Genomic DNA, 121,896 nt, shown 5'->3' with positions numbered 1-121,896 from the left:
CTCACTAAACTCAACCAAATTCCTGTGGCTTCACTGTGGCTTCACTGACTTCTCATTTCTGTGGATGGAAGAATTAATTGTACAAGTCTGCACTATGACCCAAGGATGTGGAGTGAGACACTTGAATTATTTGAATTCATGTTGTATGTAGCTACACCATATCTCTGCAAAAACTGTTCCTTCTGGCAATGGGCTCTGTCCTTATTTTGTGAAAAGTAAGAAGCAATTTGTGAGATTTTTTCCCCCCAGCTACATCTTCTTGCTACTTTTTCAGTGAAAATCAGTCATAGCTGCAGCTTTGCAAGATGTATGTAAGTTTGTGGAATTGCTGTGTCACGTTTGTGTGATGCCGTGTTTGATGAAGATACACAGTACCATTGGAATTGTTTCAGCTAGTTGTTTTTATTCTAGCCAAACACTGGAAATCCATTTATTTTCTCAAAACATAGGGTGTAATCTCTGTACCTTTCTTTCTCTCTGGTTTTTGACTAAGGCACAGGTGAGCCCTGAGCAGGTGGCCGTGCTGGGCTCTGCTTGGTCTGGAGCACGGTGTGAGCTCTGCGGGTTACTGGGACTGGAGAGGCCACGCCGTGGGCACGGAATGGGAAAGCGCCATTAAAGGGACTGAAACCCCTCGAGCGAGCGGGGATCAGCTCTTCCAAGGTGGGCGAGGAGGTGACCAGCGACGGGCAGGAACTAATTTTAGTTACCTTTTGTGGAAGGGAAAAGTGTAGCAGAGGGAGGCGGTGTGTGGTCATCCCTCGCCTGTGGAGGAACAGAAGCAGCCGAAGGTGCCATCGCCACCCCTGGCGTGAGCGGTTTCTCAAGGGCCAGTTCCTGCCGGGGCCCGCTACCAGCGGCACCTTCAGCGGCGCGGCGCTCGCATTAGAAGACTCGTTCTCTCCCTCCCTCCCTGTCCCTCCTGCTCTCCCTAGGCCTCCCGCGGGTGCCCGGGCAGCGCGGTCCGACGGCGGCAGCGGCCGAGCGTCCGCTCCCTCAGCCCGGGCCGCTGCCCGCCAGGCCCGCCCGGCCCCGCCGCTGGCCCCGCCCCGCCCCGCGCAGCCGCCAGGGGGCGCTGCTCCCGGCGCTCCCGGGGCCGCCAGCGCGGCGCGGCCGCGGCGCTCGAGTTCCGCCGCTGCCGGGGCCGCCGCCGCCCGTCCCCGCCTCCCCCTGCCCGCCGCCCCGGCCCCTTCCCCCGCCGGGGCCCCTCGGCCCGACCATGGCCACCAGGAAGGCGGGCTCGCGGCTGGAGACGGAGATCGAGCGGTGCCGCTCCGAGTGCCAGTGGGAGCGGATTCCCGAGCTCGTCAAGCAGCTCTCGGCCAAGCTCATCGCGAACGGTGCGGCGCGGGGCGGGCGGCGGCGGGGGCCCGGCAGGTGCAGCCGGGTGGGCCGGCGAGAGGGGCCTGCGGAGCCCGGGCAGGCGGCGGGGCCGCCGGCGGGAGGGGCGGGCAGCGGCTCGGGGCGGCCCGGCCGGGCGGGAGCAGCGCGGAGGGAGGCGGGAGCCGCCCCGGGCCCGGCCCCGACCCCGGCCGGAGGATCCGCGCACATCGCCCGCGGAGCCCCCGCGGAGCCGCGCGGGCCGTGCTCCGTCGGGCCGGGGGAGCAGCGCGGCCCTGTGCGCTCCCGGCCCGGGGCGCGGAGCAGCCCGGGGGTTATCACGAGCCTGCAGTTTGCAGGCGCACATGCTGACAGTGTGCATAAAGCCCGAAATGTCCTTCTGCCTTCTGTGCCTGCCACAGGGTCTGTGCACAGCGTGTTCTGGGAAGGCTTCTGTCCTTTCTCTTAATAGCAAACCTCAGCAATATAGTGCAGCTTCATTTATTTTTTTGTAGAAACTACAAATATTTTGCTTGTTGTCTTAATTCTTATGTCACAAACTTCTGTATGTTTAACTGAAGGAGGTGAAAAGCAGTCCTTCGTTCTGAGGTATGGAAGTATGTAATAAACGAGAGAGATACAGGGAAGTTGTCTTTAGCATGGATGCCTTAATTCTGTGTCAGAAAAAATATGGGGATAGTGTGTGCCTCTCTGGGCTCACTCATCTGCTTGAGGTGGACCTAGGGGTGTTTTGAGAGAGCAGTCAAGTCTGTGAAGACAGAACTTGATGTGAATTCAGAGGCGATAAGTTAACAGAGAGGATGAAGCATAACATTGACATCACTGGAAGTTTGTTGTGGAAGCAGTGATAGCTTTGCATGTTTAGATGGGGAAGAAAACTGCATGATTCAGCTCTATAGAAATAGAAATAAAAATAAAAGAGGAAAAGCCTGACTCAAATAAGAGAAAAGAATTTAAGAATAAATGGGTAGTAGATAACATTTATATGTGTTTGCCTTAAAAACAACTGAGTGGTGTTCCTAACACTGGTGTTATGCTAACTAAAAATAAACATGAGTGAAAAGATGGAAGGTTTGTTTAGTTTTTTGTTTAGTTAGACATGCATTGAGTGATGCACTATGAGCTAGTTAGAGATCACTGCAAGCAAAGGCAAGTATGTTTTGCTGTCTAGTTGGGAAGCACAATCTTCATAGTTTCAAGATGTACTTAGGTATTTCAGAGAGGCAGGGAGAGCTTGGCAGATGTTATTGACAGTTTGACTTAAATTTCTCTAACCTGTGTATGTTTTACCTAGCTGAAGCATATCAAGAGAAAATGATGCAATCTGCGTAACTTTACACTTCAGTGGTTTTCCTGTGAAAGCATCTTCTAGATTCTGTACCAGTCAAAATACAAATTATTGAAGCATTTCCTGATCTTTAAAACATGGGAAAGTATCACATGCAGATTTTATCACTTTTTGACAGCACATGAAGGATTAAGTCAATGTACATGACTTCCAAGCCTGCCTAACTGAGAACATAAACAGGAAATTAACTGGTCATATGGGACTCTTCTGTATTGGAGTAACACAGGAGGAGAGTAATTTATTTAATGAAATGCGTTCACCGGCTGTTGAGAGTGTGGAAAACTGGAAGTTTGTGTTCCAAATCCAGGTGTACCTAACAAGTTGCAGGCCAAGATTATCAGCTAGTGAGACTACCAAGGAGAGGCAGTGCCTCTGTTCCACCCATGAAGAGACATGTGAACTGAAAGGCACTCTGATGCATATCCCTGTTGCTACTTAATCTGAAGCAATTAACTTAAAAGTTCAGTACCCTGAACTTTACTGCATCCTTCTGTACTGATGTTCAGTTTTGACTTGGGAATGGATAACAAAAATCTGGTTTTTGGCTGAATGTGTAACAATATGGAATATTTAAATCATAGGAACGATTTAAAAGCATGGGGGAGAGGGAAGAGGATCTTTATTCTAACCATGTATTAGTGTGTAGGGAATTGGCTTTAATTCTTGAATGCTGGAGCATTTTAACAGAGGATATCAACATTGCTTGGAGTAGTGTTTATTGCTCTTTGAACACAGATGGGAATGAATCCTTTTGGGAAGCTCTCTTGAAATCTTTTCAATCTTGCACTATTGCAAAAGAATAGACTTATTTTACTAGGACTCAGTTACAGGTCCTTTTTGGAATTGGGATTAGACAACTTGATAAAAAGTTTAGTGGTCCAAGTTATTATTTGGGCTGTTTTGCATTAGCAAATTCCCATCTCTTGACACTGCGGCCTAAATAAGATGCAGGAAGAAACAGCAATGACAGCTCCCAGACAAAGGTCTGTGTGGCTACACAAGGCAATAGTGTGTACTTCTGATGAAATGCAGCACTTGAGAAGTGCAGTGTTTTGAGTGGACTTGATTATTGTATTGTTTATTCTGTTTAGTTCTGCTGATGGATCCTATCTATTCCCTAACAGAAGCCTATGTATAAAACCTAGCAGTGGATCAAATATAAATGACAGTTTAGGTAGGATTTTGGATGCATAAAAATGACCCTAGAACAAATTTCTCTGTCTGACTGATAGCATTTGAAAGGTTTTCTGAACTTGCTGAACTTTAAGTAAAAGAGAGAAGAGAAATATTGATGAATTGCTATTCTCACAATTTGGATCACAGAAAATGTGTGTTCTGTGTCAAGCCTGTGACTTGCATTGCTTTTCACAATGGATAAATAGATAGATGGATGAAAAAAGGGTCTTTAACCTGACTCAGATTTTGTTAGCCACTTAGCCTGTTTGTATTGTATTTCTCTACTTCAGAGCCAGGACTCGGTAGCAGTAATGAGATTCATGCCATGTAACACAAATCTTGGTCTGAGCTCTTGCTTCATCAGCATTCTGCTAAAAGATTGGGTTAAAACTGCCATGTGCAGGGTGCTGAGTTAGCCTTGGCTAACAGCACATGCCCACCCAGCTGCTCAGTCTCTCCCCTTTCTTAGAGGGGCAGGGGCAAAATGTAGAGTAAGATTGGAGCTTCAGAGAAAGACAGGAAGATCACTTAACTAGTTACTGTTCTGGGCAAAATAGGCTTGATTTGGAGAACTGAATTTAATTAGTTGCCAGTTAAAATACAGTCAGATACTAAGACAGAAAGACAGACATGAGAGTTACACCTTTTCTCTCCCCTTTCCCAGGCTGAACTTCACTCCTTTGCCCCTCCCCATGTGGTGCAGGGGGCATAGGGGTCGTGGTGCAAGATAGTTTCTTTCTGCCTCTCCTTCCTTCTCACGTTTTTGCTCTGCTCTGGATAAGCTCCCCACCGACAGTGGTCCTGCTTTGGAACAGGCTCTCCATGTGGTACAGTTCCTTCAGGGCATTCCACCTGGCTCCTCCCTGGCACCGTGGAGCACCTCTGTCCCTCTCCTTCTCTGACCTTCATGTTGCATTTTTCTGCTGTTTCTCACTGCTTTTGTTCTCTTTTATTTTGTTCTGTGGCATTTTCTGCACTTTCTTAAATACACTTTCCCCGAGGTGTTGTCAGTTGTGCGGAGGGGCTCAGCTGTGTCTGCTGTGGTTCTGTTGGAACCAGCTGGGCCTGGGGCAGGGTAACCCCAGCCTTTTCCCCCCAGAGCTGCTCCTGCAGCCCCTCTGCTGCCAGAACCTTGCTGGTTATAACCAGTATAGCAGGATTTTCAATTGTAGCAGCTGGCAAAGAAATCATGGTGCTGCCCTAAGGGTCACAAAGATGCAGTCCTTGGATAATCTGTAGCCTGTTCAGTGCCGTCCGCAAGTGTTCACTTACTGAGTATCACCTCTTGAATGGAACTGAGAAAAACCCCAAGTTGTTAGAAATAAAATCTTAGAGCAGTTTTCACTAATGAAACTTTGTGAGTGTTCCCAACTGGTTTAACTAACTTAAAAAGTTCCTTCTAAGAAAGTGAACTGAAGAAATTTTCATTGCTGGTTGAATTTTGTCTAACATTGCATGATGCTGAAGCATGGGCATGACAGACAGTGGATGCCTTGAGTACATAATTGTTTGCTCAAAGAATATTGGGAGAGGTTACTAAATGCTGGATATCTGAAACTAATCTGAATGTATTTTGAAGTGCTCCCAGAACTGAGAAACACAACTGGAAGCTAACAGTCACATTGCAAAGCTGATTGCGAGGCCATCGTGTATTTTTGATGAAACAGTAGCGTCTCATAGGAAGTGTCTACAATGGAATTCAGTATGAAGGTTGTATCTGCTCAGGGCATTTTCAGGACATGAATATTCTCGTGTTTTCTTTCCTTCCTTTGGAAACAAAGTGAGGAAACCTTAGGCTGGTTCAGTAGCCAGATGAATGGCTAAAATAAAGGATCCATGAATTTCCATGGGTGTTTCCGGTCATTCATTGTTGCTGTAATTGGAACGTGACCTTGCTCAAGTTCAGTGAGATGGATGGCTCTGTCTGGAAAAACACTGAGGGGGCGAATTTTTATAGTTCAAACAAGGTAGAATGGTGTAGTTCTGTAGAAACCTTAGCAGTGTGAAATATTGCATTACTGTGGGGAGAGAATGCATGCCCAGGAAGTTCACGGATCTATATGCTACCAAGAGCATTGTGACATTGCCATGAAAATAGAATATTACCTACAGGTATCAAGTTTGCTCATGGAAATACACCGACGTGGTAACACAATGGTTTTTTTTACCTAGTGAATTTCTTACTACTTTTGTTATCCCATTTCTGTTTGATTTTTCTTGTCTGGGATCTTTTGCTGACTCCTTTCCTCTCAACACCTTGTTTCTGTAGTCTCCTATTAGACCTAGCCTCACATTTAGCCTGGCAGAGTAATTGAACACAGAGGAGTTAGGAGCAGAGTAGCAAACCCAAAGGATTATGAATTATTTTACATGTCTAATTTTGTTTGTCACCTTCTATGCTGCTCCCTTATCTTGATATAAGTAGGACCTAAAAATAGAAACATCTTACCAGTTTTCATCTGTTTAGCAGCCTTGTGAAATACAAGACCTCAGATGTATGGTTAAAGCTTATCCTCAGAATAAAAAAGGGATTTCTAAACCTCTTAGGACTCATGCCCTACTTAGAAGGTGTTTACCAAGTTTGTTTGTTTTTATACATAGAGTTTGTAGTGTGATTTGTATATGCAAAGCTTTCCTAAGAGATTGTCATCTCTACCAGAAAAGTTTGCAGACCATGTGACATGCCTTTTTGCATGTCCTCCACAGCAGAAATGGAGGACTCTCTTCATATGTTATCTTCTTTGTTTTCCTCCTGTTGCATTCACTGTCACATTTACAGTACAAAATTACTAAGGACAGACATTTTTCTGAATGAAGAGCAAAGGTGGTGACAGTACTTAGATGTGTTGTCTTATTTTTGACTGACAGCTTTGTTTCTTCAGATAGCCAGGGGTGTTACAACAGTGTAAGTGATGATGTGGATCATCTGCTTGTACTCACACTGCATGTTCATCTGGAAGAGAAAATGCTAGCGTGTGATTTCACAAGTAACCAGGCTGGTCTAACACCTCACTGCTATTATGTAGAGTAGTTCTTTCTTCCTGCCTTTAATCAAGCTGCTTCTTCTCTGAGCAGCTTCTCCTCCTGGTTATGTGTTCCTGGCCTCTCCCTTGTGTTGATGAACACCAGAGGTGGAAATTACTGTGCTTGGCCAGCAGAAAACTCTGTGCTTCTTGTTCTGGGGCCTACTGTGTTTGCTGGCTTGCCAAGCTCATTTGCCTCCCACAGGGGTCTGAGTAGTGTAACAGCTGGTGGAAAGAACAGTAGCAGCAGCCAGTGGAGGGCAAAGGTGAGGGGAACTGTGAAGGAAGCATGTAGTTGGTCTAAGTGGAATTAAAGAAATATTTTGGATATTTGAGGCTTATAACTGATTACATTTATAAGGATATTTCTATATATTATGAATGTAATTATTTTAGAAATTGGATGTCTCATGTGGTAATGTTAGGTTGATTGCACTTTTGCTTGTTTAAAAGTTAAAAGAAATGGTAACCAGATTTATCCATGAATAGATACTGGTATATATCTGTATTATAGCTGCTGTCAGCTCCTTTAAACAAACGTCAAGGATTAAAGGTTAGGATTAAGTTTTCTTTAGGAAAATAAATTCACTAGCATAAACTCAAGGTCATTGATACCACTTTTATTTGGGTTTGATTTGCATGGTAGTAAACAAGGGGACAGAAGGTCCTTAACTTACTAACTATGAGCCATTCTCCTTCCCTGCCAAATCTGGGCCCTTCCTCCTCCCCACAAATCTGTCTTTTTAAGAATAAAATCTTAGAATTTAGTGGTTCAATTCGTCACAGTTTTCTCTGCACTGAATACTGTTTAATTTCAGCTGATAAGGAGTGACTGAAGATAATAACTTTGTAAAAAGCAAAGTGGCAGGATGCTGAGATAAGTTGGAGGAAGTAAGGATGTCTGGCTAATAGTGTGAGGTGAGTAGCCAGACCTTTAATAATTGGAGAGCATTTGATCTCTGCTCCAGGCTGTGGAGGGAGATGCTGAATCTGGACATTTCTCTGGCATTAGCAAATGTGTGGCAGAATGCATAGTGGCAGTTTTTAGTAGCTGTTCTGATCAGCAATGTTATCAGTTGCTCAGGAGTTACTTCAGGAGGTGTTGCATGAATTTCTGCAAGTTCCCACCCCACTGATGACCTGTGTGTGATTGGTATGACTCCACTCAGAATTTGTGTGCATAAGCTGAAATCCTTTACTATAATCTCATATTATCTAGAGTTGTAAACTCTGCTTCTTTAACAACAAAATGGGTCAACAATACCTTTAATTTCTAGAATTTTGAATGCAGCTCACATGAGTCCAATAACTTGGTTTACCTCCATAAAACTTTTGTACAGGCAACCAAGATATGAAAACAACAACAGCTTATAGGCCCTCCCATACTTTTCGGCAGTTAATTATATGAACAAGTTGTACCTCATCTTTTAAGTGTACCTTATCTCAAACTCAGATTTGTGTGGGCTTAGCTTGCAGCTACACTTCTGTTTTTCTTTTTACTATTTAATTGCAGTGTCTTTACCTTAATGGGAAGAAAATGGTGTACATTAATCAAGGCTTTAATGGGAATGCATTAGAGCTGGGTTTAAGGAAAGGCAAAATATGGACTTGTTGTTTTTAGAACAGCTGGTAGAATAAAAACAAAACAAACAAACAAAAAACCAAAATGAAACCCCACCAAATCACCAACCAACCAAGCTGCCAAAAGGTACTTTCTGTATTAACACTGGTAGTTATGTACCTGAGGCAATTGTCTCTGAGACTGACAAATGTAGGGTACTGTCTTTCAAGAATTTACTTGAGGCTTCCAAGGTGGACCTGGAAAGCTAGGAGGAGAAGATTGGAAAAGGTAGAGAACTGCAAGATCTTGCCTTCTGGGGAACAGAGGCTCATCTGTGTGCTTTCATCTGAGCTTTGGGTCACCCCAAACACAAAAAAACTCTCTTCTGACCTGGCAATTAATTAGTGATTTCGTTTTTTGTCAGTAATTTTCTTTATCTTTTTGTGACAACAAAAGTTGATTCCATTGTCATCATCTCTCAAATTTGCACTGTGCTGCAATATAGCTGTTTGGTAGAGAATGGACAAGAGCTACTGTCCTTATGACATGGCTTGGGTTTTGCCTTCCATCTAATTGTTTCTAGTATTTTATTGTTGTTGTTAGTAGCAACAGGAAAACTGTTTTACCCTTTGAGAAATAAATCATGGCAAGAAGCAAGATTGGAAGGAATTCCTAGCTATCAGAGTATGTGCTCTTTCTGTTCTCCCAGTCATTCCTTGATCTTTGTAACCTACACAAAACATAGATGGGAAGAGGCTAAATTTTGTTCTTTCTCAATGTGGTTGATAGAATTGTTGCCAGTTAAACGCTCAAAGATGATGGTGGTCCTGTTTCCCACAGTTTGTGTTCCCAGTCTTGCGTTTGACATGCATTCTTATTTCTTGGTTTTACATTGTATTGGACTGAAGGGGCCAAGTTTTATTCAATTGTAAGCCTGTCAATCTTCTAGATGATACATTGTGACTTCCCTGGCTTGATTACTTACTGTTCTGATGGGCTTAACATTTCACAAAGTTTGGTGAGCTTGAGTATGAAAAAAAATAGTTTGAAACAGTTTTCTGTTCTTAATATGTGTCATCATAAAATAAATTTCAGTAGTAGTGGTACTTTGGAGGTAAATTTGCCTATGCATAAAGAGATTGGAAAGGCTATAATATTTTTCTTCAAAGCAAGTTTTGGCTGTCAAGCAGGAAAATTGTGTCCACTCTACATAGCTGCACAGTAAAAAGGTGCCATGCCCACTGTGTACTTAAGAGGCAGAGAAATGAATGACTGTATGTAATTAAAGGTGTTAGTGAGTAAAATTAAATTTCTTTGAACAGCTGACTCTGTATTTTCTGCTTCTGGTTTTATATGTGTGACATCTGCATCAGTGTGAACCTTTCTACCAGTAGTGCTTGTTGGGTTGCACATATTCTCTGGATACTTTTCTGCTGTCTCCAGAGACCTGGCTGGGCCACCTGCTCTAGGTCATCTTGCTTGGATTAGGGCTATTGGACTAGATGATCTCCAGAGGTCCCTCCCAACCTCAGCCATCCTCTGATGCTGTGAATTCTTGCTGCTGAGTAGTCAGTGATGGAATCTTAAGTGACATCTCTGTATATATGTATATTGTTTTTCTTGTTTTTAATATAAACCTTGTAGAAATCTAAGAATAGTTTTAGCATTCGTTTTGATTTAAGTAGCTCCTGGGCCAGATTTATTGGGTGCTGAGCACAAAGTTGAATGAGTACTTGGAGACTTGTACTGACATTCCTCTTCAAGCTAATGCTCTAACTCATGGTTTGATACATTTTGAACAAAGCAAATGTCTGCTTTAAGTGCATAGTCCATTTGTTCCTGGGTGAAAAACCATGTGGTTCATGCTTTTTCTGCTAGGTGAATATGAAATCAGTTCTGGATCCAGGATTTCCAGATCCTTCTCTGGAAGAAAGCTCAATTTTTAAATGGCCTTCTTAGTAACTGTTCTGCAGGAGGCTACAAATTTTTCTTGTTTTCAGCTGTTTTATAGAAACCTCACTCTGAAATCTTTGTCTGGTTACTATATAGAGTAATTGACCTGTTTGGGATTCTTCTTGCTGTATACCACTCCTAGATACTCCTAGATTAAATTCCTTAGGGTTTTTTTTTGTTTTGTTTTTTGTGTGGGGTTTTTTTTTGTTTTGTTTTGTTTTTGTTTTGCCTTTTTTTGTTTGTTTTTTTGTTTGTTTGGTTTTTTTGGGTTTTTTTGTTTTTCTATTTGGGTACAATGATACTCCAAAATGTTTTAGGATATCTGAGAGAAAAATCATCATAAAATACTGCAGCATGCAGCCCTTCAGGTACTCTAAGCTTTCAGTTTTACCTTTAGAGAGACTGAGAGTTTTAGGGATTGAGTAGGAATAGTTTCTTTTCTCAGTTCCAAGCTAGTTTCCCTCTGGGAAGGCTTGGAGCACCAGAAGGGAGTTTACAAAGCAAATCTCAACTTCCTGGAATTCTGCACATCAATGTATGGCCGCCTTGGGATCCTGGAAATCTCATACTTGTCCTCTTTATCCCTTGTCCCTTTCCTACCCTGATTTTTTTTTCATTTTACCTTTTTTTAAAATAGTCCTGAGTTAGGACTTCAGTTTTCATCTTTTTTTTTGCTTTCTGGGCTCTAGGACAGAGCAGTTGAAGCAGCAGCATCTTCTATTCCCACAACTCCATGCTTCATTTAATTAATCTCACCTGATGCATTATCTTCATTTGAGACTAATGAAAACCATGATCTTTAAACTTCAATGCATTTGGACAGTTGGGCTTTTTAAGAGTCTAAAATATGTTACCTGAAATAGTTAAGATTTTGGTGAAGAGTGAGTGAAGTAATACAACATGGGATAGAAGGTGCTTCTAGATTTATCTGCTTGCTTACAAGGAAAGATTAAAGTTTGTTTGGCCAGTCAGAGTCTGTAGGTATTTTGTTCTGTATTTCTTATTCCTAAATACCTCCTATTCAAATTCAGCTCCCCAGGGCCTGAGTCTGAGGTTGAGCCTCTTTGCTTAAATCATTGTGGTAGGAGATTTTATCCTAATTATGCACTATTTTTCTTGCAGCTGTGTATTTCAGAGGAAAGGGAAATGAAATACTAAAAATATTTCTTTTAATCTATGCCATTTGGCATATAAGGAAGAAGGGGTGCTTTTCTGCATAGTCTTTCTTGCTGTAGATGTTGAGCTGTGGAGGGAGGTTCCATAAATATCATGTAAGTATTGATAGCACAGGATCATGTGTATTCTTGCCAGTGTTCCACAGCAGCATGATATGGGTGTTTAATTGCAGAGAAACATCTGGTGCATGGGGACTTGATAACAGGAGCAGGGTTGTTGATAGTTGTTGCCATAGTTGTGATAGCTGTTGTTATCCATGAGGTGTGTTTCCCTTATACCTTCCAAGTATCTCCTTCTGAAAAAAGTAATTATCAGACTCTTCAAAGTTTTTGTGCATTAATAATAGGAACACTTGAGAAACCACATATATAGTAGTCATGATCTGGGCAAATGTCAGTGTTTTGCTTTGGTTTTTATCTGAACCACCACAGGAAAAGTAATACTTTACTAGAACAGTTACTTGGTGCTCCACAGAGCAACAGGTAGCAAGCAGGTTCATTAGTTCTATTGAGACCACATCATCATTCACTATAATGTGTCTTGGTGTACTCTGGAATTGAATAAACTTTTAAAGTCACTTCTTGGAGTGAATTCTGAAGGCAAGAGAGAGCTCCCTAATCTGTATTCAGCTATGCTTTTTTTTTTTTGTAGTTGTATGCAATGTTGTCATTCTTTTCTTTCTCTCTCCTTCTTGCTAACCTTACTTTTAGAAAGGAATATAGAGCTAGGTATTCCTCTCACCTAGCCTGCTAACAACCCATGGGCTCTTCAACAAGTGCCTGGAGGTTGTGGTAGCATTCATCAGAAAAATGACTATTTTGCATTTTAGCATGTGATTCAGTGGATGGTTCAAGATAGACCAGGTTTTAAACTAAGTAAATATTAGTATTATAAGTAATCTTCATCATTCTTGACCAAGGATAAAAAAAGACTAATCCTCTATTTTAATTCTGTTTTTCTGTGAGTAACTGCTTTAGATTCTGATACTGTGGTGAAGAATTTGCTTCAAAAAGCAGATATTAAAAATAAAGTAGCAAAGTGGCTTTCATGATGATATTTTTAGAGACTATTTTACGAAGGCACATCATTGTGTGCTTTTTCCTATCCCCTATTTATGCCAGCCTGTATTCTTATTTTGAAGATGATTCATATTGATCCATACTGCACAGAGGGACAGCCATGTGTACATAAGGCTCTTCTCAAGCCATTTTGTACAAATGTCTAAGCTTTCTCTAAGCTGAAAGAAAGCAGCTTACATGAAGTGTCTGTTTTTTTATTTTTGCTTTGAATGCTAAGAGAAATGGGCCTTTCACCTAAAGCATCCTTGAGTTTGTCAAGGATGTTCCAAGGTGCTTGGAGTTGTCTTTGATTAAGGCAGAGGACATCCTATTAGTCAGGAGATTGTTTCAGTGATACTGTGATGTTGCAGAAGCAGATGGGCAGGTTAGGTTGTTCTTGTCCAAAATGGTTCTGCAATGCAGCTGTGATGTAAGTCATAAAATACCCCCTTAATCTGCTAAGTAATTGTTGTTGATGAATTCTTCAGCAGAGAAATAGATGAATAAGAGGGAGTCTTTTCTTTAATCAAGAATTTTATACTAAGCCATAACTGCATGAATTTCCTGAAAATGGGATACTGGATTTCATGATACTGAAACTGGTTTTGATCAGTTTTTCTTTTGAAACATCTGTTTAAACTGGCAGAGGGAACACTAAACTTCAAGTTATCAACTTTACACAGTTTAATTCTGTCTCTATAAAGTGTCTAATAGAAGAATATAATCTAGATCACTCATACTGTGCTGGAAGAAAAAGAAAAGCAATTCCTTCTCAAACAGTTCTTACATGATTTCAGGATGTCTTAAGGGATAGCTATAACTAATGGAAAACTCTTCTAGAGCTATGGCTTCATAAATGGTTTCCTTCAGAAATGTCCATGTAATTGGAATTTTGTTACAAGCACCATTGAATGTTATGGCACAGAATGGTTGATGCATAAAGCCAATGCTTTCTTCATAAAGTATTCACTCAGTAATAATTTGATTTAAAAGTTTGTTGCCAATATCTGGCCCTGATTGACTGACTTAGCAGATGAGAGATTCAGTAAATAAGAAAATTCTGCTTTGCAGTGGCTTTTATGGTTTGCAGTCTGTGACCTGCTGTTTTCAAGTGTTAGTCATCAGCAGCTGGCCCAGAGGAGCACTGCTGCCATGAAAGCCAGTCTGACAGTAACTCTGCCTCTGTCTCTCATGGCGCTGTGTCTCATGACACAGCTACAGGGAAAGGCTGAGCTGTGCTGGGTGTGAATGACCTGGAAGAGCAGCTTTTGTTTTGCTGCTCAGATCTGTGTGCAAGTTGCAGCTGCTGTTTTCTCCTCTCCCATGTTTCCTTTGAAGGAAAGTATGGGCACTACATGTCACTGCACTGTGACTGTCTCTAGCTCTGTGTGGATCATCAGCTTCTCTGAGTGGCATCAAGAATGGGAACAAAATACCTGGCTCCTATAGACTACTTTGATTCTCATCTTAAGATGCCAGGATAGTTTCAGAGTATGTGCCAGCTTTGTTCTTGCTTATGTCCTGTCTTTAGAAACATCAAATTTCTAAAGTTTTCAAGTCATTATCAGGAAGGTGAAGCTTATCATAGGGTCAAGGGGGGAGGATGAGAGAGGAAAAGGAGAGAGAGGATACATTAAATTTTCCAGAGGTGGCTTCTTGTTTCTCTCCTCTTCCTTTCTCCATTGTGAGAAATTCTGCAGTGTGTAAGAGAGGAACAATCTTACAGACTTTCTTTAGAGTGCTAGATTTATGTCTAGCACTGTCTTGTTCTATTGTGGCCCCACAAATGGGTGAGAAGATGGTCTTCCTCTTTCTGTGGTGTAGCTGATATGGCTACACTTTGCTCTTGCATGTGCTAGTGCTGTTGTTTGGTTACTTTTCCCCATTACTAATAGAGATGATTTCAGCAGTTTGTTTTACAAATCCTCACGCCTCAAGGTATGCATTTTCATACCTAGCAGTGAGAGGTTTATTTTCTTTTTATTTTGTGCCTGACCTGTTCTTTGGCTCATGTGTTGTAAGAATCCAAACTAGTTGTTTCACATGCCTCCTTGACAGTTTTGCAGTTTATATAAACAAAACATGTCTGGCAGCTGGGTCTGTTCTTAGCTCAACAGTACAGTTGTTCTTCCCTCTTTCTCCACAGAGACAGATCTACTGTATTTAACTTAAGTAAAGAAATGCTTGTTACAAGAGTGTGGACCAGAGCAGTTTTTAGGACCTATTTGAAGGATTGCATATGAGAGTGAAATGTACATGTGATACTTTCTTCTTTGGCACTTCTGAAGTTCTGCTATTTGAAGTGTTAAAGAATGCCAGTGATGGACCTCACTCTTTCATTGTAAATAGCCTTGGTGGTATTTCAGCTCCTGGACCAAAGCACTTGTTTTAGAGTGTCATTTAGATTCCTTGCTATGTTTGACAGTCTTGTTTCCTCGACCATCTTTCGAAATGGAGCTTGCTCAGTGAAGCATTACACTGAGTAAAAGGAAAGAGAAATGTTACTTGTTAAATGAAATTCTTTGGTTTCCATAAGTACAGATGAGAGAGGAAGTATCAACTTGCAAATCCCTTAAAACATAAAGTAACCAGTTTAACATATTTATACCCTTTAAAAAAGTTGTCACTTAGCTTTAAAAGTACAATTAACAAAATTAATCTTCATTGTTCTTCTCCCAGGTGGGACATCACCATGCTGACTTAAAGTATTGTTTTCAAATTTCACTCCTGTTTATTAATCCCCTTTTTAAAGGGGCTCATAAACAAAAATTGTTTACTCAGAGCAAGACTCTGGTGTCTTCTGAATATTATGACTAAAATAACTGTCTTGGAAGGACCCGCCAGTGACTGACTCTTTGAAAGGCAATTAACTGCATATAGTGAACTGAAGTTCAGTTTTGTAAGTTTGGAGTGGGCCTCTGATCTGAGAGCCTTTCACACAGCCCATGTTAAACTCCTTGAACCAAACTAACCTGCTTTGAATTCTTGTACAGCATCACTTGTCTGCTTTTTTTGAGGAGGAAGGGGAGAATACTGACTTGAGGTTAATGTTTTAATTCTTTTTATCTTAGAACACAGGAGACTTGATTCTACAGTGAATCAGGCAGGGAAAAGATAAATTGAAAAGTAAAACAAAATATCACCTGACGTGATAAACCCGAATACTTAATGTTGTGTTTGCTTTGGTTGGTTTGTGTTTAAAATCCAGGCAATGTTAGTGAAATGAAATTGTTTCTAATACTTCCTGTGTTTGTTGTTTTTACAGATGACATGGCAGAGCTTCTTCTTGGGGAATCCAAACTAGAACAATATTTGAAGGAAAATACTCTTAAGTACAGTAACAGTCCCCGGGGCCCCCAGCCAAAGCTGACCGAGGTCAGGAAACATCTCACGGCAGCACTTGATAGGGGTAATCTCAAGGTATGTAAGTCAGCCTGAGCAACAATTAGAAAAGTTGAAATTGATTGAAGTATTGGGGAAAGGTTCCTTAAAGTATACTTGCAGATTCTGAAAGTGAGATTAATACAAGAGAGCATTTCTGTCAGAATCTTCTAATGTTCATAACCATTCTGGTCCTTCTTTTACTTAACTGTTGTTGTACCTACATTGTCAGCTTGCCTCTTCTGTACCCAACATCCATCTTTTCAGAGATCAAAAGAAGCTTCTTTTACACTCATCTGTAACATTATGTTTTCAGTGGCTTTTGGGAGTATTAATTTCTCTTTCTTTTCCCTCTTCATTCCTCCATTAGTTCTTTTTTTCAACACATTTATTCTGCCCTGATACTTTGAAATGGTGTGAATTAAATATGTAGGCTGTGGAACATATATCATTAAGTTTTGATGCTATGTTATTTTCAACTGTGCTTGTGTTAGAAAAAGAAGTCATATGAGGAGCTGTAATGATAGGCTGCCTTTAAATAGTTTTATCACCTGGAAAAGCTGGTTTCCAACTGAGAGGTATTTCTGGTACCCGTGTAAATACGCATGTGAATATCTAAAATGGCTGGTAATGCTTTTCAGTAGCTTGCTGGAATGAGATTTAGTGAATTCCCCCCTACTTCAAGCTTCTCAAATATTACACAAGACAGGATTTTGTTCATTTGTTGCTCTGTTAGAAGAAATATTCTGGGGGTAACAGAAAACATACGTAATAATTATCAGAAAGAATTAGGTGTGTTTTCTTAGGGAAAACCCTTTCTTATTTCTCTTCCTTCTAGCCAGAATTCCTACAAGAAGCCAACCTAATAATGGCCAAATTAAACTATGTGGAAGGTGATTACAAAGAAGCTCTGAACATATATGCTAGAGTTGGTGTTGATGACTTGCAGCTGACTGCAGTGGCACCTTATCGGCTACGGATTATTGCTGAAGCGTATTCTACAAAGGGTAAGAGTGCTCTTTCCAGTATCATCATGTGGAAGTAGTTTTTAAAAGTTAATTTATATCTTGTCCAAAGATGAAGAATCTTTTTAGTTTGAATGTCATCTACACAGTAGTGGAATGCCATATTTGTAGATAAAATAAGAGGATGGTTTGGGTCCTTTAAATTATTCTGAGTTTGTGATAGTTGACAAGACTTTTACCTCAATTAATATTCTAACTGTGATATCACTGTACTCTGATCTCATCAAATTTTTTGAGTGTATGTATTTAAAAGTCCTCTCATAAATGTCATAGTAGCTGTGGCTAGTTGCCAAAAGTATTATCACTGTTGCTGAAAATTAAGGGCTACAAAATGCAGTGCATTTTTGTGCTGGCTGTGGGCAGAATGGAGAACTTTGATTCACAGTGATGCTTTTTACTGAATGTTAAAATGCTCAGCCTAAGCTAGGTTGCATAGTTAAATTGCCACTTAATTGAGAAGAGTATTAATAACATGATAAGTGACTTAAAGCAATTCATCACTCGTGCACTTTTAATTTTTTCTAATATGAATATAGATTTTTTTAAAAATTCAGAAAGTAAAGGTAATTAAAAACGACTTTTTTCTTTAGTACTCCAGTATAGTGAAAATTGTAATGCTGGCCTCATGTCTTAAGGTGGCAGTGCCACTTCAGTTTAGAAAACTGTAATAGACTTAGGGCTGGCCAGTGTGTTGGGGAGAATGGCAGTTTCTATGCCAGGGGCTTATTACAATTTACTGAGTGAAGTGTTTGCTTTGGTCTGCTGTGTTTAAGCGTGGCTTTGGTTGCATATGTACTTTTTGTTATGGCAAGAGGAGAGTCAAAGGCAGCAAAAAATTTGTGAGAGACTTCTATAGCTTTGACTGACAATTGATCAGGGATTGTTTTCCACCAACACTGTCCTCCAGTAGATGTTAGACAAGCATGAATCATGTCCTATAGAGATGTCAAGGAAATAAGGGAACTAACTGGTAGCAGGGACAAAAGGATGCTTCATAAGTCTGGTCACTAGATTAAAGTGAGAAGTGGGAGTATAGGGGAAATTCTTGTATATGATGTAAATCTGCTCAGTTTTCTCAAACAGCATCTCTGTGGGCTTTGGAGCAGTGTCTGCTTTGGGTACACTTTCACTCAGGATTGTGGATTTTGGCTGTTCTTTTTGTTTTGTTTTTTAAATCTATGAGGATGTCTGTTGAATTTGTCATGTTCTTTCCATGGACTTGAACAACTTAAGAATCTAAATTTGCTTTTATCTCCAAGGAATTTAATTGAATCTTTTCCCAGAGCTCAACTCTTCTGGCTTTGTTTTATTTGGCCTCATAAGGATATAAACCAGTTGAAAACATAGTGGCATAAATTTTGTGCATAAAATTAGTATTGTTAATTTTACTTAATTCAAACATAATGTATTAGAAAATAGAAAAACAGATACCTTTTCTACTCTGGAATATTTTGTATGTTCGGTTTTTTTTTTTTTAAATGACAACAGAAATACAGCGTATTTGCTGTCTAGATGTGTGGGGTTTCTTCTTCTGATTTCAAATTTTATTCTTAAAACATTGAATTCTGTCATATTAGGCCTGATTTGTTGTGATGGGATTTCATTTCCAGTTTGAGTGAAATTGCAGGACAGTTTGGGTTGGAAGGGACCTCAAAGATCATCTCATTCCCAGCCCCCTGCCATGGCCAGGGACACCTTTCACTAGACCAGGCTGCTCAAAGCTCCATCCAAACTGGCTGTGAACATTTCCAGGGATGGGGCATCCACAGCTTCTCTGGACAGTCTATTTCAGTGCCTCACCACCCTCACAGGAGACAATTTTCTTCCTGACAGCTAATCTAAACCTGCTCCCTTTCAATTTAAAGCCTTCATCCCTTGTCCTGTCCCTACATACTCTTGCAAAATGTCTGTCTCCAGCTTTCTTGCATGCCCATTTAGGTACTGGAAGGTAACTTAAGGTCTGCATAGAGCCTTCTCCAGGCTGAGCAACCTGACCTCTCTCAGAAGATTAAAAAATTTTAATTTCCTTTCTTCTCATAGTAGAGGATTGCAAGACTATAGTCTTCTGTGTGATATAGAATGAGGTGATAATCACCTTAAATTCTAATTCTTGAATTAAAATCACCTTAAATTCAGTCTTAAATTTCGTATTCAAAGTCTGGACAGGTTTAGAGTAGCTGACAACTAAATAGCATATGTTTTCTACCCAGTAGTGTGCATTTAATCTCACTCTCTTGCCCATTTCTGGTCAATGTTTTTCTTTCTCCTTTTAAGAGTGACTGTAAACTTTACAGTCTGAATTCAGAGTCTCTTCAGAGGTGACTGAGGCTTGTAAGTATTACCAAACCAAATACAAGTTATTCTTACAGAGATTTTGTGCTTCACTGGGACTTTTATTTCTGCTTGTATGTACAGGGAAAACTAGATCATAGAAGGTTTATAAAACTCTTCCGAGGATTTAGATTTTATTTCTTTGGCAGTCATAGCACCATGTTATTAAGCAGTGAGGGACTGTCCATGCCTGTTTGCAAGCATTGGCCCAGATGCACCATTTAATGCTGCACCATGCAGTGAAAGGTACCTGCTGAAATTTCCCTGTTTGAATCCAGTTCCAGTGGATTTGCTGTCTTGTATACTATTGTATAGTGGTCAAATACTGATATTCTTACCACTGAGAAAGGCAGAGGGCAGATAACAAATGGTAGTTAATTATTTAATGTGGGACCACCTCCATGTACTTACTTTTCACTGTGATGCTTCATTCTGTAACCCCAGAGGTGATGGATTGAGAGGGATGCAGGAGTTGACATGTTTATTTTTCTACAGTTGTTACAGGGTACTTATATGAGCATGTTGACTGTAACCATAGACAGTTCCACAGCTCACAACAAGCCCTTGGAAATGAGCTGCTTTCCAGATGGCTCATCTTCCTCCTGCACATGGAACACACCAAGGGTGTCTCTCTGTTCCTCACAGCCAAGGAAGGGTCTGTATGTGTGTATGGATGCAGCAAAGTAGTAAATGGAATCAGGGTCAGCTTCAAGCTAAATTCTGCTGGAGTTTTATCTACTGACAGCTAAAAAGACGGGGAAGAACAGCAGTAGTGACAATGGTGGGGAGAAAAAATGGAATTGGAACATGAAAGGGAAAACCAGACAACTAAGCCATCTACTGCCCGTGGTGCACTCATGGAAGGGGTCCTCACATTTTTATTACATAAATGAGTTAAATGCTCATATATGTATCTTTAAAATAATGCTTTTAGCTTTTTATGCTGCTTACAGCTTTAGTTGAGGACAGCATATTTAGAAGACTATATATAAGAGGCATGATATGGAATGATAATAAGTCAATCCAAGGATTCAAGGACTCTCAAACCCAGCAAGGAAGATTAAATGACTGCTATTATTTTCTTGGAAATATCTAGTTAGTGAAATGCTGCTTCAACTCTTCCAAATAAAGTTTCTTGCTAGATTTGTCAAAATGCAGCATTGTAAAATTTCAACAAATTTAAAAGAAAATCCTATCAACTTACCTTTTGAAATATTTTCTGTTTCCATTACATGTGACCCTTTGCAAGCCTCTGGTGTGTGGGGAATCACAGGCTCTCAGTGCCCAAGAAGTGCTGGAAAGTGGTTCCTTTCTGTTGCTCATTCTAGGAAAAGTGTGCAAAATTGTTACTGTGGTGATGAATGCATGGATGTATTTTATCAGACTGAAATAGTTTATGGGACAAGTTGTTTGGCTTCAATTTTTTTTCCTGGTTTCTGGCAACAAAAATAACTTCTAGTAGTGATGTCTTGTGCTTTATCCTGACTTGCAGAAGATGTGGGATGATCTGATGAAAAGGTATCTGCTTCTGTGTCCATTAAAACAATGGGGAGCAGACTAACTGTGAATGCATGAGGCAAAGCCTCAGAAACTCGTTTAGTATAATTCCAATATTTTCCTGCCTTTTCTTCACACTTTTCCTCAAATTCACATGTTAAAAGCAGAGCTGTAGAAGAAGATTATTTTCTTTTATGTAGTTAACTTCATGGAGTAGCATACCTTTTTGACTTTACACTGATGTTCTTATGTGTATGCCCATAGAATAATTACACCTAGTGTTTTCTTTAAGGAAGGAGCTAATTTTGATGCTGTGCTTCTGAGTAATGATTCTGTATGGGTATGTAGAAGGTGTTGTGTGGGATAGAGTGTTAATAAAATCATACTTTTTGTATTAAATGCATAATTTTTAAGAATTCAAAGACTTGCTTGCAAACATATTTTCAGTGGGACATATTTAAAATACAGTATAAAACATAAATTGAGAAGATGAAGCTTTTCAAATCAATGGACCACTTAGTATTTGCAAAAACATGAGGATACTTATTCGGATCTGTTGGTTAGCTTTTCCCCCATCTGCTTGTAAATTTATTTGACACATAAGCAGAGGAGAAGCATAGAATAAAACAATTTTCTGTAGCAAAATGCCTTTGGTTGGAGTTGCCAGCTTATTTCAAGAGGGTGTGATGAGGGAGAGAAAAATAGGCATAAAAGAATGACATTGCTGAGGAGACAGGCAGGTTTGCATGACTGTTGTGGCAATGTGTTAGCCTGAGAGCAGATGTATGAAATTGCTGGAGCTGGCTCTCTGAAGCTCTTGCCTGTTGGTCACAGGAGCATGTCATACCTTTAATATGAAATTTTAAGGAGCAGTACAAAAAAAATCAGATTTTCTTTTCTTCTGCCACAAGTATTACTTGGCTATCAGTATGGTTATTAGAGATGTCTTATGTGGATTGAGCAAAGCTAAGAAATGAGGCTGGGCAGGGGAAGGAGGAAGGAAAGACAGTCTTGAGATTGTGGTGACAAGTCTTGGCTCAAAGTAAAACATAGAGGTGTTTAGTGCATTTCTGGATGCATTAAATACTTGATATTTAAGTATCCTCATAGGAAGAACTACTTTCTGATAGGTAGGGAAGGTTCCCCTGTTCAAAAGGTTAAGTTTGTCTCTTTAGGGTCTGTTTGTTTACTTTCTTCCCTAGATCAGTTTAATTGGCAGTGCTCAGTTCTGAGATTGAGGAGGATCTTAAACTCATGAAGAATTGAAAATAAGACAAGTTATGAATCCATGAAGAAGTAAAGTGTATGTATGTCTTTTTCTTCTCATGTTGAGCTTGTGTTACTAGCTCCAACTTTTCCTACTTCCTTCTCTTAAAAGGCCAATCAGAAAAAATCTTTTATGTGCTGTTGCCATAGAGAAGCATGTATTTATAATCCATTTTAATATTGGGTGAAGCTAATAATCCCCTAGGGTTGTGGCCTCTGGGAAAAGAACAATTAAGTTTCTGCAAGTTTTCAGCAGTATATGAATGAGGTAATATACTGGAAAGCATGCATAGGCATTATTCAAATACTGTGCAGGCAGTATCTACTATGTTTCTAAGCAGTTTTGGTTGCTTATGGAAGCAGAGATGAAACGCATGCACAGTGGGATATTGAGGTGTTATTTTGGGGAGGAGCAACTTGTCAGGAACTCTGCAATAGCAAGCTTTTATTTAAATAGGAAATAAGCTTATTGAAATTTTAGATAACGTAATTCTGATATTGCTGCCTAAGTCAGAAGACATAATTGAAAAAATGAATTTATAACACTTGGCATTACAAATTAGTGATCCTTTCTAAAAATGCTTGTAGAGGAACATAGAAATTTGCAGGTATGACATTTCTTAAAGTCTGCAAATTAGTAAACTTGATTTTAGTAAAGTGTTTATAATTAACACAGTGCATAGATTCACACACAACTTCAGGTATCTGTCAAGATGACTGTTGCATTACAGTAATGAATTCCTGTTAAGTGTGTGAGGGATATTGTTTTATAAGTTAGATTGTGACATTACAGAATTTTAGCTTTATTGCTGCAGGTCATGTTACATTTTTATTGCCTACATCTTTATTTGAATAACTGTGTTTACATTTAAATGATGTATGCTGAGAAAGGTGAGGCTGTCTTTACTGCTGCTCACCCATATTCAAATTTAATGTTGCATTTACCAAGTTAAATGATTGGCTATTAATTAGTTCTGTTTACAGAAACATGGAAATACTCATTAGGTTCAGTGGCAGTGTCAGGTGCATGTGGATTGCTACTTTGCAGCTAGGAAAAGATGCTGCACTTAACTTTAATCATATGCAATTGTAATGGGATCTTGTGCACTGCTAGCCTGTGTCAGCAGACACCAAGCAACTCTCATGGAAGAATGCTAAATGAAAGCTGGTTTAGTAATTATGCTGGGGATCTCTAGACTCATTAGGCAATGGGTCAAGAACTCAGGTTCCCCCCCTCTGCCTGTCTTGCTGTGCAAGTGTTGCAGACTGTCAGTGAGCATTTTGCAGACCATGGCTAGAAGGCCTGTGTCGTAGGGAGTTCAGATTTTCTCCATTAAAACTTTTCTTTCCCCAGACTACATTTATGACATCTGCCCTGCTGGAGCAGGGACTGGAAGGAACCCAGGCATTTGTCCTGCTTTCCTAAGTACTGCTTTTAGCTCTCTTATTTGAAAGCTAAACTCTAAAAGAGAATACTGTATTTCTTATTAAAATAGAATTCTTTAGGACCTGGGCAGTTTGGTGGTGTCTTATTCTTAGTTTCTCTCAAATCTTTAGAATTTCTTCAGAAACCTTCTTTGGCAGAGTGAAGAGAGTTTAAAAATGGTGGGCTCCAATTAAAAAGTAGTGATCCTGGCCTCTTTTTCTCATGCCACAGGAATAACAGGTATTAAATAGAGCTTGTCTTTTTTCCTTAGAGGTGCTTGTAGGAGCAATCCTAACACTTTACAGCAGAACAGTGTAAATTTCATAGTTATATAATTTCCTGTTCCCTGAGCAAAGAGCTTCCTTGATGCCCATTCCATATACTGGTGTGCAGCATTTCTGCTTTTGGGGAGTGTTCAGCAGAGATCCACTCACTCCAGGATGTGCAGCAACAACCAGTCCTTTTTCCAGCTTTTAGCTCTAGCTTGAACTTTTTCAGCTCTGCCACAAGATGCTGGCCTATTAAAGGGCTATGCTGTAGCAAGAATTGGCTGGCATATGGTTATTAAGAAACAAATGTGTGTGCGGAAAAATACAGATCTCTTCTATGTAAAAGATATTTCAAAAGTCTGTTTCTTAAGAAAATACAAAAATTGGAATGCATTATATTTAGAGGAAAAGTGTGACCAATTGTTTCACAACAGTTTTCTCAGATGATGTTAAAAGAAATCCCAAAATATTGTTATGCTTTTTTTACTTGGACTAATAAGTAGGTATTCAATTCAGAAAAAAAGTTATTTCTCATTTTTCATCCCTTTTTAACTCTAAGAAACTTCAAGACACTTAGAAGCTTTAGCATAACTATGGCATTAGAAAAGATGTAGTAATGAAATTACATTGCAGTTTGAGCATGCATGATAAAATGCTCTGTTCTACCTGAAAGATTGTGCTTATGTTACTCTGGGTTTAGTCTAGAATGGAATTTAATTCTCTGTAAGTAGTCTGTGTTTAAAAGAGTGGGTAGCCAGAGGAGCTTCCCTTAAAATCTAGTGTGCTAAGAGCAGGGGATATTGGCCTTTTTCCAGTGGCTTTTTTGGAAAGCAGGTGTACTAAACTAGCCATAAAATAGGAGACTTTGCATTCTGACAGTTGTTGGAGATGTTTTCCCTTGAGTCTTGGCATAATGGGATGGGCAGTACAAGGTACTTAAAAAAATAGAGAACTTATTTTTGTTTCCTTAAATTGTCTAAACCAACAGGCAATAGGCAATCTCTACAGTGTATCTGGAGTAACTGTAAAAGGTACTTTATTATAAATATATTTGCTTAAATTTTATTCTGTTTCTCTTTTCCTTTATAATAATTACTTTGCAAATATCAGTAGGGAATTGAAGACAAAAACGGCCCCATGCTTTGCTTTCTAAAAAAATCTCTGAAAAAAATTCTCTGCAAGCAAGAAAAATCTTTGATTGAGGACTTAATTAGTCCTTTCCCTCAGTGAGATTAGCAGTGTATGTTCTAAGTTCAGAAATAAATAAATGTGGGAGTTCCTTGATAGCAATAACAATATGCTAAACATGAGGTTTCTTTAGAAGGAGGTGAAAAGGGGCTTTTTGTGTACAGCATTTGGAACACTTACCATATAATGTATCAACACTTTGCATATCATATATAGGGAAGACAAAGTTCTGTATACTAAAATACACTTGTGTTTTACATGTCTATGTAAGGAAAACACGAAGCAAACCCAGAAATCTTTATGTATTGAGGCAGCTCTGTCTCTTGAAAAAGCATGCTTATTGGCTTAAGTGTAGAACAGTAGTTCACTGTTTTTCCTCTGTCCTTTGCTTTCTCTACTGGAAACAGGAGATAAACAATGGGGTCCATTATTATTTGTGGTCTCTAAAATGTTATACAGACAAGGTACTGGCTGGGATAATGGAGAATCCTCACATACACAATGCTCTAGTGGTTCTGTTGGTTTTTTTTGGAATGATATCAGTAGTGATCTGTGTGGTAGGAGCACTTGGTAAAGGTCTGAACTGTGCTGTGGATTCCCTTTTGACCTTTGAGCAACTATGGTGAAATGGGAGTGTGGCTTAATTGGTTTTCCTACAGAACTGAAGTCTGGGGTTTTTTTGACATAAAAATGGGTGTGAGGACTTCTTAAAAATAGTTTGTTACTTGTTCTTGCTGGGGCATCCACTTTTTTTGGGTAGTGGTCAGCTTCTGCAAATGCGGAGGTAAGACCAGCCTGGTCTTCTATTTGTAAAAAATGTTTACTTGGCTTAACCTTGGCCACTGATTTGAGACTACAGACACAAGAATGCCACTTATTCCAAGTGATAAAACTGTCTAGTGCTTGCTTTCTGAATATTTTACAAAATATGGGTAACTTTTTGAAAGTTTAAGGAACGCCGTTGCAAGTTACATTATAATTGAAATATCAGGAATATTATTTTGTTGTCCAAATACAACAAAATAATATTCCTGATATTTATTTATTCCTGTTTGTTGCTCCTCTGCTCTTATGACAAGCAATTTTAGAGTTACCTTGCAAAACATGTAAACTTAATTAGTATGGACTCGTATTTGTTTCACTGCTTCTCACTTTCTTTTCCCTCAGGAGTCATCTTGCTTGATATCAAGACTAGATATGTATGAGATAAGTGTCTCCCAAATTAAAACTGACCCAGTTTGTTGGAAGCTTTTATCTGAAAATGATTTTAACTGGAAGGGCTTAAATTTAAAAGCCTTGAATATCAAAGTCAACTTGTGATACCAGGTGTCATGATACTCTTGAATGCAGAATCAAACAAAATAAAAGTTAAATAAAGCAATAGCTATGGCCTTTTTTAGCAAATGCAGTAACATTTTATAGCAATAACCTGTACTTTTTTTTTCCAAATATCTTTAAGTAGTGTATAAACAGTTAAAGAAATGCCTATCCTTTGGGGGAGAATGGCAGATTCCTGCCTGGCAGGTGTGGGAAGAATCACAAAAGGGACAATTGACTTGTCTGATTCTATGACAAGTCTTCAGCAGATAAATAAGGGTTATATGTGTGTTTTGAACTTCATGTGTTTCTCTTTTGTATATGTTACCATGTGCTTGTTCTTGTTTTTGAGGGCCTAATATAATGATCCATATTTTAATTAACATCTTTTCATCTCTCAGTATTCTTATGAGGAAGTGGGCAGTATACCATGCAATTGTTGTTGCTCTGTATATCAATTTAAAATTAAATAGTACTTTTATATACTTTAATACATTATTCATTAAATTTCATCTGTATTTAAGAAAAAAAAAATGAGTAGTCTGGAGTGATTTGTTTTAACAAAATTATAATTATGAAAAGCATAATTTATTAAAGGTTTTTCCCCTAGTTGATATGTTTTCATTTTGAATTCAGCATTAAATTGCAGTTTTTACTTTTGTCATCAAAACAAATACAGCATGCAAACCATTCTTTTAAGTGGTCATTTCAGAATAGATCTCCAAATAAACTTCCTTCTCCAAAGCATCACATGGTTAAAATATATATCATTTCCTGGGTTTAATAAACATACCAACAAAAAAAGTGAGTGCTAGTTATATAGAAGCATTTCTCTAAGAAGTAGTGTTCTGTACTTCATCAAAGAACACTTAAAATTTACTATGTCCCTGCTGTATTACTTAGAATTTCTGGCTGAACACTGAGGTGTTTTCACATCATAATGAAAAATTCTCAGCTAAAATAAGAAAATGTCTTTGTAGTGAGGTTTTTCAGATTTAAATATTATAGTTATGGCCATAAAGTTTAAAAATAGAAAGAATAAATCTGACTCAGATCTACAAATAGTTGAGTAATTTGCTTGATGTAGGAGATGGTTACTTGGGGGCATTGGCTGTTCATAGTGTGGGAGAGAAGGAATGAGGAGGAGTGATTCACACACAAATTACCTGGTGCTTTCAGTCATTTGATGCGGTTATTGCAGTGCCTTTACTGTATTCTTTAGTCACCTCCGAGTCTGAAGATGTACATGTAGGATTAGCAGGAGTTTTAGTCCTGGTTTCAGGATTCATACTGGATTTGGGATTTTGTGTTAACTGGATGTGTAGCACATAAAGCTCTAAGATATGTGTTGTTTGTACTGGTAATAGGGTGGTCTGAAGGGTAAAGGTGGCCAACAAACTGTGATACACACTTAAAGCATCCTCTCAAGCCTGAAATCTGGCCAGAAATCTTGATTTGTACTACTTGGCATTCTACAGACATATGCCCAATATATAACTATGTGTTTTGTTGATGTTTTCTGTTTTTTCTCCAGCAATGGATTCTCAAAACTTTCAACAATGAATAGAGAATACAGTAATTTAAAGTGTGGATTATATTAATGTGGGAGCAGTTGAAGGCACTTTAGGACTAGCATTTACTGCTGGCAGGCTGGAAGAATGACCTGAAATAAATCTCTTAACATGTGGATAGTGCTGCTGCAGATGCAATTAATTATTCAAATAAATATAAGGTGAAATAGTTGACTTGAAGGATATGAGCTGGTGGTCTCTTGCAGATCATAAGTGGAAGATAATTTTTACTAATATGTAAGAGAAGTCACAAAAGTTCAGCTGATTTTTAATACTTTTTTTAGAAGTATCCCTTATGAAAAGCAGGAAGTCTTTCATCTTCTCTGCTCAGTGCAGTTGAGGCCTCCAAGTGGAGCCATGTATCCTCTTTTGGCACAGTGAGTCAAGGTGGAGGTAACCAGTTGGAGAGTGTCCAGAGGAGACAAAAATGATTAGCTATCAAAGAAGCATGAGAAGAGAAATTGGTGAGAATTGATATTTCTTCTTGAGAGCATGTCTCTCTCTCTAGATGAATCAAAGAATATTCTGAGTTGGAAGGGACCCAGGAAGATCATGGAGTCCAACTTGTACACGAATGGCCCATAGGGGGATCAAATCCATGACCTTGGTGTTATTGGCACTGTGCTCTAACTTGCAATGTTTTGTGAAGAACAGAATAACCTTTCTATGAGGATGAATCAAATTAATTAATCTAGAGAGGGAGACTTAAGAACTGGGAAAAAATACTATTTGTGAGAATAGTTGAGCTCTGTGGTAATTTGCATATGAAGGCCAGGGCATCCCTAGTGTCAGAAGTTTTAAGAACAGGTTGGTCCAGTGTTAGGGGTTGCTTGATTCCTCCATCAGATAAATGGATTTATATTCTCAAGGTCCTTTCCAGCACTTTAATTATCTTGAAAATAACTGTAATTGAAGTGTCTTGTGTAGGAGTTAGTATTGATTAGTAAGAGTTGTTGGATTTTTTTTAAGACAAGTGAAGATTTTTTTTTTACTTCAAAGCACCATTTGATGTATTTGTTGGGTAGGTCCCGAGCAGAAAAGACTTACATGGCCTCGATGAGTGAACTACCTCTTCTAAATTTAAATACAAAAATTACACTTCCTAACACATTGTTTATTTTGAATGTATTTGTTTTTATAGATACTTTTGTCTTGCACAGTGACTGAGTTAATATTACCTTGAGTGCCTTTTGTCTCTGTACCTTGGTTTCTATGATCATTCTGGAAAACTGAAGACATAGTAATGTAAAACTGGTATAGAAAGACACTATATATTTTTATGGTAGATTGTCAAAATGCCTTTTAAATCAAAATTGATTTAAAAATTGCTGCTTCTGGATTTATAATTATTAAGGAGGACTAATTTTTATTTATATATTTATTAGTGTCTGTTTTAGGGGACCATACCTTCATTTCCTTTGTTTCTTCCCCTGAACTAAAGGAGCTGAACCTGGACTATGTTTTAGCTATTAATATTATATGACATTAGTTTTTAATGCTTTGTTTGAATTTTTTTTGCCTCTCAAGGTCTCTGTCTTGAGAAGTTGCCAATATCTTCCTCAGCGAGTAATCTCCATGTGGACCGAGAACAAGAAATTGTCACATGCTATGAGAAGGCTGGGGATATTGCTCTTCTGTACCTTCAGGAGATAGAAAGGGTAAGTTGGGGTGGTCTTCTAAATTAAACATTTAAAGATTGGCATAAATGCCTTTTTGAAAGAAATTTGTGTGACCCTTTATTTCTAGGAGATAGGCACTGTTGATTTTTATTTAGACTTTGAGGTACATTTGGGCAAAGTGCAGTACACTTGGGCCTGTGTTCTTTGGCTTGTGAATGCTGTTAGAGTGAAGTGAGCTGACAATACCCCTCTGATCCTCTTTGAGACCCATTGCTTGCAAGCCTCAGGCCTGTCACTTCACAGCTGTCTTTGAAGGAGTTGGAAGACACATTTAGGGTCGTGAAAAACAGGGAAAAGGGGGAAGAAAACTGATGTGATGGGGGGAAAAGTAATTCATACTGTTTTTAAAATACATACAGGTTTTTATTTTCTGAGGGGTTTTGCTGTTTTATTATTTTCTTGTAGTGGCTGGTAGACTGTGTGCACCATCGAAAGCTGATTACATTTTGACAGCATTTTTAATGCTGATGTAATACAATTATTTCTAAATGTTTACAATTATTTCTAAATTGCTTTTTGGCAATCACTCTGGAGATAGCTTTTAATCTTCTTACTGCTCTCTGCAGCAGTTTTTTCTAACCTAACAGGAGTTTTAAATTTTTGAATACCATCACCTCCTGCTACTGAATAAGGTTCAGTAAAAAAAGCAAATATGCTTTTTCATATTCTTCTCTTTGCATACCATTCTTCACAAAAATTTCTGAAAAAGTAGTATAAAATTTTGCTTAGCAGTATTTCTGCTTGGTAAATTAATTCTCTCTAAGGGTATAGGCAAGAACAAAAGGGTTTATATTTAGGTGGCAATGAAGGTAAAGCTAGAAATGGTCTATTAGCCACCACCTACAAATGGCAAAGATTTCTCCAACAATAATTATTAGCTTCCATGGAAAAGTACACAAACCTTGATTTCAAGGGGTTTTTTTCTAAATACACTTCCCCCCCCACCATTTCTTGTGTTCTCTTAGGTAATTAATGCCAACATACAAAACAGAAGCCCTAAGCCGGGGCCCACTGCACATGAGCAAGAGCTTGGTTTTTTCCTGGAAACAGGACTTCAGAGAGCACATGTTCTATATTTCAAGAATGGGTGAGATTTGACTCTTCTTTTATTGTGTTTACTTTTTTGCTTATGTTTTGTATTTGTGATTTAACTGGGCATAATTTTTAGCACTCGTGGATTCTATAATTCTCCTATTAATAAAGTAGTAACATTTCAATTAGAATAGTAGGGCTGCCCACATTGTATTTATTTACATATTGGAAAATTGTTTAGTCAAAGTATGTTAAGCAGAAAGCATTTTATAGTTTTGTTTACTGAATGTAAGAACTTAAAGTACCTTAAGCTTTAACTATTTGAAATTTGCTATCAAACACCATTAAAGAGTGATTGTCAACATATTGAAACTGCTGATATTTATAATTTTGATTTTGTAATTTTTTTCCAAATCTCTTCAGTTATCACTTATTTTAACATTATGCTGCAGGATAAATGTGCATGAAGATCAACAGTATGTATACAAGTATACAATCTTTATTGTACCTGCTCTGTAGATCCCTTTAGATTCTGCATGGGACTTCCTTTATAATTTATTTTAAATAAGGCTTTGCTTAAAAGCCTAAAAATAAATTCAGTTGCCACACAGAATGAGAAAAAGAATACAACTCTCCATTTTTAAGAACATCAAAACTCGGCACAAATGGGCTTTAAGTACATTTCTGAGATTTGTTGAAAGCACATAGTTTAAAAACTTTTGTCTGGGGCTTCTTATTTCATTAGGAAAATGTCATTTTATTGAAATACTGGAATTCTTGATGGGACTACTGTTTTGTACCAAAAATGCATCTTATTCTTTCAAATACATAAACCAGAGATGAAGGAAATAATGCAGTGTCTGTAAAGAGTTCGAGATTTTAATGTACTGAAGGTAGGGTAAAAAAACTAGCTGAGTTTTAAGCTGTTCAGGAATTTCAACATGGAAACAATCACTACACTTCTGAAATCTCTTTCTTAAAGTATTGAAGTAGTGGTGCATTAACATGATCTGAGACTTACACTTTAGATCTGTTTTCATAATTTAATTGCAGGAGGAATGGAATGTTCTGAAAGCTAATTTTTTTTCATTTATCGGAACTAAAAATAAGATCTCTGTTTTCATGTCTGCACAAAAAAATAAATAAAATACAGTTACTGCCAAAATCCCAGTGGCAGTCATGGTTAAGAATAAGCTAAGAATTCCACATTTTGAAGGATTTTGATTGGAGGCCAGGGATGGAAATAGTGCATTTAATCTGACATGTTTTGTGTAAAAGCAGCCAGCAGTAGACATAGCAGATTGCAATTAATGAAGAAAACAAAAAGAACTGCACAAAAAGAGTCATGCAGTGGATTGTTAAGGAATATTCAGACAGGAGTGTTTTTCCTAGACTGTATCAGCTGGTCTGGTGTGAGCTTTGAAAGATTTTATTCCATGTGCATTTTAATTCTTCACAGTGAAGTTGTTGGTGAGCTTGTTAACTCCTACACAAGCATATATTTTTTTTGCAGTCTTTAGTACAGTGGTCACTTGCAGTTTGTAAGCTAATTCCACATTATATATAGAATTTTGAATTTCTTCTTCTAGTTCCGTTGGCCAGTGGTACTGTACGATATGAAGCAAGGTGTTAGGAAAAATAGCTCTGTGACAATCATTATTTCACATATTCCTGCTGTTACATCCTTTAGTTTCCTTCCTTAATTCAAAGTCAATCACAGTTCTTTCAATATTTCCTAATATGGTCATTGTTCCAGGCTGCTTGTTATGTGGCTGCTTTTATTTTTTTTCATTTTTTATCTTGGGTTAACCAGAACTGAAGAGAACTTCAAATATATACTTTTTCTAATAGGGATAAATTATAGCCTGCTTTTTAATAAATCTATTTTAAGGATGTCTTGTTTCATTTTTAAATATATCATCCCTCCTGATGTTAGGTTACAGAGAGTAGAGATCTTTCCAGGAAGCTTTGCAACATACTTCAAGTTTGAATGTAATCTAAAATCATCTTTGTACATGTGTGTCCATAATTTCAAAAGTAACATAGGGAGTATTGCTGCCTACCTATAAAGTTGGTTGATCTACTTCAAATTTCCCTTTCATTGGTTAACAGTACAGAGATTTTCTTTTAAGTCGATTAATCGAGATTTTGTAGAGAATTCAGTCATTATCTTTCAAGTATGCATTATCTTGTATAAAAAACTAGAAAGTGCTTGAAACTTAACTTAACCTTTCTGCCAAGTGATGGTATTTTGAAAATACATGGAAATGCAATTACCTAAAGAAAAAAAGAAGAAATTGAAGTGGAAATAGTCTGAACCAGAAAAGTGTTAGTTTAGTGCTAATAAGACACAAAACTGAAATTAATGGTTTCTTCTGAAGCGTACAGAATTTTATTAAAGAAACAAACTACATACCCATTTTTCACTTGGGAGATGAAGAACATTTCAACCTGGAAATGTGTAACAAAGAAGTTGAAGAAGTTGTTCAAAAACTTAGAGTAGGGTTTGTGTGTTTTTTAAAAAATGTTCTGAAATGTAACTTTCCATTCTTTCAGGCTGATTACATAACTTGTGTAGTAGTTGCTTTGTAATTTCATATTGAAGGAGTTCAAAGCCTTGATGTTTTTCCAAGAAAAGCTGTGAGCACAGGAACTTTGACATTGGTATTTAACATAGCTATTTTCAAGTACAATGCCCCTGAGAAAGGACAGCTCTTTAGGTACCCAGTGTTTCTTCTATCCTAGTATTTGTGTTGCTGTGAGATTTACAAGTTGATTTTGTCTGGTTTATGGTTTTTATTTTTGAGGTAGAAATATTCACAAATATACTGGAAATGTATGCTCTTGAAGCAAAGTGGCATTTTGGTTGAAGTCTAAAATCAGGAGGCCATCATGTGAAAATCAGATTTACCTAGATTTCAGAGCTAATTTTTGGCCTCTCCTTTATTTTACACCCCCTCCATGGATATTGCTCTGGATCCAGACTGCAGTTTGGTCTAGTCTCCATCACGGTTCACATACTCAGTCAAAACCTGAGCATCCCAGAGATGGTCTGTACTCCTCGTGGGGCCATTACCTGTGCTGGCACTGTCACAGTGAAGCAAGACATTCCTAGTCTCCTCCAGCAAGTTGTTTCTTATAGACTGGCTTCTTCTTCATAGATAATTAGCCCTGAAAAAAAGGAATAAAAAAATAAACAATTTTTTCTCATTTTTCATATAATTGAGATAATTGATTTATGTTGACTTTAAATGTTTGACAAGCACAACAAAACCCTTCCTTAGAGTATGGGACTTAACTATGTAGAATTTCTTTTATCTGTTTTTTTCTTTTCACCATAGCATATAACAGAAATAGCATAAGAACATTGCTCTCTTTCTGATAAGAGAGGAACAGTGGATTGGAGGCAGTCTATAGGTGCTTCTGTTCCACATGTATATCCAGACAGTGCTCACAGATAGGGATTTTATAGGGATGAAGTCCATGAGAGAAAGATTTATGTAAATGCTTGACATAAATGCACATGAAGATCCTGTAAGATCAGCTCTCTGCTGTATTAGAATATAGTGCTAGAGACCCATCACTCTGCATCTCTTGAAATCCTTTTGCACATCCTACATCAGTCTCAAAACAAGTTAGTGTTTAAGTAAAGAATAGAAAGTAAGATGAAAACATTGAAATCCTACAAAGTATCACATTTCTTATATGTAAAATATCACTGCTGTGTGTTGGAAAGCAAACAAAATCACTTCTGTTGCAGTTTTCAACACAGCTTTGTTTTCTATATGCCTGCTTTTGTGTTTGTGTGGTTAGGAAGCTAAGGCAGGAATATATTCAAGATAGGAACAAAAATAATTTCTCTGTGATTCCGAGCAAAATAAGTTTTTAAAGGATACTTTATTGTCTGTCATATCAGATGCTTTCCTCATCCTTGCTTCCAATACTGTTCTCACCTGTTAGTTTTCATTGAAAAACTATTTGAACATGAGAGGAAATTATTATTCCCTCAGATAGTCAAGATAAAATCATCCATTAGGAATGCTTTCTCTTTCAAACCTTACTGTATGTTTATTACTCAGAATTGTGTCTTAACTTCAAGAGTTGAAAGCAAGATTCCATTGTGAAGTTACAGGTGGGAAACCTGGCAGTGTTACATGGAAGACTAAGGTGGATATAAACATGAAGGAATTACTTTTATTCAAAATCTTATCAACTTTGTAATAACTAGTTATACAAAGAACAGTGAAAGTAATGTTAGTATCTGAGTTACGTTCAAGACTGATACTCTTAATAGTTTGTAGTTGGAATTCTGACTCCAGCTCACTTTTTCCAAGAAGATACTTAGCATTTTTTAGCCCATGTGCCACATGTCTTGCTGACAGCGGCTGTTATTGCATTTGCAAGCATCAGATTAAAGTTTTTGGTTTTATGTTGAATTGTGATGGGTGGCAAACAAAATGGTCTTCCATCCTCAAATAGGGAGTTAGTATTTCATACACTTCCCCTGCTCCCCTCAAAATGCTCATTTTACTACCCTACTTAATGTTCTTGTATTTCCCCTGTACAGAGAAGTTGCTATTGTGATTTTCCCCAGACCCACCCTCCTCCTAGTGTGCATTTTCCTTGTTTGCCTTTTCCTGGTTTGGGTGCTGGTTTGATTCTTCTGTGGACTTTTGTTGTCAAAGAAATCACAGCTTTCTGTCATTCTGGTGGGAAGAATTGATTCACTGGAAGGTTGATAATGGCTGGTGTGGCTGTCAGAAAAGAGATGGGACCATGCAATTGAGAGTAGGAAAATACCAAGAAGGAAGAATGGTGGGAAAAGGGAACAAACACTAAGAGATGAGAATGGGGAGGATGAGATCTTCCTCTTCAGGTCGTGAGCCATTAGATGGACTAACTACCAGTGGAACTGCAGTCTAGGCAGCGAGTGTTTTCATTGTGAATGCATGAATGCCAGAATTGCTGCTTCATTGTGCTCTTTCAAATACTTAGGCTTGTGTAGCTCTAATGGCACATCGAAGATGTTTTATTTATAAGCTCAAACATGTATTAAGAACTTTCAAGCATCAAACAAACATCATCTTTTGGAGCAAATTTGAGATATCTGGGATTTTTCTTTCTGCATGAGGTAACAATGGATAAAATAAGAAGCATGCCATGATAATCTTTAAAGTAGACTTCTAATTTTTTTTTTTAAGAGTAGTTTAGATTCTGGCAGCAAATTTGGGATTTTCTACATTTTATTCAGAATATAATGCCCAGTGTTAATTAATGTTTTGTGAAAATTATATAATATTGTGGGTGTACTGAAAGTGTAAGTATGAAAGGGAGAGTGGGAAAACAGAACTGTCTGAAGTTGCAACTATGCTGCCTCTCATATATAGGTACCTAAATGCTTACCAGGATGTTTTTCTAATTGTGGATTAAGTTATACTTCTCCACCCTCTTAAACCTGATGGAAAACACACAGACATTAGTCACAATCATCCAAAGCACCATTCTTTGTGCAGAGTATGTAGTCTTGTCCATTTGGTCAGGCCTTTAATAAAGTTATGGAAGCGAGCCACATTGCAGTCCTTTTAAATTTTTTTTTAATTCCATCTCTGTAGGGTTATAGAAAGCAGTAGGGTAAATTGCATTCCTTGGTATTAGGATGTTCTTTTACAGCTTAAGAATTAATCTCTTGATTTGTCACATTTCTTGCTTTTTGCTTAGGTAGTAACTTCCTTTAATATGAAATTGCTTCTGGCCTTAATACTATGTAAATGACTCTTAATTGGCTAAAAGTAATAGCTAGAGTGTATGGATTTTAATAACTGCATTTTTTTGTAAACATGTCAGTTATACTGAAGTTACTGAAATGTCACTGTTCTGATCGGCATGCATTTTAAGAGTCCCTTACACCTTACCTTTAAAATAATTTCTTTCTTTCCTTTCATATTTGAGTTTTTGGGAGGAAAAAAACCCCAAACTTTAAAACTTGCAGTGTCCTTATGAGTTTACAAACGTTGCATTTCTTTTTCGGTTTATAAATACAGACAGAGAAAGCACAGGAGAAGGTGGAAGTGAGCTCAATTCCAAAAGCAACTTCTACTTCATTGCTTTGGTCAAGCCCTGTAGATGTCATTGTTATTGGTTTCTCTCCCCTTTTAAAAGATGAATATTTAAAAAATGTGATACAGTAAGTCTCAGCAAAGAAGTAATAGGGTAGTATAAGTAGCTCAGCCTATTCACCAGCATGGTTCTGGATGTGCTTTTCTCTCTTAAATGAGAGAAGCTTTGACAATTTAGCCACCAAATTGCAGAGTAGGTGAGGTTTGGTTTAGCTCAGTATGCAAAAATTTATTCCAGTTAAATTTTTAATCACTGAAAGGCAGTGGTAGACTAAATGTTTGAGGTTTTTGACTGAGAAGCATAAAGGAAATGCCTGACAAAGCCCTTTTCACTAATTGAGAAGATATTACCAAAACATGCTGTAAGGACAGAGTAAATTAATCTTATCAACCTTTCTAAGGTTAATTTTCAAACATTCCTTTTTTAGTCTGTTTTGAGTATACCGTGATTTGATCTCACTAATTTTGTTATAGAGAATAGTGTTAGAGGGTTTTGTCCTAATATCATTCAAACATAGGCTGCTTTTTGTTGAGCAGTTTCTTTCATTCATTTCTACTTTTTGTATGTGTTTAAAACCACAAAAATAAGAAGTATTGGTGGGGGTGAAGTTTATCTGGACCAGTAATGCCAAAGCACTGTGTTGTCTGATGCTAAACGTGCTTTTTAAAACCAAGAAACTTCTTGGTGACGATGGTGACAAATTTGTTTGTGCCTAAAGTTTGCTACTGCTGGCCTTCATGCTTCTATACACCTTTTCTGATCCTGCCTTGAAAGCTTATCCATGATGCCCCTAATTTTCTTCCTGCACTTTACTTATATCATATCTACAGTTATTAATTTCTGTCTCTGTTCAGGAGTGAGCACCTTTGTATAGATGCAGTTAAGATATTTGCATTATTCTAAACAGAAATACTGTCTGAAATTTTTAAGGAGCCTAAAAGCTGATCTTTTATCAGAATAATTAAATTAGGTTCTAACATGAGTATTTGGGGTTTAGAGTGCAAATATGTAGACACAAGGATGCAAGCAGGCCCTAAGGGCATGTCTGTATAGACTTTCAGTAGATTTTGGTTTTCAGCCTAACTGGCAGATTGCTACTTAAAGAGTCAAAGTAGGGGTGTTTTTCTTGAAGATTTAAAGCACCAAACATTCTAATTGTCTTTAACAACGAGGAAGATACAACTCAAAGGAGTTGATTTGAGCATGTTCTGGCAGGAGGCAGTCATAGAAACACACATGTACATCACTATCAGTGTCCATCAGTGGGCTGTCTTTGTCTTGTCTGAAATCACTGAAAACGTGTCAGTTCCAAGTCAATGTTAATGTACCTTAAAATTCCTTGTCCCTGAAAGGAAGGGATCTCAAAGTCGTTTACAGACACTGTGGGACATTGCTGTCTAAGTTAATGTGCCCTTTTGCTCTGGCATTCCATCGGCACAGGGAGAGCTGCTGACATGAAAGCACATCCTAGTGAAAAGCAGGTAAAGGCTGTGTGTGTCCCAGGCTAGGAAGGAAACCATGTACCAGAGCAGCCACCACTCTTCTCAATGCTACAAACTGTTAACAAATACAGGAAATGTACTTTGCTAAAAGCAGTGTGATGTGGAGATCTACCATATTATCAATGGTATATTTTGCTTCATTTCTTGTCTCTAAAAGCATTTAACGCAATTTTAGGGTGATTTAGATTGTAGTTTTGAGGGGTTTTTTTTAGTAAATTTCATGTAGAAGATACTTGACAAATCTGTTTTGTGTTTGTCTTGATGTGTGCAGTGGATCACTGTTAAATGCTTTATGAAGCAAAAGCTAATTCTATATTTTAACTGCTTTTTTTTCTTGTACAATCTTACTGCTTTTTCCATAATACAGTAGAACTTCAGTCACAAGTTTCATTCCCTTGCAGATGCTTAAAAAAGTGTAATGGGTAACTAAAAGTAACATGTCATGAAGTGTTTGAAGGCTTGTGAAAGTTGCATGCATTTTCATAAAGTGTTTTGTTATTGTTCTTGTAACCCATCAAAAGACATAAACTTCATATGGAAAAAATGCCAATTCCTAAAATTTAATGAAGTTATTGTGATTTGAAGTTCTACTACATAGTATGTGTTTCATCTACACTGGGAAAATTAAATTTCAAGCTGACAAGTTCTTGCTCATAACCTTTTTTCAACAGTTTTGCAAGGAACATTTGCAGGGAGTTTTGTGGTGAATCTGCTTTGTTTGGTTGGGGTTTTTTAAAATTTTTTAATCTCATTATAGGGACACATTCGTGACTTTGCAATGCAGTCTTTGAGAGAGAACTCCATTAATGAGAAATACCTACTTAGACCAGAGGACTTAAAGCTGGGATTCCAGTGGACTGGTTTTGTCTCTCTAAAATATTTGGAATGTGGCATTACTGAATGGTATTTTGGCTTTACAAAAGTGCTGAATGTATCCAGCTTCAAATGAGTTTGGAGGTTTTCTTGAAATCTGGCCTAATGACTTTCTGTCCTTCCTTAGCATATGAAGTTGGTGTAATAGTCATCAGCTATTGAGGCTGCCTGTTTGAAATGTATAAATTAATATAATTTTTCACACAGTTTTTTCCATGCAGATGTTTGCACAAGATGAATTTTATTTAGTATGTAGTAGCTAGTCACTCTGTGGTCAAGCTCTGCTGTAGCACGTGGGCTTTTTACAAGCCATTTTTATGTCTTGTGTGACTGGTGATTATTTCTCTATAGCCAACTCGTAACATTCTTTAGCATAACTTTGAACCATTCATATGGGTTTTGTTACTTGGTCATGCTACTTCTTTTAAAATGAGCTTTTATACAAAAGTATTTTAGAAGATGAATTTGTGCTGATGAAGGATGATGCCCATGCTAGTGAGAGATGTGTGGAAACTAAAGTTTCTGAAATATCCTGATGATCTTTATTATGTAAAACAGAACAGAGATGAGGGCTGTCATGTAATCTGAAGAATAAAATAAATGAGTAGGTCTCTAGGTAAAGTGATAGGAGTCCTACAGTCCTATAGCAAGCTCTCTTGCATCAAACACTAGTTTCAGATATTCTGCAACTGAGTTGAAAGAAAGTACCTGTATAAAAATGCTGGCTTTTTTTTGAATTTGTACAGAGCTGCAGTTCAAAAGTCAGTATTTTAAATATATTTTTAAATACAGACAAGCAACAAGGAAGGCAGTTTTAACATCTGATTTATAGTGCAGTGTAATAGTGCTTTTACTTATAGAAAGCTTACACAATATGTAATATTTCTTGTCTCTTTTGGCTCTGTGTTAGGTAAATGCTATGCAGGTTGCACATAACATCACATCTTAAGACAATATGTGATGTAACAGCAATGATTTAACACAAAATACGCTTTTGATCAAATAATTTTCTTTTGTAACTAAACCTGAAATAGTGAAATGGTTGCCCTATCTGTTGTGTTCACTTTGCAAAATTCTGTTGTTCAGGACAGCCTAAAGCTAACCCAATCCTTCACTAGTTCAAAGACAAATTGTATTAATATAAAGTAGAATATTCTCAACTGCTTTTATGTACAATAAAGCCTCCAAACAACTGATAAAGAGATGAGAAAAAGGTAAAGCTATAAGACCATTCACTATAATCTAATGTTTGAGAAGAAAGTTCAGACCTGCTGAAAGTGTTAGTATCAATGATGCCTCTCAGGGTCTTGAATCTCTGTCAAAGCTGTTCAGGCAGCAGATGTGGAAGAAGTGTAGATGGGGAGATGGAGATGGAGAAACTTCGGTTGCAGAAGCTGCATGAAAAGCAAGTCAGAGTCAAGAACAGAACACTGATCCCCCAGTCCTCTTCTGGCCACACAGTGGGCCTTACAGTGTTTGTGCTCTTGTACTTTTGAAAAGGAGTTCAAAATTTTATGTTTTGTATTGCTTTCTTTTAAGATGTCAAGGGGCAGCTAAAATGTTTGGTTTTTTTTCAAAGTTTGTCCTTGAAGCCTAATGTAATTGAAAACTAAAACAACTGTAGCAATGAGAACAACTTTGTCTTTTTTCTTTTGAGGTGGTTGCTTTTTACTTTTTTTCTTGCTTTCCCTTGATCTATCTACTGATCATGAAAATGTTTCTTTTTTCAATAAACTGTCAGGGAATGTTGTTATAGTAATCAGAGGTGAGGTTCCCAGATGAATATCTCTATATATCCATCTCACAGAAAGGCAATGAGGCTACGAAAGGAAAAGAAAAAAAGGTAGCATGGATTTTAACTACTTTATTGAGTAATATTTTAAGGTGTTACTTCATCCAAGTTGGAATACTGTCAAATTCTATGTCTGTATACAGGAACTTGACAAGAGGAGTTGGTAGATTTAGAGAGTTACTAAGAGCTGTCGAAACAAGAACTACACAAAACCTGCGAATGGTGAGTTATATTAAACCCCTTTCCTATTCTACCATCTGAGTTTCAGTAGGCAGAGAAAGCACAAATACAGTGGATGAGTTAGAGACAAATAGCTGGATATGTAGCATATTGATAAGGACCTGTTAGCCAACACTTTATAAGGTTACATTTCCTGGCTTAAGAATGATTAATAAATGATTAAAGTAAAGAATGTTTTGTACCCAGTCTCCTCCCTATTCCTTTTTCTTGTTTGTGGTTATAATTAGAACCTGACTGGTCTCTGATTGACCATACTTTCAGCCTTAATTATAATTGCCCTATTTATGAGTCAATGTAGTTTTATGTTCTGTAAGGTAGTGGGGGTGAGAACAGAAAGCATCTTTTTTGTGTGGTTTCTATAAAGTTGAAGGCTATCAAGTTATAAAGCCTCTTAAGGGAAAACCATAAAAGCAAAATCATGAAGATTTGTTACTTATATTGTCAGAACCTTGAATCTTTTATATAATAAAAAGTAAAGGCTCATATTTTTTACTGTCATGTAATTATTTTCAAAATATCCTAGATTAGTTTCCTAATACTGGGCCTTTAAAATTTCCAAACTGGTAGTAAGGAAGGTAAGTAATTTCTTAATTAATTCAATAACTGATTCCTAGTAAATATATTAAAATTATTTAATAATAGACTTTCAATGGAGAGGGATAGTATTGCAAATTTTAATAGATAAGATGAAGGACTTCTTATGGTATGGGAGTTAAGGTGGAAGATGCAGATCTTGGGGTGCTGTCTGTGACTTAAACATTACACATCTGTTTTTGGGAAATGTTACTGGAAATTCTCCCAATTCTGATGCAAATTTAGATCTTGCCTTCTTTCTACTGCTCTGATAGAAAAACCTTTGAATTTTCATCATCGTGATATGTAGTCATGGGGGGTCTGTGCATGTGTGTGAAACATTAATGAGGAGATTAACCTGCAAGTTATGGACTATTGGATGACTTAAAAGCTTTAAATTAGTATTATTTAATTTAATAATATTTATGTAAGTATTTCTACAGTTCAATATGTGGTGACAATAATAGTTGGTCAAAGTAAAACTTGTCATGCTGATTTTCAACCTTGTTTCAGTCTTGCTGAGCTTTAACAGCAGCTAACACCAGCACCTTCACGTCTGAGTTGTCAGAAGCCCCATTCACCCTCAGACCATAACTGTCTGTGGTGGGTTGACCTTGTCTGGCTGCCACATGCTCACCTAGCTGCCCTCAAACTCCCCTTCCTTAACACATGGGCAGGAAATATTCTACAAAAGGTCTGAGATAGATCCAAGATAAAGGCAGAGAGTTTGCTTACCAGTTACTGTCACAGGCAAAACAGGCTCTTCTTGGAGGAAATTAATATATTGTCACTTAAAAGAGAGTGAGATGGTGAGAAACAAAGAAAAAAACTGAAACACCTTCCTTCTACCCCGTTTTCTCAGGTTCAACTTCAGTCTTTGACTTCTGACTCTTCTACCTCCTCTCCCTACCCTCCCATTCCCTGAGTGGTGCCTGAAGGTGGAGGGTTGTGATGGGCTCCTCTCTGCTGCTCATTGCTCCTCACACTTTTCCCCTGCTCCAGCATCAGGTCCCTCCATCAGGCTGCAGTTCTTTCAGGGAATATCATCCTGTTTTTCACCATGGTTCTCTTGGCAGGCTGCAGTTTGGACTGCTCCACTGTGTTCTCTCCCATGCAAAAAACTGCTCCAGGTCTGAAGAGGCAGTAGAGGTTATTGAGCATCTTAGGTTATTGATTTTCTTAGGAGCAGCAGCTGGGTTGTTTATACTTCAGAAGTATCTGGATTAACTGACAAAATGGAAAAATTGTTTGTTATTGCTGTTATTTTTATTTGTGTTTAGAGAATTGAACTGGGTACTTTTACCTTTTAAAGAGCATCATGCCTGGTTTTTTTGGATGTTATAGAGTACAAAAATACATTCCATATAAATAGTCTTCATTAGAAAAAATCTGAGCATTTTTTAAGAGTTTGTATTCAGCATTTCTAGGGAAAATATTTATCTTTTGCTTTTACAGACAATAGCAAGACAACTTGCAGAAATTTTGTTACGAGGTATGTGTGAACAGAGTTACTGGAATCCCCTGGAAGATCCTCCTCACCAATCACCCCTTGATGATCCACTGCGAAAAGGTTCAAATATGAAGAATTATGCACTCAGTAGGAGACCACGGGTATACACTGGAGAGAAGTATGGCTGAGTTTAAACCTCTTTTGTTTCTATAATTGCAGTTGTTACCTGTGTACTGGATAATTTAGTTTACATTTTTGAAAATGTAGAAGGAATTTGGCAGTGTGTAGATAGATAGATTCCCTGAGGAGAGCCAGGGAAGAAATATGCTTCTCCCAGGGGAAGTTTGCACTGCATACATTAGACCTTTTGTTCTCAATTGTAGAAATATTTTTTTTCTATCCTGGTGTATGTGATAGACTCAATAGCTCTTATTATGTGTGCGATACAAAAGAAAACATGAACTGGGTAGCAAATCAGATATTGCACATTTAAAAAGTTATGTGCTGCTTCTAGACATCTATTCTGTGCTTTATCATAGAAAGGAAAGATTCAAAATATGGAGATTCAAGTTGGTCCAGGAAGCATTATGAAAAAAATAACGTATCTAGAAATGTATCTAGCAGTTTCAAAGCTAGTTTATTTTCCAAGGCTAATCTTTTAGCTTATTATCTTAGATTACTTTTGGCATTTCTTTTATGATTCCACCTTTTAATTCAGTATTAATCTTTCATTGAATCAGGTAAGTGATACTTTTTGGTTCATTTTTGTCTGGTATATCTCATAGTGAATTCTAGAGTAGCTATGGTATATTTCTTCCTTCTTGAAAATGTAACTTTTTTTCCCAAACTCATCACCATTAGGATTACTATTAAATATAGATAGCCATTTCCTTGAATTTGAAATTTTTCTTAGAAGTTAGTATCTTGACTATGGAAGTAGCCCTACTTACTTAACAGAGGGATGTTTTGTTTTAGTGTTTACAGTATCTTTATATTGTAACATAAATGCCTGCAATATGACGCTGTTTGAGTTGTTTAGCTGTATTTATTTCAGAGTTCCATTAATGAATCTTTTACACAGCAGCAAGCCCACATTAATCATGGTGTCTTTAATATTATTAAGTAGAATAGCCTTTATCTTCAAAGACTTCTAGAAATTCTCCTTCCTGCATCCAGAATAATTACAGCAGATTTCTCAGGCTCAGTCTTTCAAACTTATGTTCTCCATTCTCAACTCATCCTTCACAGCAACATGCTTCCTGCAAAAGTGGGATTTTGTTCAGTTTAGTTCTTTTGTTCTTGGCATGTGCAGATGAGGAGTTCCACAATTTCAACAGAGCATATAATTAAGTCCTTTCATCAGGTCAGACTAGTTAATACCATACCACATAAAATATGTCCAGCCAAGCATCTCATCTCCAGCAGTGGCTGAAAGCAAGTGTCAAAGACAATGATGTCTAGGAAATTTCTTCCTAGGTATTCTTTTGACCACCAACTCTGAATCTGCAATGCACTGTTTTTTTAAGTATGTTGCCTGACATTAAATAACTGCATTGTGTTCTTATGAGGATTATGGGTGTAATTTGGCTAATAGCATTTATAGTTTTTTAGATCTGTGTGTTATTGCTTCTTCAGTTTACTTGAACCAGTTCTTCAAATGAACATAACTTCCATGGTTTGTCTTTGGTTGATAGCTGTTTCATGTTTTCAGTTGCTTCTTTTGCCCTGTTACACTGAAATTGTTTTACTCATGTGCCTGCATCTATCAGGACAAACAGAAAATGAGTTCGGTCAATTTAACTGAGCTTTTTTGCTTAGGTCAAAGAAATGTCTCACTAATTTCTGCACGGGGAGGATTTTGTTTGAGACAAACATCAACATATCTACAAAAATATGTTTGAAATTGCTAGAGGAAATAATGTTTGCTTTTGTTTTGATAAGTGGCTTTTTAGTAGCTCTTTTTGGGGCAGCATCCCTTCTTTCTCTGAGAGAATAATTTCTCCAGCAACTCTTTCCAGTCATAATTCTGCTTTCTGGGTGCCATTGTCAGTTGGTCAGGTTAAATCTTCTTCCAGGTTGTTAAATTCTGCATAGAGGAGTGGATTGTTAAATAAGGAGCACTCTGATGCTTCCTCATCACTCCTCATTCCTTATCGTGGGTGGTTCTTATTCATGACTAACTGTGTTTTGAAATTTCTTTTGTTATGTAATAACAAATTATATGCTAAATTCTAAGATTTGGAATACTCTTAAAAATCTGGTGAGCAGTTGCATTGATTAAAAAATAAAAATACAACAACAGAACAGCTGCCCTGGGGTCATAGCTGTTGTATGTTACCACAATACGTTCACAATGTTGCTTTCAAACTGCCTGGAATTAAGATGTCTTTTAGTTTCTGTTTTCTTTCAGGCATTGAATTACTGCTTATATTTCTAGTGCTTTAAAAAAACTTGAAAAGATGTTTTAATGTCAGACAAGTTTTGTTTCCTATCTATAATGTATTGTAGTTTAAACATCCTTGGGACCATAGGAATTGATTACTAACAGCAACAAATAATTTTCTCCATTTAAATAGGCAATTATGGAACTAATAGACTGAATTCATAGGAAATACTGCTTGGGCTAATTCAGAAATAGTTTAGAGGAAGAAAGCTGAACAGATAAAACATAGTCACTGATTTGGGGGACTTTTTAATGTGTATGCAGATGGATTAATGAATTCTTCCAGTACCCATTGCAGATTACTGTTGTCTGTCCACCAGCATAGAAGAGTTTTCAGGAAGTATCAAGTATTCAGAGAAAGCACTAAAGTCTGGAAACTAGTCCTATGCAAACCTTCAGCATTAAGTTGGACGGAACTGTACTTCATTACAAGCAAATAATTCTACTACTTAGAGCTAAGAGTAGCTAAGGCAAACAGGTGGAGATTGTCATGGATCTATTTAAAAATATTCATAGCTATTGAAAGCATCAGCAAAAATTTTTTTAAGACTGATAGAAGTTCTTCTCCACATACAGCCTAAAATACAAAAGTTCTCCTGTTCTTGTCTGAGAGTTTCCTCTTGCCAGCACTTGAATCAGTGATGTAGATGGAGCTCAGACAGATTAGGTGTAACAGGCTAGTTAAACTATGGGTTTAGTGTTTACAGTTGTCAAATTATGTTCAATTTTGGGATATTTGAATAAGTTCAACTCTGACAGCTGTGGTAGTTTTGTTCTTTTATTGTGTTCAGCCACCTTTTCTGAAATGCAAATATAGAGCATTGCAAGGAAATGCATTTTAACCAATTGATTTTTTTAATGCAAGTTACTTTCCTTTTCTTTTTTGGACATTTTCCAGTTTTTACAGTGCTTTAATATATGTGTGTGAATTACTCATAAAAGTAATGTGTTCTGCTTAAATAATTAAATTTTCATTTTGAACAGCATCTTCTGTCCTCAAGAAAATACAGAAGAAGCCTTACTGTTGCTGCTTATTAGTGAATCTATGGTAGGTAAAATAGAGTGAATGTGCATTTGCTGTATGTGTGTGCTTTCTTTGTTTGGTTTGGTTGGTTTGTTTTGTTTTTAATTAAAATGGACCTTTTTTTTCTCAAGCCTTTGCTTTTTCTTTTATTTTCTGTTAGGAAAGCAGGCAGTTATTTCTGAAACTCAAATTTTTTGCTCCTCTGAGCCAGCTAGATGAGGTCTGCAAGTGTTATGGAGTTTTTCTCCTTTGGGCTGGCTGTATCCAGCCGTGTTCCAGCCATAGGCAGGTGAACAAGCCAGGTCCTTCATTTGGCATTCATTTGGCATTACTTACCAGTAGGAAGCATTGTTGCACCAGTTGGTTGCTATTCAGACAGACACAAAATCTAAGTTATTTTTGTTGTAAAAAGCAAATAAAAAACTACTAGAAGAGCATAATAAACATCATCAAAAACGTACCTTCCTTTGTGCATTAAACTTCAGTCACTCAAATTTGTAAATGATTTTTAATGATACTGACTTTCAGTCTTGGCTACTGAATTATTTTTTTAAATATCCCCATTTCCTCAATAAATGATTTCTTTCAATGGTCTACTTGTGCCCTTTATCAGCCTGCCATATTTTCTGCTAGTCATCAATCAACTGCCACATACTGACATTTTCATACCATGTCAGTTTTATGTTCTCAGATAAAATAAAAGGCTGGAGCTTTTGCTGTTTTTTTTTTTTTAGCTAGAGGGGTAAAATCTCTACAGTCTCAGGCATTATGCAGTCTGTCTCACTTCACATCAATGAGATGTAGTCTTTTAAGTTCTGCAGGTGATTCAAATGCTTACATGTTTTGTCATAATTTCTGTTTTGCTACAGTTAAGTAGGATCAGAACATTTTAGTGAATGTTGTCCTAGTTTAAGTGTTTTAAAGTGGCAGATATTTACATTGTAGTGCTAACTGCTTTCCTCATTCCTAGTGATCTGCCTTGCAGTATTCGTGACAGAATCTAGAATTTCTGTCTAGATTCTGATTTTCAAAGACAGAAAAATCTGCTGAGCAAACATTTCCACTTATCCTATGTTGGTTTTGCTGCAGTATATGCTTAGCACTGAGAGGTGCTGCCTGTGTCTCTGTAATGTGCAGTAGTGAAGATGTAGAGAATTCTGATGTGAACTGTGGTCTTGGTGTGAAGTGAAAGATCTGACTGCTGATTGCTGTGTAGTTCCTTACATATCATCATTAAGAAGCCAAAAGCCAAATTAAAAGTACTGCCTTGTTAAGTGTCATTTCAGGTTACTTACAGCTTTTCCTTTGTGAATTAGTTCTGCCTAATTATATCAAATGCTGTCACTGTAGAGCATATACCTTTAGCAAGCTTTCAAATTTTTTACAGTAATTATTGCAGATTATTTCGGGCAAAAGAGTTTGTTTCGGGGGAGTATAATCTTTGACATGATTGACTTACTTTGGCTCAGTCATTTGTTCAAATTAGTTTTGGAGGGGGAAAAGGGGAAGATTGAGCATAAAAATATACATCATTACAAACTTACCTTTCTGAGAGTTGAGACCTGTAATTTCAGCTTAGTGCATGCTAACTTTCTAGCTGTAGTAGTTGTGAAGTGGTATGTGATTTATGATTCTAAAACCAGTATCTGGGAAAGAAATAGCACTTACAGAAGACTGAGTAATGGTTGGTGTTCTGATATGCTATTGTGTTATTGAAGTACTATGATCCCTTACTTTCATTGTCTGTGAATTAGTAAGAAAACACCTCAATCAAGGCCAGGTTGGACAGGGCTCTGAGCAATCTGGTCTGGTGGAAAGTGTCCCCCATCATGACAGGATGATCTTTAAAAGGTCCCTTCAAACCCAAAGCATCCTGTGGTTCTGTGATCTGACATCCTCAAGTTAATGGTGCATGTATGTGTGGCTGCATGTCAGCTGAGTTGTGGTAATGGAATCACAGAATTATTATGTTTAGAAGGGACTTCTGGAGGTCATTTTGTCCAACCCCTTGCTCACACAGGGCCACCTGGAGCAGGCTGCATCTCTCTCCAGACATCTTTTGAGTATCTCTGAGGAGAAAGATTCCACAGCCTCCCTGGGCAGCCTGTGCCACTGCTCATTAACCCTCAGAGCAAAAAAAAAAAAGGTTCCTGATCTTCAGGGGAGACCCTCAATGTTTCAGTTCGTGCCTCTTGCCTCTAGTCCTGTCACAGGACACCACTGGAAAGAGCCTGGCTCCCTTTTCCTTGTATCCTTCCTGCAGATATTTCTAACCCTGATAAGGCCCCCCTCCTGAGCATTGTCTTTTCCAGGCTGAAGAGTCACAGCTCTCTCAGCCTTTCCTCATAGAAGAGTTCCTCTGGTGTCTAATGCAGCCTGGTGGGCATTTGTTGGACTCTCTCCAGTAGCTCCATGTCTCTTGTACTAGAGAGTCCAGAACTGGACCCAGTACTGCAGGTGTGGCCTCACCAGTGCTGAACAGAGGGGAAGGATCACAGCCCTCAACCTGTTGGCAGCACTCCTCTGATGCTGCCTGGGCTATCAATGGCCTTTTTTCCAGCTGGGACACCTTGCTGGCTCCTGCTCACCTTGGGTGTCCACCAGGTGTATCCCTGTCAAGCTGCCTTTGACCTGGGGAGTGCCCAGCCTGTATGGTGCCTGGGTTTGTTCCCTCCCAGGTGCAGGACTTTGCTGAGGGCTTTGCTGAGGTTCTGTCAGCTCATTGCTCCAGCCTGTTGAGGTCCCTCTGCATGGCAGCTCAGCCCTTTGGCATTCCAGATCAGCAAACACGCTTGGGATCGGACCCAGTATCAATCTCTGGGACACACCACTAGTTCCTGGCCTCCAACTAGACTTTGTGTCACTCCTCACCACCTCTTGGACTCAGCTTTGTGGGAGATTCTTAACTAGTGGGAAAATGGCTGAGCACATCCTTCCTTGCTCTGAGGCTGCACTGAGTTACACTGCTCAAGTGTGTTACAGGTGTAAGTGTGGCCAGATGAGGCATTGCAGTTTGACTGCCACCACAGAGTGTCTGAGACCATGGCACTTCTGAAATACTGAGCACTTCCATTCCTACATACTTTCTGTTTATAATTACCAAGAAGATGATTGTTCAGATACACAAGATATCTGTAATAATTATGAGACATCCTTGTGCTTTGGCATAGTCAACCACTGTTTCACAAGAAGTGCTAGTTCACAGCTTGTTCAACACTTGCAAGGAACTGAGTCAAATAGCGATTAGAGGTGGAGTTAAAAAGAAGTTCTTGAAGTTGACTGAATATTTATGCAGTGTAAAAAGTAAAAGCCAAAGACTTCTTGATCAAAAGAAAGCAAAATATCTCTTTGGGGGGGTGTGTGTGTGTGTGTGCATGCATGTGTGGGGTTGTTTCGAACTAAGATGTGGATTATTCAGTTCATAATTCCTGACGTGTCTGTGCATTTTACATTCCATGTATCTCTTAGAAAAATTTTTAGTATTTATTTATTCTGATTTTAAAGATGTACTGAGTTTGTTCAGAGCTTAAAATGTTACCCTGTTAAAGTGGAGAAAAAATCTATTATCCCTTATTGTGTGTCATTTTTTGCATCTGAAAGAGGAGGAAATAAGCTACCTGTTAGAATTTAGTGATTTTAAGTAAATATGCTAAGGGGGCCATGCCCTGTGAAATTAAAAATAAAGAGGGGGATAAGGAGAGCGACGTATCTTTGACTTCTGATTGCAGACTGCCAGATATACTAGCATTTGTACCAATGTGCAATGGGAATATTAAACACCAAGAAAACTAGAAATAGATAGGATAGCAAGATAATGTGTTTTCAGAGTCCTCATCATAAACTGGGAGAAGCACTGGGTAGTTCAGGGAGGTACTAACTACTCTGAGACCTGAATTTTGTTCTTTGCTCTTGAACATGGTTTCTCTGTGACCATGGTCAATTCATTTAATCCATTTCTAGCTCAGCTTTCTTCCTTCCCAAAAGGAACACTTTACTTAAGGAATTAGGTTTGCAACATGCCTTTCACAAAACAGGTTTGAAAGTACAAACTCTTACTGCAAACATGGCCTGATTCCAAAGCTGTGCCCAGAACCAGGATCAGTTTTCACTTCTCAGTAGTAACTGCTGAAGGTGATAGTGGGTTATCCTGGGCATGTTACCATTCACAAGTGAGATGAGTGTCATAATGTTGTGAAGAGAAAACAAGTTGATTGCCTTATTTTACAGAAGCTGGAATAGAGGACTTGAAGATCCTTTTAATGTGTTTTACTAGCACACAAAAAATAAAGAGATATTTTTGTAGATGTATATCCATTATATTGAATATATACCTTCTTTTTTTTTTCTGATAACAATAACTTTAAATACATTACTTAGATTATGGAATTAGAATGAAGTAATTAAAAATAGGTCCATGTAGAAACACCAGTCTTGCCACTAATATATAAAATTGGTAATTCTTTCTATCTATAAATTAGTATCAGATATCTTTGTATCCCTTATAGCAACTACTGATAGTAAGGTTGAGTAGAATGGTAGTAACTGGGGTGAAAAAATAGCTTGGATTATAATGGCTGCCTTGGTTTCTTTCTTTGTGGTGTGTTTCAGGCTAACCGTGATGCTGTTCTGAGCAGAATACCAGAACACAAGAATGATCGCATCATCAGTTTGCAAAGTGCATCTGTAGTCTATGATTTACTTACAATAGCCTTGGGAAGAAGAGGCCAGTATGAAATGCTTTCAGAGGTTTGTTAATAGTAGTGAATATTCATCTGTGGCATTTTTGCTGTTTTCTGTTAATCATGTTAATTGTGGTAGTAAGAAAGAGCTGAAACAAATATAGGACACTGTTATTTTGACTGCTTTATGAATACAGGAGGTAGTTTCCACCCCAAAATGTTTACTGTCTAAATTTATACAAGTGACTTGAGGTGGCCAAACAAGAAAAGTTGCATGGAAGGTGTGGTAAATGTTTAATGCCACGGAAATGCACATGATTTTTAGGTGGGGATGCGTGGATCTGCTTAAAAGGGTACACATTTAATGGAGAGAGCAAGAAGGAATGGCAAAAAATAAAAGCTGTTCTGGATATAGAAACTATAATTTCCTAGAAAAAATATTATTAATGAATGAAAAAGGATTTTAGAGGAAAACTTTCTTTTACATTTCTTAATATTTGAGGTGATCCATAGTCCTTACAGTTTATAATCGTTTTGAAGTTAATAAAAAGAAAATAAAGTTAAAAAACTTTCAGGTCTTTGGGAAGTGTGTTACTTACCTCAGTGTCTGTTTCATTATGTAGCCTGCTTGTGTTTGTTGTTTGTGGCAACTTCTTCAGGAAACTGCCAAGTATTGTTGACAGTTTTATGCCTGTGAAACAGCTACAGCTCTTTGGGCAGAGCAGATCTTTCTACTGCTGAAACAGTGCTCACCCAGCAGCACGGTACTGTTGCCAACCACAATTAATTATTAGTCTCCAGAAAGAATATGAAGGCATACCCAGGAATTGATTTGTTGAGAAATGGTTTGCCTCTACCATATAAGAGGACTGCTATTAAGAAAAAGATGGAATAAAAGTGCTCTAGTTTTTCTCTGCTATACGTTGATGGTCACCCATTTATCTGCATCTCCCATGATGTTAAACACTCAGTTTGTGTATTCTTTTTCTTGAAAGTACTTCATAGCTGCCAGCTGGGATACAAGTCAGTTTAAATCAGTACAATGGAAGGTGTTTCACAGAACAAAGGAGTGCAAAGATCACACAGGACCAACCCTACAGCATAATCTAATCAGGAATATTTCCATTTATTTGTCACTACAGACACAATCACCTTCGTGTAGTTTTAGGTGGTTGCAGTAAAGGTGCAAGAAGTGGCCTCCATATATTTCAGTCTAGAACTTCTTAAACAAAAGATGTCAACAAGTATTTAAAAAAACAAACGAGACCAAAAAACCTTGAAAACTTTGGTTTCTTTTTTTCTCTAAGTGACTGACAACCTTTCAATTTGATATAGTAGACTAACAACTAGGCAGGGATAGAGCAGCCCTGGGTTCCAAATCTGATTCTTACATTTTGTCTGGTATCATTGATGGTTTTTTTGCAGGGCTTTTTGTTGTGGGTTTTTTGTCTTTTTTAGAATGTTAAAGAACCATTATATTTATGGGAACATTGCAGGTTTAGTGAGTAGAAGATATCTGCCCTCAAATCCTGCTCCCAATAGTCTGTAACTTTTAAAATTTGAAGTATTGTAATAAACACATATTCAGAAATGTTAAAACATTCTGTTCAGTTATCTAATAGGCATTTAATTTTTCAGGGCTTCATTGTCTTTGAGCTGATTTTGATTGCTCTGGTGGAGCTGTTGTAGATTAAATCAGAAATTGGGAAATTATTCTAACTGTGGAAATAGTATTCACCCACCAGTTCCAGTATCTTATTGCTCCCTCCTGGTTTAGCTATAGTTGATTCCTTACAGAAGTAGTTGGTTGTTATATAAGAATATGAAATGATCAAAAATCTGTCTCATCCTTGTTAAACTGTTCTAATGCCAAGTCACGTTCTTTACGGAAAAGGGCTCATGTTTTTGTCAAGTTTGTATATAATGGGCTTTCAATTTCTTAGGGTAGCTTCAACTAGATGAAGGAACTTTATACTGTCAATTCTTTTCTAAACAATACTACTCTGGTTGCAATCAATTTCATTTTAAACTTTGTAGGATGCATGATACTGAGCTTGTAAGTGTCCTACAAGAAGAGATGTCTTCCAGACCTGTTAAATTGTTTTCCATATAGAATCTGCCAGCTATTTTAATATATTTGAATAATTTAATTTTTTTATTACATGTATGCTAGATAAGATTCTGTAAGAAATCTTAATAGTAGCGTGTCTTCTGAGTAATTGAAGAACATGAGCTTAAATAACAATTTCCCCCCACCCCATATTTAGTGTTTAGAAAGAGCCATGAAGTTTGCATTTGAAGAGTTCCATCTCTGGTATCAGTTTGCATTGTCCTTGATGGCAGCAGGAAAAGTAAGTTTAAATTTTTTCATATAATTCTTGTATTGATGGCGTTTGATAACAATGTTTAGCACTTCCATAATTTTCATCTGTAGTGTTTTTGAAAAGAATACTAATTCTTGAATCAACAAAGTATGCTGTACTCCTGAATTTGTTCCCAGTGCTGTACAAAGGATTTTGTTATTTCAATAGTTTCTAACTTAGAGGATGATAACAACTATCTTGCCAATAATCTTAAAATAAGCTGGTTGAGTACAAACAGTGAATTATACCAGATCCTATTATCCTGTAAAACTTGTTTAAGTGTGCTTTTGATGACTTAATTTATTTTATACTTAGGTACAAATTAATGCTGATTCGTGACGCTCTTCTTTTTTTTTTCCTTTGGAAATTTCTGACTTTATCTTCTTTAATATTGCTGCCTTTGAGACTGTGTATTCTGTGCAATTAATGGATTTTTTAAAAAAATTATATAAACCAGGAACTTAAGCTTTTTGATGCAATTCTTTGTTTTCAGTTATTTTTGCTTTTTGCTGTCATGTTATGGAAAATACATTCATTATGTAATGTAAACAACTAATTTTCTAAAATATAATTTTCAGTGGGATATTTTGCTTCTTTTCAGAATGGGGGAAAGGAATGTATTTTCCTTAGGAAATATTGTAGCAGCACAGATGGGTTCTGAAGAGACTTGATTTTTCTTCCAACTCTATTTACTTTGAGTTATTTTCCAAACTGTGATTGGATGGAGCCAAACAAGTTAAAAAAAAGAGGAGCAATGCCATTCTATCTTATATCAGACCTATTCCTGTGTGCTGTTTTGACTCCCAAAGAACACCAAAACACTGCTTGTTTAGAAAATGCTGTCCCACTCCTTCTCTTTCGTTTGTCTGGCTCAAATGCTGTAAGTTTACAGCCCTAGCAAAGTTTTAGATGCATCTCAAAACTAAATTGTGAACTATTGGAATTACATTCTTCTGGGGATGCTTAATGAAAGTTTGTAGGAATTAAATAACAACAGCAGTGCCTAAAGTCTTGTCATTCACTGGCTTGAGGAGCTTTGACCAATTGTCAACAAAATGTGTAGTAATGTCTACTTCACAAAGGAAAAATAAAAGTAAATGGTGTAAACAGGAATTGTGTATCTGTGAAACACATTTATGTTTTCAGTAATTTAAATGGAAAATGTTTTAAACAGTCTGCTCGAGCTGTTAAAGTCTTGAAGGAATGCATACGTTTGAAACCAGATGATGCAACGATTCCACTCCTTGCTGCAAAGCTCTGCATGGGATCTCTGCACTGGGTAAGCTTTGCCCTCTGTCTTCTCAGCAAGACCTGTACTAAAATCTTGACTTACAGATGCAGCAAATACTTTTGCACAGTGACTGCATGCACTTGGGCATATCTAAAAACACAGCACAGAATGTACATGCACATGTACATCCCTGTTTGAATAGCTAATTTGAAATACTTGACAGAAGTTATGTTTATCAAGGTAGCATATTCTGATACTGGTCTAAGACATTGCTTTAAGTATATGGAAGTTGAAGTTGAAACAGTGGAAGACTGGAAGATCATAAATGCAACTTAGATTTTGGTTATTTTCTGCAAGGGAAAAATAACTTTCTGGAAGATAATGAGACAAATCTCTTACAATCAAGAGACTCTTCTGGTGGTACCATGTTTACAGGTAGCTGTGGTTTATGAATTTGTAATAGGGACAGTTGAGTATTTTAGATAAACTTGGAATGGGTATATCTGTACAAAAACATTAAAGTGATCAAAGATCATGTTTTCAAGATACTTGTGTAATTTTTACAAGAATGAGTATATTTGAAAAAGAAGGGAAAGGTCACATATAGAAACTGAGAAAATGGTGCAGTAGCACAAACATGACTTGTTGAGACTGAAAAAATACAGCCCTAATTAAGGTATATCCTAGTTCTGTAAATTATTCCCTGTGGATTGAGTCCGTATGGACTAGCTTACTGTACTTAGCATTTACAGTTACTGGAATGGATTCAAATGGGCTTTTTTTCTTTCTAGATTATTAAATAATGTGCTAGCATGGCAGCTAAACCTTTATTTTTTTATGTGTTTCTCTGTTTATGAGTTTGCATTCATTCAGCAATACAGTATTTGAAGCAGAGTTCTGCATGGTATACTGTTTTTTTACAGGTTAGGAGCCATAGTTCTTGTGATTGATTTTCTTAAATAAATGGTCCATGGGTCAAGAACTCTATATATAAAGTGAAAAAATGGTAGATGGCATATATGGACCAGAAGTACCTTTCTAGTAAAGGAAAAAAGAAGAAAAAAGGCAAAAGCACAGTAAGTGTGCTTTGTGCCAGATTTCTCTCAATCATAGGAACAGGTGTTTCAGCTTAAAATCTGTGGTTTTTACTCAATATTTTGCAAGAAAACTAAGTCTAATAAAAAATGAAGTATTCCTTCAAAGCAATCATGGCTGAGATTTTAACGGGTTCAGTGTGCATATTATACATTCTGAGAATTCTTATCATTATAATGTAAGATTTAGCTAGTTTTAGACTCACATGGATGTTTTGTAATATTTCCAGTTGGAAGAAGCTGAAAGGTTTGCCAAAGCAGTTGTTGATCTCGGGGACAAAACATCGGAGTTCAAAGCAAAAGGCTACTTGGCACTGGGATTGACTTACAGTCTGCAGGCTACTGATGGTAAGATAGGAATAAGCATTCACACTTGGAAATTCCAATGCTGCCTAAAGAAGGATACCTGGCAGAATGATAGACATTAAATCTTCTGTGTGCAACCATTTTTCAGTCAATGTATAAAAGCTTCTTCAATTAGTGTGTGGAATGAAATCTCCTCATTGTTTGTGTCACTGATTAAATATATCCTTTTCAGCATCTTTGCGAGGGATGCAAGAGGTCTTGCAGAGAAAGGCTCTTCTTGCATTTCAGAGGTAAGTGGGTGTTGATCTTTCCATTTTGTTCTGCTATATGTAGTGCAAAGCCTTTATTATGTTCTAAAAAGAGAGGCTTGTAAAAGATGGTGTAATGACAACTTCACCTCTGGGAGTCTCCCATCATGAGAACAGAATGTATTTTTTAGCATTTATTTCCATCATTTTCTGCCAGCATTACCTAAATTTATTTCTAAGGATTTCCCTTTATTTAAAGACATTTGTGTTGCTCTCTAGTATAAAATATTTGCTCAAATATCTTCATCTAGTAGGAAAAAGTACACAGTGTAAGGTTTCAAGCCATGGTTCAATGAGATAATGTTTCTAAAAGCTGTCCACTGATCAGATTGTATAGGAGGCCTTTGCAATTATCTCTGTAGAAGCAGAGCAATAATGTAGGCTGTGCTGCTGGGGCTGAGGGTGAAGTGCAGGTTTTGAGGTAGTAAGCTAGGGGAAAATGAAAATTCTATCTGGAAATGTAACAGTGTAGGCAATGGCAGTGCAAATGTCATGTTCCAGGTGCATTGCCTGGAAGCAGTGCCATTGGGGATGACAGTAGTTCATTCTCATGGACTCTGCAAATGAAATGACAATAAACAGGTGAATGAGGACATTTCTACCCCAATTATAGAAGAAAAAATTCTTGGTGACAAAGCTGACAAAAGTGCTGCGGTATCTAAATAAGTCTTTTATGTTTATATACCTTTGAAAACCTTTCTTTGGTGAGATAAGCCTAAATGTAGGGAAGCAGGTTTGTGCGTTAATGTGAAAATGAAGCCCTGGCTTTTTGGTGGTGATTTTATATCTGAGGGGGTAGGGTTGAAAAAGTGTTTTGCAGGTAACTTCAGAGTGAGGCTGGTATGTGTTGGTCCTTTTTTTTTCTGTCCTGCTTAGCAATTCCTTTGTATGTAAATATGTTTTAACATTTTTGCTCTTCTGTTCCTTCGTGCTTTTAATAGTTTTTTTACTACTTCAGTATTTTCTCCATGTTGAAACTGAGCTTTCTACCTCTTGGTTTATACCTCACTTCCTCACTTATCCCTCTTACAACTACTGACTTAATCATCACAGTTTCAAAAATAGTATGCTAACCATTTTTCACCAATTCTGTGCATTCACTACTTTTGAGACCCTAACAGTGAATTGCTTTCTTTTGAGGGTTCTTTGAAACAGCAAGGGATGAAATGGACCATAGTGTGAAGCTAACCCATTCCAGTTCAGTGTCTGCTGACCCTATTCTCCAGTTCAGAACAGTGATTCTCAGAATTCTGAGTCAACTTTTTGGATGACTCAAAGCCATCTTCAGCCTGGCCTTGAACACTGCAAGGGATGGGGCATCCACAACTTCTCTGGATGTCTTCCAGTGCCTCACCATCTTCATAGTGAAGAATTTCTTCCTAATAGCTAATCTAAACCTACTCTCTTCCAGTTTGAAGATGCTACCCCTCTTCCTATCTATACATACCTTTGTAGAAACCTCCTCTTCGGCTTTCCTGAGGGACCCCTTTAGGTACTGGAAGGTGCTGTAGCATCTTCCTGAGCCTTCTGTTCTCCAGGCTTAGCAATCCCACCTCTCTCAGCTTGTCTCTAAAGGAGAGGTGCTTTAGCCCTCTGGTCATTTTGGTGGCCCTCCTCTGGACTTACTCTGACAGGTCCACGTCCTCCCTATGCTGGGGACCCCACACCTGGACACAGCACTCCAGGTGGGGTCTCATCAGTGTGGAGTCGAAGGGGAGAATCACCTCCCTTGTCCTATGGTCAGACTTCTTCTGATGCAGCCCAACACATGGTTGGCGTTGTGGCCAGTAAAAGCACATCGCCAGGTCATGCCAATGTTCAGTTCTTATCCCTGTGAAATTACTCTTTCTTAATCTCTGTTCAAATATTGTTATTTGGTTGTGTGTTACATTGTCTTTCACCCAGCACACCAGTCATGCCTACTTTCTCTTACCACATCTGAAAAATAAGTTTTCCAGGAGATGGAAGTTAAATTCTCTGTCTTCTACCAGTTCATAAAGCAAGCAACCTCTACTGGACTTGGTATTTTGATGTGCTTTTTTTTTCCAATAAATTTTTTTGTGGATTTTTAAAATCATCTACCTAGAGGGCCAGTTCCTGAGGAAATAGAGGTGCTGAAGAAATACAGTTGCCTTTTGGACCCTTGTCTGAGTCAGATTTCAAGGCTTACCAATTTGCATTGGTGGCCATTCAAGAACGTGTTTGTTGCTGTCTTCACACAGTACTGAGGGGTGTTTTTCTCACTAACTTTTTTTTTTTTTTGTTAAATTTTAGAAGACTTTCAGCACTTTTCCAGTAGCTGGTGTGAATTAGAGTTTCACAGAACTCACCAAATGGTAGATAGATAGTAATAATTCTTTCACTATCTGAAGCTTGGGTTACTGAAGATGTACTCTCTAAGTAAAAATCTCTTCTTCTTGTTTAGTATTGTTTAATTTGTGAATTAAAATTAAAAAAAGGACTGGTCCTGGACCCTGTTAGGCTTTACCTGTGCATCTAGTCTCCAATTTACAGGTGAAGTTAACAAAATATGGAGCTGTCCCTTAATAACTTTAAACTTTTTTGACACATCTTGGGTGTAGTTACTAAGCTAATGGACCTGTACGGCTGTTTGGACTTGAGAGGGCAGAAATGCACAGGTCAGAAGCAGAAAGTTCTCTGTGGCTTTTGTGGTTTAAAGGTCAGTTTTGATGCTTCCTCCCAACGGAAGTGACTCACTAGATGTTCCAAAGATGATTATTGCACATTTGAGTTCTAAGTGAGACTCCATTAAAAGAATGCAACAAATGTAAATAAAAAAATAGTCCCAGGCTTCCTGCCCAGTACTTACTACACATCATTTGGGATACAGCCATAATTTTATTTTTGTCCTTCTGCTCAAGCATCCCCCTGCTAAAAAGCTCTCACCTTGCAGCAGAAAGATTGTATTACAGGGGGAAATAATAGAGTGTATTACAAGGACAATTGCCATGGGATACTAAAATGACTAAGACTCAGAGTGTGCATTTGACCAAAATATTAAAAAGAAGATAACAAACGTAATTTTTTAAAAAGTGGAAAAAAGTTGATATTATTCATCTCTTTAAAGGCATGGTGTTCTGGGGAATTCATGTTTGGATTTTTTCCCCCTTTTTTCTGTAAGAAAACTTTTTTAAAATTAATTTTTCTTATAAATATTCTAAGTAATGACATCTAGTGTTTGTTTAGGAGTATAATTTATTTGAAGAATCATTTTGTATTAAAGATTTATTTTAAGATGTAAGCAGAAATGACATAATTATTTTCTATTGAAAATTACTTTTCATGTCCCACGGTGCTTCCTTTAAATCAAGGATGATTGAGAGGCATAAGAAAAGTTGCTGAAATTAGCACCACTTTTATCAAAATATGAGTATGCATGTAGTGAAGAGATCTGACTATAAATAAATGAATATATATGCATTTATGGGTCTGTCTAACCTGTCTGAACAGGGGGAAAATTAATTTTTATTTTGTTTCTTTGTTTTTAAGGGCTCACAGTTTGTCTCCAACAGATCATCTGGCAGCATTTTACTTGGCACTGCAGCTTGCCATTTCCAGACAGGTTAGTTGTTTAAAAGTGCAGCATCATGCTGCCATAAAAAGATTAGAATTTGTATCTGTTGATGATTAGAGATGAATATTTCCTCAATAAAAACATGGTTTTCCTTGTGCACATATTCACATATATGGAAAAAACCCTGAAATACTCTCTCCAAACCCCTTCAGTCTTACGCAGTTCTCCAGAATTCTGCCATTACTTCCAGTTCTAGGATCAGAAATAAGACAGAAATAATTCCACTTACTTCATCAGACAGAGAGAAAAAAAAGTCAGTTTTTAAGGTGTTTTAACCTATTATGTGTAATCTCTGTTGAGATCCTAGAGAGGGGAGCTCTTGAATCCAGTCTTTAACAATCCTTATGGTGCTCTTGATTACCTGCTAATATCTGCGCCCATCCTGAATACCTGTGTGAGGCTTGATTATTTTGGACAAAATTGTAAAGAAGTGTTTAAGAAAACTGGAAAATACTTTATCACTGTAAAAGAGATCAGAGCTTAGTCCAGCTTGTACAGCTGTTATGTTTAAGGCATTCTACCATACATCAGATGAATTTGGCTAATGTGGAACTGCTTTCTGTGTATCATAGTAAGTCTTTTCCTATGTTGTATTTATTTCACGAAGTACCCCTGAGCACAGTTGTTTATATTCTCTAGTGACTACTTTTCATTGCTAATGAGTAGTGCAGAACTTGGACTATGTCACTTAAGAGTGGAATGGATTGTCACTTTACTAGCACAAAATATTTTTGAGGAACAGGCTATGACTCTGTTTTGAATTCCAAAATACTTGTGTTGCTTAATTAAATTTCTTAGTTTTAACACTTACTGTACTTTGAACAAAACCACAGACGGCTGAGGAGACAATGAAATTCTACATAAAGAAAAGGTGCTGTTGCTGTCCATTTCAGTTAAGCATTGCAATTAAAATATTTTCAAAATCATATAGAAATACATCTAGGACTGGAAAGAGAATATTTTAAGGGGCTGAAGGTAACTGTTTTATAAAAACATTAATCTTACTTTCCAGGGTTAATGTATTATTTAATTTTCAGTGTTACTGTAGAGCATCAGGTCCATTTTAAACTTCTGAGTAGTGTCTTACAAGAGTGAATAGAATTCTACATGTTACCTGAGTGAGCATTTTGAAATTTTTGTGGATGTCAGTCAAGTAAAAGGCAATACTTTTAACAGTGATGCTTCCTTTTTCTGCCTTTTTTTTCTTTTTTTAAATCAGATACCAGAAGCTTTGGGTTATGTTCGTCAGGCTCTGCAGCTACAAGGAGATGATGCCAACTCTCTTCATCTCCTTGCACTCTTGCTATCAGCCCAGAAACATTATCACGATGCTTTGAATATCATTGATATGGCCTTGAGTGAATATCCAGAAAATTTTATGTGAGTGAATGTCATGTTTCCTTTCTAAGCTTTCTCTTGTATTTATTTTTCCTGGATTCTCATCTCATTCATTTCAAGAGGGGATGGATTTGAAGATGGGTCATTTTTTTTTTTCCAGCAGTCTTCTTTCCTGCCCATTTATTGCAAGTCTGCTTATTAAAGGCTTGTGATAAAGGATTTGTTTTGGAAGAGAGGTTAGAACTGGATAGTTGATCTTTGTTTTTTTCTACACCATCTGTGTAAATAAATTCTCCCTGTTGCATGCTTTGTACTATGTTTGTGTCTTCTATTTTTATGCAACATTGCAAGAAGTATAAACAGGACTTTACTATTAGCTAGGCTACATTTATCCCATCTTACAGATAACTCTATGGATATTGTATGGAATCTGTTTTGTAAAATACATCATAAAACAGAGAATCTCCTCATTTGCTTAGATAACAGTCATCTGAAGTTAGCTCATGAACAACTACATAAGTGAACAGGGAAGAAGCATATTTGCTAAATGTTCTCTTGTTTAAGAAAGAAATCATTCTTTCTGTTTATTTTTCAGGTTAAGTACATCTTAACATGCATTTGGATTTTGTACTTTTGTAAGGGGTTTTTTGTTGGCTTTTTTTGGTTGGTTGGTTTTTTAAAAAATTATTTTCTTAAGAAAATCTAATAAAATTCTTTATAGGAAAATATCTCAGGGACAGCTTCCATTAATTCATTAACTTTCAGTGTTCTGCTTTGGTGCTTTAGCAGCTGTCACTAAGGTTGTAATACATAATATTACACATATCCTAAATGCTTATTTGGACAATTTTTTGAAATTACCTCATTCTTAACTTCTAAATGACCAGCCTATATCATAAATTGTTATTATATCAGCCTACCAGCAAAACATGATTTCTTTAAGTATTATTCATTTGAAAATAGAAACTATGATGGTTGCCCTTCCTGTTCCTTGACATGTCATGTCTCCATTTGACTGTCTCTATAAGGTACTGTTGCTTTTTCCCTCACAAATCTGACCAGGACCTCTGTTGATATCGCCTCTTGTCAGAACTTCTGTGGCTTGCAGCCAGTTCTGTGCAATGGCTTTTGTTGCCTTTTGCTGTATCTCACTTCCTAGTTTATCTACACACCTGTCACTTGTTTCAGTTCTTATCAGGGGCTTCTATACATGTTTCACAATTTCAGAACTATGTAGTAGTTTCTCTTCAATTCTGTTTGTGCTTTCCTCAGGACTGAGAGACTTGTCAATAAGTCAAGGTTTGAGAGGCAATTGAAGTATCAGCTTCCTAATTTTATACCCTATTATTGTTAAAGACAAATATGTTCAAAGCACTTTGACTGTCATCTTCTGTCTGTTCTCGTTTCATCTTCTGCCACTTAGTGGCAGTGTAAATAATGTAGCTGTAACTGCTCTGTGTCTCAGAGTAGTAATAGTCCAGAAGTATTTCTGAGACTGTACTTTCAGAATTCCCTATTGTTATAAGAGAACTCCCTATTATATTAATCTCTGTTGTAATGGGAGAACAAGGGTCCATTCAGTAAAATGTTTAAAAATACTCTTGTGAGCATTCAGAAGGTATTTATGGGTTTTTCAAATGTGGTTCAGGGCTTTTCCAGAGTAGTTTATGCTGCAACTCTGGTTAAACATGTTGTCCAAGTTGTTCATTACAGTAATGAACCTTTGTATTAAGGTATGTGTATATAAATATATAATATATAATATAATATAGTAGTGGTTCTAAATTGTTGGTCCTGTTGTATAATATGGACTCTGTGGTGATACAGTGTGCTGTGTTACAGTGTACTGGTACAGATTTGGGAATTTCTTGGCAGTAGTAATCACCATCAGATGCAGTAACAAATGCTGAAGAATCCAAGGTGAAACAGTTAAATGTATCTCTAGAAAGTCTTTCAGAGTCTTGTTTTTAGTGCTGTCAATTTCCCAGAGAAGTCGAAAATATGATTGAGATTTCTTGTCTGCTGTCTCCAATTGATACTGACAGCCAGACAGGCACATCTGGTCAATAATATAAATTTGGATTGATTCTGTCATATAACTGGGTTATTTTTGCAAGGATTTATCAGCTTTTGAAAGCTATATGTAATGCTCTTGAAATGGTTGACAACGTGTACGTGTGTATATATGGAATACAAAACAGAACAGCTTAGTGTATTGCTGAATCCATGTTCTTATTTTGCAACTTCTATAAACAATATAATCTCATGGTATTTCCTGGTTGATTGGGAATAGATCCTCTTGTGTTCCTCTAGAGCTTGCTGATTTTTAGATACACTGAAACATTTCATTATTATCCTGTGGTATTTTTATTGGGTTTTGTAAACACTTCAGATGTCTTTATGCTTTATCTTTCAGTTATGTCTGCAATCCAGTAAGCTAAATACTATAAGAGTTCTCTTGATATTCTCTGTGTTTCTGTCAGGATACTTTACCACAGCTTTATGCAAATTGATACTGTGATGGCTTTGCAGAGTAATAAATCTCTATACTTGGAAATCTTAAAGCATAGTTATGCTTTAATAGTTATATATATTATATTTTATATATATATATATATAATGCTTTTATAGTTTTATTTCTTATTTCTCTCATTTCTTGTGCATTATTCCTATCTACACACCTCTGTATGCTGTCATTGCATTGCTGCACTGAGTGCTGTTCTTGCTCTCTTCACAGCTGTATGTTCTTTTTGTTTTGCATTGCTTTAAAAAGTATCTGCATTTTCACGAGTTTAATACTGCACCTTTGTAAAATGCCAGAGGTTGCAACGAACTCATAGGATACACCATGAATAATGCAGAGAAGTGGCTCCTTTCCAGCACTCTTCTGTTGTAATCAATTAGTAAATATGTTGGCTGTCAGTTTTTGACATTTGAAAACCTGGTGCATTCCTGGAGTTCAAGTTCAATATTTGCAGTGTACAGCAAGCATACCTTTGGATCTGCAATTAATATTACCCTTCCTGCACTATAAAGCTAGAGAGTTGGCCAATCAGATCATGATTTTGCCCTGGGCATCTTAGGTCAATAAGTAGAAAGAAATTCCTCAGAGCCAAAGAATTCTTTCCAAGCATTATCTAAAGGAATGGAAGGAATGAGCAAACACAATGGGCTGTTAGCAGCAAGGTATAGCTTTTTCTTTGAATAGAGAGTTGCTTGTTCCTCCTATATTCATTATATTGGCAGCATAAATGTGCAGTTTGCTCTGAGATCTGAATAGGTATTGGGAAAACTATTGACAAAAATCCAAGGAACCTGTAAAAGTGAAATAGATATGTAGTAATTTTTTTTCAGAGATACTAAAAAGAAAGTTATTTGCTGAATACTTATAGCACTATTTTTTCAAACTTCTTGTAGGCTTAAATTGCTAGGTTGTAGCCACTCTATTTCTATTTAAAGAAATCAGCTGTGTGAAAATAATCAATCTCCTTTTAAATGCTGGCTAATCTTTGAAGCCTCCTGCAATCCGAGCATGCTTTAATCTAGGGACAAAAAGATCTTTAGACAAAAGATTATTGAACAAGTTAAGATAATGAAAAGTATGAATACTGTACTCAGTATCAATACTGAGATGGGTGGGAATAAGGTGCCAGCACTAATAAACCTGAATAGGTAATCCCAGTCAGGTGCTACTTTGTTTGAATTCACTGAAAGTTAAGGGTTTCCTCTTTTCATTAGGAACTTGTCCCAGTAGTAGAAATAGGAAATTCAGTTCTCCAGCTTGGCAGGATTTTAACCCACAAATGATGCAGCTCAGAGTCCTAACCATCAAACTATGTGGGAAGCTGAGTGAGATGATCCCTTTCTCCTCCTGAAACGGAAGCCGGGACGTGCTGCTCTGAATGTGAGACTGGGCAGGAAGGAGCCACAATATATCCTCAACTGCTAAAGTACTTCAGGTCTCATTTGCTTGGGTTTTCCTTGAGTTTTATTTGAGTCCCAGAGGTGTGCATTCCAGTCTGAGGATGTGTTTAGAGTGATGCAAGATAGTGGTGGTTACATTGCATTGGTTCATATTGGGCTTGTGATATATACCATATATACCCTGCATGTGCAATTACCTGAGCAGCCTTATTTACAATAGTCCCTCTTTCTTTTATCTGCTTGTTACAAGGAATTTATATCTTTGTGGTGTATTGAATGATGGGAAATCTTGAAACAACACTTCTGGTTTTAATTCATAATTATTACATATATAGATATATCATTTTAAAAATAATTAATCTCAGTCAAGAGAGATGGAGTCAGGTTTCCTAGTGAAGTACTTGGGATATTGTTTTCTTAATCTTAACTGTTTGGGGTTCCCTTAACATTTCAAATGCTGGGGCACTTAAATACAAATATAATGCCTACAATTAGTGTAATTAGGCAAAATAAATAGTAAATTGCTAATTTTATGCTAAAAATTGGAACTGCAATGGATAGCAGCTGACAAGTTTTTAAAGTAGCAGAAGTAGGGAACAGCAGATGGGTTATTTGAGGAGTGCAAGCATGTTATTTTAATGTTAAGTACACTCAAAAAAGAAAGGCATATGGTAACAGGTTTGAGGACAACTGAAGACTTAGTTCACAGTTTAAACATTTACATTTCTTGAAGTGTGATGGAAATTTTTTTTCTTCCAAGAATATTTCACAGAAGCATCAGGCCAATATGTCATTCCTCTGAAAACTATTAAATCTTTCCTTCCTGACCCTCAAGGGCTCTTTTGAGCTACATTAGATTTCCCAGAATCACAGGGCCTTTTAACATTCCTCTCAGTTCAGTGAGTAAAAAACTTGTTTCCTTCTTGGAAATGTCCAGGTGGGCATAAAAAAGAGCTGGTTGGTACAGGCAGTGTTGGATTATACCTATACACAAAATGTTCTATGGGACAGGAAGATATTTATCAACTGAAGGAAACGGACTACCCTGTTCTGCTTTCCCAAGGTCAGTTGTAGTTGCACTGCAGATGTGGTACTGGAAAAACTTGGGCTTTTGTTGGTTTTTTTCCCTTGATAAATAGAGCACTGGGAATTATTTAAGGAAAGGGTGATAATATAAGATTGGACAAGAAGTAGTGATGTTCTATGTTTGCCAAAATCATGCCTTACAGGTTTGTGTATGCATTCTTGTCAATATTTGACAACAGGAATTTTCAAATTTATTAAATTTTGATCCTGTTTATATTGGGAGTTAAATGAATTAGTTCTCAGGAATTATTTTTCTGTAAGTCATGAAGCACAGTATCATTGCTTGTGTTTTTCCTTTTTATCCTGGGCTCTTCTATCTCACTCCCCCATCCCTCTTCCCCTTTGGTTGTTGTTATATGCTTTTACTGAATGGTCCATTAAAAAAGACATTGTTGATAGGTAGATATTACTTTATATAACAAATTGGTCATTGGCCTCAGGGTCTTACCCCTGAATTATGTTTGCTAGGCTGTAGATTCTTTGAAACTTGATTGAAAGAATCCCAGTTTGGGTCATGAGCTGGATGCTGCAGGGAATTCAAGGCAGGCAAACAAAAAGTTTTCAAGTATAACTAATTTGTTCTGGCTTTAGTCAGAAGCTATCTTCATTATAGTTTAGAGATCTACATTTTCTTAAGGACATTGAGTTCATAATATGGAATACAGTATACATACACTGCACCAAAAATCACAGGTCTGACTGCTTTGGGAACAAATATATGGGGAATAATAGGGTGCAAGGAAGGCCATCCAATGGATACCAAACAAACCTATTCAGGATTTTAACAAAATTGTGTTATTTTGGGGCTTGAGGGCTGGTTTTGTTGCTTCTTATGCTTTTTTGAGAGTCATGCTTCAAATAACAATCTGAGCAGCCTATTTTTACTTCATCCATGTTTCTGTGTGTATATGGGCTTCCCACTACTTGGGATCTGTGCAGCCAGGGTTGGAGAAGGTTTGGTGATTGACTGAGAAACAGTTCAGGACATTTATTTTTTTATTAAGCTGAATGCTTTCCTGGAGATTTAAAAAAACTAGATTTGTTTGCTTGACCTCCTGTTGCCAGTGTTGGGCATTTAGTGATTTCAAGGTACTTAAAAATGATGATTTTTCATGTTTTATAATGAACTCTTTATATTTATGTCTTTCCTGATAATAGCACTTTCCTTGAATACTCAACATGGAGTAGACTGGCTGTGCAGCAGCTCACTTTGCAATTGCAGAAGACACCTCTATAAGTTTCTTCCTGTAGTTTGATAATCATGGTTGCATCTAAGATCACTGAAAGCATAAATACATCCTTTATAAAACTATATATCTTTCATAGTCTGTCCAGTTCCATTTGTCATTCTCCCTGTAGGTTAAATTTTTACAATTGTGTCATTTTGTGTTTTGCTGATGAGGCAGGTATTTGGGAGTGGACTAACATGGAGCCAGCTGTAAGCTTTCTACAGCAAGTGTTAAAGGGAGAGCTGTCAAAACAGGATGCTTGAATTAATAGTTTGAGGCCAGGAGGATTAAATCTTAAACCCCTTCACTGTCTATATATTAGAAGTTCCTACATTTGCTTTACTTTTTATATTAATATAGGTTTAGCTAAAGCCTCCCTTCCAGAGAATTTCAGTCTTGGTAAGAGCACATCAAAACCTGGAGAAGCCATTGTAGCATGTGGTAGCTTGTTTCAATGTTGGAGTTGCATTCTACATTAAGACTACATTTTTGTTTCCAATTTCAATTGATCCCTTCTTGGTTTCTTTCCAGCCATTGGTTTTTATATCATAGTTTGCTAATCCATCTGCAGTCCTGGTGACTCCATTCTCTTGATGGTAGCTTTTGTAATAAGACCACCTCCCAACATCCTTTCTTATGTTTCTAAGGGCATGTTCTCCAGCCTTTCACTTATGCCTTGCACTGTAGCCATTTTTACATCATGTGAGCCAGAACTGCACAAAATATTTCAATAACATTTATTACATCATTACACAGAGAAGCACCTGCATCACATCTCTTGGGAAGGGTTGTGTTAATTACTTTGAGCATAATTGCTTCACTGGGGACTTTGATTCGACTACCAGTTTGCTGGCATTCTTATTTGTCTTGGTTTGTTATTTTTATGATGTGTTTCCACATATAGATTGCAAAGGCACATGTATTTGTTCCAATACCTATATATTTAATTTTTAAAAAGAAATTTGGCCTGACAGCTTTTAAGCCATGCTGCTGAACAGTTTCTTCATGAAGTTTCCTACTGTGTTTTATAAGGATCCTTTCATTAGGGGGTATATTACATGTAAATTAGAGTCCTGTTGGATTCAATTGAAATTCTCAAGTAAAGAATTTTAAGGCAGTCAGCTCTACCTTCTCCTTCTATAAGAAGCTATCAACCTCCAGACAGTAAACTATTGCCAAAATCTGGATTGTGAATGACATAAACACTGGGAACTTCAGGATTTTCTTCTCATTTTAGCTTTTTTCTTCTAAACTATTCATTTATGAGTAATTGCAAGGATTTTAGAAGGACACTTGCTCACAGCATGTACTGACACAGAGAAAACTGACCATGCCAAGATTTGGCTTCCCTCCTGCTTCCTCATTTCTTACAGTTCCTGTCAATCATCAGAAGTTTTCCTATGTATGTAATTGTTGAGTGCAAGGAGCACCTTGCTAACACTTTATCTAGAAAGGTCAATAGATTTATATTCTTGCAAATAATCAATTTTGAATAATATTTGTTCCACCTTAATTTTGTGTATTTTGTGTACTGCTTTCCCACTTCAGTTATTCTGTGGGCTCTCAAAGTTAACCTGCCTTAATTTGCACAAGCAGGTGACACTATCACAGTTTGTTACAGAAATGACATTAAACTGTATGAAGTAGGCAGGTGAATGTAAGTTCTACATCACCATATTTATTTTTTTCCTTAAATTCAGATAATCTGAAGTCTACATTGTCTGTTAAAAAAGAGTTTATTTTCAGAGTTCAGTATCTTTAGCATTACATTCTGCATCATCCTTTTTGTGTTTTTTTCTTAGTACAGAATTATTGTCAAACTAGTTAGTCTAGGATTTTACAAGTCATGAGATAAGACTTGGTGAGGGGGTTTTGTGGGGGTGTTGTTTGTTTGATAGTTTTTGTGGGGGTTGGTTTTTTTAAGGGGGTTTTCTTTGCATTTTTAATATAGTGCTTGGTTTTAAAGCCAGAACTTCTTTTGAATTCTTCGAGCATTGGAGGATTTGAAGTTGTGGAATATATCAAATAAGCACTTAAAAGTGAAAAATGCAGTATTATATAACTCCACACAGAACTGATATTTGCCACCTTTCCTTTATGCTCTCATAAGTAGCAGGCTATATATCAGAATTGATTATATTTAAAGTTTATTATTCTAGTTTAGCTATTGTATAAGTTGATGTGGTTTTCTGGGAGATCAGGCTGTTGGTTGATATTTTGTGTGGTTTGTTTGTTGCTTGTGCCCATATTTATGGGACTGCCAGTATATTAATTATTTCCTAACATTTTAAATAATTGATTGTCATGTAAAAAATACTGTTAGCTGAAGTTACTCTCAGCAAACTCTTCAATTATTTAAAAAGGTTCTCTTAAAACTTACTAAGTTTACTCCAAGTAGGTTAAACATAAACCAAAGTAGTTGTGTTTTTAATCCTGCATTCTAAGCAAGGAGATTTGATGCATTCTTTTAAATTTTATTTTTCTAGGGTGGTTCTTAGTTTTCCCAACAGGGCTTTTGATGCTTTGCACTATAATTTTCAATGCACATACTTTTAAGTGTTATGTACAAATCTTTCTTATTTTCTTCAAGCTCTGAACAATGTAAATAATTTGTATAATAAGAGAATAATAATGAAATTTGCTTCCAACACTAAGTGAGAATAGAGCATTCTGATCAATTTTTATAAGCATATGGGGATATGGACTCTTCCTGTAGGATGTTGCTTAGTCTGAGGGACTTTAGGGAGATTCCTGATTTCTACTGCATTGAGTGACAGGGCTGTAGCAGGCAGGTCTGGGGGAAGCATCACAGTGTGTCACGTTGCTTGATTTGAAGAAAGGATCACAGAATGTAAGGCAGGTCTCATCCATGCAGTAGTGAATTAAATACAGGTATCCAACTATGGCTGATCCAAGCCATTGTGCTCTCACAGTGCACAGCAGCTTGTGGAAATGGCTGACTTGATCCCAAAAGCAAAGCAGCAGGTTTTAAAATGATGCTTGAGGTGACCAGTATCTGTTCACTGACATAACCAAGAGTTCTCAGTATTAGTAGTGTTACTTGTCACATAGCAGAGTTCAGTCTTCCATACTTCAAATTTTTGTTTCATTCAACAGATTAGAAATACCTTCAATAGCTTAAGCCAGTATTGGACCAATTAACTTCTCTTGATCTCCTGACATTGTAAGAGAGTTGCTATGGAAGAAAACTGGGGTGGTTGCAGCATTTTCAAAAAGTGAAATGGGCTGGATGAGAATTAAAACAACAATTCTATTTTGGAGATTCATAAGTTCTTTGCTACAAATTACACTGGTTGGATGGCAAAGAAAGCTTCAGATCATGGATTAATAGATTAGTTTGCACTGATTAGGCAATAAAGCAGTAGCAAGAACCTTAGATGGCACAAGGCCCCATTATTATAGTAGTCCTATCTGTAATACTTTTCATGAACTTACCAGTTGTATTTTAAGAAGTTAGGTTATTTCACCACCTCTTCTGTGGTGAAAACAAACTGTAAGGAAACAGTCTTTTCTACAACATAATTATAAATTAGGAGACCTGATTCTCACCCTTAGTGTTGTAGTAGTCTGAATGGCCTTTAGATATACTTGTTTTTGTGGAAACAATTTCCTCTAGATAAATTGCTCTTTTCCCTTCCTGCTGCTTCTCTCATCTGTATTTATAGAAAGAATTTGTACTTCTTCTTGGCCTTTTTTTTTTCTGCTAGACTGACTAAATGAAGTATTTTTTTGTACTCTGTAGTTTCCAGTAAATGGATCACTCTTACAGCCTTTCTCTGCAGCTGCTCTAATTTGAAATTCCTCAAGTGTGTGGGTTTTTTAGCTGTTCCAATGAGAATTACATATAACATTCCAGGTGTGGTCTCACTGGGATATTGTACAATGCCACTGTGTCTTTCTCCTTCTGTTCCAATGAGTAGTCCCTGAATTGCACCTGGCCTCTTCACAGCTGTCTTACCTTGATGAGCCCAGCTGACAGGCAGCTCTGGTTTGGAATAATGGTTACACAGGTTGTTTAATGCTTCTTCTCTCCTAACAAAATAATTGGCAATATAGATGCTGTTCCCCACTCATTCGAGAAGTGATATTTGCTTTGAAGTTTTGCTTTGAAAAGGACAATCCTATGCATCATTGTTTCCATAATTCTGAGAAATGGATTATTTTTGACTGCCTTAACTTTAGTCATTCTTAAAGTGTTCCTGTTCCCCATTTGTCATAGTTTTCATCTCAGACAACATAGGTAAAGACTATGCTGAAGGTTGGGGGCTCATTCCTGAATATTCATAATATTCATCCCTATTTAGTAAACACATTTTTTCCTTTTTTCTACTTTGATACAAAAAAGCCTTAAAATACTATAATTTTAGTGTACTACTGTTTAAGTGTAGTTTAGCTTTGCTTTTTACTAATGTACATAAGATGCAGCTTTTTGTGTTGCTCTTTTGTCCCCTGCCTGTCCCCTGCTATTCTTGACAGGATCTCTGCACATTTCTGATGTCTTACTTCCACATCTTATCAATGATTGGCTTGTCACACATGGAGTTTTACCCATTCAACTTGAGACACAGATCCTTAAATGTTTGAGCACCCTTGTGTTAAACACTAGGCTTCTGCTGCATCATGGATGTCTTTGCTAACCTTTGCTATCAAGTTATTTGTCACTGACATTCAAAGACCTAATTCTAAACCTGTTTGGAATTTTTCCTTCTTTATTTAAATAAAAATCCAGTAATATATGGATTAGGTTATGAGCAGGTGTTTTATAATATCCTCATTAGTTAGTGAGAATAGTCTTCAAGTAATGGAGTCATTTGCTGCTTCAGTAGCTATTTCATAAATTGATCAGCTATTAGCTCCAAGAATAACTAAGTCTTTCCACTTAAGAGTTTGATTTGTTCTTTATTTTATGTCTGGTAATTAGTCACCTAAAATGATACAATTCACTTTATTTTAGCTATGTTAAAGATCTGCATCCATAGAAAACACTGATGCTGGAACAAATGGCCTATTAGTCTGTCTTTGAAAGAACCTGTTTTACCTACTTCCCTTCCCCAAAGGATTTGACTCAAGAAGATTTCTGGTTTTGTCTGTTGTATTTATTCTACATCTCTGACACACATTGTTCTACTCTTAATTTCTTTTTTGAATATTGTTTTTTCTTCAGTACTTTTATTCTTAATGGAGTGCTATCCCACCACGTGCCAGTAATTTCAACTTCTGATTGTCAAACAGGCACAAACAGATAATGATGTTCATAAAATATACAGCTTAATTTTTATCATCCTATCACTTGGTAGTTTTTATCTATTCTTCATAATTTTAGTAGTGTATCAAAACTTCTTGTAAGGCTTAAAATTCTCTGTGTCTGTAATGCCGGCTGTATTCCAGAAGAGCTGTTTTCACAGATGCTTGAAGTTGACCTTTCAGAAAATCTTTTTTCAGATAACTTACCTCTTGGTTTCTAAAACCTTCCTGGTAATACTTGTCCCTGAGCTGCGTATACCTCCAGCCATGTTTCAAGGGAACTTGATAAAATTAAGGTAATATGGGAGATCTCTTTGTCACATGGTGTTCCTTCTTTCTGTTGCCTCCTTCCTCTTCCCTTCCTTCCCCCATTTGTCAGGTGTGCGTAGTTGGCAGGTTTTAATTTTATTATTAACATCATGCTTCAGTTTTTTGAGGTGTCTTAGTTCTTCTAAAATTAATAGTCCAAATATTAATTGGGTCTAGGGAAGCTGCTCTATGTGGCTTTATAAATGCAACCTTTTCTACTCACAAGATTAATTTTTCTATAGTGTGGATAATCCTACACCAGTGTACTTTATTTATTAGATACAATGTCCTAGCCTTTCTTTATTAGAATTCTGAATATTTTTCCATCATATACTTTGTTGTTTGTATTTTGGAAAGTGTGTGAACACCCTGTCCTGTTGACTGCCATAATGCACAAGAAACAGGAATGATGTTGCAACACGTGCATCCAAAAGCACCAAACTGATGTGTTGCTTTCATTCTTACAAGTATATTTGTCTTCTGCTGTCTTGAAGTTGAATCCTACACTAGTAGCCCATGTTCCAATATTTTTGTTGCACTGATTCATGTTATGTTGTACATGTGCTTTTAAGTAATTTCTTAATAACCAAATCCCCTCCCTTTCTATTCTTTGCTTCATTTTTCCTTTTAAATTTTCCTTGTTGAATCTTAGCATTTTGCTGACCCTGTGCCTTCCCTCTGCTAAAAAATCTCTAAAATTCTTAAATGTTTGAATACTGTTTATGGAAATTCAGTCTATCTGTAAACTGTACATAATAAGGTATATATTATGATTGTTGACTGTAGAATGACTTCCAAATTCAGTGCTTCTGAATTGATTATGTTCCATAACTTTTGTAAAATGCTTTATGATCACAAATTTTAAGAAATTGAGCTTCTCTAGGCTCTTCAAAATGTCTAATGTACTATCTTACAGAGAAGCAGGAAAGGGATTGTATGAGACAGATTCCTGTGATTTTGGTTTCAGGTTTTGATGCCTAGGTCTTGCTCTTTGGGTGAGGCTTGCATATGCATGTGTTAAGGGTAGACTCGATGAGGGGAGTGTGAAGGAATTTGTCATATTTCCTTCTCTTGTCAGTAAAATGATGGACAGACCTGGACATGATTTTCTTTCAGTGATACAATCTCTGTTAAATGAGTATCTAGAGAGGACATCCCTGCCAAATGAAATGCAACTTTAAATGATCCATATATACCCTTTAAACTCAAATCCAATTTACTGATAGGAAGAAAGCTAAGCCAGTATGACTGCTCTACATTACAGAGTGATTACACTGCTCTACATTCTTACAAGATATCAAGGGAGACTTCTTATGACCTTATGTACCTGGCAGGTGCTCATTTTCTTGACTAACACAGCAAACTGCCTTTGGTTTCTTCCTCAGTCCCACAATGCACACGTTGCACACTTAAGGTTGTGTGATTCATTTTTGGATTTACATGCTGGGTAGTTTCTGCCAAGGATTTTCAGTGCAGTGCTGAAGATTTAACTACTATAACTTGATGTAATTTCTTATTCTTGAGAAAACTCTGCACTTTTCAGTTACTATTAGCAGCCTCCAAGTTTGTCTTTGGGATAAGAAACTTCTGAGCTTTCACACATCCCCCCCTCTACACCCTTCTCAGTCTTCCCACGCAAACCATATGAGCAATCATATAAATTTTTCACTTAGTGTGATTAAGGTTGCAGTGGAATAAAATGCCAAAGTACACCTGGGTTTTAAAACAGAAAGTAGGCTAACAGTTTTATATGCATGCTCTCCTCCTATATATGCTTTGTGCTCTTTAATCTGTGATTTTGCTAAAAGTTGCCTTTAAATGAGTCTTTTTCTAGTATTATCTGTTCCTAGGTGCTGTGACTCCTCTAAATGTGCCTACCAATGGACTAGCTCCTTTATTGTCACATTGTATTTGGACTCTTTAAATAACTAGGAAGCTATCTAGGTTAATCTTGATGGAGAGCCTACAACTTGATACATCCTGTGGAATCCTGTGGTACTGTTAATTTCAATAAGCTGCATTGTTTTATAACTTTTTTTAAATAAAATAAAAATCCTGTCACCTATTGCTTCTGTCCAGTTGAAAAAGGCATCTTGTAAAAAGCACTGTTACTTTGATGGCATTAGACACTTATTGCAATTACTTCATTAAACTTTAATTATTATTTTATTTGAAGTTTAGTTTTCTCCAGTTTGGTATGATGCTGTCTTTAAAAATGTTTTTCTTGAATTGGAATCTCTTTTAACTTGTTTTTCCTTTTCACTAGATTGCTGTTTACAAAAGTCAAATTGGAGTCCCTATGCAGAGGCCCAGATGAAGCACTCCTTACCTGTAAACACATGCTCCAGATTTGGAAATCCTGCTACAATCTAACTAACCCGAGGTAAGATGCTGTAGAGTGCTGGTCTGCTCACTACCTTGCTTAGTAGCTTTTCAGGGCAATATTAGGTCAGAAGTCCTGCATTTACTTGTTTTGGTGTTTCATATAAACAAATGAATCCTCTGAAAATCTAGAGACAGGTTCAAAGACACCAGTTGATGGTCATGTGGAACTACCCAGGGTTCTATGAAGTAAATGCCAAAGCTACTAAATTCTGCAATGATAAGGACTGGTTATATAGAGTGGGTAACTTGAATGAGTTATCCAATTCTCAGTGTACTGGTATGGTCTTGTTTTGTTTTCTGATCAGGGTTTTAGTCTTTTATATTGGCTAGTGGAGAGATTGCTGTAATAGGAACTTAGTTCAAGGGTTTTCACTGAATAATATGTAAGAAGACAAGACATTAATTAGAACTATGGAAGCATCAGTGGTCACATGGATAGAAATTATGTGCTTGCATAGTCAGCATGGCTGTTTTTTTCAAGGGAGGTCTTGCTTATGAACCTATTTAGGTTCTTCCAAGGCATTAATAAATATATAAACATAAGCTGTTATAGTCCTGTTAGGGTTTCCAAAATGCTTTTGTGAAAGTCCTTTGCCATATATTCTTAGATAAGCTGTGAAACAAATGAGAAGGGTACCTAGCAGAAATCCATGCTGGTATTATTCAATATGTTTATCAAATACCTGGTGAAGGAGACAAGCAGAATTTCCTGCTCTCGGGTTGTTTGAAGGGTTGACAGCCTCTGGAGAAGACATGCTACAGCAGAAGAGCTTTCAACCAGGTGGCACCAGATACCTGTGTAGGAGTGTGATGGGCATTCAGTTGTTGCTGTACTTTGAGTCCAGGCATGTAAACACATGAATCTCTTTTAGAAGATTGAGAGAGTTGACCTAATGGCAGAAGAGGGCAAACTGCTTCTCTGCTTAGGGAGGGAGCTAGTGAGCTTTCAGAGCAGCAAAATTTGGAGGGTATGGCAGGAAAAGCCTGGGAGGGCACCTGAGTCAATCACAGCATATTGAGACCCTGACACTGCATTGTGGAGCAGGGAGCATCCCTCAGGTTACAGAAAGCAAATATGTCAGCAACCAGACAGGCTTGAGCTGAATCTTTTCAATTCAAAGTGACTGAATGTGGAGTAGGGGCCAGGGAGAAAATTTCTAACCTAGTGGGTGGTGCTTTATTTTAGTTAGCTGGTTGTGTGTGTGGGCAGGCAGGGTTAAGAGTTTAGTATCAGAATACTGCACTTTGCAGAATAGCTACAGTTTCTGTGCAAGCCTAATTTCAGACTGGCTTTGCATGTACTCCAACACAACTTTTCACCTTCCATCTCTGTTGTTATATCCTTTACACATGTCAGGGCTCTAATCATAACTTGTCATTACTGCCTTGTTGTTCTTGTTCTTGTGCTAAGAGCTACTGTGCCATGTGAAACACACTTTAAGTAATGCCTCCTTCAGACATCAGCAGGGACTGTGAAAACTTACTCTTGGCTGTGTCAGCTTCAAACAGCAGTGCTTGATAACTCTCCTTGGCACCATTCTCCTTCAAGAACATCTAAGTAGAAAAATTAGTGAGGATTTCTTTTCATGTGATTTTTTTTTCAGACTGATTTTTTTTATCTTGACATCTAAGTCTTTTCTTGAAGTTATGGTAGTGCATTAAAATCAAATTCAGAATGGAATGAACAGGAGCTGTGGATAAGTGTCATGATAGAAGGAGCCAGGTTTCCCAAATCACACATTTAGAGTTACATCAAGCAGTGAATGAGGATACAGAATTGGAGTCTTCCTTTGACTGGTCTGTGGGAAATGGAAGGACTGAGTACCTACATATTATATCACAGTGATCCAGATCCATCCACCTCTTACCCAGGGGTAACAGTTATCACTGAGACCTGAAATGTGGCTGGGAAGTTCTGTTCACCCACCTGCACTCCTCTTGTGCTGAAGAATGATGATGTAGGATTGTTGTGAAAATTTTAATTTTTCAAACTTTGTAGTTTTAACACAGACTTAATTTTGTTGCAAAGCATCATTTGAAAATTATGTCTCCTGCTGGTAATAATGGAAGCCTTTTAAAAGAAGTTCTTTGAGCCAGTAATAAAAGGTCTTTTAATAATTTTAAACCTTTTTATAACATTGTTCTTCAAAGATTTAAATATCTTTTATGCTTACTTGAAATATCTTTTTCTATTATGATTTAGACTGAAAACTAATTTGGTGTATCGTTTTCCTAATAAGATAAGAATTTACTTTTTTGATAAGCTGTGGTTTATATTAAATATTTCTTCTGCAGTGAATCAGATTTAGTGGGAACATGGGTTTAGTGTCCTCAATAATATTTTAATAATAAAAATAAATCACAAATACCTAGACATACCTTAAAAAGGGCCAAATGCAATCCTGTGAATTACCTTTGTTCAGTCAATATAGAACTTCTGTCTTTAATTGAAATACAAACTTTTTTCTCATTAGATGGTTAATATGAATTTTCAAATTTTTTTGTGGTGCAAGTCTTGGAAGATTTAAGTGTCTGACATTAGTCTACTGCTTAAAATGCATTAGAAAATAGTTGAATTCTTTTCCACTTCATGGTTTGCATTTGAAAAAGGAACAAACCACAGTGCCAGTGCTGTGCTTAGAAGATCTTGACAGTAGGTCTGGCTCTACTTGTCAGCAACATTTGGCATGTGGTTGCATGTGGATTGAGGAAGTGATTACCACAGAAAATTTACACCAAGTGATGTTACAGCTATAGCTGATAGTGCATGGCCCAGAAAGTTCCCCTCTGTTTCCTGTGGATTTCTACAATGATGTCATTTTGTAAGGAAATAATGCAATAATGTCATGGTAATGTAAAATTTTAATTCTACCGTTTTAGTAAAAGCTCTAAAAAGAGGGAATGTTGTTTCACTGACTTTTGCAACTATTAAGAACTATTGGGAGATTTCTTGTCATTAATTCAATCCAAATTCAGAAGGAGGCAGTTGTAAAATCAAGGCAGATGGAGAGATGTGCTGAATTCCAGGCTTGCAGTTTAGATTAAAGTTTCTCAGGCTTTACTTTAAACTTGTAAGAATTTAAAGGAATTTTGTACAGTTCTTTCTCTTCAGGAGAATCAGACAAAAGATTGCACTCTGCTAAGTTGGGCTAACAGTTCAACTGCTTTAAAGCTTAATTACTTTTAAGTTTGTGGGGTGGTTTGGTTTTTTAACGAGGTTTTAAAGAAAATATTTATTGATAATGAATAGTACTAGACTTAACAATCCTAAAAATGAAATTACTGTATTAACCATAGAATGTTAAAGAGGGAGTGCCCATATGTGCTTCCTTACACTTTGCTGACAATGTGTCTCAATGCTTGCCTCATCTGAAGGAGAAAAAACACTTAGTTCTTCAGTCCCAGTTCTTGTGCTGAATTTTTAATAGTAGTTCTAGGAGCAGTTAGTTTTCCAGGAGGCATATCTACAAGAAGCCTGAGGGGCAGATACTGATTTACTGCTAAAGTAGAAGTGCATTTGCCCACAGGTGCAGTCAGTAAAAATCACAGCTACTGTTTATGCTCCTGAGATGTTAGAAGTGTTCAAAATGTTTCTGCTATGCTGTTAGAGTCAAGTTGAACATTAGGCAGTTAATATGAATATGTGCATATATTAAAAAAAAAAAAAAAAAACACAAAACTAAGCTCTTTATAACATCATTACCTAAAATTGGATGTCCTGGCTTTAGTGTTTCTATTCATTCCAGAGAAAGTGTGGATTTTCAAACTTATAACTGCCTTCTCAGCTTTCTCTGAAACCTGTACCCCATATCGTATTCAAGGTACAATAGATTCTTTCTGTAGAGGTGTTAGTTATGAATTAAATTAAAAGCCACTATTCTCTTTTTGGTTGTATTAATTATGAAAGAAGAAGTGCTGAAATAAATAAGGATTTAATTTTGCTCAGCTTAATTCTGTTTTAATGCAACTGGCTTAACGCTCTGTGAGTGGTTAGTGGTGCTTGCTACTAAATTTGGTCATAACAGTAACTTTTATAGCAAGAACCTTTGTGGGAGTAGGGCAGCATGAAACTTGTATATCAGTATATAATTTTGTATTTTAATAGCTTACAATTTCTGTACTTCATTACAGTGATTCTGGACGTGGGAGCAGCTTGTTAGACAGAGCTATTGCTGACAGACGACAGCTCAATACAATTACATTACCAGATTTCAGTGATCCTGAAACAGGTAAGAAATGAAACAATATGAACAATAAAATAGGTTAAGTGATCTGGCCATAGCTAGATTTTGCAATAGTTATTTTTTTGATTTTGCAAAATGAAGTTATATTTTAATTATTGTCATATAAGTGGAAATAGACATTGTGTGATATAAGATTTCTTTTCCTTCTTTTTAACTTATGAAGTACTTGCTGACCATGTTCTCTATAAATTAAAATATCTATGGTATGGATCTTGCTGAGTTTAGTAGTATTTCCTTATGCAAGGGCTAAAAATTAGTATGCTGAACTAGCCTACTTGCCAAAATGCTATGCTTTTTCGTTCATTTGATATTTGCACATTTTTGTTTAAAAGATAATTTTTTAAAAAATTCAGAGAAATTTGAATCTCAAAAGAATACAATACATTGTTTTTAATTAATTAAAATCTCAAATAGATGTTAAAATATAATTACATGGGTGGCTAGGCTTACTGTGGTCATTCTTTGACATTAAAAGCAAAATGTATTTGTTGTAAATCAAACATAATGTGGTATTTTTACATACATATAAAAAATTGTGGTGCACAGGTATGCTACATAAAATCTAGAATTGTTACATGTCAGTAAATACTGACAATATATAATTTGCCTGTATTAATATATTCAGTTATCCCAATGCAAACTAATATACCTTAGAAGTTATGCAATCAAAAAGTACATGAGCCACGCATTCTGCAGAGATTGCAGAAGGAATTCTCACGGTGCTGCTAATTCCAAAAACTTTTGCCATGTCTTACTTGTGTTCTAAATATTATGAGTTTTCTTTTTTCTGGGTTTTAAAATGATAGAAAGCTTTTCCTGGGACCCTTCAGGGGGGTATTTCTGCTCAACCACTATTTGACACAAACACCTTCTGGGAAAATATGACAGCCTATGAATTTGACTACACTTGACCCATAAATTAAGACATATTGAAAAGTGTACTGTATGTTTAATATCACAATAGTGCAGTAGAGAAAAATCCAATTTAATTATTTAACTTCTGTAAATTAAAATTGGATTAAATGTTCAATTTGAATATAAAGTTGAGTTCTTTGCTTGCTATAGTGCAAGCAGTTTTAATTGCAAAGATCAGGTCACTTGATTTCAAGACTAGCAATATGATTTGGAGTAATTAACATGGAATCTCCTGTCTTCTTGTATTTTTATAATTAAAAGGGATAAGATAACATTGTATCATGCTATGGTGATCATTCCATATTCTAGTCTAGCTGATTGTTTCATTTTTAAGAGCATAACTATATTTTATGGGTTTCATATATATAGATAGACATAACTATCGATAAAGTTTTATGCCTTCAAAAAGTGCTTGTTGGGGATGGGTATTGTGAAAGGTTTTTTGTGGTTAGTGGTGGTTTTTGTTTGTTTCTTTTCCAGTGAGGACATACAGCCCTTGATTTATACCTTCAGGGTGTCCCATTTTATGCCTGCCATACTTGAGAGCACAGTGAATTGGTGCACTTTAAAGATTGCATAGTCCTCAATGCTTTCAAGTAAAAATAAACCCTCATTCAAAACAGTGAGCTTTTCAAGAAGTTTGCCCCAAATTCAAATCCTACAGCCAATATCCTGATCCAAATAGGATCTCTGCATACATTCTGATTTTTCTAGCAGGTCCAAATTGATTTTTTTTCTGAATCTCAGCTGTATTGTTAGAACTTAACTCTCTATTGTCAAGGAGAACAAGATGGAAAATTAAAAATATGGGATCCGTTTTTGATTATTTATCTTATAAAAGGTAATTGTGGAGGATCAGTGGGTAGATGTCCCTTAAGTTTTTGGGTGTTTTTTAAGGGGAGTTAGAGTTGATTTTGGTTATTGGTGAGTTTTTTTAATTGTTAATTCTTAATTTTAGCAGAAGAAACCTTGTTGCAGTACCAGTACTCAATTCCTGGCAAGGACTAGAACTTTGTTATCTACTTAATCTATGTAATTACATCTACAAAAAAGCTCCACATCCCATATTTGTCCAGAATTCTTCATCAGAATATTATATAAACCTTTTGCAGGAATTAAAAGATTATGGTACTGCAAGAATAAAAACAGTCAAGCTTGCCATAATGTTTGAGAAAACTTAAGCAGACTGTCAATAAAATAATATTCACAACAGATAAATGATAGAAACAATGGATGGTCAAGATATTGGACCTTTGTAGGGCTGAAAGGGCTCACCTGCAAAATCTGTGGATCCGCAGTGTTTAGAAAAGCAGAAGGAATTTGGCAAATAAGTAACAAATGTTAAAATGCAAGAAAGTTCTGGCTGAAAATCCTCTCCGGATGGAAATGTTTGATCCCCTCCTCGTGTAATGCTACTTTGTGAATACATTTGTATGTCTGGATACATGTAAACATTTGGAAATTTTCCCGTTCCTAACTTTGCTTGCCATCTATGATGATGATGATGATCTCCCTTGCCTATCTAGTCTGAATTCAGTCATCCAAGTACCAAGAAATGAGAGCTAAAATTAAAATTTTAAGTTTATGTAAAATCCTTCCAAAAAATCCAGGTGCAATTGGTGTAAATTCTTCTTTTAAAATCTATCAATTAAGTAGAAGTTGACCCTTAAAAAAAAGGGATTGAAAAGTTGCTTTATGTGGAGCTCTTACCAATCCTATAATGATTAAGTGATTCAAGTTTAAATTTGTGTAGCCTTTAAAGTATCAAAAGAATGTATTGTGGATTTCTTACAATGCTAGACAATTACAATTACAATTCTAATGTCCTGATCAATAACTGTGTCACATTTACTTCAAGCTTGTCTGTTTCAGTTGGCTTGCCATGAGTGGCATGCAGTTATATTTGTGTATATCAATGAAGGAAATAAATGTAGGGGCAGGGGGGAAAAAGAGCTTTGATGAATCAGTCAATCTCACAGGGACACAGCCACATTTCATATTCTAAGACAGACAAAAATATGCAAATCTCTACAGACTGATTGACTATTTGTTAAAGATAAATTCCAATCAATCTTTTTAAAACCTTTCTGTTCAGTTTGGTTGCAGTCCACCTAGTTTATCATAGGAAGAAACAATATTATGTGAGTTTTAGATTTTGGCCTTTTTCCCCCATAAATATATTTTTTTTTTTTAATTTATGCCGTGGAACATAAGGACAAAAATATTTTATTTGCTTTTTAAATCGAATTTAGTATGAAAGAAGAGCACATATAAGTAAAGGGGTATGTTTGTTGTTACTTTCAGAAGTGATGTTTATTTTATGTAGGAGCCATTTTGATCTTACCGAGCAGTGAAACAAATGCTTTGCGGTTTTGGCATCCATGAGTCCATTAAACCCTGTTGGATCTTTTTTCTTTCCTGTCCCCCTCCACACCCCCTTACCATTCTCTTTGTTTCGCTTTTTAGCCTCTGATACTTCCTCATCTTCTCTCTCAAGAACAGAGTCTCCTCTCCAACTGTTTGTATCTTCTCATCTTCCTCATCCTCATCCTAAACCAGACACCTTTGTCTGGCCCCATGCAGCCTCTCCATACTGTGACCAAGTTCCTGAGCCCTGTTCACCTACTCACTGTAAATTGGCTTTCTCTTCCTGATGAGCATGTTTGTGCTGTATTATTCTGATAATCTTCACAGCTGATAAACCATGGTTGAATAGATTATGTTTCAACAGTGTCAGGGAAATCTGGCCTTTCAGCTGCTTTTCATTAAATACTGCATGGGTTTTAAGAGTTTCATCAGAGAAGACTGTTAGACTGTTTTATTCATCCCAAAAGATGTAAAGCTACAGACATATTCATGTTCTCATGGATGTTACAGAGAATTATAGGTGTTCAGTGAAAGAGATTATCGGTCAAAGCTGCTTTGTAGCATTTACAGATGTAAATTATTTCCAGTGCTGCATCTTTTGCCTAACAAAGACTGTCCCTGCCACAGAATCTCCTTTTATCTGGACAGTTTTTAATAACTTAATTTCAGAAAGCCTTTAATTAATTACAACCAAAACATTCCCTGAAAATCCACATGAAGGAAACCATTGCCTAAATATCAGAGTGTGTCATGATGCAGGTAGGGCATATTGGAATGATTTGGAGGAGGCATTAGAGCAGTGAAAATCAGCATTCTGCTGTTTCAAGTCAAGAGCCTTTCTGTGAATTGAACTGATGCCAATTTAAACCAGCTGTAAGATCAGTCTCCATGGTGTTTAACTACAAAGTGTACACTAATGCTGCCGGAGGAGTTCAGGTGACAGGGTAAAATCAACATAGTTTTTCAGTCACTACATTTCAACTCCATTTAATTTCTCTTAAATGGTTCTTCACTTATATCTTTATAAATAGCACTTTATTTTGTCACTGAATTTACTATAATCTGATCTTAAATTGATTTTGACACCTGGTCTTTAGACCGGTTTCATGTCAAATATATTCATTCCAAGCAAAATATAGCGAATAAATCTTTGCATACTAGCAAAATGCACTTGTTAAATAGCTGACATAAGACCAGAGTTTTGAAAACACTAGCTCATATGTAAGCCTGTAACTGGAAGTGCCAGGAAATCTGTGTCCTACAGAAGTTTGAGTCTGACTTCCTTGAAGCATTTGAATAACTGATTGGCTGTTTTTACAGGTTTGGGTGTCATTGAGTTGCACTTCTTCAGACCTATACTGTAAACAGTACCTCCCAGTTAACATTAAATTACTTGTTCTTGTTCTTTGCAAAGCACTAAGTTAGTAAGAACCTACTCAAGAATGAAGGCAAACTGAAAGAATGATAAAGTCAGCACAGATTCCATTATGTGAAGCCCAAGTTTTCCATTTCCAAGTTCCTGTATCCTCAGGGAAAGGAGTTTCTACCATTTGTATGAGAAAGAGCAGAACCATGAAAAAGAAGAAAAAAGATATTGGAGTCCTTTGTATGGTGTCAATAATTAATGAAAGTTAAAGCTGTGTGAGTAAGGAGCAGTTTTCCTAGATGCCTATAGTATGTTAATATAATTTTAGGGGCTGAAAATCTCATCTTCGATATCTTGCTCAATTCAATTTTTTTTTCTAGTGAAAAAAGCCAAGGGCATTTTGTATTATTGACTTGACTTCCAATTTCTGTTTAACAGGAACATGATTTTAGAGGTGTAGCATCTTATTTAGTATTTTTTATCTTTTGAAATCCTGTCAACCTGATTTACAGTTTGAAGGTTATCAGAAATCCTTTGACTTTCTTACAATTTCTGCCTTATATATCTCTTTTTTTGCTTCTTACTTTGGATTGTAATTTGTGGTTTGATCTATCCAAAGGCAATCCATCAGATGCTTACTTTCATGGGGTTTACTCCCTTTTTTCAGTTTGTAAGTAGTATTGACTGTGCAGTTCTATTAATTCTGAAGGACTAAAACCACCTTTTCCTTTAGCACAAGCCATACATGTTTTGTCCATCAGTGTGTAAAGCAAGGCTGAAGCTGTTTGCCCATTCAGTCACCCTAAGGGCTGTAATCTTACGAGACCTGAATGCACTCAACTAACACTTGCATTTAATAATTAAAGAGGCAGTATTCATTTCTAGAGGACTGCAAATAAAGATATATTAGGCAGGTCTTGTGTAACACAATGGCCAACTGCCAGTACATTGTATTATAGCACTGCTGTTCCTAAAGAAGTATGCTGATCCAGATCACAATACTGAAGCTGCTGTTGTGACTCATAATAAGCTACTACTTTTTTTTTATGGTAAAATAAATGAAGAGTACACTTTGAAATAATGAAGTTATTAAAAGCAGACTAAATAAGAAAGATTGAAGAATATAGATCAATAAAAAAACCTGTTCTAATCAGGATATGAATTAATATTTTTTTTCTCTAACCAGTTACCTTATAAAGTTGTGTTCATAGCATTCAATTGTGTTTTTCATTGATTACTTTACCTTTGCATAAATTTCTTGGGGATAGTACAGGAGATCAATTTGGTGAAGGAGAAAAAAATAAGAAGATACATAAGCCAATGTTTGACAGTGACTAAGCACAGAAAATCTTTTTCAAAGAGCTGAGAGGATGCTTTGTGAATGATGCTGTCCTTACTTGACTACTGTCATCTCCATGCACAACTTTGTAGCAAGAGATAAGATAGCTTTGTAATTTGTGATTGTGAAAAGTATCTCAGACTCTTAATGAATTTTAGATGAAAAAAATTGTGAATTTTGGTTAAATCTGCCAATCTGTCTTATCAAATGCATCACTTCAAGGATGTATTAGTCCTGCAGAAGGTGCTGCCTCTTTGTATTATGTAATTGCTTTTCTTACAGTTCTCTGTGTGTCACACCACTAATGTTCTTACTTCCAGCTCTTTGTGTGCATGTAAAGTTGAGTCATGGGGGTTTTCATCTTTTCTCCTGCATGAGCATTGCAGTTAAAGCATTTTTTTCTTTATGTAAATATTGAAATGTTTGAAATGGGATGAATGTAAAACTATTGAGTAACATTCTCTTTTATGGCATAAAAAGAAATCCTGCCAATAGTGGTTTTGTGAGTTGATGTGTACATGTTCCATGAAGGATGACAGTCCATTCTATTACTCATTTTCAGAAGGGAAATTGATGTACATAGCAAAGTGATTTTGTTTTTCTCAAAGCTGCCATGCCATCTAGGTGCTGATAGAGTCCCACATATTAGTTTATGTCCATTACACTGCGTTGTGAAGAATTTATGTGGAAATGACCAAGGAAAGAACTGAAGAAGTCATGACATGCTCATTTCCATAGGGTGTGTGGTATTTCTAAATGGTATTTAATGGGTGAGTTCATGTGGACTCTCATGTAACATTTACAAAAAGCCTGAAGAGAATAAACTGAATACGTTATTCACAAAAGTTTAACTGTAGGTATGGCTTGGAAAAGAAAGGTTTTTGTGACATGACTTAACTTCTTGGGTAAATTGTTTTTGTTCAAAGCTCTTGGTAGGTTTTCTATTTGAGATTGAGTTAAAACATTGAATCTGCAGCATGGTTGTTGCAGATAGGATGTAAGCATGATGAGAAGAAACTAGATTCTGGGCAAGTGCCATTATAGGAATGGGAGGTTATACCTTTTTGGTTTAGGAATATTTTGTCATGGTTAAGACCTTCTGTCACACTTTGCAATGTGATTGTGATTCCAGATGTTAATCAATTTAACTAGTGAATTCTAGGTCTTGCAAAGACAGTCCCTGTTTCACACTTGGCATTTTTAGTATAAACAAGCTTCAGAACAAAGCTAAACAAATGAAAGCGAGTAGCCAGGATCTATTTTGGTGATATATTAATTTTCCAGGCCTCATGATTTCCATTTCAAAATAAATATTCTTTGCTACTTGTGTTATTTGGAGGGAATTTTTTGTTCTTGAGTCTCAAATGACATGCTATAACAGCAGGTATAGAAGTTACCCAGAAAGAGCAAAGGTATTTTTGTACATGAAAGATCAGTAAAATTTTAAATGAGAAATTGCTGCAACTTTATCTGAGCATTTGAAGGACGCTGCAACACAGTGAATTGTAAGTGAAAGTGAGGATATGTTTGTGTTTGGCTGTGGGTCCCGACCTTAGACCAAAGAAAGCCAAATGCAGATAAGACAGAGACAAGGGAGCAGAGCTGGTGACAAAACCAGCAGGGAACCTCCAAATAAACTGGCTTCATAGGATCTATAAAGCCTCAAGGAGACTCTAAGACATACTTGTTACCCTCAATTTCTCACAAACCACTTTGTATCTTTACCAGTGTAGGTGAAATTACTGTAGGTTTTAGAATTGTCATGTGAATAAAAAGATCTGAACCTGTTAGGACATCCTGGGTAAGGACAAGGGTACAGATAAGTTAGTTCTAGTATGAAAATACTTGAGTAAAATATGAAGGAAGGTGGGAAAAAACTTCTTAGTACACAAGATCTTTAAATGATGTTTAGTTTATTAAAGTTTACTAAATGGGTTTTAACAAAAAGAGCCACAAATTTTTCAGATGACAGCTAATTGTGCAGTACTAAAAAAGTATTTAGGGCTTTATGGGTTAGAGTATTAGCATGAATGCAATGTCCCTGAAAGATGCCTGATTGGTCACTGCTTTGTATATGTGTGTGTTTTCTTCAGAGAACTAATTGCTGCAATATGTTAAGGGATGCCTTTTTCCTAAAGAGGAAATATAAACAATTTGAATAATACCACTTGAAAGAAAAATTTTAGACATACTTTAAACTTTTTTTCCTCTTTTTATGCCACTCTTTATAAAAAGTCCAGGGTAGGAAGCACTCAGTATTCACTCTGTTTAATCTTAATACAGATGGCACAGAAACTCATAAGAATCTTATCATAGTATAGTTCTTTTTTATAAGTAAATTGATATTAAAAAAGTTTTAATAGTGTATTATCATATGTTCTTTATGGTTAAATACTGGAAGCATAAAATCCAACAGCACACTTTCTCTATGAAATTACTTGTGGCCTGGCTAGCAGCCAGAGTCCTTGCTTTAAATAATAAAAAATATAGGCCCTTTTTAACACTAAATTGCATTCTTGCTTTTCCAAAGGAAGAGTTTAGATGATCTCCTTTATGGCAGTGAATTGCACCTTTTCTTTACAAATTGTTCTGGAGGGAAGAAGGTGCTTTCACTATTAGTCCCTGGCAGGCTGACAAGTGCCAGGCTGCAGTGATGTGCTGTACAGAAATGGCTGTCAGACAAGAAGAGGATTACTCGTGACTGGTGCTTATTTTTGGTACATTTGCTAGTATTTTTCTTATAACTCACTCCATGTGCTTCTTGCTTAGACTTCCCTTTTAAATTTCTTCTGAATTTAAGCTTTAAAATAGGAGACACAAAAACTATAGCGAATGTTCAGTTGTGCAGGCTGAACTTTGAGTTGTTTCATCAGCCAGTAAAAAGGAAAGCAAACTCTACTGCCAGACACTGTTTCAGATATCCAGGGCAATTCCTTGTTCATAATGACGTGAAATGCTAATTATGTCCTGTGTTGCTTTGCCTTTGTTTCTTTTAATTAAGGTAACTATGATGCATACTTTAAGACTAACTTCCTCTTCCTACTGATCTGTTTACTAGGAATTTCCTGTGCTTTCTGGTTTGCTGATTTATCTTGTCACATTTAAAAATGTATATTTCATGTGACAGATCTCTTCTCATTAAAATTCTTAGAAAACCTGCAACATTGAGTGAAGGTTTTGTTTATTTCTTAACTTGTAATGATGAGGACAAGCTTTTGGGTGCAGTTCAACTTGTACAGGATTCAATACTATCTTTTGGAGTATCTGCCATTGTTGATCATTATGGATATGGGGATGGGATTAGACAATTTCTCATCTGATCCATTATGGAATATTATACTGCCTTTATTTTTTAATCAGGCCTAATCAGTATGAGATTTTGTAATTTGTAATTGTAAAACAACTAGAGATAATGCTGAGGCTTAGATGACAAGAAGGAATGTAGTTTAAAACATTTATGGTCTTGATTTTAAAAAAAAGTCATGACTAAATATGCTGGCAGTAATTGACTATCCAAAGTACAGTTGCCATTAGATATTCTCTAGTCATAGAAGCTTTTTAATTCCAGTACTTTGAAAAGGTTATTATTTGCCAATGAGATTCTAATCTGACTTGGAAATGATACATTTTATGAGAATTATCCTTAATATGCTCTGGGAATGTTTTCTATGCAAAAAAACTTTGTGGACTTTTTTGCCACAAGGTACTTACACTCAGCCTTCTTGATTAGACAAGTTTTACATTCAGTGCAGTTTAATGGTGTATTTGTGGTAGTGTATGTGGTGATCACTGTGTGTATTTTAGTTCTCTTTTTTGTTCTGTTATTATTGTAAAATAATCCTCTAATTGCACTCTGTGGAAAGATGAAGTTAATACTAACATCAAAGTGAATGCAGCAACCTGAAGACTACAGTGTATGATACCATCACAAACCTTTTTTGGATTGCACATTGCCAGAAAAGAGGTGTCAAGTTTAATAGAGAGTATTCATATTAGCAACCCCAAAAAATGTCAGGTACAGTTACCAAAGTTTAGTGTGTTTTTTATATAGATTTTCAGACCAATATAAAAGCTTTTATAAGAAAATTAATCTGGCATTTTAAAAAATTCTTCAAGATGGTAAATGTAAAATAAATATTGAGTTTGGGGTACAGCCTCTTATGAAAGGGGTTGCAATTAAATGTTTTATGCCATGCATATGGCCTTCATTATTTCTGTGCTGGTAAATTCTTTTTGTTACTTCTACAGGTTCAGTCCATGCCACATCAATAGCAGCTTCCAGAGTGGAGCAAGCATTGTCCGAGGTTGCCTCTTCCCTGCAAAGCAGTGCCCCTAAACAAGGTCCCCTGCATCCTTGGATGACTCTGGCTCAAATATGGCTACATGCAGGTATTGTGATAGTAAAATTTATTTTTTATGCCCTAGGCTAAGGACTTACTAAAATCTGTTTGCTTCATTCAGAATCTGTTACCACTTATCAGATCATATTTTTTCCATGTGTGTGGCACTGAAACAAGCCAAGAAATCAAAAGCATGCTAGAGTTGCTCTCTGTGTAAGATCATTTATGAAAGATAAGGCAGTAGTTTTAGAATGTAGCTGTTACCAGTAGAGTCATATGTTCTGGGGAACAAATACAGTACTCTCTCCCTTATCCCTGAAGAATTTAGTTTCTGAAGTACCTAGAGTATCTTAGTGCTTGGAAATCTGGGTGTTCTTGCAGAATCCCAGAATATTCTGATTTGTAAGGCACTCACAAGGATCATCAAGTGCAATTCTTAACTGAATGATCTGTGAGGGGATGGGGGATGGAACCTGTGACCTTGGCATTACTAGCACCATGCTCCAACCAACTGAGCTAATCCCAGATCACTGAATCCACTGAATGGAAAAATATGTTTGTAAGATTTTTGACTATCTTTCCTGTAACTACAAAATTTTATAATAGAAAAGAAATAACTCTGCATGTGCAGGGAAAGAAACAGTAGTAGTAGTTTTGAGCAACCTGTCCCTTGCAGCTGTGATAATGAGCCTGAATTCCATTCTTTTCCTTCAGGTTTCATTAATGTTAAAGATTCAGGGTTGTTTGTCTAAATGTGGAGTCATGTTGAGTGGATTTAGTATTCTTATGATGCCTCAAGCCTCAAGCTAACTGCAGTATCACAAGTAGCTGTTACATAAAATTTTAACCAGAAAATTATGATCCAGTGTATTTTTATACAGTTAAAAATGTATAACATGCAATTGTTTTTATTGATAGCTGGATCAGAAAGATGTAATTTAGAAATCAGCCAGCAATTGTTATGCTTTGTTCTGCTTTCAGAGCATTTTTCAGTGACTTTTTTTTTTCTTTCGTGTTTTCAACAAAACAGTGCTTTATTTAGCATTTATATAGCATTTAAATTTACCTATTTATATCTACAGTTGTGTGGTGTGAAAGTCATTGCAGGGTCATGGCTCTCAGTTATAAATGGTTTAGTGGTTTAGGGAAAAAGCCCAGAAGATTGGAAAGAAAGCAATTACAGTGATTAATAATAGTGATCTCATTTGGGCTACTCAAAAGCAACACAGATTAGAATAGGGCCAGGCCCAACAGGGTGTAGTAAAGTCACCTGCTCTGCATTGTGGCAGCATTGACTTTAAATACTTAGAAACTGCCACAGATGACCATCTACAGTAACTCTCAGCATCTATAATGCTGATAATTTCTCAGCCTTCTGTGGCAGCTTGTTCCACTTATTTTCTGTTTGGTGGGGTTTTTTTTTTTGGTTTTTAAAAAAAATTTTGTGGGTTGTGGCGGTTTTGGTTTGCCAATCTGAGTTTCTTCTTTCCCAGCCAACGCACCAATTAATGTGGTGGGTTTTGTGCTGGCCAAATGCCAGTGCACTCACTAGAATCATTTACTCATTTCCTGTGGTGAGATATGGATTAGGAGGAGGGCAAAACAGGCTCAAAACTTTAAAGGGTATAAAGAAAACTTTATTAACAGAATTAAAATATAAAATAATAAGAGAATCAGAATAAACCAGAACACTTCTACTCCTCCCACACCCTCGTTTCTTTCTCACTAACATCATAAAGAGGCAAAACCTGGGACTTTCAGTCATTTACCACCTCCAAAATAGTCTTTCTTCAGTTCTCTTAGGGAGAGGAGTCTCGCCATGCCGTGGAGACTTGTCCACAAGAAAAAAAAAAAAAATCCAAGACTTAAGATAAAAATAACAAACTAGAAAGAGTATTCTGGGGTTTCAAACAGCTATTTAGAAGTTGTAAGTCCTGATACACTTAAAAAAACAACTTTCCTGAAAGAGGAATGCATTTGAAATAATTTAGGTAATAATTTCTCTTTTAAGATGCAAAATATTTTTAGGAAAATAGTCTTTATCTAAAGTGAAACTATTTACAAATAAAGCACATGTGACAACATCTAGTCGTGGTATGATGAAGCAAGAATCATTAATTGGTCCTGACATTCCTTCCACAGCTGAAGTCTACATAGGAATTGGGAAGCCTGCTGAGGCTACAGCATGTACCCAGGAAGCAGCTAATCTCTTTCCAATGTCACATTATGTTCTCTACATGAGGGGTCAGGTGGCTGAACTGCGTGGAAACATTGATGAAGCCAAACGCTGGTATGAAGAGGCCTTATCCATTAGCCCTACCCATGTGAAAAGCATGCAGAGGCTGGTAAGTCCTGGGCCCATGGTCATGAGCAATGTCATCTCAGCTGGTGACACTGTACTGTGAAGTCCTGACTTGATGTAGGTAACCATAACTTGTGAGTTTGGGATCTTTATTCTTATTACAAAATGCTTTGGAAACAGTCTTTCCTGGCATTTATTCTGTCTTTTGTGTGTTGGGACATACAAAGGATTTGTAGGCCATAAGACTATTCCAATCCTAGTAGAGGCTATAGAAGAAGAAGCAATTTGCATCTGCCTAATATTCATGCCATTGGGAAGTGAAGGTGGCTTATGGTAAGAGAAGAGTTGGATACTGTAGCTGGATAGTGTACAGGAAAGACCAGTCATTTTGGTATTCTGAAGTAAAAGTTAAGTTCATAAAATCATAGAATATTCTGAGTTGGAAGAGACCTACAAGGATCATCAAGTTCAACTCTGCCCCTGCACAGGAGACTCCAAGAGTCACACCATGTGTCCAAGAGCAGTGTCCAAACACTTCTTGAGCTCTGTCAGACTGGTGCTGTGCCCACTGCCCTGGGGAAGCTGTTCCAGTGCCTAAACACCCTCTGGGTTTTCCTGATATCCAACCTAAACCTCTCCTGACACAACTTCAGGCCATTCCTTCAGTCCTGTCACTGTTCACGAGAGGAGATCGGTGTCTGCCCCTCCTCTTCCCCTCACAGGAGGTTGTCTCTGCAGTGGGGTCTCCCCTCAGTCTCCCCCAGGCTGAGCAGACCAAGTGACCTCAGCCCTCCTCACCCACCTTCCCCTCAAGGCCCTTCACTGTGCTCATTGCCCCCCTTTGGATGCCTTCAGTGCCTTTATGTCTTTCTGACACTGCGGTGCCCAAAGCTGCACACAGCACTCGAGGCCACACCAGTGCAGAGTACAGCTGTTTTCTGCATTCTGCATGTTTATTGATTACCTTTGTGCTATGCCATTTCTTGGGTTTTTGGAAGGTAGAGAATCAGTCTTGCCCCTAAATGAATGTATAGATCTGAGTACAAAGGTACCTTCCCCAGTATAAACATATGTTTGTTTATATACTTCATGGATACATACATGTATATATTGTGTGCTTAGTATGTTAAGAAAATTACTTTTAATCCAGTTTTCTTCCAGATAGAGCAGAATAGAACAACTGAAATCAGCTTCTTACCCAACCTTTTTGTTCAGAAATAGAAGCTGGTTTCTGCCTAGGTACTTATGAATTATTCAGATAAATTTCTTGTGCATCCCTGAGGGAAACATATGAGACAAAAGATCAGATAGGAAGGCAGCGCAGAGAAAGTTTTTTGTTTCACCTTTTTCAGCATTTCAGGATATTGGAGCCTGCTGACAAATGCCAAAAGATTGCCTTTCCTGAAGAAGCAGGCAGTCAATCTAAAGCAGTGCAACTCAGTGAAAATGAAAGCTCATGTTTTGCTGGGTGTCTTTTTGCCCCTCCTCTGAATGCACTCTTGAATAAATAGTCTGTAAATTCACAGTGCTCTTCAGAATGACTGAGAAATTAGCTGTCTAAGAGACATGTGTTGTGAGATGAAAATTACTGGGCTTCTAATCTAGGTTTCCTTTTTATGAGATTTTCTGTTTGAAAACAGGTCCTAGCTTGTAGATAACTGCTCATTTCATTGGATTGGACAGTCCTTTTAAAGGATTCTTATAATTTAAAATTTTGTTTCTAAGAACTTTTTCTACTGTTTTGCACCTTTTCTGCTCTAGGATGATGTTTTGAGTAGATTCTGAGAGATTTATGCTGCTTAAATACAAATATTCAAGACGTGTGCTATAAAAATATTTGTCTGTGTAATTTCATGTAGGAGAAAGTACAAGCTTCTGTATCCTTCTTGACCTTTTGACTATTGCAAAAATTATTTTAATGAGGAGGCCTGCAGTGTTTACTCTTGCCTGTGTGTATAGATGAGTATCTGTACATCCCAACACATTGTTTGTGTATATTTACCTATTTATTATAAAGAAATATGATCTCAGTGGCAGGGCAGCTAAGACAACAGCAATGTAGAGGTACCAACCTCTGTGACAACAGCTCAAACATTAACTTCTAATATTTGTATTCACAATTCTAAGCTGACAATTGGTTAATGAATGAAAGTTCTATGCAAAAAACCCCTTTATTTTCTGTGATTAATTTGATATTTAAAAAATATTTTATATGGCTTTCTAGCAATGCTTCAAAATAATATCAAATGCAACTGTTTCCACATAAAAATTACCTTAGAGCCTATATTTATTTAATAAGTTTTGGTGAATTTCCTTTTGAGGGGCAAATGCTGAGTATAAATTATAGAAGCTTTATGTATAAAATGCAACAAAAAGCAAGAAAGATTTAAGGATGGCATGAATTCTAGCATGTAGCATCTGTATCCAGGCCTGCTTCTCCAAGTGAAATTACTTGAATATTTGAATTGGAAATCAGTTTGGAAGGACTTTTGTTTGTTTTTATTAAAATTTTAGAATGAGTGACACCTGACACTCAAAATTTCCTCATGCTAAATGATTTGAAAATCTGGATCTTTGATTTGAGCCTTTGTAGTTGTCTGGGGAGGGGGGAAGCTATATAAAATATATGTTTCAATTTGTATGAATAAGAACAGCATATTGGGAATAGGAGTTTTCTCCTTTTATAATCCATCCTTTTAATGAAGTTATATCACTCTGGTAAGAAGGATGAAAACCTAAACTTAGAAAAATTTACTATTTTTCATGCAACATTTCATACAATATTTTCACCATAAGTTCTCTCTAAGCACCTATTCCTGAATATGATCTACTGTTTCTACACAGAAACAACCTTGTTAATTTAAATTACTGGAGAACTGTGTGAGTAGAGACCAGAAAGGTTAGTTTTGTGGCTCCAGAGGTGCTGTACTTCTTCCTGGGAGTTACAGCATGTGCTGTGCTTTGGAGTTTCTGCCAAAAGACTCCTGGATTTGTCTCTCATGCAGATCCACATTCTATCAGTGTGGCCATGAAGACTCTGCAGAAGTCTAGTGTACTATCTGAATGAAATTGCTTTCTATTGGCTGGCATCATCATTTTTGCAAAATTACAATATTTTTAAAGAAACAATTCCTTACTCATTTTGCTGCTGTCTCTAAGGTCTTCACAGATTTACTCCTGTTTCAAGAAAGTTACTAAAATGAAAACCAGGAGATCTTGATGATGGTGTGAAAATTGGAGCAGTTAAGAGTGATGAAAGAGATCTGTTTGCCAACAAAATGATGATCACAAATGGGAGGGTTTGACAGGGAAGGTTTTTACCTTACTAATGAAATGCCTAAGACAACGTAACACCAAATGTTGGGGTCTTGATCCATGAGTAAATGAAAAATGGTTTAGCTGTATTCTGCTCAACTGAACTTGGGAAATGGAGCTGCTTGGGCCATACTGTTGCATTATCTAAGATGGGAGCTCTTCCAACAGAGAACTGGCTGCAGGGGCAGCATGTTCCTGCTCACTGCTATTTCCACCCCTTCTAAGATGTTGGGGGGCTCATTAATTAAATCAGCCCAACAACAAAACTAGCTTTTTTCAAGGAGAAATGCTGTTTAAATTCTCTGCAGTTCCTTGTGGAACTAAATTATTCCCTGCACAGTTAGTGTTTTAATCCATATGTTCATTCACTTTATTTTGTTGAGCAATGCTCATTTTAAACTCTGCCTTATTCTCAGGTGCTATTTTTTCCTGTTTGTCACTAACTGAAATTTTCTCCAAGACAGAGGTTATACCAACTTGCTATTTGGCTAGCTCTCACTCTTCACAAGATGTCAAGAGGGAAGCAATAATGTCAGTATTAATTAGGTATACTTTACAGAATTCTTTTGAACAAATGCAGTGTCCTTTCTTCTTTTTAAGGTTTGTATAGTGCACTCAGAAAAAACAACATGAACTTGTGTTCTAAAGCTTTGAAATGCTTTGGTTTGTTTTCTGTATTTCAAATATTTTTTCTCATACCTAATGAAATTTAAAATTTTCTTTAATTACTTAATTTTTAAAAGATGATTTACACTTCAGTGTCATATACCTATGGTTATCACCTGCCTGATTTTGGCCAGAATGGATTTATTTATGCAACTTTCTCCATTCTCCCTACCCTTTATCACTACGTCCAGATTTCTGCATTATTGCTGCCTTCCTGCTTTTCTCATTGTTTTCCTCCCCTGAAAAAAAAAAAGGAACAAACATTCTTTTATCTTCTGCAGTCAGAGTGCTGTTGTGGAAAGTAGCCCTGCTGCTGACGTCTGGAAACTCCTGAAACAGACCATCATTCAGTAATGCCTGAAATGGCAATGAATATTTCAATCCATTGTCCAGGAAACAAATCTGTGTATTCTCTCTCAGGCTAAAATTTCCTACTTAAATCTAGCTTTGAGGTGAAATAGGTATCCAGCATTTTTATGCTGCTATAATCCCAGAAGACTGTAGTACTTCCTGAATATCAAAAATACCACAAAAACCATAGCACTTGCCAGTTAATTTTATTAGTAATTTAGGTTCTAAGAGCAGAAAACTAGAACAGGAAGGGAGAAATTACATAAGCAATTTGCTCATGTAGAAATTAGTTTTCAAAAAGCAATATCTTAGGGAGTTACATTTCCTACTTCACACTGTTAGATACCTGTTAGTTTCCTATAATTATGCATAGCTAAACCAGATCCCATAAGGTTTAGATTAACTATGTGTGCTTTAACTCTCAGTTATAAATACAGTTATTTATTTCTTACTGTACTATACTGACTTCTTATATTTTTTTTCAACCCAAAGACACTGCCAGAAAGAAGTCTGGTTTGTATGGGTTGTATGTGCTTGTGAGCCTGTCACAGATGTTGAGTTGACTGAAAAAAAAGGAAAAACAGAGAATACTTTAAAACATGAATTCAGAACCTGTTTGAAAGGGTCATGGGAGTTAAGGAAGAGAAACACAGTCACCCAGCTAACTTTTTTCTTTCAGTAATTCAGTATTCTCATGTGGAAAACATTCAGTAACTCATTTGATTTTCATCCTCAGGCCCTGCACAGTAACATTGTTGGTTTGGGCCTCACAGGTCTGTCCTAAGCACATTGTGCTGGTTCTCATGGGTGGTTTGGGTTGTAAGTGGTTAGTACAGAGCTAAATGCTGATGCCAAATCTCAGTGCTCCTTTGACTCACTCTCTAAGTGCATCCTTATGCACAGGGTGCTTGACAAAGAGTGGAGGAAATGTAGGTCATTGTTTTGTTAGATTTGTGTATAAAATGTTGTGGGTTTGCCCTTCAGAAACTTCAAAATCATTTCACAAAATGTAGAGAAAGCAAAATACATGTTTGGCCAAATACTCACTGATCCTTATAGAGTGCATTTTACTGTGATTTGACCACATCTAAAGATCTAAATATTTCAAGTGATTGCATTCAGTACCCTGAGAAAACAGTGGCCATTCTGCTTGCATTTTGAGGTGGAAACCATTGAGTTCAAGGACCATTTTGATACATTTTAAATACTTTATCTGCTGTGAGGCACTCACGGGCTATATTCTCTTCTGTCATGAAAATATTATTTCCCCTTTTAGCCTTACAAGAGAAAACCATCAGTGCTTGGTGCAGTAAAAAATTGCATAAAATCAACTTGCATGGTCATTAGTGCTTGAAGTATATTACAGTGGAAATGAAGGTGAAAAATTAGGGAAGTGTTTTTCCCTGTTTGTTTCAAAGTTACCTTATTTTATTTTTTAATTGAGATCAAATACAGCAGTTAACTATTTCATACTGACTTGGAGAAAGATTAGTAGAATTTCTTAAGTCCTAAATGCTGTATCTGAATTTCACAGTACTCTTTTAACACAGATCTATGTATGTTCAGTATTTGACAACAGTAACTGCTACAAATCTGAATTTAAACTAGAACCTGGTCTCCCTTTTGGAAACAGAAAGGGAATTTGCAGCACTAGTTTTGTTTATAGCTTGAAGCACTGAGCTCCCATTTACTCAGGCAGGACTGTGTTGATGCCCTGTGAACTGTTCTGTAAGTGGAATTATGGGGCTGATGCTATTACAGGTCCTGCTTCATAACAGACTTTCTTTTCACATTACTCTGTATTTACTCCAAATGGCTTAAAGCAGCTGTGACAGGAGCAGATCTTTCAACAAGAAAATACCTCCATTCTTGGATGCTTTTCACCCAAAGAGTGAGCTCCCTAAGGTCTCTTCAACTCATTAGTGCTGTCCTCATCTGTCAGCCATTCCAAGAGGAATTCTGCAGCTTGCTTAAATGGGTGTTTGGGTTAGACAATCTGAGGAGCAGAAGATGCAAAAGGCAATCTGATTTTGTGCTGCATGCACAGTAGTTGCATTGAATGGAACTGGACTCTTATGGAGAAACTAAGCTGGTGAGGTGTACTATTTATTGAGAATCTAGTTGCAATGGTAAAGGCAGCTTTCTGAATACAGAGAGAAACTCTTTCAAATAGAAATCTCAGGAAAGTTAATTTAAAAGTAGACCAAAAAAAAAACCACCCCAAAACACTTAAAGGCTCAGAAAGTTAGGCTTGTTGTTTGTTTGGGTTTTTTTAACTTCGGGGATTGTTTGCTTGGGGTTTCTTGGGTTGGGTTTTTTTGTTTGTTTGTTTGTTTTTGTTTGTTTGTTTTTTGGGGTTTTTTTTTATTGTAGGGGTTTTTTAGCAGAAGGATTTTTGCCCACAATCTCAGCTTTAAATTTCTGTTTTCGTGTTATCTGTGTAATAGATTTTTCCACAGTTTATCTATTCAGGCACAGCTTGCCAGAAACCATTTTATCACTTCTGTTTGTTCCCATTTTAAAAAGTGGAAAATTAATTAGTGGCAGATGCTGGCAGAAGGAAGGGATGCTTTGGCTAGAGTTACTGCTCTTTATTTGGCAGGTCACGAATCATTCCACTGTTTTATTTTATTGTGTGGAACTGATAAAATTTCACCCACCAGATAATTCATGACAATTTGCTGCTGAAGCAGGTCAGTCTGCAATGTGCAGTATTACTCCAAAGTTCCTTCTCTTTGCTTGGAAGATTTTAAGAATCTTTGTTTTCTGTTTTTGAAATATAAATAGTGTTCATCTCAAGCTTTGATTCCCATTTTATAGGATAAAGTCTTTGAATCGGGTTCTGTAATCAAAACTGAGCTATTATTAATTCACTTCATATACAGCAACTATGGATCAAATATTATAATTTTGGAAGTAGCAACCAAGTATAGTTTCAATTTGAGGAAAAAATCCAGGGGTCATGATGGCCCAGTCTGGAACAGGGCTTTGGTTTTCTAGACATGATAACAAAGCGCCTGAGCTGGGATTCCCTGCCCTACACTGTTTCAGGTAATTGACAGGAACAGGAGCATGGTGAGATTGCATTTGTGTGATGGTGACAGTATTTTACATGCACATGTAAGATGCATCCACTCGCCAAGAGTTTTTGGGGGTCTCACATCTTTGGAGATACTCAAAATCTGACAGCCCTTGGCAACCCACTGTAGTTAACTCTATTTCAAGTTTGGCTGTAGAGAATCTTAAGTTCCCTTCCTACTTCTGTCATCCTGTCATTCTAGGAATGCAAGCAAGGCAAGGTTTGTAGATAGAAGTAATGATTTGTGTTAGGAAACACGATGGGAACACTTTGTGGACAAAGTCTTGTTACATTTTCCTGTTATGCAAGACTTCTTGTATTTTTACCAGTGGTAAAAATCTATAAAGCACAAATTTTGTTCTTTCTTCTCTTGTTTCCATGGTACATTACCCATGGCAATCATGGAAGGAAGGTGCAAGAGATTAATATACCTTTCTCAACTGATGTCACTCAACTATATGCATGTAAAATATCCACATGTATGTATCTATACATATATTCTGTCCTACAAATCTGCCTTAATATTCTGAATACATCTTATTGTCTTTGCATACAGAAGTGTCAGTAGCAAAACAGTGCAACTGAAAAGGCTGAGTTGGGACCTCCAGAAATTAGGTTTTTGGGCTTCTGTCTCTCTCAATGTTTTTCTTAAAGGTTCAAGTATACCTTAATTATCTGCATTGAGGCTCCTGTAGACAGATACGTGTCGAATATTATTTAAAGAAAACAAAATATTTGTTGCTCTTTACCGTTTTTACATGGGAAGTATCTCTTTTGTAGTACTAAGTAGAGATGATAAAGAGCCAGCAAAATTGTAAAAGCATCTGATCACAGCATAAAAAAAATTCCTTTCTTGGGCTTTTTTTTTTTTTTTTTGGTAGGTTTTAGAAAGGGTAATTCCTGTTAAAAGTCTTTCCAGAGTCTTTCCAGCTTCTTATGCCTTTTACCCTCTGGAGGGCTGACTACATAAAAGTCATTGACAGATGGGTTTTGTTGACATCCCTTTTCCTCTCTGCTTTTTTTCTGGGTAACTGGCTGCCTAAAATAGAATGTAAAACATACAGATTTATACTAATAAAAAAACATTAACAAGGATGACTAATTTAACATAAGGAAAATGTCAGTAGTCTTAGTAATTCAGGAAATGGCCAGGAGGCCTAGTGCCAGTGAAGTGCTAATAGTTGTTCTTGATATTTAAGTTCTCCTTATTTTCAAAAAAAGAACAAAAAGGAAAAGAGAGAAGGCATGGAAAAAATTGAAAATGTGTGCTCTTCCCTGCTATCCTCTGTAGTCTCTTACATCCCTTTTCATAGATACTTGCTGGTGCTTTTTTGCATGGATCTCAAAAGTTCTATTTTTAGTTTGATCTGTGTAATTGCCTTTCAATATGAGAATTGCTTTGCAAAACACTTTTTAAATTAGGTCATTCTGCTGAAGTATGCACTGAGCTAATTATGATTATTTTGGTTCCCTGGGCATTTTTGTGCTCATTGAATTTATTAAAGTATAGCTGGGGCTGAGAACTTACACAGCAATAAAAGCTATGTAGCACCTGGTATGCTTTGCTTGTAGGTAACATCTGGCATCTAATCACTTATAACTGAATTTCATATAATGAATAAAGAAATATTGTTAAGGATTGGGATGGGAGGGTCGTAAACATAAAGAATGGGAAAAAGGCTGTGAGAGAGTAGCCATCCTCATCTTTAAATCAACAAGAGATATTTTATTTTCCTTCTCCTGAGAAAGGCTGTGTTGTAGAATTCTGTAGGTAAGAACTCTTTAGCTACAGGACGTTTGAAGCTTGCGATTGTCTACACATGTTGTCTCTCTTTTCTTTTTCTTTTCTTTTCTTGTGCTGCATAACTTTGCAAATTGGTGAAATATAAGTGAGTACTACCATCAACAGCAATCTGAAAGAGATAAACCATTCCATGTGGCTTAGTTGAGGTGGTGAGTAAATGAGTGTCAGAAACTTGCAGCACCACACCAGGTGTCTGAGCCCTGACTCTTTCTCAGTCTCTCTTAGAATAACCTATTATTATAAACTGGTGCAGCAGTTATCAGTGCATGTATTTTGCTATAAATCTCATGCAGTTTTCAGTGCATTTCTATGCACTGGTTAAATGATCTTTTGCTTTTTGCTTTGTATTTCTCACAGGGGAGCTTTACTTGCTTTGGCAGAAGCTATTTCCTGAGAAAACAGACTGCTCTTGAGAGGACCAGAAGTTACCTAATCAATTATAATTCTTTTTTTCTGACTAGGAACTATAAACAATTTGTTCTTGAAAATTGTGCTTTATCTTATCCTTATCAAGCAAAAAGTGGCTTACCTTCATGCAAAACTGGAGATCTGGAAGCAACTGTCCCCCAGGAAATAATTTTAATCCTCATTTTTGCAGGGTTATGTCAAGCAGCTGTATTCCCCAGATAAGTTGTCTGCTCTGGTTCAGAGTTTTTTCTGCAAATCCCCAGTCTGGAGCAGTCTTCTTATGTCTATCTCTCCCTCTTCAGCTCATCTCATTTTAAATTTTATTTGAACACCTCTTTCCATTTGCTGAAGCTTAGCTTCTCTTCTAGCCAGTTTTATACTTAAGCAGTAATTCCCCTGCTCATGAGTCTACTGTTTAAAGATGAGTTGCACCTTGCACTTTGGAAGAATTCAACCAACTTATTATGTGTGAATAGCATAATATATTTTCTCCAAGATTAGATTTCTTTTATAATAGACTGTGTTTTCTGGTAGCAAACTTGTGCTAGATGGAGTTAGGGAATTGGCCTTTAAGGTTAGTGATGGACTATATTTTATGTCAAATTATGTGTTTAATCTAGATGAACAAATTATTAAAGAGAAAGCAGTTATTTTGAGGAGCTTTAATTTGTGAGAAAATCTGAAGTGGGTTTTGTGCATCTCTGGAAACTGTGTTATTTAGAAGGTGTGATGATTATTTTTCCATTATTATTCCTATTAGAGTATATTCTCTTCAACAAGTAGCAACAAATGGCATGAAGAAAATTATGTGGTGATGCTATTCAGAAATCTACCATCTCTTGATTTCTCAGCAGGGGAGAGGAGACATGCTCTCTGGCCACTTTGTGTACTTCATCTCACTGGAGAAGGCCAGTGTCTTCTCTGAATGAAACTGACTGCAGATTTAGAGTTGTTAATGCTTTTAATGCTACTTCTATCATGGTAAACAACCTGGTTAATCTGAGATGGGTGGAAAAATACATCATGAATGAGACTAAGTAATAATGAACTTGAAAACAGAAAGCTATTTTCAGCTTTCATCACTTTTTCAGTCAGCAGTACAGTGTTGATCTACGCCTTTTAAATTTTGATACTAATGTGTGTGGACTTTATAGAGAGCCAAGAGTTAAGGGCTCTTTAGTTTCACCAGTTAACCATGACTCTAGTCTGTATGTTTTGTTAAAACACTAGCTTTGCAAAAAACTCTTGGCATTTGAAAAAAAATACCATTAGTTATAGTTATTATATTTTCAGGCATGGATATTTACGTATCTGAGGAAATTTGGAAGAATAAAAAGTAAGTGGCTAAGCTGAGCATTTGCAAGTGTTATGGCAACTAAGAGTTGGTATGTCAGACAGTAAGACAATAGCCCAAATCTTTTTTATTCTTTTTCTAAATCAAAAATTTAGATATTTTAAAAAGGTTATAGTATTTTTTCATAATAATTTTGAGTGCTCAACATGTTAAGTTTCAAATATGTTTGGCCCTGAACATGTATTCCCAGTAAGAAATGGGGAAACTGAAGGTGCTGTGGTGCTGTAGGTGCTGTGACATACCTGGCTATATATACAGTACAAACCTCCTGATTTCTCATTCTGAGCATCACATTCATGGGACTCACATTTAATTCCTGTGATTATTCTTTCCAGTGCCTTTGCAATGTGAAGAAAATCATTTTCCCCATAGGCATCTCCAGTGTCAGTCTTGTATCAGTATTCCCACTGCCTGCTGAAAGGAGTCTGTGGAGTGTCTTTTGTGGGTTTTGACTTGCAAATGATTGGCAGACTTTTAGGAGGACTTTCCCTTACGATATTTGAATTTAGTACTCTCACTGATGGACCTCCTATTAAAATGTAGATTATTAAATCAGTTCTATCATTGAAAATTGATTATCAGTGAAAATTACAAATTTGATAGTTCTTGCCTTTGCCTGCAGTTTAAGTGAAGGGATCTGTGGCATCTCCTCGATAGCCGTTCAGCACAGCTGTGTAAAATGAAGTCCTCGTGTGTATCATTCACTTTCAATACTCTTAAATAATACATCACTTCACATACACACATCACTTCACATCTCTCTCCCAGTTCTCTCCTCTATGGAAGATTTGTCAGTGTTGGATTTGCTCAATGAATATATTGTTTCCCAAGTCATTGCAGCTGAGATGCTTGGTGCAGGAGATGGCTGGATAGCAGACTGGTTCTGAACTACCTGAGGCATCAGAACATTGTTTCTGAGATTACTTTTTGCTCTGGTTTTGAGAGCTCAGTTAAGCATTGCACTGTTTTTTAGTAACATACTTTTATAGGTGATAAAGGTAAACTGCTTGTATAAATCTTTGTTTCTTATCTTACATTTTTACTTGATAGTAAGATAAAATTCAAGAAAAGTTAACTTCAAACCAGGACTAAATATCAAGTACATGGATATAGAAATCTAAAGGAAAAAGGATTGTCACAATGGTTGTGAGTATATTCTACTGCCCAGATGTTGAGGTTGAATGTAGTTTTGTATTAAGATGCACTTACTGGAGTTTTGGGAAATTGAAAAAACTTTCTGCATCACACATTACAGCTTCTTTCTGCTAATCTCTGATATGTAGTTTATACATGTGTGGCTTTTCACACTAATCTCAGAAATCCTGTGTTTTGGTAGATGCTGGTGTGATGCTTAGCTGGCTTTCAAGAAATAGCCCTTAAATTAGATTTGAAGTTGATTTTAGGAGCAGCTTTTCTTTCTTAAGAGCTGGCATAGAATTGAAGGAAAAAGCAATATTAGAAAAGCACAGAGTTAAAATGGAGTGCTCATATTCAAGAGCCACGTATCTATACAGAAAGCATTTGACCTGGAAGAAATCTTCAGTCTTTCAGTACTGCTCAGCTGAACAAAGCAAAGCAATTCATTACCAAAGCACTTACTTAGCAGAAATATGAAAACATGTACATTGTTCACACTGGTGAAAGCTAAGTCCTGCAAGGAAAGACACTTCCCAAAACCACTTGAGCTTTAATAGGCCCTTTAGGATGCAGATATTTGATTCTTTCTATTTTTTCTTTCGAAATACTTTGATGAAAAATCACAAAGTTTTAAAATGCTTTCCTGTTCTTCCAGGAACTAAACTTTGTAAGTGAATTTACAAATGCTTCTTTTATGGATGTATCTGAAATTAACATGTGAGTTCCGTTTTTTTTTCCTAGGTTTTAATTAATTAGTCTTTAATTAGTGATGCTGGTGAAATTATTTGTTGCAGCTCAGTGTGTTCAGTCTTCCTCAGCCACTACTAATACACTGTTTACATCTCATACATTGAACTTACTACTTAAGACCAATATCCTTAGGAAATCAGGCATACAAATTCATTCTTTAACACTTTTGTTTCATCTGGACAGAACAAGGAATGATAAAAAAAAAAAAAGCTTGTGCAAATATTACAGAAATAGAGGCAGGAGGAAAGACTACCAAGACCTTTTCATTATTTCAGATTTTTATTAGGTATGAGCAAACACACAAGAGTGAGTGTTTGTAAATTCTCAGCTGCAGCGAAGTAAGGCACAGTCATTAGAAACCCAAACCAGGCTTCACTGCAGTCAGTGCTGTTAAAAGTTGATGGTTTAAAATTATTCCAGAACGTAGCATAATGTATTGTGCTACATTAGCTTAGTTAGCTGTATTCCTGCATTGCATAATATGTTTAGATGAAAGAGTGAATTATGTGTGATGTAAAGACCTTATCTGTAAAGGGCTATAGAAATAACAAAAAGATCATGTGGATTCAACATTTCTTCTGTACAATATGCTGTGTGAAAATGGTTGCAAAGCTCTAAATCTACATGGACAAAGGTGGTGTTAGGTAGCATTTTGGAAGAATGCTTGCCATCTAATAATATTTGCCATCTATCAGAACTGATCTGACTTACTAAAAAAATGGATTTTGCCCTGGCTTCTGAATTAAAATGTCCCTGATGGTAAGTGGGTTTTGCTACCTTAAAATAAGTATTTTAAAATAAAGACACAGTTTTAAAAGTACATCCTCTCATTTAAAAACAAAACAACCTTATTTTCTAAATGGGTGCAAGTAACAAATTAAGGCAGGTATTGTCATGTGTTTACAAATGTTAAAAAGAGAGCAGGTGAACCTCTGTCAGCTGCAAAGTCATTTCAATTTCCATTTTTCCATAGTCCTTATTACAGTTTGTCCTGACAGCTGACAATAGCTTCTTTGGGATTCTGTCTGGTTTTTAATTTATGACCATTGAAAAAGTGATAGCCACACTAGTGTTGGAACAGATGGCTTTGTGAGGGTCATGGACCCAAAGATTTAGCAGAGGGCTATGAAATGCTATGACACAAAGGCAGTCTGTGATGATGCTTTGTTATATTAACTGAATGCCTAGCCACGAGTTGGTAGGTTACAATTGCCAGAAGTAACTGGTTCTGATATAAAGTAGAAAACAGTATGAAATGCTGTCAGATCTATTAAAGTAATTGACACGTCAAACTTCATTTCCTTTCAAATTGTGATATGATAGTATGAGCAGCTGGTGATCTCTGGAAAATAAATGAGGTAGCTTTAGTTTGACCATCCAAACTCACCTCATTTGGTGCAGAATCAAAGCCTGAGCTTCAAAAATTTAGGGATGTGTTATGAGTAGCTGTGGTCTATCTGCCGTGTGGATTATATTTTATTTAATATGAGATTTATATCTGAATATTTTTGTGAAGATTAATCCATTGTTTAACACAATAGGTGGTAGGAAATGTTTGTATCTCACCTCAGACTCAGCAGCTCACTTAAATTCCAGAATTCCCACCTTCCCCACCAAACCCATGCTAGTAGTTCTAATGCCATGAAAATCCCTTCCTTGAAAAGTGGAAGCTGCTACTCTGCATTTCAGCTCTTTACTCAGAGAGCATTAACTTCCCAGTTTGCTTACTCTGATCAAATCCTAGCTTTGTGGAGGAGTGCCTTTTCTGTCACTCTTGTTCTTCCTGCCAACTCTGCTCCAGTGAGCTAGAAAAGTGACTCAAATGGACAAGGCTCTTACACTTGGGGAAGCAGGGCTCCAGTTTATTCCAGCTGCCTGTCAGCTGAGAATAGTAAACCAAAGGAGAGGACTGAGGAAGAAACTGCATTTGGAATTACATTTTCTCTGCAGATTCCAACCTTGTGCACTAATTTATTATACAGTCTGAAAAATGTATTTCAAGAGCCATAAACCAACCACAGAATATGATTTAACATGCAGCATCAATCAGAACAGTGATGGATATAAACTTACAAAAAGTCCATAACTGCAAGTCATATTTTGCCTCCATCTTCAACAGGAATGTGATATTCATCATGAATGGCAAAGGTAAAATTAGCAGTTGAAATGAAAGTATGGAAATGATGGTAAGTACTTGCTGGTGGAAGAGTATGGAGGAGTTGACCAGAATTCTGGAAGAACTAGTTGATGGAATAACTGAGGCTTCACTGAATATTACTGGATTTGTTAACAGAAAATTTTAGAATAGTTCATGCAGTACCTCTACTCAGTGAGAAGAGTTGCATGACCAAGGCAAGGTTTGATTAAAAGTGAGACTTGGAGACCCTTCAGTGAAAGCAATAAAATAATTTTCAGAAATGCAAGAGCAAGACTGAGTATGGAAATGACTGGGGAGGATAAAGAGCTGGGGATAAAGTACTTGATCAGAGCTGTATCTCAATTGTTTGTGAGCTGGCTGGGCACAACATGAGGCATCATCTTGTCCCCATTATCAGCATCATGATCTTGTCAAGAGTGCAGTCTCACCTTTAGTTTTGTGAGCCTACAGATTCTCCTTCCCTTGTGGAATGGTGGTGTTTGTGCTCCACTGGTTGCTTTATGTACCCAGAAGAGAAGCTGCCATGCCCAGTGGAACCAGCTGGGGCTGGTCCCTGGGGCAAGTGAAGCCTCAGTGTGCACTAGGGCAGAGGTTTCCCTTTGGTTCCTCCCAGGCTGGGGCTGTGATTCTCTTGAAATCCTGAGTGATGTGCTGGATGGCAAACCCAGTGTGTGGCTTGGCCAGTGCTGAGGTGACTGCACAGCACTGTGGCACTGGAAATGTCTGCAGCACTTTCTGGGAGGAGAAGGAAATTTTAATAATAATATATGATCCTTGTAAACTTGGGAGGAATATGTATAATCCAAATAAGGCTAAGTGGTATTGGCACTGGAGCAAATGAAAACAAACTAGCTAGGGAAAAATTTCAGAAGATGATGTGAATAGGATTCCTAGCACTTTCAGGCTAAAAAATGTGGAGCAAGAAATCTTGGTGTAAGGTTGTCCAGATAGAATTGAGTGACCTAAGAGGATTCTTCTGATCTGATGTTGATTAAATAGAAAATACCTTACTTTTGCAAGTTTTAGTTAAAAAATTAACCATTAATCCACAAAAAAGAGTTGAGAGAAAATGTGATAAGCTTATATGGAATTTAATTATAAAACTTAGGTGATGCTTCAGTTATAGTAGTGTGTTTACTTCCAGGTCAGTACTAGCAAAAGCTGATTTGTTGAGGTATGTTGATGTTATTCTTAGCTCTTTAATAATTTTTCCCCAAAATACTTCTATTTGGACTTCTCCCTTTAGTTGTCAGAAGCTTTTTCCTGTAGATTTTTCAGTATGTTCAACTTCTTCCAATTTTGTGCAGGGTAAGTCAATATATAGGGAAGTGTTTGTTTGATTTTTCTGAAGTGCTAGAAGTCCTTTCTTATCCAATGGTTAGGCTCTGGCTCTTCTGACCTGTGCCTGATGGTGCACAGATGGGAGGGTGTGGGCCCTTCTTTCACACTGAAAATAGCTGTCCCTTAAAGGAGAATCTGCTGGCAGCTGTCCTGGCAGACTGGCAGGTTAGCAGCTACCTACAGCTTCTGCCTTGCCTCTCAGAAGCCAGGCAGAGAGGGGGTGCATTCCCTCTCCTGCCAGGAGGGCTGTGCACACTGCCATGAGGATGCCCTTGCTGAGTGTGCTGAGCCCCAGCAGCAGATGGCACTTCACATCTGTTTTGTGTGGGAGGAAGTGGTCTGTTTCCTGGGGATGCTATAAACATATATATTTATTAATACTGAATTGAAAATAATCTCTTTTTCTTAGAGGTTACTGCAGTGCCAGTGTAGTAAGTGCTGCTGTGGTGTCATAACACTTTTGAAACAGTGACATTAGTCATAGCTATAACATATGTATGTACATATTTTTATATGCAGAATTCTCTTTGGCTAAGGGGAAAAGGAATAAAAAAATGAATGATGTGCTTTAATCTGAGAATTTCTGTTTTATTTTAGTAATGAAAAGATTGGTCATCTTTTATCTAATACCGCAGTTCTGACTTTGAATATTTAATACAGCATTTTTCAGAATATTTGAGAGAAATGCACATGCATAAATGCAAAAAGGTACTTCAGAAGAATATTATTCTCTTCTGATTCCTTTTCCATAGTCTCAAAAGTTCAGACAAGTAAGTGCTAGTTTCTGTAGTACTGATGGACTACAAGTGCTGGCTTTCAGTACAGTGGCAATATGGTGAAAGATCTCCAAAGCTCAATTTGGACTCTGACAGTTCTATTAATTATAAATTTTACTCACAGAGCCTAGTACTTGATCTGCAACTCTGCTTTTCCTTTGATACACAAACTATTCCCCTGACTTCAGATTGATTTCTTCATTAAAACACTTGATCAATTTTTCTAATTACTATTTCCAGAAGCCACATACAATGCAGTGTATTCAATGTGGTTGTATAGAACTGTCATTAATGAAAACCAGCTTCTTAAAAAGTCACTGCTTGCTATTTCTAATTATTTATTCTTTAATTCTATCTCTAATTGACTGATGGACAGAAAACATTAATATCTTGACATTATAATAGTTTTGCATGGAGCACAAGCTTTCAAAACCAGGAACCTTCAGGTATTCTAAAGTCAAACCTAGTTTTAGGCAGTGGAATAAAGATCCTGAATTCCTGGTATCCTCAGTTCTTGTGAAAAATCCAGCTTTAGCTCAAATAATTGAATATTGACTCAGTGGGGTGACTTTGAGGCTCCTCACTTCAAAAACTTGATCTGTTTATCCTGTTTGGTACTTGTGTAATTTTTGGAGGATTTGGGGTTTTTTTCCTCTTTTGGATATTGTAACTTCTATGTTACTCCTAGGTTTTGAATAACAGAAATACAGTTTGCTATACTTCTGGCCCTTTGACTCAATACTGTAAAAATAATGGCATCAATAACAAACAGTGCTTTGGAGTCTCTGTATTGAGCACAAGTGGTAAACTTGGCCTTGCTTTGAACCCAGGCAGTGTTGAAATGCAGCTACAGATGAGACTGATAACATGGCAGGATTTCTGTAGGGAACTCACTGGGATGTGTTGATATCTATGAGCTGTCTACATAGAGGAAGAGGTGGGGTATGAATCACAAAAGACCAGAACATACCAAAATATAGAAATGGCTATGGGCCCATTTCATAAACAGCACTGTGTGAAGCTGTGATCTCCTGCACCCCTTTTCATCACAAGTGCATGTATTTGGTACATCTGGGAAATCCTCATTTCTGGTTTGTGGGAAGGGTGAGAAGACAATGATGTGGCTTCAGTGCTGGGAGGGAGGGAAGGGAAGATCCAGTGGTGCCAAATGGAGGGAGGTGATCCAGAGACCTACACACACTACAGTGTCACCTCATGCTGTCACACCTGGGACGAGATGTAAAACATTTGCCCCAGATGACAAGTACTCCAAATTTAGGACTGGCCATAGTCTGAGGGCTAAGGCTATACTTAATTATTCCCTGATGCCACTGGTGATGCAGTACTTGCCACAGCTGTAGCCATCTGACTTCTGAAGGGAGAACCATTGTGGGGTTACTATGTTGGTAGCCACAGTGTATAAAATAAGGCCCTCAATGTAATTTTCAGATGGAGGTAAAAAGTTAAATGAGCTCTGGAGTCTCTAACTGCTTCATCTTATCATAAGGTGTTTTATTGTTTCCAGTGTGCTTGCTATAGTCAAATTATATAGTCAAATCTTGCAGTGTAGCCTGGTAGTCATGCTATTTTTTAAAGCTATCAGGACGTTCACATAAGGTGTAAATCAAAATTACAGCAGATTATTGCAGGAATATGTTGTCTTAATAGGAAGAGAAGTCCCCCAGGGGCTTCCCTCTCAGTGGAAGACTGCAATCAGCAGTTTTTAAAAACAACCTTCAATGTTGAACCTTTCTGCATTCTGGGCTGTGAGCAGTAGGGAACTAAAAGGCAATCACATCCTTGTGGGAAGGGGTCAGTCATTTCCAAGGGAGTTACAAGCACAGAGATGCACTCCCAACCACACGGGTTCGTTATTTCATGCTGGTGATGTGAAGTTCAGTGAGTAACAAAGCCAAAGTTGTTGTTTTAAGAATCTGTTGCCAAGCAGTAGGTTTTCTCCTAGCAACAAGTGTTTTGCAGCAGGGGAAGCAATTGGATACCTTAGAGGGTATGTTAGCACTGGGGGAAGGGCAGAGAAATAACAAACTGGGGCTCCAGTAGGGCCACAGAGAGCACAGAGGGTGGGCTGGGCATGGAGGGAGGGGTGAGACAGAGAGGGACATGAGGCACAGGTGATGATCTGGGATAGGCTCTGAGCAAAAGGGTTGGATCAAGGCACAGGCTTGTTCATCAGCTGCTTTGTTTGGTTTAGTGAGTGATCAAATGTAGTATTATTAGCTGGTTGTTCTCATTTAAAAAAGAAAATCCATACTGAGCTGCTAGGAAGCTTTATCCAGACCATATTTGAAGAAATATGCTTTTTATTTTTCAAAAGAACTTCCTTGTTAGAGAAAATAAGATAAGTAGTTCTTATTCTGCATTTTGGAAAACAAGTTATATATATAATGTGTTATGTATATAATATACATGTTGCAGTTTCTTTTCCAATTAAAAAAAAAACATATTTATTATCACCTTTACTTGTAAAGTAAGTGTAGTGTTGCCAGTCCAGTTGGTTTTAAACCTTATAATGTGGTCACCACCCTTCAAAATCTCTGCATTAAAGTGCAACCTGTGTCTGCAGATACAGAACTATGTTTATTCATCATTTTTCTGATGGAATGGTTTATTTCTAACTGATGTACTGTGTCATAATCTTTTCGTACTTGCAGAAAATAATTATGCACAATGACTCAAGATGCATGTGCCTTTGAAAGGAGTTTATAAATGATTTCTTATGCAAAGTCATACTTTGACTAGATGGACATGTTTCAGCACAAAGTCACCAGCTAAAATGAAAATAGGCAAGCACAGTATATAAATAATGTTCTGTTTCACTCTATGTAAGTGTAAAATATTGATTATAGACTACATTTAAAATGCATATTTTTATCACAGAGGTTGGAAAGCATCAGCTGTAGAATTTTACTTGTTTTTCCATATATCATGGCAAATTCTTCTCATTTTGTCTCACTAACACTTCTGTTTCATTATTATAGCATAACACTGTCAAGTCTCTGGTAAACCTTCAAGTTTGATAGATTTGTTTAAAAATAGCAGCCACCTTAACACTTGCAAAATAGGCTGAAAAAGCAGCATGTAACAAGGGGCAGTTTTTTTGATGCTAAAATTACCCTGCATATGGATTTGCAATGCATACATTGCACATTGAGTTTTGTAACTATTTATGGTCATAATCCCTGATTTTGAAGTTTTTAGATAGGAAGGGGATGTTTCTAGCATGTCCTTCTGATTTCTCACAGCTTAAAGTTGATCGTCTCTTAGGCTGGGACCCACTTTAAAACAGTAAGGTAGTGAACTGGGATATTATTGTCAAGTTGGATGTAGTGAGTTCTTTAAATCTTTTGTAGCTTTTAAGAATCATTGTTTTCCACATCTGAATAGCTCTGTCTGCTTATACATTATCAGCTGTTAGCTTATTGGGCTTCAGCAAGTCATCAGCAAAACAGGCCACTGTTCTTCTGTCTCCCTGCCCTTATCATTAAAAGCAAAATCAGTCAATTTTTTATTTTCATATGCTTATAATGTTTTCTCATAGCTGTTGTTTTTACAAGGCAAACTTTTAGCTCTGAGGGCTATTTTTTAGCTAAATAAGATTTGTATCATACAAGTATAGGAAGCTTTTTAGCAAACAAGTCATGTAACAGATCTGCCAGGAATAAATTAATATGAATATCATATCTGGTACTACTCAAATCTCCATAGTTGAGACTTCTGTAGGTCAACAGACTGTTTCTTAACCATGGTGAGAATCTCTGGCACTTTTTTGTGTGTTAAATCAGCCGCATTTCTTGTTCTTGTTTTGTCCATTTCTCCCATTTCCCAGGTGTCTTCTCTGCCTCCCTGAAAAATGCAAGAGTGCAAACGGACTCATGGTCACAGTTCCTCTTTTTCTCCCTTTTAAATAAATTTCTTTGCGTTTCAGAACATGTCCCACTTCTAGTCTATATTCTCAGAGAAAATGAAAAGATTCCTCTTGATATCAAGTGAATAAAGGTAAAAATCTCAAGTGGTGCTTCTGTTGAGGCTGAGAACAGTTTATTTTCAGGCACAGGGGAGAAGGAGTCGGACAGTTAAACCTGAAGGAAATCTGCTCTCTTGAGACAAATTTTTTGGTTACGCTGAAGAAACCACAGTGATATCTGTAGTGTTACGTTTCTACCCTTTTTTTTCCCAGTTAATGCAAATATAGTTTAGCACTTTATGATAAAGCTTAGGGTTGGTGAGACATATGATGGGCAATAACTGTGACTGTAATATTTTCAATGTCAGTTCCACGGAAAAAAAAAATTTATGTCAGCTTCTCATTTGCCTAGAAGCAAATAAAAAAGTGACCTTAGTAGACTGCTGTAAATGGCTGGTGTTAATAGTTCTTTTAATAGCTGTTTTTCAAAATGAAAAATCAGTTATTTACAGAATTTTAGTCCTATGTTTATTTGTCTAGATATGTGTTTTGCATTGACTGTTTGGTTAATCATTATGACAGGTTAATTTGCAAAGAGAGAAAGCCCTTCTGCAGAAAAAACATACCTTTGTAGTGAAGACTACACTACATGCTTATTTAATCAATTATGACTTTATAGAATTGCTTATTATATGATGTTGTTCAGGTTCTGAGTCATGATATTTTAGTAATGAAAAAATAGTGCATTTTCTAACTGGAAATTTTATTTCAAGACTGTAATGCTCCACTTGAAAATCCAAATTAATCTGAATGTTTTCCTTTTAAAAGATGCTTACATTTGTCTAATGAACAAATGGACCCTGTTTGACTGAGCATTGTAAAAAACAGTTCTTGAAGAGATGTTTGGGTGAAATAAGCAAAGAATAGCAGTTTTGTATGTGGGGCAATGTAAAATGAAGTGTAAATGCAATGGCAGAGGGAGGAAACACATGTAAAATCATTGCCCAACAAGAGGGAGACTTTGTGACTCCAGACTGGGTGAGGAAGGAATTGTCAAGATCTTGAAAATAACTTGTGGCAAAATTTGGAAGCACTTTCCTCCCCATTTTGATCAATTCCTAGAGGGTTTGTTCTGTTAGGATGTGAAGTTTGCATAGAACCTGTCTGTGGTGACAGCAGCACCTCCCTGTTGGGGCAGCACAGTGTTTCACAGTGTTGCTGTTTTAGAAAGCCCCTTTGGAGAGGCCCTGGAGGCTCTCAGAATTGCAAAATCCCTTTTACCCCCAGCTCTGGCTGGGCACTGTAAAGGGCTGTTGACCTTTCCTTGAGCAGAGAGCATCTGAACTCCACAGATCTTGGAGTACTGTTGATTATTCAAAGTGACTGGGATAAATATCAGCGGACTGCACTGGTTTCATTGGTTGTGATGATGGCATAAAAAAGTCTCTTTGTTTCTTCAGAGATTCTCTTCACTTTCTGCCTGTGCCATTTCTCATTAGAGTTCTCTCTTGGAGTTTTTTGAGTTACAAAATCCACCCCTACAATGTAGAACTGGCTAAAACAAAAATAAGGTTCGCATAGAGAGTTTGCAACACACAGACATCCTAACCAGAGAGAAAGTGAAAGCCTTAACAACTTAGGGAAGATCAGTGATTTGACAGGAAAAAAAAAATCAACCTCAAAGGAACCCCCAAATTCTCAGCAAACCAAACATGGAGTAAAGTAATAAGCAACATTTGTACTGAACTGCAAAATGAAGAGGTTTGCACACATTAGAGGCTTTTATAACTGTGTTAGAAGCAAGTGTCATACATTTATTGTTCTTTCAGGTGAAAGAGATGCAGTAGCAGGAAAGATCCTGCTTTCTCCTGCAGATGCCAACAGTTGTCTTGAACACCTCTGTCAAGTACTGCAGCAGTCTAAATGTACAAAGAACAAATAGGTTGCCTTAGGAACTTACTGGTCGTATTATATTTTGTTGACTGGATCTTCTTATTTGCACATTTACTATATAGCACTTTTTCTAATTGATTCAGGTTCCAGAACCCCTCTCATATTTTATCTTCTTAAAGATTTATAGAGAGGATATACAGAAAAGGCATTCTGCTTAGGTTTTAAGGTAACATGCCAAGTCTTAGGGTGTGAACCATATGCCACTTAGGTACCCTTCTGTGTTTCTGCAGAGCTGATGTGTTTTTCAGGCCCATCTTCAGCCATAAAGCAAAAGACTTAACATTATTCTGCAAATAAATGTTGTCTGTACATCTGCTGTTAAACAGGTGAAGGCCCGAACTGGTAGCTTTGAGATTTTGTTTCCAGTCAGAAAGCAGAGGAATATACACAGTGAAGGACTGGGATAATTTAAATAATAATATAAATTTGATCATTTCTGGAAAATCTTAGAGGAATTTTGGTTTGGGAAGGGGGTTAGTTGGGTGGGTTTTGTTGTTGCTGTTGGTTTTAGTGGATCAGGTTTTTTCCTGAAGAGTTAATGCAGAAAGCAATTGTATGCTGACAGCTGGTAAACTGAAGTTAGTTTTCTTGGATGAGTGTTGGTGTGAGGTCACCAAAGGATATTGCTGTGTGATAGACACAGCTCCTTCTGCCTGTGGTGTGTAATGCTTAATAGAGCACAGTCAGGCAAGGACTGCAAACAATCTGAAATGTTCTGTGCCTCAGAATTGTAATGAATTCATCTGGGAAGGGGATTTACAAGCTGGACACTTACAGTGCGTGACATCTGACCATCATTCTGACAGAGTTCATGAATCAGAGAGTGTTTTGTGTTCTTTCTCTAGATCACTTATTTGAGTTCAGCCCACAGGTACAGTGATCAAATGTCACTATCCTTTCAATGCTCTGCATGAAACAAGTGGAATTTTCTGTTGGTCCTTTGGAAGCAAAGCTTGTTGTCCCAGGGCTACCACCTGAGGCAGGAGCCTTCATCCCATCCCAGGCTGAGACACCAGTGAAAGGCTGACTTTCAGGAGGCACTCCCTGGAGAAAGCTGTGTCCCCAAAACATGAGGGAACAGCATGCAGCCTCATTGCCCATGCAAGAATGGTTCCTTCACTACTGCTATAAATGCTAATTTCAACACTAATGCTTGTATTCTTAGGAAAGTATAGAAGCAGGCCAACTGCCAGTATTTGCTCTAGTTCTATCACCTGGAAAATCTCAGCTATCCTTTTTGCCATACACAATAGGGCAGATGTGATGTAATATGTGTCTCTTCCTATGAACAGGCTTATATCTGCAAAATTTGGTTTTTCTTTGGTCTGGAAAGGAACAGTTTCCATCCTTAGCAGGCAGGGAAAATGGCTTGGCATATTTAAGAAAAAAAAGTTATTAGCAATATTCAAATAATTCACATGTTTAATTAGTATAAAATATACATATCTGCACAACAAAAAAGAAAGGCTTATGAAAATTTTCTTATCTTGAAGAATAAGAACACTCAAATTTTATTAAGGTTAGGTGCATTGCAGTGACAGCTTTGTGTATTCCATCTTCTTGCTTCATTTTTTTGTAGTTTCACATCTGATACCTACCAGTCACTGCCAATCACTTCACTGCAGGGGAAAAAAGCTCTGACCCTGTGAGTTATCCAGGTTTTGTATTGGAAGTACTGTTCACTTGCTCTGAAAATGCTGACTCAATTGACAGCTCAGAAAAAGTCCAAACCCAGAAAAGCCCTCTAGCACCTTTATGTGAGAACATCTGCAGGCTGCTAGAAATTAGCCTGCATTGCATTTATTTATTCACTTGCCAGTACTGTACAGCACTCTTTATGTTGTTCTACAGAGCAGGGTGTGCTCAGTTGTTCTGTAGGATGGAGTTAACAGTCTTCCCAAGCTGAAACTCAGCCAGGTGGGCACAATTCCAGAAATGTATGGTGGGTAATTCAGGGGCTGCATAGAATGTCAGTACTTTCTAATCAGCAGTGCTTAGGTTAATAAGGATTTGAGGGACAGATGTGCAGATAAGAGAGATAAAAGAAATGGTGGTCCAAGGAGAGGGGGCTGGGAGGGCAGAATGCACAAGGCCTCTGTAAGCATGTAATTGGGACACCTCTCTGCAAAACAAAGATTTGCGCTCCGTATGTGTTTTGCAATACAGAATCACAATGTAAAAATGCATAATATTGTTAGGATTATTATAATCCCAAAATAAAGCTCTCTTACTGGGTCATTCCATGACTTTTCTGGCACAGTAACATGGCTGAATATGATGGATGGAGATTTCCATGGCCTCATTCAGCCCATATCCTAGTGGCTCTGGACATGCCCTGGATTGTGTGGTGTTGATTTGGATCCCATCCCGCAGAGGAAGATAGAGGATATGTAACAAGTATGCTCATGAGGAGGTTCTGTGCCTGCTGGTGCTTTGTGCATCACTGGGGCAATATCAGTCCCTGTTCCTGTTCCACAGATTAAATCAAGCACTGTGGTTGTTGCCCATTGAGCTGAACTCAGTCTTGTTACAGCATCCCTGTGCTGAGATGCACAGGGAGGGTGTGACAACTTCAGGGCACACACCTTAGGACTTCAGATAACAGGAGCTTGCACAAAAGCCCAGGTACTTCCTGCTTCTTGGCAAATAGGTGGAGTTTTTGTTACTTAGTCTTTGTTTCTTGTCCAAAGCCACTTGACTTTGTTGGTGTGGAGTAGCTTGCTCCGGTCCTGCATCAGGTAATTTCTTAAATTTAAAAAACAAATAAAAATTACGGACTCTAACACATTTAGCCCAAGAGCTGCCTACCCCTATTTCACTGCAGTGACCTTGTTTGAGCTTCAGGAAAGCCCTCCTGGCCATTCTCAGGCATTTTCCCTTTGTTTTCTTGCAGGCTCTGATCCTTCACCAGCTTGGGCGCTATAGCTTGGCAGAGAAGATTCTCAGAGATGCTGTCCAGGTGAACTCCACAGCCCACGAGGTCTGGAACAGCCTGGGAGAGGTGCTGCAGGCTCAAGGCAATGACGATGCCGCCACCGAATGCTTCCTGACGGCACTGGAGCTCGAGGCCAGCAGCCCCGTGGTCCCTTTCACCATCATCCCCAGGGTCCTGTGAGAGGGCATCTCCATCAACAGATTTTTGGTCTTGACTTCTGGGTGAGCAAACCCACTGTGTGAGACTGCCTGGTAACTGGTTAGTTGGAGAAACTTCAGAGCTACAGGTAACAAACTCCACTCTTTTGTGGGAAAGTGGCCAAAGCAGGGAGGTGCCACCATATGTTGATGTCAGGCTGAGAGGACAGAGTGGTGAGCCAGAGCCAAATCACTCTTATTGCCTGCAGTTTTGCCCTGGTAGTTTTAAAACATCGTTATATTGTTCATGGATGATGTGCCATATTTTGTTAGTGAAACTTGAGTGTTACATAAAATTATAATGGAATCGACTACCAATTGTAGAATAAGTTAAGATTCAGTGGCAGAGCAGACTATTTTTAACAAGGTTGTTAATAAAACTGTTCTCTTCCTGCCTCTCAACCTCTTTTGGCCCAAAGTCAAAATGTGAATTTTCTGTTTCCATCTCCATTTTAGTCCAGGCCAGAAAATCAGTTGAGTTCTTGTTTTTAGTTGTCAATAACTGTGATGTGTGGCTAACTGTTATCTAGAGCAAAGGCTGAGTACAAGAATATTTATATTTTACCAATGTATGCCTGTTACAAAAAAAAATATATTAGTTATTTAAGTTTAACTTTTTTATGTGAATTCAGAGTTTATTTATCAATGGAAATATGTAAAAAGAAGCCTCAAATGGAATATTTACCGACATTCCTTATACATGAACCCAGACTTGGCTTAATGGGAAGATTATGTTAATAATAAAATGATTTTTAAATGGAACCTTTCCTGTGTCTTGGTTAACAATCTGGGGGAAATAGATGGCTTATGATTGCATTTTTATGAGGTGGCTGGCTGGCCTTGAAGATGAACAACACCAAAATTAGATATTCCGAGGCCAGTCTAGAGAAAAGAAGCTGCTATACTCTTTACCAATGGTACTGTTATCTTAGATTTCAGTTTTCCTTAAATCTTCACAACTCCTTTTTTATTCCTTCCACTCCAGCTCTTGATGAAGCCAGATTACACTGCCTCTACATAATACATGGAGATTTACATACACCTTGGTAGTGATTGGGAAAAGCATGTTAAATATTTATACAATATTCTTTGGGGTTTTTACTGTCCTCATAGTTCTTTCTCAACATCTCCTGCCCTTTGTGTGCCTTGAAAGAAAAGTTGGCTGGCTTAGTATACAGATACTTGCCAGAGATTCTCTGGGAGGTGTGAGAAGAGTCATTGCTGCAGTGACGGTTCAGGGTGCGTGAGCTGGGGTAGCATTGCCCGCTCATTTACAGCATTGGGCACATTTGGGGCCTGGGAAGAATTCCAGGTTCCCCATTAGACTGGGTGTTCCTTGATAACTTGGCTGATTTGTCATAAGAGGTGGTTTTAAAGTGCTTAGCACAGGATAGCAGATGATTCAGGAAAATAACAGCAAATGTTGTTCTTTGTCCCTCACCAGAGCTTATGCACTTCAAACACATGGAGGATCCTTGCTGTGGCAGTGTGGGTTCCCAGTGAGCATCTTCAAATGGCAGAAGACTTAAACCTGGGGAGCTCTTCAGTTTTCCTCCTGGCATTTCAAATGCCTCTTAGGCTGAGGCTACTTTGAAAATGTATCTGCTTGGTATTTGGACCATATGTTCTCTGTAAAATGGACCAAAACCCTGTAATAGGTAGTGTTTTCAAATCTATTTTAAAGGCAGTAGAAATTGTGTCTTCTTGCTCACTGCGAAAAACATCAGTTTTGTTTTCCCATTTAAAGTCCCTGTTTGGCATTTTTTCTTCCTACTGTCCTTGGCTTTCTTTTTCTCTTTTCTATTTGCCAACTGTTCTCTTTTCTAGTCCCAGTTTGTAATTTGTGTTCTGGCCCTGCTGCTTTTTGGCACCCATTACATGATACCAAAAAAATAGTGCAAAACCTTTACTGGTTTAATTCAGTTCCTCCTGAGTGCTTTTCCTGTCCCAATTCCATTAGTTAACTTGTGATACCTTTCACAGGAGTGCTCCTTCTCAGTATTGACTCACCTTTTACTATAATATCAAAGCTTTTCTATCAAGGCGATTTGCACCTACATCTGAGGCAGGTGGTCTTTTTTTCCACAGAGCTTCAGACAAAAGTAGAGAATAGGAGAATTCTGTAACAGAATTCAGTTTAGATTCTTCTCATTCCATTTCAAGTCCTGGCCTCTTTTGATAAACTCCCAGTGTGGAAAGGTTAGCAATCTAATGGTGTCATGTCTTTTATTAGTGGAGAAGTTGTCACTGGTGTTGTGCATCTCAGGTGAACCTGAATATCTGTTTCCTTTTTCTTGCACTGGAATCAGTTTCACTGTAAATCCACAAGCTTCTACCTCTTGGGAATAGCCTCAGCTACCTATTTTTAAAAATGGATTATCTCTGTAAGGCTGTACATTTAGGAATTTTCAGGCAGAAGAGGAAATCCTTGCAGCATATGAATTAAAGAGCATTACTTGTTTAAACATAGTTTTCAAGTTAAAACAACAAGTTCCTAGGTTTTACAGCTGCATTCTTTTTTCAAAATCGAGTAAGAAGGCCAAGATATTTTTATATCTGTTTTAACTACTATACAGAGAGATCTGCCTTTTGCTGCTTTCAGACCACCATAGCTTTTCAGTCACTGGAGTGAAGGAAACAATGCCCATGTGCACAGCCAGTCCTGGGGAAGTGTTTCCTTGGTGCCTGTGGGTCAGTGTCATCCTCATGAGGGCTGCTCCTGGACTTTGTGGCTGGCAAAATCTCCATGTGGACGCACAGTCTGTGTGTGCTCTTGCTCCCCCAGCCTGTGGCAGGAATAAGAGCTGTTCAAATGATCAGTGAGGTAAGTCAGGGGCTGAAAACCACCCCAACCCCTTGCTCCCTTGTCTCAAGGTTTTACTAACCTTTGGCTGGGAGACAAGTAAAATAAAATGGTTATTAAAGTGCATTGTTGAGCACTTGTACCGATGTAGAGACAAGTTGCAGAAGCCTGAGATCTCCTGCCTTTCAGGGATTGCATACACTTCTCTGAAATTCCAGTCTTAAAGACAGGAATAGTGGGTTGCAAAGGAGACTCCCCTTATTCTGCAGTGTGCTTGTGCTACTCAAAATGATTAACATTTCGTTTACTAAGCATATGCTAAAATGT

The 121,896-nt window shown here is 37.2% G+C and overlaps 1 protein-coding gene across 1 annotated transcript; it reads left to right on the top strand.

The window, feature by feature from the left end:
- The first annotated feature begins 1,179 nt into the window (after window positions 1-1,179).
- Window positions 1,180-119,528, top strand: TTC7B (tetratricopeptide repeat domain 7B). Its single transcript, XM_066551965.1, has 20 exons — window positions 1,180-1,340; window positions 15,902-16,056; window positions 16,856-17,024; window positions 29,435-29,565; window positions 30,552-30,673; window positions 41,046-41,124; window positions 43,171-43,343; window positions 46,593-46,656; window positions 51,241-51,378; window positions 53,579-53,662; window positions 54,849-54,953; window positions 56,230-56,347; window positions 56,538-56,595; window positions 60,124-60,196; window positions 61,428-61,588; window positions 75,626-75,742; window positions 79,876-79,973; window positions 90,224-90,364; window positions 92,458-92,660; window positions 118,528-119,528. Exons 1-20 carry the CDS (start codon window positions 1,220-1,222, stop codon window positions 118,747-118,749), a joined length of 2,532 nt encoding a protein of 843 aa, XP_066408062.1. The 5' UTR covers window positions 1,180-1,219; the 3' UTR covers window positions 118,750-119,528.
- The last annotated feature ends 2,368 nt before the right edge of the window (window positions 119,529-121,896 follow it).

This window comes from Molothrus aeneus, chromosome 6 (genome assembly GCF_037042795.1).
Source record: "Molothrus aeneus isolate 106 chromosome 6, BPBGC_Maene_1.0, whole genome shotgun sequence".
Classification (NCBI taxonomy): Eukaryota; Metazoa; Chordata; class Aves; order Passeriformes; family Icteridae; genus Molothrus; species Molothrus aeneus.
Note: the sequence above shows the minus strand (reverse complement) of the source record. Positions and strands in the feature narration are given on the sequence as shown.

Coding starts and splice junctions, on each gene's coding strand:
- TTC7B (XM_066551965.1), top strand. CDS start 1,220: ATGGCCACCAGGAAGGCGGGCTCGCGGCTGGAGACGGAGATCGAGCGG. Junction 1,341..15,901: donor GGCCAAGCTCATCGCGAACG/GTGCGGCGCGGG, acceptor TTGTTTTTACAG/ATGACATGGCAGAGCTTCTT. Junction 46,657..51,240: donor TGCTTATTAGTGAATCTATG/GTAGGTAAAATA, acceptor GGTGTGTTTCAG/GCTAACCGTGATGCTGTTCT.